The 105,000-nt window shown below is 46.7% G+C and overlaps 4 protein-coding genes across 8 annotated transcripts in view; all 4 read right to left on the minus strand.

Annotated features, from left to right (window-relative positions):
- Window positions 1–222, minus strand: part of oprd1a (opioid receptor, delta 1a) — a 10,766-nt gene extending 10,544 nt beyond the window's left edge. The window contains exon 1 of the mRNA XM_030348145.1: window positions 1–222. This exon is cut by the window's left edge and continues 348 nt beyond it. The gene's annotated coding sequence lies outside the window, so the exon portion shown is untranslated.
- Window positions 223–32,505: 32,283 nt separating this feature from the next.
- On the minus strand, window positions 32,506–63,632 carry phactr4a (phosphatase and actin regulator 4a). 4 transcript variants are annotated; one of them, XM_030348113.1, is made up of 16 exons: window positions 63,304–63,632; window positions 60,060–60,177; window positions 57,786–57,828; window positions 48,927–49,097; window positions 48,568–48,648; window positions 47,075–48,277; window positions 44,900–45,289; window positions 42,967–43,098; window positions 41,483–41,990; window positions 39,362–39,597; window positions 38,668–38,815; window positions 37,175–37,230; window positions 35,947–36,008; window positions 35,547–35,684; window positions 34,548–34,624; window positions 32,506–34,249 (listed from the first exon to the last, which is right to left on the minus strand). In XM_030348113.1, the coding sequence occupies exons 3-16, from the start codon at window positions 57,796–57,798 to the stop codon at window positions 34,234–34,236; spliced, it is 3,231 nt and encodes a 1,076-aa protein (XP_030203973.1). In that variant the 5' UTR covers window positions 57,799–57,828; window positions 60,060–60,177; window positions 63,304–63,632; the 3' UTR covers window positions 32,506–34,233. The 4 variants fall into 4 exon arrangements, with proteins under 4 accessions (XP_030203973.1, XP_030203972.1, XP_030203970.1 ...); XM_030348112.1 differs by lacking the exons at window positions 57,786–57,828; window positions 60,060–60,177; window positions 63,304–63,632 and adding an exon at window positions 56,882–57,137; XM_030348110.1 differs by lacking the exons at window positions 57,786–57,828; window positions 60,060–60,177; window positions 63,304–63,632 and adding an exon at window positions 53,729–54,007.
- An 11,458-nt stretch (window positions 63,633–75,090) lies between these two features.
- edn2 (endothelin 2) lies at window positions 75,091–78,985 on the minus strand. Its single transcript, XM_030348156.1, has 5 exons — window positions 78,486–78,985; window positions 77,597–77,756; window positions 77,250–77,369; window positions 76,520–76,600; window positions 75,091–76,406 (listed from the first exon to the last, which is right to left on the minus strand). Exons 1-5 carry the CDS (start codon window positions 78,559–78,561, stop codon window positions 76,319–76,321), a joined length of 525 nt encoding a protein of 174 aa, XP_030204016.1. The 5' UTR covers window positions 78,562–78,985; the 3' UTR covers window positions 75,091–76,318.
- A 4,094-nt stretch (window positions 78,986–83,079) lies between these two features.
- Window positions 83,080–105,000, minus strand: part of hivep3a (HIVEP zinc finger 3a) — a 28,150-nt gene continuing 6,229 nt past the window's right edge. Inside the window, exons 1-7 of one of the 2 annotated variants that reach the window (XM_030348087.1) lie at window positions 98,216–98,332; window positions 89,651–94,018; window positions 88,894–89,075; window positions 87,361–87,404; window positions 86,890–86,967; window positions 85,218–85,833; window positions 83,080–84,509 (exon numbers count right to left, since the gene is read on the minus strand). In XM_030348087.1, coding sequence (XP_030203947.1) covers window positions 84,467–84,509; window positions 85,218–85,833; window positions 86,890–86,967; window positions 87,361–87,404; window positions 88,894–89,075; window positions 89,651–93,697 — 5,010 coding nt within the window. In that variant the 5' untranslated portion in view covers window positions 93,698–94,018; window positions 98,216–98,332 and the 3' untranslated portion in view covers window positions 83,080–84,466. Of the gene's footprint in view, window positions 84,510–85,217; window positions 85,834–86,889; window positions 86,968–87,360; window positions 87,405–88,893; window positions 89,076–89,650; window positions 94,019–98,215; window positions 98,333–105,000 lie in introns of those variants that run through there. The other variant, XM_030348086.1, reaches the window with a different exon arrangement.

Here is a 105,000-nt window from a genome sequence, read left to right on the forward strand (position 1 = left end):
TAAAGGTGGAGCTCGGTTGTGGCGGCGTTGAACGTAGTTCCTCCCCGCTGAATAACGTGTAACGATAAAAACGTAAAAAAAAGGGGATCTGTACAGCTGGAAAAGCGCACTTTATGGAAGTCAAACTAAAGGAGCGCTGGTTCCGGATAACCTTGCACCTGTTCCCTAATCTTGGTAGCGATGTAGCTGGAGGTTCACTTGTTCACAGCGACTATCCCAGACTTACACCTCCCAGCCCTCTGTTCGCGCTCTTATAACCGCGCGTCTACGTCAAGGTTGCGTCGTTCGTGAGAGGAAAAAAACAAAAAACGCGCTCTTATCGAAGGGTCCAGACGAGCCTCCGAGGGCGTCATAAATACAAGGCAAAATAACTATGCCTGTGGCTCTATAGGTTGTCAGGCGGTAGGAGAAGGTGAAAATATCTTAGAATAACGGACACACAACTTAAGGTGTTTTAGATGTAGCCCTTACACACTGTAGGCTAATATATTGGTAGGCTTCAAGCCATAAAGTGTTATTTAGACAATTATGCGCGCGAGGCCATCCGACGCACGCACGCACACAAACGCGTACCTGTTTGTGTATGTGTGTTCATCTACGAATCTTAATGACTATTATGTAATAATGTGCAATTGTCACCGTTTTTATTTAGTTGCGTTAATTGAACAACATTGGTGAAAAACGTGAATAACAATGATAGAAGACGTATCACTCCCACGACACTATAATCATAGACCTACATGTTAACTACACATAATGTCAGTTTGATCCGTACCTTTTGGTCTGCGTCAACCACAGTATTGAACACTACAGGACAGACAGGGGGGGATGGGAATTGCATTGGGGGTCTTGCGGCTGGACAAAGCCTTGTCGATCGCCGGCGCGTTCAACCCCACTCATCAGCCATCATCCAGTAGGTCTGCTCCATCATGGGGGAAATGAATGTCAACCGGTTTCACAACCCGTGCGTGTTGACATTTCACTGAGCACAATGGGTCGTTATAGGCTGTCGGAGGCTCTGATTACCTATAGCCCACCCCTCTGTTTCAACCAGAGCCAGCGCATTTACTGGATTAAGGCTGTCCAAACGGCCCTATTGGGTTTATTGACCATGGTTAACGCTAACACATAGACCTGTACAGGCAAACGATAAACTCATTAAGCAAACCAACAGCATGCGTCATCGTTTAGTTTGGAAAATCGACTTAGAAGTTCGGATGCTAAAGCATAGTCTTTGTAGCGGGCCAAGCATCAAGGTACTTAATGGGGAGTATCTATGGAAACAGGGCTGGATGGGATGAGACAAAATGCATGAAGCCTACATTGCAACGATGCAGTCGAAGGCCAGCCACTAAGTAGGCCAGGCCTAACAAAGTCGAGTCAGATGTTCCTGAAACCACAGATGCTTTGGCATTGGTGGCCTAATGTCAGCCTTTCATTTGAGGGGGATATGGCCTCGTCAGCTTATAATTAACCGTTTTGACCGGTTACGGTCGTTAGGAAGGCTGCGAGGCTCATCCACACTAGACTTTGCTTGATGAAAGCATTCCCCTAACACAGGGCTATTCAACCTCCTTAACAAGTGGGCCGAAAAGGAAAACCACTGGGGGTTCATGGGCCACACAGAGTAAAACTACGTGAATGAATTGCTACAAATAAATCGTACTTAAAGTAGTGTTAACTTAATATATATAGTGCTACTACATGGAATAAACTTGTCAGACGCATTCCTTCCTTCTTCACTTTTAAATGTATCATTATAAAAGATTTTGTTCTCACATATTTTGGACACGTATTTAGAATTCAACAATGTTGTTTGAATCATCACAAAACAGAACTACTGTACATATGAGACATTTTGAGCCAGTGAGTCAGTGAGAAAGATTGCGCTGCCTCGTTTGCCTAGTTTGGCTCATCGTGAGACACTCATGCAGCTTCTCATAGGTCATGGAGCAACGTGCCCTTGTTCTGATGGCATTCATATGAGAAAAGCTAGACTCACACATATCAGTTGAGCCAAACTTTGTCAGAATAAGTGATGGCAGTTCCTGATTGTGGGGTACTGATACTGGCTAGTATCAGCGGCTACACACAGAAACCTGATTTGCATGCAACTATGTTTCTCCTTTATTTTATTTATTTTTTGCATGCAACCTCTTGCGGGCCAGAAAAAAACTAAGAGGGGCCGCATTTGGCCCACGGGCCGCTAGTTGAATAGGCCTGCCCTAACAGAACCGTCCCCTTCAGAGAAGGGGACGGTACGTTCTTCAGCTTGGAGCGTTGCTCTGAACGCACTGCAGTGGAGAGCGACGATGTGGGATCTTTATGGTTCTGGTACGGTGGTTTCGGGGCCAGGTGTGACCTTGTTTGATTCAGAGGTACAAGGTAAACAGACATGCACTCTGGAGGTGGTTCACGAAGAATCTCCCGCACCCAGCTACACCTTCAGCCTGTGTTGGTACGGCCGGAATGGTACTGAAGCCATGACTATAGGGTGCGATTCAGCGAACCAGTCAGAACTGGTGTAAGCGATACGAACGTGCGTCCGAATGAGGTTCAAATGTCAGCTTTAATATCGTGTGGTTTACGATGTGTAGAACAATAATAGAACAATGAATCAACAAGGAATTAAAAAGATGAATATAATCTCATGAAGAGAAAACCTGTCTCTTTTGAAACAGCACAAGGCTGACTGCTTTAGAGGATCACAGGTAAACAGGTAGGTGACCTTGGGTGTCTTGAAAGGCGCCTCTAAATTAAATGTATTATTATTATTATTATTAAACAATTTAGGAATAAGAAAAGATGACAGAAACCGTTGTTTTCGCACAGCTGAGGAGGCTGTTTGATGAGTCTATTCAAACGGTCTACATTTTGCACAGTTTCATCAATACTCCAACTTCATATTTCAGCCTCCGAGGGCAGGAATCTTTCAAATCATTGATTTGATTGATTTGTTGATTGATTTGGTTGATCGGATGATTGAATTGTTTCTAGTTATTGTTATATTTGACAGGCATGTATCGGCACCTATGTTTGTAACAGCTGTCAAAAGCAATCTCCGTCAGGACCCCATTAGCCTGCTAATCATTGGTGCATTATTCATGGTGATAGCTTCTAGATTACTTCGTGATTTAGATTGAAGCGCATTGCATTGACAGTTGGTCTTCAGACATATCTGCCGAGCCTGAAGCAATTTGTTTTGGCCAACTAAATGCAACAACATCGGAGTTGTCAAGCACTTACGTCGAGAAGATAATGTGTCTGGAAGGCACTTTTCAGACATTTCAAGTGATAAAAGGGAGGCCGGGTGAGATTGAATACAATGCGGTGTTACTCATTCATCTCGGGTGCATTAGTTTGCGTGTGGACAGCATGTGGTTCAGGACGAACTCTGGAAGCCCAAGATGTTGTTACAACTATTTTTTTTACATAATATCTGTTTATGGATTCATATTTTGCCTATTGTACAATTTCCTTCCATGTTTCTTATCTTTTGTCTAGAAGCTCTCAGGATGTGAACCCTATAGGGCCGAAGCCCCGCTATTCTGTTGGTGCTGCTCTGGGCCCTAACCCCCCTATATCCTTACCACCGGGCTTCAGCTCCACCCCGCGATAAGGACTCACATTTCCGTGCTCTCATGTCAGCCCTTCCCCACCCTACGCTCGTCTGCGTCCCTTTAGAACGCTGCTTGTTGGCGGCGACCACCGAGCCTTTTATTAACTTTTAGCCCCAGTGGAGGAAGCCATAGAACCATACACACACATGCACACACATACGCACACACACACACATAGACATACACACACAAACATACGCATACACAAACACACACAAACATACAGAAACACACACATACATAAACGCACACATTCACATACATACACACTTACACAAACACATAAACACAAACATACCTATGCAGACACACATAAACACACACACACACACACACGTAATTATGGATTCTTCTTGTTTTTTACAGGGGGGGGGGGACAGAAAGACAATAAACAAAAAGAGCTGCATCAGAGAACCACCGAAGCGAAGAGTTGCTCCTTCCACACACCGCGTCAGCACCCTGGGACGAATCCACACTGAGAACAGCCTCTCTCCGTCTCCAGCTCGCCCTGCAAGGTTTCTGTTAGAGGTAGAGACAGAGGAGAGCCGCAGCCCGTTATAGCACTCATCTTAGTAGTCATCTTAATCCAAAGCGACAGCCGGCTTGCCCTCAACCTGCTCTCATTGGCCGATGGATGTGTTTTGGGCAGGCAAGGGGGCGGGGATGGGGGGGGGGGGTTGTGTTTGGGGTGGAATGCAATTTAGGCCCACTTAGATCTCACAAATGAGCCTGCAGCGATGTCGGCTGCTTTCGGTGCTTACCTGACACGCACACACCCCCACACACACACACACACACACACACACACACACACACACACACACACACACACACACACACACACACACACATACACACAAACACACATACATACACACACACACAGACACATACACACACACACATACCCCCCCTGCCCCACACACACACACACACACAAATACACACACACACACACACACACACACAAATACACACAAATACACACACACACTCACAAATACACTCACACTCAAAAATACACACACACATGTAGACACACACAGGCACACTCTCATTATCAACATAATCTATAGCAAGGCGGGGGCATGGAAGTCGTTATTGCACCCACTCCACCAACCCCACCGCCTCCACCACCTCCCCCCACCCCATCGCCCCCATCACACCGAAGGGATGCATGAGGTGACTGCCTAGCCCTGGCTTGGTCACTGTTATTCTCAGCTCTGACGTTATAATGAATCAGATATGCTTCGGTAAGCTGTTGGCCATCTGTATATTTGAAGGGGGATACGTCAAACTACGGGATGAATCATAGTCGGGCCGACCTCAAACGAGGATTTGTTACTTCGCTAGAAAGAAATCTAGTCCACAACGTCTTCAATAGTCGAGTTGGGAGACACGTTGGAACATTGCGTTGGAACATTGGGGATTGGGAGGATGTATTGTTCATGAGTGATAACGCAGCATTGTTTTCTAGATGGAAAGGCCTGTAAGTTACAGTGTTTTGTTTCTGTTGGGGTCCTCTGTGTTCAATTTGCGGTGTTATGTTTTGCTTTCAATAAACATCCTGATTGTTTTTTTTTGATAACCCCTTTGTGTAATGGCAGTGAGACTATCCAATCATTTGTGGTACACCTTCATGCATTGTGTATTGCAAGAACTCACAATGTCAGGTAAAATAGAACGAAGTAACCATTAAAGATGATCCATAAAAGTAAAATGCAACAGCAACGTATGTTAGTAGAAAGACTACACACCCAAAGGTTGCATAAGTGACCTGCTCCCCTTCTCTATCTGCAATGTACCGATAGCACTGAAGCTAAGGTTAGCCACCAGGATATAGTCACATGAGCAGCGGGTGTAGCTCGTACTAACTAAATGTTACTTTACTGTTTGGAGACAAAACTAGACTTTTCCGAATTGAATCTTTTAAATTTACAAACATTCTACTTCTTTATATTTCGGGGCAAATTGAATTGAAAAAAAATTGAATTCTGATACTGACATGAACGGATGGGGGCATTGCAGTCACATTGTGCAAAGCTAATTTGTCTGAAGAGGTGGTCTGCCATTTAAAGAGGGCGCTGCACCTCCTCTATAGACAGCTGTGAGAAACCCTGATAAGCTAATTGATAATATTTTCAAGCGTTTAACCAAGTTTTTTTCCCACACAAAAGACACAAAAATATAAGGCATCATTGAGCCGCATATATTAAAAGATATCATATATGATTCGACGATCAGTCAACGAAGGCTCTGGCTTGATGATGCAGATTTGACAATGCTGGGTCTTTGTGGAGGACTTCCCTACATCATGGTCTAACATTAATGTGAAAGTGAACTTTATTGTCAGACCGACAAACCAAAGTTACATAGAGGACCGAAATTGGTTTCCCCCATACTCCAAATGGGCTTTTAATATCTTTACCACACAAAATATAACATAATAACATAATAATGACATGATAAGTCCCACCTGAAGTAAGTACTAACAAGTACCTCCTATAACAAGTAACCAACAGAAACAGACGGCGCTTTCCAACACGCCCCTGTGTCGTGATGGTGGCGTTCGCCGATATTCACGGCCCCGTTTTATTTATAAATCACGATGGCCGGAACACCCCCACACATCCTCGCCTCGAGCCGTTGTGTTTTAACGAGCGGCGGGCGACCGGTGATGGCGGCTCCTCGTTAGCCAATAGCCTCCTAGCCACTCCAACTGTATGCAAATGTTGAAATGCGCAACTTCACAATTTCATCACATACCGCCATGGATTGTGTCTGCTTAATCCCCAGATATGCCTGGTTTTCCTGGAAGGAGGAGGAGGAGGAGGAGGAGGAGGAGATGGCAAAGCAATCAAAACTTCTTCGCACAGTAATTATGATCATCATGCGTGAAGGCTGCCATGGCTGGAATGTAAATATAAAAATGTACAGGATTAATTAATTTGCAAAGTTCAACGGCTGGAAACTCTGGGTTTCTGTGTCTGAGGACTGTGTCTGTGCCTCTGGGGCATGTTTTGTCTCCTGTAAAGCCCGCCCACGACCGGTCACTAATCCCGGTATGATAGCGGGTGACAGTTCCTCAGCGGGTCAGTTCTGATCCTGAATGCCTGATCACACAGACGGACAGACAGACAGACGGACGGAGCAGACAAGGGGGCAGTCGGAGTTGAGGATGACAAGAGGCATTAGGTCTATTTGTCTGCACACACACACACACACACACACACACACACACACACACACACACACACACACACACACACACACACACACACACACACACAAAAACACTCAAGCACCCCCCCCCCCCCCACAGACACACACACATACACACATATATCTACAAACAGGCATGCACAAACATGCACATATACATACACACAAACACACATGCAGAACACACACACACACACACACACAAACCCTCACATACATACACAAAAGCACGTGAACAAAATGTCCTCATGCGTGCGCACAATCGGAAGCGTGCAGCCGTGCACACAAACACACACATGCTCCCAGAATAAGTGGATGATCAGAGGTGGCATTAGTCGGCCCAATCAAGCGACCATCTCTACTCTGGGACCGGTTAAGCTCCGTGCTGATCGGTGGCGGAGCGGGCCGCCCTGGTCGTTATGGAGCGATTGCTTCTGCCTGGGAGGACCTGGGCGGCTTTAGTCTGCAGGCCCTCGCACAAATGGCACATCAGGAGGGATGAAATGTCGGCCGAGAGTGGAAATGAATGCAGCCCATAAAGTAAAGCATCTCGACAACAGGACTTGCCCTGATTGTCTGCCATAAAAGAGGACACTCATGGCCTGTGTCGGATATTTGTTATAGCCTCTAAGAAATGTAAATTACAAAACGGCCACCAGCCGTATCCTCTTTTGACCTCATCTGTTCGCCCTGACTTACTGGTTTAATAGAGTTGTCCCTAATGTATAGTTTTTATGTCCCCTATGCTTTTCTCATTGTTGTCCGTTGTATATTTATGGCTTGTTATGTGGTCCCTGTTGGTTTTGTTATTGTGTTTACTATCACTACTGTGCAGCAAAAACCAATCGCCCCTTAGGGATAATAAAGTCTCCACTTTCCCCCACCCTACTAGAGTACCTCATTTCAACTAGTTCCACTCTCAGACCATGCATAGTCGGGATCAAAGAAGTGCTCAATGTCGTCAAGGGCGTGCTCCTTCGTTACAATGTTTGGAGACGCATTGAAAATCAATAGAGTGCTAGGAACATCGAAATAGCTCCATTACTGGGTTTTTAAACGTCCACCATCTTACCATCAACTTTTAAGATAAGGTTCGTAAAGACAAGGCCTGCATATTAAGTACTGCTCACCAGTTTCCCATTTCCCTTTGGCTATTAATATTTCAAGTTTTATCTTTAGTGGAATAGGTTTATCTTATCTTGTCTTATTTCATTATTATGAGATCATATTTAAAATTAACTTGTGAAATTCCTAATATATATATATATATATATGTATATATATATATCAATAAAAAGTCTCAGTATGTTTTAGTGCAAGTGCATATGTTCATAAATGTCTGCATGCTATGATCGTCAACATGACGGATTGCAAAGATTGCAGGTGGAAAGCAGGTCATAACTCACCTCCTATCTGCCATGTGATTATATCTGATTAACCGCAGCGATGTGATTACATGTGTTGTGTATGGAGATGAGCATGACAGCGGTTTACTCTCGTTTCGAGACTTTGAAAGAGATGCAGAAGGCTCCCCCTCCTCTCCGCTCAATAAAAACAGAGACCGCCACCAAAGCAGGGGCCCCTGGACTCCCAACGGTCTTATCGATCCCAGTGTGAAGCGAGGTACGGGGTTTCAGAATCTGCACCTGAGACCTTATAACTCAAGCCATGCAGTGAGAGCCATAGACCTGCGGCCAATCTTTAAATGTACAATGTTCGGCCAGTTTATTTTCAAAGGAAACGGCAGCGTGGCTAGAATATTTATTTAGCTCAAAGCTGGAGGTGCCAGTCCTCAGGACAATAAGGAGCTCAGTAGGGTCTTGGGTTGTACACAGGAGACCCCTTAAGAATACTTACTGATACTATGAAATTAACTGTGCATAAAGATATAAATGGATGCACATATTGATATTGCTATAGGCTACAAACTGAATGCATTCTAAATCATACATAATACTCACTACTTAAAAAGAAATTAAACAAGATCCCAAACACGCTCATGTACCGGTAAATATATTCAAGATTGAGTTGTTTATTAAAACACTTTAATTTATCTACTTTTGCACCTTTTAAGCTATTTCCACTGGATTTTTCTCAGCTGGAGGCACCACATTGAGCATTGCTCCTCAGAGTTATTTTAATAGTCAATCAAGGAGAGGGTGTCTTGCCTGGGTCGGCCTTGGAGATAGCATTTCATTATGTCTAATCGTTTGCTATGAAAGCCAAACTGGCTTCCCAGGAGTGATTACAGTATCTGTTTATGTTTTGTATTTCACAGTGTATTCACATTTATGAAGGAGTGTAAAGATAGAATAGAAATACCTTCTTTTTTTCTTTTTTACAAAAGCGGCTCAAACCATGAAACTTCTCCCAGGGTACATGAAAAACTTTCCGCTTTGCATCATTTGTGTCCATGATGGAAAATCAGGAGATAAGTGCTTTTTGTCTCCTCTGTGCCTCACAGATGCTTGCTCAGGCAGCCACTTTATAGCATCATCCAAGCAAATGCGTTGGCAATTTCAGAAAGATCTTGCCTAGGGAAGTGGCTGCAAGAGGCCAGCTGTTGTATACATCTGCTGAGTCCCTGTTGTGCTTTCGGACTCTTGAATGAGGGGAGGTCTGTCATATTTGGTTGGGAGTCAATGGACTCCCCGAAGGGAGACGAAAGGCGGTTTGCTCTGAAAGGCTTGGCAGGTCGGGCTGCAGTCTGTCTGTCCGTCAGCTTCCAAGGCTCCACCGGCGGTATGTGGGGAAATGCCAGACGTCACTGGCCGGGAAACCCATTGGACGAGACTTCAAGTGTTGTGGACGACCAGGGTTGGCAATAGGAGGGGACCGCCTGTCATCCTCTAGCTGCTCTCTCTTGGAAGATCGACATTTGGAAAACATTGGCCATAGGGCGGCGTGACTTCAAAAGGATTGCTGAAATACTGCTGATACGCTGATGTAGCCTTGGTTTGGTTCCCAAGACCTTTCGGCAGCCAATTTAGCTTTCTGTCAGGCGTGGGACAACATTTGGAACAGCAGTACAATGATGTCGTATAGCTTCCTGGTGACATTGAAATCGTCCTTCTCTCCATAAGCCTTCCGTCAGTTGCTAAGAGAGATGAGGTCAGAGGCATCCGCTCCGGCCATGTCTCAGGGGAAAGAAAGGAAAAGGTGAAAATGCTCTTCAATACTCTAAGGCCCCGTTCACACCTGGCAGCGACGTGGCCTTGGGGGATCCCATCACGAGTGGACGGCTCTGAGCACGTCAGCTCACTTCTGGCATTAAAATACGTTGGAGTAATTAACCGGCGGCAGGCAGCAACGTACTTCCACGTGCCTAGTCTGACGAAAGGGAAGGAGAAGAAGAAATCAAACCAATCCAGGATGAGTCTATTCTTTGGCAAACCAAATCCCCCGAGATGTTTGACACACTCATATTAAATCTCTATTGGCTTTTCGAAATGTTCTGAGGTCTTGGAAAAAGTATGATGAGCTAAGTGATTTTGATGATTTTGATTTACTTTGGCGTTGCGCCCCTTTGACGCGAGAATGAATATGTACCTCTGCCAACGCAGAGGACATCACAATAGTTGGCTGTCCTTCAATATGGCAAAGGTATTTGGCCTTATGTTACCCAGACCCCATCCAAATGTGATCCCATCTCAATGGGTCTTGGGTGCTTCCCACCTGCAGCTAGGGCTGTCCCCCAAGATGAATGGTAAGGCCAGGTGTGAACAGAGCCTTTTGGTCAGCATCGAGAGGGAGAAAGAGAGGATGTCGAGATACATGGCCATGACGCTAGAAAGATAAATCAGGTGTGAGCGTGAGAGGAACTAAAATGTGGTGAGGAGAACAAAGACATCCAAAACCACGGATGTCAGACTTCCTCCCCCCGAGAAACGCTCTGCCTCGAAACAGAGAGCAACAGGATTCCGATCCACTCTGACAAGAAGAATATTTTGGGTCTATGATTAAATGCATTAACAAACTCAATATGCTGGATGTCTTTCAGACGTGCAGAAATATTAAATTGCTTTTCTACAGTTGAAGGATATGAAGACTGGTTTTAATAATAATATTTATTATGTTCTCCCGGGCAGCGCACATTTCGGTTTTCCATGGCAGCGCTCAAACTACTCCAACTACTCAGTTGATACCAAAGCAGTAGGCGGTTGCGGAGGGGGGTTAATGGTTGAATTTTTTTTTTAAAAATAAACATATTTAGTAGCTATTTCAATTTTTCAACAAGGTTTAAAGATCTCCTATCAGGTGAGGAGTGTTAGTCCTGCGGTGCATTTCATCCTAACTTTCCCCAATGTTCGAACCACTTGATTGCTTTGTGATGATTGGAATGATATGTTTGTCCTTGGAAGCTTTTAGGGTACAGCTCTGCCGTAGACGAGTCGTATTTGGACTGTTGACCAGATCCGGACGCCCCTGACATCCAAGCAGCAATCCTACGGGATATCGTTGTTTTTCTTTTTATGTTATTAAAATAACACTGTAGAAATGAGACACAAAGTGGTCTCCGCTGTCTTAGGCCCCGTCCACACAAAGCCGATTTCATGGCGAAACCGCAAAGGTCTTGTACGGTTCGGCCTTCCGTCCACACGGAGCCGGCGAATCCGCTGACCTAAACCGCAAACTTCTGAAACCACCCTCGGAGGTGGTTTCAAATCTACCCGGTTTCGTTTTGGATTCGTGTGGACGCCTGAAACCGACTGAAACCGTAAACCATGACGACCATTAACTGTGACGATTGTGATCATTGAAGTTTAAAATGATCTATTCGGGACTGCTTTGACTAGATGTTCATGGACAAATGAAGAAGCATATAGAAATACACTGTATGTACAGCAGTGTATTTTTGTCCCAAATTGACAACTGTTCTATGCTTGCAGATCGATGTTCACACCTCATTCAACACACATCCTTTATCATTCAACACATCGGCCCAGCACTCAGCGCAGGGCTGCTTGGCTTGTATCCACTAATGTAACTACCTGCCAGACTGGTGTTGGTGGCTGACAGATATAGACAGTGTTGCTGGACATTGAGATCTAAAACCCAAATTGCTGTTATCTGATTTATTTTTGCTCTATCCCCAAGACAACACCTCTCTTTATCTGTGATATGGTCGAGGTGAAACATGCCTGCTTACACAAAAACACACTTATCAGAAACCCATTGTGGTATAAATCGATGTATGGTTGTTTCAGTAACAAGGAGAGGGGAATGTCATCTTACTCTTCACATTAAATGAACGCTGCTGTTGTGAGATACGTTTTATTAATTTTTACGTCATGAAAAGTGTAGAAAATTGTAAAGGCTATCAACTATGAAGAAATTTGCAAACCCAAAAATATTTTGAGGTTGGTAGAGTTAAGAAATAGGTATTTGAAGCTTCATAGCCTGGATATTCACCAGCAATATTAAAGGTCATCATCCAAGCTTCAAAATATTAAGGAATCCAAAAGAAACCTTAATATTCAATATCCTCCATATCTTGGGAGGGCGGCTCTCCAGATCACAACACACTCATACGTACGGTATACAAAAGTTGGGCTAGCGTGTCCTATTTACTGATAAAATGCACGCCCAGACTCTCAGTTTAGTAAAAGGTGGAATTGCTTTCTGAAAAAAAAAAAAAAAAAAAGACAGATTACTTTCTCCCTGAAGACATTCCATTTGGTTCGGATCCGTGACTTGCTACGATCGGAGGACAATCTGGCCGGAACCGGAGCCAGCTGTGAGACCCGTGGAACGAGAGGGTAAACTGTGCTCTTGTCATGTAATACTTGTGATTGGCTGCCGGCCAGATATGCAATTATGGACAACAAGCGTAAGTACAAGAAACAATGACATATGCACACACACCAATATACAGACACACACACACTATGCACGCACCAACAAACACACGTCAACGTACACATACACACACACACACATTCCCTTCAGTTTTGTCATCGAATGGAAAATGATTTTCTGATTTTCTCATATGTGTTAGTGTGGAATAAAGTGGGAGAGGCTATGCGTTTAGGTACGCCTTAAGAAGCATACGACAGGTAAGGAACCTCATAAACATTATGCATCCATCTCCATCTCACCTCCACCCGAAAAGTATTGAGGGATTGAGGCGAATGCGGTTTCGACACTGAAGAAATGTCTTCTCAACGAGCCAGAATCCCAACAACAGCAATCACTAACCCAAGACACGGGCGGAGATGTTGACAGCGTCTTGAACGAAAGAATTCACTCTGGAAGGACTTAGGAGCACAGTCGCCTCACAGATGACAAATTGGCAGGTGGATACAACTCTGCCACTGCGGGCCTATTGCCACCAGCAGACATCTTGAGAGTTTTGAGCGCACTGCCGCGTCCACAAACATTTTGAAAACGGATGGTCAGATGTCACACTAGAGGCAGGCAATCTCACCCAAAAGAAAATGAAATGGAAATGGATTCTGGCACGCGCGGTACGAGAGAGGGCCGCTGTCAGACATGGCGGTGAGCGATGGCGAGGGGTGCGCACGGGATGGCGTCCTCGTGCACGTGTTCTGCCGCTGGGGAACGAATGCTGCGGATCTGCCCGGCGCTGTATCACCGACTCACCGCCGTCCGTCATCGGAGAGGAGGCGTCGTCAATACGACATAACCCTACACCAACGTGGGAACGCACACAAACACACACACACACGTGTGAACACACACACCCACACCCACACATGTGCACACACACACACACACACACACACACACACACACACACACACGTGCACGCACACACACACACACACACACACACACACGCACACACACACACACACACACACACACACACACACACACACACACACACACACACACATGTGCACGCACACACACACATGCACACACAGATAATGTGTTGGCCTGCATCCCATTTTTCTTGCTTTATTAGATCTCAAATGTCGCCTCCACATATGTTCATCGCTTACAGCTCCCCGGCCATCATCGTACTGGCGAAGCCTCGTTTTTCTAACTGCCGCGGGGCTGCACAGCATTTGGGCGACGCCAAATCCATCAACCTGCATTGTGATTTATCCAGTATCACATATTCACGGCTGAATTGGGTGTTCACTGTGGATAGGGCAAAAAGGTAAAGCCCTTTGGAAAAGGAAATTACATTGTTGTGTGTTTATAACTTTTGGAGTGCTCTGCATCACTGAGGGTGGTTTGAGTCAACGGCTATGAAGGTACCCTTCATAGCCGTTCATACGCTGTTGTAAGCGTCTTAGAGTACCATATTAAGCGCTATATAAATTTCATTTATTATTATTATTATTACCCACGTCTGACCGTTTTATTGCCAGAATATCCAGATGGTAGGATACTGAAGAAATGTATTTGTATGGATCTCATCTGTAAACACAAGGTAGACCTGCAGTGCATGGATTTAGTCAACTATAGTCTAAACCGCATAATGTGCTTCAGAGAACAATAAGCAACCTTTTCCAAAGTTGCAACTGTAAGGATTATTATTATTCTGACTCAAAAGAATAGATTGGTGCATTCTGCACACTCAACAGAAGATATGCATCCCACACATTGGATATGATGCACAGAAATAAATTAATGTCAGGGAGACAGAGATAGAAACGAGCCAAGAACACTCACAGGAGATATAACTCGTATGTACTGTTCAAGGAACCGGAGCTGTCAGTGAAACGCTATAGTTAAAAGAACAATCTGGCGATGAGTGAGTGGCATACCGGGGTAGTGCAGAGTGGAGGATGGATCGCAGGTGTGCGGCTGGGAGCCGTTGAATGGGATGAACAGCAATCGAGGAGCCTTCAAACTAAGATGAATGTAGTGCCACGCCCACAACACGGACACTCCCAGAGAGAGAGAGAGAGAGAGAGAGAGAGGTAAGAGGAGACGGAACGGAAAGGGAAAGCACAAGAAACACAAGGAATAACTTGTTGTTTTGTTTATCTCACCTTGCATTAGGATACTTTTTGTTGTACTTACGGCAAAGGTAGTGCCAGGCCAACTGCCCTGGGAAAATAGATATATTCGAATCTATTTAGACTACAAATTAAGACTTTCGGGGACTACAGGCAGCTTCGTGTAAGCCCCACGGCAGCGCTCTATAGTTTATGTTTTTTAATGCTCTGCGTAATTCTTTTTGCTCTTGTATGTGCTTTGTTGCGTCAACCTGCAAGGCTGCAAAGATTCCCACTCCAACACCTGTGTTAAGAAACTGCACCAAAATCGAAAGGCCTTGTTCGGCTCAAATATAAACTTTTTTTCAAATTCTTTCTTTCTTTGCTACAAATTTCAGCAATAAATCGGTGGTTATTATGCATAAGAAGTGACGGTTCGATGTTCTTCAACCCGTCTCTGCTGTGTTCAAGTTTCCACAAGAAACTCAATTATGAAACTTCCCCTGCTGAGGGCTGCTTCTGATCCAGCCAATCGCGTTTATTGATGTATCTACAGTTATTTAATCCATCCCATAATTGTTTCCATAATGGGTGTTGATCAAGACAATTATCCACTGTATTCACCTATATGTTCATTGACAATAAAAAACGTTATTGAGACAAAAGCACTCATGTTGTTGCAGTTCTCCGAACCACCTGGTGGGGGTCGTATAGAAATGATCGATTAAAGTGTCATGTTAAGTGGTACCGTCTGCATCCATCAGCGGAAAGCTAAACAATTTATTCACACGAATAAATCAACCCGTCCGGAGAAAATACATCTGAAAGTGCTGGGAAAATTACAGTCATTAAAATTGCGCAAATGTGTTTTTCAATGAATGGTTTTCAAATGAATGGAAGAATTTGGGAAGGCATGGCTTTTTGTAGCTCTGTTGTTTACGCACCCAAGCACACACACACACACACACACACACACACACACACACACACACACACACACACACACACACACACACACACACACACACACACAGTGAACCAGTCTCGTTTTGCTGAGAGCTTCTTGGGGGGAGTCTTTGAGACCCCAGGGAGTGATATTTACATGCAGGGGAAACACTGCCTCACTAAAGGTTAGTGGAGGGAGTCTGACAGTGCCCACTCCCGGGCAAGACCTTATGTCATGTCTGCCTGCCTGGGCTGACCTTCTAAGACACCAACAGCGTTTAGACACCTCTCCATGTCTGATGCCATGTTGTGTAGTCCGTCCATACAGGTCAACTCCAGGGTGGGGGGGGGGGGCAGAGGGAGAGACACACAGAGACAGACAGACAAACAGCCAGAGCTATCTGGGGCCACAGTGGTTGATGTGAGTCAGCCCACCGCTAATGGAATCAATCACCCGAGCCCCCCCCCCCCCCTCCTCCCCCCAGCCTCCCCCTAGCTCCCCGTGCTGAAGCCTCTCCTGCCTCCATTAGGCCCCATTAGGGCGCCGTGGCGCACCGTGCCGGCCCTCTACAAGCTCACCTTACCCTGAACCTTGGATACACCTTTCGGAGGGTCCGAAAGAAGGCAATAATGTCAACAAGCGTAAGAGGAAAACTGAAAACGGTATCAACGACACGTTTTGCCTCGCTTGGCTACGTCGTCGTTTGGCGTAAGAGAGAGTATATGTAAACTTTTGCACTGACGGCTGCTATTTAAAACTATAAATATATTCAAATCTATTTCGAGGATAACGATTCCTGCTCCCGCTCATTAGAGACACAGAGAGAGAGCTGCCCCCCGCCCCGGCCAGGAGGCACCCGGAGGCCTCATCTGGGACCCAGCCGTCCTCATCTGGGACCCAGCAGTCCTCCTCTCGGAGCCAGCCGTCCTTCTAGACTCCTGGGTAGACAAAACGTCCAGGTGAAGACGGCCCAGCACCTGGACCTGGGAGCCCAGGTCCGTTCACGCTATAATGAACAAACTCATCTGCAGAGTGGGTGGATGAAGCTTTCAGAAGGGGGTTTACGCGGCAAAACCTTAACAGACACAACCTTGACAGAACCTTGGTGTTTCAGCTTATCTCCCCACCGGGACATGTTGAAGTGGTGCAGTCAGAGTCTGTGTTTGCAGAGAGGTGGCCCGCCTGGTGAACAGGAGACCCAGGACGGCCTGCCTCCTCCCAAGGTTTCTGAGTCTCAGGAGGAACCTCTTCCTCCTCCTTACAGTCGCCCGGTGGCTCGTCTGTGGCACTAAATCAGTTTGTTGACAAGCCAAAGGAGGTTAGTGGTTGTCATGGCCTGCCGTTCTGATCTACACTCTGTATTATGGCTGGGCCATGTGCTTATTCTCTCGGGTTTAGAACTGGGAATGAAATAACATTTCTATATAGGCTCATTCAAAGATGCATTTTCTTTGCTCTGTCAATTGATTTAGGGAGCTCCCAGCTGCTTGCCAATTCAGTCTGTGTTTGGATCCTACGTTTAAACACGCTTCTCCATTTGCTGCTTTATCGGACCCGACTCTGAGGGATGTAGCTTTGCATAAGCTAGATAAAGAGCTCTCTGCTATCTCTGTTGCCAATGCATTATGGAGCATTGTCAAAGAGACTTCCCCTTGAGCTTCATAAATGAAACCATTGGAAGAATGAGACAAAACTCATTTATTCAATGATCATCTGACTATAATGTATTATCATATAGATTTTGGTCTGTTTTGCTATATAGTGACATTTAGCTGTGGAGGCATAATTTTTCAATCAAACGAATGGTTTAATATGTATGGGAATATCATTTGGCCTCATGTGGGCCATTAATCAAGTTGTTGACCTAGAGATAGTCTACCCAAGGTCGCAGCTCCACCCAGGCTGATCAGGCCATAGGTCAGAGGTGACCGGGGTGATCATAATGTGTGGGCTGTTAAATGAATCACATGGATGCTTTTGTTTTCTATGTATCCTGCTCATTTCTTTGATTTGTTTTAAATACATTGTGGAATTGTCACGGCAACAAAGGAGAGAGACGCTTTTGGGTGGAACACAAATTATTTCATGATTTGATTGGGTTTTTGATTGGGGGCAGAAATAGGGCAGAAATTTAAATTTACCTAATCCTGGAATCCTCTCAAATTTGTCATACACCTAGCGAAGGCTCACTAGTGTCGTGCACATAACAACAAACCGTGTGTTAATAGCATGTTGGTGTGTAGTTTGTGCGACATTTGAGCGATGTGCTTCATCTCTTTCTCTGTCCGCCACACCAACGTCTTTTGCAAGCGGTCCAACGCATGCGCATCAAGCTTCTTCCAGGAAACACTAACGTTTTGATTTGATCTGTACACTTGTGAAAGATTATTCTAATAAAAGATTATTTAACACACATGGCTACGGGTGTTTTTTTAATTAAATCAAATGAACATGACATCAATTGCTTATTTAGCCTTGCACTGAAATTTATTCAATAAATCTCGGATTTATTGAAGGTACAGCTACGGGGGAAAATAAATAATTTAAATTTAAGTTGCTGACGCAACAAAAAAAATGTCTGTTTGATTGATTCGATCCATTTAACGAAACCTATTTCACGCACGGCGGAGTCCTTGTGATCATTGACGTCCATGCCTTCCGTATTTAGCGATGGTCACTCAGGGTGGCCTCACACGAAATCTATATCGGCATCGGCTTCTAAAATCCAGCATCAGTAGGGTTCTAAAACCAAGTAACTTCGGCTGGGAGTCAAACACCCCAACCACTAGAATGGGCTATCTTTGTTGACATGACGTGTGTGTTGTAATGCCAGACCATTCATTTGACAATAAAATAAGTGGTGAATTATTTTAACTTGCACAAATACGCAAGCCTCGTGAGACCATCTATTTCAGATTTTGTAGCCCTTAATGTTATTGTTTTTTGGGCTCTACTCACGTCTGCGGAACTGCGGAAAGGGAATGGTAAACTATACTCTTCAGACAACTATGGCGATATTCGTGGTGAAAGATTCCCAGGCGACGTCAGAAGTTATAGGTACTGTTATTGAGGTATCAGAGATTCTGAAGTAGTTACCGTCGGTTGCAATGCTGTTGCCATGCTCCCGCTGCTCATCTACTTTTCCACCATGCAGCAACCTAATGAACTCAAGCTTTGCAACAATCTGTACAGTTGAGCTCAGTAGCTTGTGAATGTGTGTGTCTCTATTTTTCTGCGTCCCTGAGCCTATATGTAACAATTTCATTCTGGTGTTGGGGAAAGTTCCATTATAGAACTGTGTCTTACCAGTCACTTGTTCACAGCTTGAGTACTTGCAGTATTTGAGTTTTGTTAAGAAATGTTGTTTTAATGTTCTAATGTAAATATACAGAGGCACTGTAAATGTCAATCAATATCAATGTGCCGCAAGGATTTTTTATTACATTTATACTTTTTTGGGTTTGATGAAAGATATCATTGCAATTTAGTTAGGTTTATTAAATGATTAAAACATTTTTAATTAAAGCTATACATTTTTTATTTGATAAAACGTACAATTTAAATTAAATGCATTTCTATACTGAAGAAAATGTATGGCCCAAGTCTTAGAAAACGTTTTCAACAACGTGGAAATTACCTTTTGAAGCAACTCATTGTGTTCATATTGGATCATGTACAATATATAAGTTTGTATAACCTCGAATTCTTAAAGTCAGATCAATAAAAACTGTTTTCAGTACAAAAAAATGTCTTCTATTCATACAGCCCTCTCCACCTTCCTTAGCCTACACTGAGGAGACTTAGCAGGTATGAGGAACTGTCATCCTGAGCCCCGGTTCCATCGATCACACCTGGCCAGGAACTGAGTGAGCGTGCAGTCGTTTGGCTCTCCAAACTACCATGACAACAGACAGAAAGGTGATGGATCATTTTACATTTAATGTACACTCCGTAAATTTAATGTACATATTTATCATCTCACCTCATTTTTCTATGATATATTCCCCATTTTTACATTCGCTGGAATACAGCTGGCGTTTTACTTTTGTATATACATTACTTGCCAGTCTTGCAATATTTCAGCTGTTTTTTTTCTTTTGAATCCATTCGTATATCTTCAGGCTAAAGCCTTCTTTGTAGCGGCTGCTTGCCGTGTTACAGGGAATGCCACTGCTCAGAACGACTGGGCAGAAGGCCAATATATCAATGGGACTCAACGCAACATGCTCGCACCGAAGGGAAGATTAATGTGCTGCTTGATCATGCGTGATGATCCCATTATGAACTGATTAATGAATGAATGGATTCCATACATTTGAATCCTCAAGGGTGTTCTGTTTTCCATTTAACCTCCAAAACGTTTGATCAAGGGCCGGTCAGGGTAATGGTGTGCACACGTCACAACTGGGTGTATGGCACTGATGGGCTATTAATGTGTGTGTGTGTGTGTGTGTGTGTGTGTGTGCGTATGTGTTTGTTTGTTTCTGTGTGTGTGGGTATTTGTTTCTGTGTGTGTATGCTTGTTTTTTTCTGTGTTTGGGTGTGTCTGTATGCATGTTTGTTTCTGTGTGCATGCGTGTTTGTTTCTGCGTGTGTGTGTTTGTGTGCGTGTACATGTGTGCGTGTGCGTGTGTACATGTGTGCGTGTGCGTGTGTTAGAAAAATAGGGAGAGTACAGCTCATCGACCTCATCTTAAACCACATGTTCCAACTATCTTTTTCCAAGAAATGGGTTTCCTCTTAGTGGTATTTCAGGACTCTCCTTTCAGAATCCATTAAGAGCCACGCCTTCGCAGAGCAGAAATCCTCCCTGTTGGAAACAGTCTTATGTAACTCCTTCATCAGCGAACAAATGTCTCCATCAAAACAACATTTCATGAGCCATTAAATCAAGCCAGCTGGTTCAGGTGCTGTTTGGAATTCAGAAGTCATACTGAATATATTTCAGCAAACAGGGTGTGAGAAGAAGCACATCATATCTAAAGTCCACCTGTTTCCTCTATGGTATCCAAAGTCCAACTGTTATGATGTTATTTGGAAAGCACAAAATTCGAACCATATGCTAAATGAATTGGGCTGAACACTAATATATATTTTTCTACCAAATGATTGTTTAAATGCTTTTTCTTGTCCCCCATCATATGGTATGGTTTACTGTTTTGTTCCAGAAGTTATGTTTAATGGTTATGCTCTATAACATAGGCTTTACATGTATGGCTCGTTTTAAATTCATAGTTGCTGACGTAATAACATAACATATCATGTATATTTTTTCTCTTTTTCTTACAGAAATCCAGAAATCCACATCCAACTCCAAAAACGTGCCATACAAATTCTGTGCTGAGTGTCTTTATCAACCTAGGCCAATTAGAATAGACCCAACAATCTGATTTCATTCATTACAGACAAAGTGTGGACACGGCCACGCACCCTGATTGGTGCATATCCTAGCAACACGCCCACCTCTAGTCCAGTGGCTCTCGGTATACCAATAGCATCCAGCTGCAGCCCTGGAGCCAGGGCCTGTGATGTGGCAACGGGCCCTGTGGGGTGGCAACGGGGACTGTGATGTGGCAACGGGCCCTGTGGGGTGGCAACGGGGACTGTGGTGTGGCAACGGGCCCTCTGGGGTGGCAACGGGGCCTGTGGGGTGGCAACGGGGACTGTGGTGTGGCAACGGGCCCTGTGGGGTGGCAACGGGGCCTGTGATTTGGCAACGGGGACTGTGGTGTGGCAACGTGGCCTGTGGTGTGGCAGGTCCGTTTTTTTCGTTTTTATTTTACCTTTTGCGTGTGATGAAACGGCGGGAAGATGAGTAGATGTCCATTTTGTCCATGATTTTTTTTGATAATATAATTTGTGTTGAAATTATAAATAATTATACTTGAAAAAAATACTTTTGTTTTGAGAATTCCAGTCCAGTTTTACATTGTAAATTTATCTTGTTAAATTTCAATAAAATAATTAGTAATAATAATAATTACTCAAATTACTAAAATGAAATGAAATTTGAAATTTTAACCTCGAAAAACTCGACTGGGGCAGCTAGGAGACGAATGTGACACAACACATTGAAATAAGCTGAAAAAAACGGACCTGCCATGCACTCCACAGGACCCTATTCCCCTATGGCCCGGCTCTGGGACTGCAGCTGGATGCTACCCCGGTATACTGTACTCCGTTCAGGGACACGCCTTGACACCACAACACCCTCAGAACAGTACCTCAGTAAACCGCCATCACATTAACCGAGAGACAAAAACAACACAAAGAAATTGCTTGGGTGGGGGATTTTCTTTTTTCTTTTGTTAGGACTCCCTGGGGAGAGTTATTTCAGGGCTTATGAAAGTCGCGTGGTAGAGGAAGAGGATAGCGCCGGCTGTATGGCGGCTCTGGGAGACATAAAGACCACATTGTGTGTCAGAGCAGAGGGGCGGGGAAGGTGGGGCGGGAAGGTGAGGCGCTCTGAGATTCACGGCCCATCCACAAGACGGGGGTGGGGAGAGGAGCTGAGACGAGTGATTGTTTGGGAGAATGATAGCGAGAGAGAGAGAGGAGGGTGTGGGGGGGGGGTGTTAGAGGGGGGTAGAGAGGATTCGAGAGGCTGGTGAAGCAGGTAAACCGCAGTGAGAAGCTGTCTGCCTTTGTTTATCGAAGCCTCGGATCCCGCGGGCCCGGGTCAATAACTCACCCGGCAGGGGCGAGGAATCGGCAGAGCCGGCCACGCTCCATTGGCCACCGCGCTGATCGGGCAGTGCAGCCGTCACCACAGACACCGGCTGACGGGACCGCGAGCAGGTGATCCCCGCACAACGTCCGTAGAGAACAGCAGACCTCATTTAGCGCGGCCGGTGTGGATGTCTTCCCACTTCCACTTGTTTGTTTTTTTTCATTTGCCTTCGTTTGCCACTACTCCTGAATCAGCGGTTCGGTGTCTGTGAAAAGAGACAGCGTAACAAAAGCACTCAGATCCCCTTGTTGGGGAACCAAAGTGGCCTTTGTGGAGCTCTTTCAAGCAGAGTCAAGTGTCTCTGTGTATCTCTCTTGAACACAGGTTTACAGTCTCAAAGGGACACGCTAGTCGCAACCATGGTCACAGATGTCCAAACCTCGGTAATCTTTGCCGATAATATATATTTTTTAACCTTTAACTGTATACCAAATCAGCGGATGAGAACTTCTCAGAGATTAGTAAATGCGTATTATACCACTAGGTGTGAGTGCGATTGGCCGTTACAAGCCGTTTTGAAAATCGGCCTCTTCGAACATCACAAGTGTACGTGTCCACCTAAATATATATATATATATATTATATAGTGCAGTCTACCATTCTCCCAGTTGGACTGTAACAAACGTTGCTTAAAAATCCGTCATACATCTAGGTGGACACACCAACATGTAAGAAGAGGCAGATTTTCAAAACGGCTTGTAACGGCTAATCGCACTCACACCTGGTGGTCAGATATGTCACCTTTAACTCAGTGGACACCTGTTACTTTGTGTCCCCCGGGTGTGACATATGTTGGTGCGTGTGCGAGAAAAGCACAACCCAACTTTGTAAATCTGAGCCCCTGGATCTGAAGCTACTTTTCAAACCCGGGCTACGGCCCTGGTTGCACCACATCCAGTTTACCATTCTGGTCCAGTGCCTCCAACCTGAGAGAGAGCACACGTAGGAACCAGCCTTACTTCATACAAACCGTATGCAACCCCCCCCCCACCCCCCCACCTGCGCCCAGCTCCATCTCAGCAACCCACAGCCCCGCCGTCCCACCTGAATATTGAATCTCCCCCTTCGTTTTCCATTGATCCCATAGTCCTCCACTCGACTGCACTGTTTGTTTTGGAGGGAGCCCCCCTCCCTCACCCACTCCCCCAGGAGGGGGGGGGGGGGGGGGGGGACAAGCTTGAGATAAGAAAACCTTGCGGAGGCACGAAGCGTCGCCCTCCCGTTATCAGGCTGATGAGTCTCCCCCCTCCACACACCCCCGCACCACACGGGGGCTCTCCCCCTCCGCAGAGCTGTCAACCCTCTGCCTCCTTGAAGTCGTTTGACCCACACAAAGGAGGTACCGTTAGACATGTTGTTGCCGGGTTTCGAGCGTATCGAGCTAAAATGAACAGCCGTTTTTGTGTTTTGTTGTGTTTTGCATATTCTCTCGTTGTGGGCAGAGTGAAAGTGGCTGCCCTCGGCCCTCGACCCCGGACACCACCACCACCCTCTCGTTCTGAGTGGTGCAGGCTGAAAGGCTTTTGAATGGCTCCTTTGTTCAGATGGAAGTCCTGCGCTAAGGGGAGCTTCTTGCACAAAGCTCACACGAGGCGACAAGGCTCCCACAGGCAGGGGACTCTTCAGGGGAAGCTGAGCTGGCACTGAAGTCCTCCTCATTTCAGATGAAAACCGACACAACAAAGACTTCTTTGAAGACAGTATGGGACAACGATTATTCAGATTGGATATGAAAGGTAGTGAATAATTGTGTTGTAAATAAGAATCCTTGTGTGATTTTTCATAGTAATAACTCTGTGGGTTAGTTATTAGTCGCTGTGCTCTCAAAGGAGCCTGAGATGACATATTAACAAAGTGGAGCGATGGTAGCGGTTCTAAACGTGGTTCTATGAAGAACCCTCACAGTCCCAGTGGTAGTTAAACCAACTCACTGTGCCTCGTGTTTGTGTGTGTCTCCTGCGTGTATGTGTGTGTGTGTGAGTGTGTGCTTGAGTGTGTATGTGCGTGCGTGTTCTGCTCATTATCCCTGTTAGATGAGCCAATCACAGCGCAGGCTCTCTGATGGGAGCTGCGTGATGCAGAGTGGACTGGGCTGATTTGGGGGAGAGATTGGTTATTAGCGCCAATCACAAGTAATTACAGAGCAGCGCGTTGTGAAGGCACAGGAGATCTTTAATCTCAACAGGACTAAGTAAGGGTTTAAAATAAATTGCGTTCAAAATGCATTGCACAACACCAATCAATGATGAAGTATGTATTTTATGTTTCATGTGGGGAAAAAAAACAATGGGATCATGGTGACAAAGTGAAAAACGGCAAAGAGCCTGAACCTTATGCTTAAAGAGTACTTGAAATTGTCCAACATTGGACCTTTTGGCCTGTCAAACCTTTCATGAATCAAACGAGCGCCGTGGCATTTCATTGTCCACGCTAGGGATCTTTGACAGCACCTCTTATTTCCCAGCAGACGTCTGGGTGACCTATTCACAGAGAGGGGGCCGGACGAAGAGAAGGAGGGCGAAGGCGTGACGGTGCCTGGGACAGCCGAACCACTGGTGTCCATGCATGTCACACTTCATCACAGGACAGCGATGGCAACACACAGGTCACCTCACGCTGTCCGATCACTTTCACCAGTGTCTGTGGGCCTTCTCCCACTGGGCTTCGTTGTCAAAGCACAAAAAGTAAAATAGGATACAGATAGAACAGAAGGAAAATACTCATTATGATACAAATACAATTTTTTGCACATATTGGAGGAATACTTAGACTAAGATCTCTCTCTCTCTCTCTCTCTCTCTCTCTCTCTCTCTCTCTCTCTCTCTCTCTCTCTCTCTCTCTCTCTCTCTCTCTCTCTCTCTCTCTCTCTCTCTCTCTCTCTCTCTCTCTCTCTCTCTCTCTCTCTCTCTCTCTCTCTCTGACAAAGTACATTATACTGTAGGAGTTGAGTATGGAGAGGTTGGTTAGGAGGGAGTAAACTTGTTGCCGGCTGTACACCAGCGTGCACCAATTTCATTATTCGCAGCAGCGTTGGGCTATGTCCGAATGGTGCACCAATCAGGAACACCTTTATTGGTTGGGTACATCTAAAAAAAAATAAAAAAAAATGAATCGGTGCACTGAGGCAAATTGAGAATAATAAATTATTACATCTTGGCAGGTAAGAATCAGGTAGCTTCCCCATTTTACACCAATTGACTCTACAACGCAGAGCAAAAAATAAAGTCTAATTTGATTTGGTGTCAACGTTATCTTGATATTACAATCCTGGACCTCATACAATAAGCCTATTGTTCTAGCATTGCATTCTGCTTCTTTGTGTTGCCAAAGATAAGTGTTTACATTTATACAAGCCATTCAGTAAAATATACCTTTTGAAATGGGATGAAGTTCAGTCTTCGATTAGATTCAAAAACAAAATGGATTCTATAAAAGTAATACCTACACCTTCTCTTCTTCTAAATGATAAAAGAAAAGATATGATTCCATTTCCATACATTATGTCCTGTGCAAAAGTGCCTTGAGAACATGTTTGAAGGCAAATATCTAAACAAAACCATATATATATACATTGGTCCTACATATTATGGGATGCCAGGTGATTGATACTCACCAAACTCTAGCTGCGCTCACAGAATGAGTCTTGCAGCACACTAATTATCCGACCTGTTACCTCTCCAGAGCTAATGGGATAAAATCAGTAGAACAGATAAGCACATCTGGTTGGGCTGTTTTTGTTTTATTTAAATGTCTTTTAATCGGCGTTTAAGTTGTTTTATTCCGTTGTTTGAAGTTAGTTTCTTGCATTAAGTTGAGGAAATACCCATGGAAGGGTCCATCTATGCGGATTTAACTGATAGTGTCTAGACACTACGCCACTCAATAGACGATTTAAGCCATAATGTGAACTTCATTGCAACTATTTGTCTGAAGCCAAATGGAGAAAGCATCCCCTGAAAGGTGGATGACTAGGGGTCCCGCTATGGCACCTTCTGAGGTGTAGAATGATCACCAGAAACTGCATTGTCAACAACTAAAGAAAGCACAAAGGCCAAGAAGAGAAATCAATGTCTGATGGAGATAGCATACCGCCTTAAAATGCACGAAAGGTCAAACAAGCCTCAAGGGACCAGTCTTGCTGACCTAGACATTTAGTGAAATGCAATGCATACCAAATATCTTGGAAGAAAAAGGAAAAGAAAAACAACAGTATAAATAGTCGTGGCGGTTTTCAAGGTGGAATGGTGGAAGCTGAAGCTCATGGACTGACAGTGTTGAACATGAGCTAAGGAGCCTATGGAAAGTAGAAGTCCCAAGCGGGGAGCGACTTTAATGGAGGACAGGATGTGTGTTAAAACCAAAAACGGGCCATTGGACAAAGAGTTGGGTGGTCCATGACCCCGCGGCCAGGGGTGTCCAGGGAGCTGCCTGAGGTGGCACGGACCAGACCAGGAATCAGGTTGGCCAACCCTGGTGTCACCCCCATTATCCTAAACTATGATTGGATCTAAGCCCAGTCAGAAGTTGGACTTAGTTTGAAGAGTTTGATGAGTGAACCGAACAATGCCAGGGTAGTGCATATAGCTCGCCAGAAACCCAGAGAAGAGTACAATGTGTTCTGATTTGAACGGAGCGGTCAACAACAAGACATACTCAGATGAGGGAACTGATAAGCAGCAGAGCCACAGAGCCTGTAAAGCATCTGATTCCATCACTGGTCATTGTGTGTTGGGACGTTCCACCAGCCAAAAAGCACCAAGGCAGAGTGCCATGATGGACAAGTGTCTAGATGGTTCACTGCCACTGTAACTATTGGTGATAATGATGCAAACTACACACCTTTGATAGTTAATTGGTTAATCTTTTTCTGATTTACAGCTGTTTAGAAATATTTACAAAAAGGGAAGGCAGGGATGGTAAAGTTCGATAATGGTCGAAATTGTCCTACATTTTCTAAAGAGGTCAACATCTAGTTAACTTAGTATTCTCTATATATAATATTTTTTACATCTCTTCAATACACTCTGACAGAGTCATGAATGATTGATAAACTCTGTCTTGGAGAGGTGTGAGATAGTATGGGTGAGGTCTGAACCAGACCCTGATTGCAGGTTGGGTCCTGGGGGATCTGAACCAAGAAGGGGAGAATATTCTTTAGAATTATCGTTAATCTCTCTGTCTATATCAATATACTCTGACATTTTCCTGAGAAGATATTATAGATAACTCTATAGATACCTATGTGGAATGTTACGGTTATTTTAAGCTTCAAGATCCTGCTGTCAATCCCTTTAAAATTTGACTTGTCCGTGTTTGTGAGTCATATAGCCTGGATATTAATCATTTATAGGCTGTAAGAAATGAATATGTCATTTGGTCACTTGGTGATTTAACCAGATAATTAATGCATGGTTATAGCACTTCTGCCATTCAATCAAAAATTATCAATATCATCAATTTCCTATTACATGGACAACGATTGAGTTTAGGCCCATAGTTCACATGAACTAATGAACTAATGCACTCACGCCAACAGGCGTTAACATCTGACCACATTAGAATAAAACTCCCATTGAGCCAAAGTAATCTGGATGGGAACCAGAGATTCAATCAACGTAACAGCATTAGGTCGGCCCTCAAAATAATAGGGCCAACCACTCTTGGGCTGGTGAGATACAAAGCTATGATATCGAGGGTGGCCCGTCGTAAAGTCAACCAAGTGCTCCAAATGGAAAGGTACAGGGGGATCACGTGAAGGAGGTGACGACAGGTTCGTACATCCTTCAGCCTAGCTCAACAGACTGAAGACGTTTCCCCCGTGTCCCCCAGCCTGGCCCTGATTGCAAGTTATACTGTACCTCACGTTCACGATGATAGGAAGTGATCCGGGGGGGTGGGGGTGCACCAGAGACGGGGGTGGGCCGTGATGCTCGAGAGGATTTAACTGCCAGTCATAAACCATAAGGATATCTGTCTTTTCATGTCAGCCCACACACCACAACATGTTTACCGCTATGTGACATAACGTTAACCACGTTGTGGTGTGAGGGCTGACATAAAAACAACATCCTCTCACCCGCTGTGACACGAAGCGTCAACAACTGAGGCAGCAAATACCAACCGGCGCCGTTTGATAAAAAATACTCAGTTGGAGTCAGTTGGTTGCACTACTTTGGGTTGGATTACGCCTAACGGTACCAGGGCATTAACAGGGAATACTGCCCCTCCCCCCCGGGGTCAACATTACTGGGGCAGACACAGGGAATAACCCCCCCACACCCCGGGGTCAACAGTACCGGGGCAGCAACAGGGAATACTCTCCCCGGGGTCAACAGTACCGGGGCAGCATCAGGGCACGTCTCTCCGTGTTGAAGCCTGAATAACACGACAATGTTTGGTTTCAGGGTCGGCAACGTCACTCTGACCTTTTGCTTTGCGTTTTTTTTGAGATTCAAATCAAATCACATCATCAAGAACACGTGATGGAGGAGAACCAACGGCTCCGTTTGAACACATTTTACTCAGTCAGACTGCTGTAAGGGGTTTTGCTCTGGCCTAGTAGATTCATACAAATAGACGCCCTGGGGGTTTGTTAAAAAGCAGGATAAGAACTGCCACCGCAGGACAGCCATGTCGGCCTCCCTCTATTGGATCCCGTCGCGGGCCGACTGAACAGCGGGGCATTGTGTTAGCAGTGCCCGGGCCTCGGGTAATGCAGCAATGCGATTTGATACTTGTGGATCTGATTGACGACAGCAGTTGAGAGGAGGCAGCCGGACAGGCCCAGGCGTTAGGGATATTATTAATGGCTTTGGAAACCTCGCTTCTCCTTCCTCCTCGCCTGCAAATCTTTAACAGCATTTGCACCTTCGGCGCCGTGTGATCTCCTCAGGCCCCAAACGAGCTGATGCGTCGCACGCTCCCCTGAAGACTTTTTTTTTTTTTTCCCCGAAAAACAAAACATCAATCTTAGATATTGAGCACTTTCATAGCATTTCCCCATTATGCTTGTCGGAAACTTATATTACCTGGCATTCTTCTTGTCCAGCTTTTATGGGTAATGGACAGCAGCCAAATATCCAATAGGCCTCCACCTCAGAGGGTTGGAAACGGGGGCAGCTCATTACATTAATTATCGGTCTGCAGGCACGCGGGTGTTAATTCATGTCACGAGATATACCTAAGTGCCAAATCCTCTGCGATGAAGGCCTATATACTCATTCGCTCATTCACCAATTTCCATGTCATCGAGTCATGTTATTATTTTGTTTACCAGTTCAATCAAATACATCATTTATCATGCAGTCGTTCTTTTATTCGACTTATATGACTTTAAACGGACAAGTCATTGAGAGAAACGTGATTTACAATGATGGTTAAATCCGCGACTGCCACACAATCAAACTACGCCTGACATGAACGACACACAGTCCGGACCAGTAGCATTTGGTAGATATAAAACAGCAGCATGAAGTTCATTTACAGTTTAAGTTCCATATAAGAACCCCTCACAACTCATTGTTTATCCATCTGCTCTTATCTCCTTGGTCTGTGAGCTGTCTAGTCGCTGCTAGATGTCGCTCCTGTTTACCCGAAAAAATAACCCTAATACATAGACCATAGCCAACATACACTGCAATCATAAAGTCGAACAACGAAGACCCTGAACCGAGTCCTCTCATGACCTAGCATTACCTGTATTAAATGTGTGTGTGTGCATGTGCGTGTGCGCATTTTTATGTGTGTATGCATGTGTGTGCGTGCGTTTGTATGTGTGTGCTTGTGTGCGTTTGTGCACGCGTTTGTATGTTTGTATGTGTGTGTATGTTTGTAAGTGTCTGTATGTGTGCATGCGTGTCTGTGTGTGTTGAGGACCCCCCTCTGGGAAAATTGAAGTAAATGGGAGATGGAGAAGGTTCCATGTGGGCTCCCCGCCTCCGACACGGCCAGGGGCAGTCCGAACACAACACACCAGGCCTCCATGCAGTGTTATTAAGGGAACCCGGCATTACAGCCTGGGGCGGCCAGCGCTCCTGCCCCAGCTAACACATGCTTGGTTTTGTTTTATCCAGGCTTGTGGGATGGAACACCCCAGGACATTTGTCCGGTTGCGCACACACACACAAACACGCACGCATACATGCTCACACGCTCGCACACAACACACACTCACGTACAAACACACACACACACATTCAGCAACCCATCCCACCTGCAGAGGTAGCATTTGACGTTGCCAAAGGGGGTTCAGGCCTCTCCCGTCTCTCCGCACCGCAGGCGAGGGTCAATAACCATCAGGGTGGTGGGGGTGGTGGTCGAGGGGGTGGCGGTGGTGTACGAGGAAGCCCTGGCCGGAGAGAGCCTTGTTATGCACCCTGTGTGTAATGACAGCCCCGCCATCGGTGACCCTTTCTTCCCAGCGGCTCTCATTCCCAAGGGGAACCTTTGGTCCTGTTGTTATTATTCTGTCCAATGCTCTTCATTTGGACAACCCCCCCCCCGCCTTTTTTTTAATAATAACACACACACCTCACACCTTTCCATTGCCGCCGCTAGCATTCAGCCGTCTTGAAGTTGTCAAGAAATTTCTGCTCTTTCAGCAGTTTACCCAATCTCTCTCTCTCTCTCTCTCTCTCTCTCTCTCTCTCTCTCTCTCATCTGACGGTAGTAATGCAGATGACGTTCTACGTTTCCAAGGCACCGAATGAGGCCTATAGTTGAAGCTCGGCGACAACAAAACAGGAATGTATCATTTGTTCGGTCCAAGCTAAGCATGAGAAGTCCAGCCACATGAAATGTGTTAATCAATGACACAGAGGGGGCTCTGCGTCATTTACAGTGATGGCTGTATTATAGTTTGGAATTGACTTTTCTACAGAAATGAGTCCATTGAAAACCAAATAACCATAAAAACCCATTCATTCATCCGTAAAAAAAAACAGCAAGTGGGTTTTACTTGCGTTTTTATTTATTTATAAAAATAGATAGGCCTATATTATACACAGAATGCCAAACAGGCAGTACTTCTTCTGAGCTTGCATATTTTGTATCGGAGCGTTCAGCAGGGCCGGCTCTGACGATGCAATTACACGATAGTCCAGAAGACCAGACGAGAGCGCTGGTGCCACATGCCATGATCGACGTACAGGAACGCCGTTATTAAAAACCAAAGCCTTGAGGGAGACCCAGAGAACACATAAGCCTACATCAGGGGTCTGACCTATGGCACAGAGAAGCCTACGGCTGCCAATACCATGAATCAGACGTAACTGAGTTTGGAGAATCATTGGCCGTTTTCACCAACCATCCTCGGAGTGAATCGAGCCTGTGCACTCTCAAAATGCGTAACTGGATTATAAAAACGTGAAAGATAACACACACCTACCGGTAATTATAAAGAATGGATCCAAACCTTCAACGACAACGCACTATGTCTGCTCATTATGGCTCACCAATTAATTTATAGTGATTATACTAGTTTTATTGACAGACTAGACAATGAATCGATCTTGCAGGTATATCTAGGCCTACGTTATAACGGACGGTTAGTGATTCATGTTTGTCAAACTTCTCATAAGGATGACGATACAAAACTGTTCAAAGAGAGGGAAAAAAGGAACGGTTATGGCAACCACTTAATTTCCCCAAAGCAAATTAATGCAATTTTGATTCAGCTCATCCTTTTATACAGCCTTTCCTTCCAACCAATTATTGTATGCAGCCCGCCTCTTGTCTAATGCAATTCATTATTTTTTTTTATAGAAATAGAAAAGCCACTTAAGGCTTTTGTTAAAACAAAACCTTGAACATTTCTCCAAGTGGATTGTTGTCCAAGAGCTCTGGAAATGGCGAGGTGCTTTGAAGGTGGAGATGACATGAGAAAAGTCCTAAAAAACAAGACGTTTAATCTAACACTGCCCTCATCTGGTCATGTCAAAGCCACATGTAAAGGAAGTGAACAGTTCAATAACCCGGAAAATCTATACACCAAGCCCATATGGAGTCTGGAATGGATGCAATCGTCCACTATAAGCAGATAAATGGGATAATTTGCTTAAAGAAAAACAAGGGTTAGATATTAGTATGGTTTTATTATCCAACCCTTATTATGAATAATAACAAGAGGTAATAATGAGAATCCCGCGTTCAGGTCGAGATCAAAAAACCTTTTTTGTTTAATTTGTGAGAAATATTAATTTATACAGTGGGCTGCAAATTATCATTCAATGTTTAAAAGATCTCTGCATAGTGTAAAAAGGAGAAAAAAAATTGCATATTCAAAATAATCTCTGTGGTCAGTGTAGTCAGTCTACGTAGTTAACAGCATTGTGAAACACTTTCAGACAGTTTGCCAAATTGACATACAATAAAGGTTGCTAAGCTCTACATGATTTATCAACACAATTGCAGCCAACTATTGGCCTTAATATACAAAGTACCTTAAAACATCGTTGTCATTATACAAATGTGCATTTTACGCAAACAATTATTAAATTAGAAATATAGAATTATATGACAATGTTTAGTTGCTTTTTCGAGAGTTATGTTCCAAACCTGAAAATTGTAAAAGTTCTATACTTCCTTTACAGGAAATCAAGTGCCCTATGACAGCTACACCTAGACATATGTGCTGCACCCCAAACCCGCCCACCCAAAAAAATGCATTTTTAGCAAAAAAAAAACAGTAAAATGCACACATTAGGATGAGGTGCAAAATCAACATTGCTGCTTTCTTCACAGAATAGAACAGTTGATTAAAAATAAATTTCAAAATAAGAGCCACAACAGGGTTTCATATGCAAAACTCACTGGCTCTGTAGCAAATCAGTTCACATTTTGTCTGGACCTCTTGTACGTTAAAAACATTGACTCACGCCCAGAGTTAAGGCTGGTGCCAGTTGGCACCCCATCGCCATCGGATACGACAGCGAAAAACATAAACGCACCTGGTCCGACAACTACGTTTTTAATTAGTTTGACTAAGTACCGCACGTGCCAATTAAAAAAAAGAATAAACTACCACCATCCGTTTCTGCCAACGGATTTCCTGATCTGGGGTTTAAAAGTGTCTATTTAAAACAACGCATCGTACACAGTGTAAAGTACTGGGAAAGGCCTCGTCCGATTGGCTCTCCTTTGAGAGTAACTACAGTGATTGCGGGAGAGACGTCGCGTGGAGGGGAGGATCTCGCGGCACGCCCGCCGCGGGCCGGACTCGGAATCTGCTCTAGTGTTTCACTCTCGCTACTCTACCGACCAGCGCCCCCCGGCTCCAGGGGGTAGGGGGGGGGGGGGGGTGCGCCCCGGGACCACAGCGGGCACATATCTCTCCGGTGGCACTTGGGGGGTAACATCTTGTAAGGGGCCGGGCCCGAAACCCATTTCATCTGTGTGTGTCGCCTGCCCTGCGGCCGCACCCCCCCCGACGCCCAGACCCAGTGGGGTCCACCAGGGATGGGGAGAGCCCAAAGGGTCCTCTGCTTCCAGAGGAGCTGGTCCGGGGGCAGCATCAGTAGTGGCTCTTCACCTAGAGCCTTTGGGGAGCCCTCAAAAAGGTACCCGTCAGCAGTTGGGGACCCAGCGGGCTTTTTGGTCTTAGGTACATAGTTTTGTTGGGGAGTGTTGCGTCGAGGAAAGGGCTGTGCACGGGGCAGGATTAAGAACGACGGGGGGGAGCCAATATTTCTGTCGGCTGCAGCGGCACATTCTTTTCTTCCATCATCCCCCACCTTCTCATCCCCCTCCCCCTCCACCCCCTCCTCCTCCCCCCCACGCAACCAATCCGGTGGAGGTGGACGGTTATGGTCTGTGAAACCTAAAGGAAACGAAAAGGAAACGTCACCGGCTCTCCTTGGGCCAAAGGAGTAAGTGTGAGTGTGTATACGTGCATGTGTATGCATGCGTGTGTGTGTGTGTGTGTGTGGTAGTGTGTGTGTATATGTATGTGGAAGTGTATGGAAGTATGCGTGTGAGCGCACGGGTGTGTGTGTGAGCATCTGATAATGTATTTATGGGAGCGGTGAAGGGAGCGCTGGAAGCAGCGGGCGGTCCCCCCAGGGATCAGGGCCCTGGGGGGACCTGGGGGGCCGTGAGGAGGGAGGAGGGAGACTGACCGGGTGTAGATGCGGCTCTGCTCGTGCACCTCCATCTCTGAGCTCTTGAACTCGTTCAGCTCCTTGCGGATGGCGGCCTGGATTACCAGGAGGAGAAGAGGAAGCAGCAACACACACACACACACACACACACACACACACACACACACACACACACACACACACACACACACACACACCACCGTTAAGACACGCCTGGTGTTTGCTGAGCTAGGCACAACACCCCCCCCCCCCCCCTCCCCACACACAGAAAAAGCAACAAGGGGATTGCAAAACAGAATTGTTTTCAAACTACACTACGTTACATGTTTCAGAATCCCCCCCCCCCCCCCCCCCCCCCCCCCCCCCCCCCCCCCCCCCCCCCCCCGCTGGGCCTTGGCCACTCGGCTTTGTCAATGGAATAACTGAGACACCAAACATGAGAAAGAGTTATCCCCTAATACCAGGAATACATTGGCTTCTTCCGTCCACTCCTCATACATTCAAAGAATGTTCCTGGCTTCACCGGACCAGGTAATACACTGCGCGGGGGCGGTTGGGGGCATTCAGAGCTGCCATTCAAAGGCATTCCTGGAATACCTTCCCTGACACCCAATCTGCCTAGAATGTAAATCCTCTCACAAGAAAGAAAAATAAAAAAGACTTTCCACCAAATGGATGGCTTACTATGGCATTGGACCTCCGCAAGTGTGTGTCTGTGTAAGCTTGTGTTGGTGCGCAGACTTGTGTGTGTGGGCTGATGCTTCCGTTTGTGTGCTTCTGCTTGTGTGTGTTGATGCTAGTATGTGTGCTGATGCTTGTGTGTTTGTGTGTGTTGATTCTTGGGTGTGGGAGTGTGTGCTTACGCTTTGTGTGCTGATGCCTGTGTGTGTTACCACCTGTGCGTGTGTGTTACCACCTGTGCGCGTGCTTTGATACGTACGTGTGTGTGTGTGCGTGTGCTTTGATACGTGCGTGCGTGCGTCTCTAGATACTTGTGGGTGCGCTCCATTTTACTACCTTGTCGGCGGGGGTGAGCTTGGTCCAGGGCTTGTCAGCGCGGCGGTCGTAGTCGTGGGCGTGAGTGCACTCCACATACTCATGGAAGCGCAGGATCTTCCTGGCCTGCAGCTCCGCCACCGTGGGCCGCTGGGACAGCTGGGGTGGGGGCACAGGGAGGCTTGTTACAAGCTCTGCAGGGAGCAAGCCCGTGTGTGTGTGTCCGTTTGTTTATGCTTTTCCTATTTTGTTTAACCTTCTTTCCCCAGGCAAGCCAAGGAAATGTTATTAACCATAGCCAGGACGAGTGCGTGTTTTATTTGACATTTATTCAACCATGCAGGTCCTGAAGAAGATTTTGCGTGTGTGTGTATCGGTCTCTCTTTGTGTAAGTGTGCGAGTGTGTGCGTGCCATGCTGACCTTTCTGGTGAGCCGCCGTTTGATCTCGGACCTTTCCATCCGACGATCCGATTCGTTCTTGGCTGAGAGACAATAAGGAGCAGGGATCGTAAATCAAAGACGCATGGGAGACATGGGAGAGAAAGGACTCAACTCAGGGAGAAGGACAGAGGAAGGGCCGGAGCAGGAAAGGGATACAGGCTTAGAGAGCTCCCGTGACTTTGACTTTCAGGAACATAGAGATGTGACATGAGCCTGCCTTAAATCACCAGCGTGTCTGGAAGAAGGCCCTCCATTGTTCCACACACACACACGTACACCCTGCCCAGGTTTTCAGGGACAACGCACGAGAAGGGCTGTGTTTGGTAAACGTACTTCTTCGGCGTTGGTGTTTTGGATTCTAAAATAAATTCAAAGTCATTCAAAGCTGTTTCTAATTGACAGCAGATAACAACCCAATCAAGGCCAAACGTCCTTCGACAGAATTGTCTGATTATTGAAAAGGTTGGATTGTGAGTGAACGCGCTACGAATGCAAAACGCTTTTTGTTTCACGCTCAAACAGAAAGTCCTCGTGTCTACGAGGACAAGGAAGGGGAGTGCAGTTTTTTTGCGTCGAAAAGTTTACAGTTTCTAAAGCGGAGACTTGTATTTCTTTCAACACTCTCTTTGCCATTGGATATGAAAACATTAAGACCGGGCTATTGCCATAGGGGCCCTTCTCAAGAGTGACATTTACCCAGCGACGCCTCACACAAAGCTAAATAACCAACAGACCAAGGCACCGCAGTGGGTCTCAGGAGCGCTTTTGTATCCATTAGTGTGGCCCTGCGGCACAGGGGAGGGGAAATGAAATAGACATATCCACGGGCCAAGGCAAGATCAGCCAGATAAAAAGACGCGCTTTCTGCATGGCCGTCAGCAGAAGGGGAAGATGACCAGCCCCAGTATTCGACCTTGCCGTGCCAGGAATGAGAAAAGGCGTAAAAGAGAAAACACACAAAATAAATAAAAGATGATATGAATAAAAGAAAAGGAGAGGAGAGGGGGAGGGAGGGAGAGAGGGGAGAGGGAGGAATGGAAAGAGGAAGGGAGTAAAGGAAGAAGGGGGGGGGGGGGGGGGGGGGGGGGGAGGAAAGAGGATGGGAGGAGCAAAGGAAGGAAGGAGGGAGGGATGGAAGGGAGGAGAGCGAGGCAGAAGAGAAGCGAGGTAAGACAAAGAGAGGCAGGAAAGGAGAGGATGATCTCACCTGGGAGGATGTTCCTCTGCTCCAGCTCCTCGGCCGAAGGTCTCTGACTCAGGCGCCTGTGTTGACAAAAGGGCAGCACATTATAGCTCCTCTGCAGACCGTACTCATAATGGGGTTGGTGTGGGGATGGTGGTGGGTTCTGGTGGTGGTCAGTGTGGTGTTGATGGTGGTGGTGTGTGGTGTTGATGGTGGTGGTGGACGGTGTGGTGTTGATGGTGGTGGTGTGTGGTGTTGGTGTTGGTGTGTGGTGTTGATGGTGGTGGTGTTGATGGTGGTGGTGTTGATGGTGGTGGTGATGGTGGTGGTGTGTGGTGGTGTTGATGGTGGTGGTGATGGTGGTGGTGGTGTGTGGTGGTGGTGTGTGGTGGTGTTGATGGTGGTGTTGATGGTGTTGATGATGGTGGTGGTGTGTGGTGTTGATGGTGGTGGTGTTGATGGTGGTGGTGTTGATGGTGGTGGTGTTGATGGTGGTGGTGTGTGGTGTTGATGGTGGTGGTGTTGATGGTGGTGGTGTTGATGGTGGTGGTGTTGATGGCGGTGGTGTTGATGGCGGTGGTGATGGTGGTGGTGGTGTGTGGTGGTGGTGGTGTGTGGTGGTGGTGGTGTTGATGGTAGTGGTGTTGATGGCGGTGGTGTTGATGGCGGTGGTGTTGATGGCGGTGGTGTTGATGGCGGTGGTGTTGATGGCGGTGGTGTTGATGGTGGTGGTGTTGATGGTGGTGTTGATGATGGTGGTGGTGTTGATGTTGATGGCGGTGGTGTTGATGGCGGTGGTGTTGATGGTGGTGGTGTTGATGGTGGTGGTGTTGATGGCGGTGGTGTTGATGGTGGTGGTGATGGCGGTGGTGTTGATGGTGGTGGTGATGGTGGTGGTGTTGATGGTGGTGGTGTTGATGGTGGTGGTGATGATGGTGGTGGTGTGTGGTGGTGGTGGTGGTGGTGGTGGTGATGGCGGTGGTGTTGATGGTGGTGGTGATGGTGGTGGTGATGGTGGTGGTGGTGATGGCGGTGGTGTTGATGGTGGTGGTGATGGTGGTGGTGGTGTGTGGTGATGGTGGTGGTGATGGTGGTGGTGGTGTGTGGTGGTGGTGGTGTGTGGTGGTGGTGGTGTTGATGGTAGTGGTGTTGATGGTGGTGGTGTTGATGGTGGTGGTGTTGATGGTGGTGGTGGTGGTGTTGATGGCGGTGGTGTTGATGGTAGTGGTGTTGATGGTAGTGGTGTTGATGGTGGTGGTGTTGATGGTGGTGGTGGTGGTGGTGGTGTGTGGTGGTGGTGGTGTTGATGGTAGTGGTGTTGATGGTAGTGGTGTTGATGGTGGTGGTGTTGATGGTGGTGGTGGTGGTGTTGATGTTGATGGTGGTGGTGTTGATGGCGGTGGTGTTGATGGTAGTGGTGTTGATGGTGGTGGTGTTGATGGTGGTGTGTGGTGGTGGTGTTGATGGCAGTGGTGTTGGTGGTGGTGTGTGGTGTTGGTGGTGGTGGTGTGTGGTACCGTGTGAGCGCGCTGCTGATCTTGGACCGGAGGGCCAGCCACTGCTCCCGGTTCTGCCAGGCCGTGTCGTCGGGGCCGTCCTGCTGGGCCTCGTGCTCCTGCCTCAGAGCCAGCGTGTCCTTCCTCTTCACGCGGTTCGCCAGCCGACCTGCAGCACAGCCTTGTTCAGCACTGGCTCTCAGCCTACCGTTTACACACCCTGGGTCCATGTAGTGCATAGTACGAGCAGGTACAGGGGACAGAACCAGGACTCCCAAACTGCTGACTGCCTGTGGTCACCCTGGAACCGGTCACAGCCAGTTCCAGACACTTGAATGTACTTTCCAGTAGCCAACTCTATATTAATCATGAGTTATTATTTGACGTTTATAAAGGACATAAAAGCCTGCTTTAGTTAAGATTCAACAGAAGTAATTTGAGTGCAATTTGTGAGAAATGCCAAGAGCAATCAGTCAGTGAGTGGAATGCGCGAATGAGAATGTCCGACAGCTCTGCATGAGCCACTTTAAACTCAAGCCTGACTCATTTCGGACCAATCATGGCATCCCACCCCTGATTGGTCTGGCGATTCCGTCTCGCCTGTCAATCAAATGCCCCCCTCTCAATGACGGAGGAATGCAGGGAGGGAGGCTGCGTTTTGTATCGCCACCCCCCTGCTCTACTGCCCACTCTGACCCCCCCCCCCCCCACTCACTCTGCTGCCCCTCTTCGTCGCTCTCTTCCTCGCTGTCGTCCCTGTAGTTGATTGGCCCGTCCGAGTCCGTCTCCTCCTCGTCCTCCTCGCTGTCGCCCGGCCCGCCCCCCTCGGGGATGGCGCTGACCACCAGCCCCCGCCGGCTGCGTGGCTCCAGCTCCGGCTGGCGGGGGAACCGCGGGGGAGGGTGCAGCTTGGCCAGCTCCTCCTCCATGTCGAAGTCATCGTCCTCTTGCCTGGGGGAGAGAGAGAGGGAGAGAGAAGGGTAGAGGGAGGGAGAGAGAGAAGGAGAGAGGGAGAGAGAGAAGGGGAGAGAGAGAGAGAGAGAGGTAGAGAGAGAAGGAGGTAGAGAGAGGGAGAGAGAGGGAGAAGGAAGAGGGGAAGGTAGAGAGAAAGAAAGGTAGAGAGAGAAAGAGGAAGAAGAAGGAGAGAGGAAGGTTTAGAGAGAGGAAGGTTTAGAGAGAGGAAGGTTTAGAGAGAGGAAGGTTTAGAGAGAGGAAGGTTTAGAGAGAGGAAGGTTTAGAGAGAGGAAGGTTTAGAAAGAGGAAGGTTTAGAGAGAGGAAGGTTTAGAGAGAGGAAGGTAGAGAGGGAGAAGGAGCGAGAGAGAGAGAGGTGTGAGAAGAGTATACTTTTCTCCTGATGCAGGGCAGATATGAATTACACAACCGGTATTTTAATGAGGGTTTTGTATTTGGAGCTCGGCACAAACAAAACACTTCACTATTTAATTGAAACATGCACTCTGAAACTTTTCTAAGGCAGATATTGAACTCCATTAACACCATATTTCAACTAGAAAGTTTGTCCACAATAGAACACGATCCAACGCAAGCCAATCCATCTGGGGAACAACTTCACCCATTCTCAAAGTGTTAATGACCTCCAAACATATTAACCCAACTCGTTACATCGATAATCACATTGGGGCCATTCAGGGCTAATTAACGATCTAAAAACAATAAATGGAGATACGGTTAGTGACATCGTTAAGAGAGCATGCCGTGAGAGAGAAGCCCAACACACTCCACAGAGAACGAAACCAAACCCACATCCACATCTGACGCTCTGCTTCCTCACGCTGCAAAAGCCTGATCTCCGTTATCACGATATCTGATAGCGGTCTGAGCGGGCGTGTTTGCTCGGCGTCAACAGAGGTGGGGGGGGGGGGTCTTAATGTACGCATTTACTGTATGTTATACGTCCTGGGCGGCACTTAAAAATAGTACTTAGCATGGTGTAGCATCATATCCTAGCTATCTTGTTGTGTATGGGGAACGGGTTAACCAAGCAATTGCAAGTGCTTTGCATTTATTACTATGAATACCTTTACCGTACCGACAGCAATATATATATATATATATATATATATATATATATATATATATATATATATATATATATATACATATACATATATATATATATATACACATATACATATATATATATACATATATATATACATATATATACATATACATTTATACACATATACATATATATATACATATATATACATATACATATATACACATATATATACATATACACATATATATATATATATATATATATATACATATACACATATATATATATATATATATATATACATATATACACACATATATATATATATATATATATACATATATACATATATACATATATACATACATATATACATACATACACATATATATATATATACATATATATATATATATATACACACATATATATACATATACATATATATATATACACATATACATACATATACATATACATATATATATATACATATACATATATATACATATACATATACACATATATATACACATATATATACACATATATATACACATATACACATATATATATACATATATATATATATACACACATATATATATACATATACACACATACACACATACATACACACACACATATATATACACACATACACACACACACACACACACACACACACACACACACACACACACACACACACATATACATATATATATATAGTTTCTCCTCCTTCTGACCAATGTACTCAACGTAGGGCTCTGTGGGTAAAAGCGAGAGCTGAATGAGGTGCTTCTTACAGCCGCAGGGGTTCGATGGTGATGGGCAGGGAGTAGCGCACCGATCCGCCCTCCTGCAGGACCTCGGGCGGGGACTCAAACAGCTGAGAGTGGGCCCTCTGGGAGCCGTCCGGGTTGGCCTTGACGGGCGAGGGGCTGACCAGCGCCCGCTGGATGCGGATGTGCAGGGGGATGGCCGACGGCGGATTGGTTGGGGGCAGCGTGACGGGGCTGGGCGGGTCAGCCGGCGGCGGCGCCAGCGTCGGCGTCGGCTCGGCGACGGGGAGGACGCGGTGCCGGGGCGGGGAGGGGGGCTGGTGGGCCGGCGGCGGGGCGAACGCCTCCGGGGGGGTCTCGGCGGGGCGGATCTCCGGCGGCGTGGCGGCCTCCGGGGGCGGGGGCTCCTGGGGCGGGGCCTCTTGCGTGGAGTGCCGCTTGGTGACGGGGGTCATCCTCTTGGGCGGGGTCGGCGGCGAGCGCTTGGAGGGCGCCGGCACCACGATGACGGCGCCGCCGGACTGAGAAGGCTCTTATGGGGACACACACACACACACACGAAGTCAGCATCCACAAACCATTACGGCCATCGTGGTAGCAGGACAAACAGTTGTCGCACATGACACTAATGATGGGTCGGTTCCTTTGATGTACCAGGGCGTGGGGGGGGTGGACAACAGTCCACCCCCCCCACGCCCTGGTACATCAAAGGAACCGACCCATCATTAGTGTCATGTGCAACACGCCTGTGTATCCAGCGTCTACGCCTCGGCAAGAAAAAGTCCATGCGCAGCCCAGGATTGGCAAAGACACAAAACACACACACGCACACACCAGTAATGCCTTCATTCGGAAGCGTTGGCTGTACAGCTCATGACATGACAACACGGATGAATCCTCGACACACACAAACACCGAACACCCAAACCCCGAGGGACGGTCCCCATCAATGGTCGTTGGCGTCACCGATCCGGTGCCGTCACTGTGGGTTTGGGTTTTCGCGATGGAATGAAATTAAGTGCAAAAAAAAATAAAAAATGACTTGGTTGAGTGGAGACGGATGACACAAGTGATTCAACGACACACTGCCGTTGAATCTGAATTAATGGAGCGACGTGGGAGTTGGCGCCTCAGCCAGAGCCATGCAACTGGGGAATTAAGACTGCAGGCCGAGGAGTTACCTGAATGGTCCGACCACACACACACACACACACACACACACACACACACACACACACACACACACACACACCTTGGCGTGATGTTAATTCATGCTACTTTTCTTATACACAAGTGGGTTAGTGGTCTTCCAGTGAACCGGCCCAATTAGAGGCCAGCGTCATGACAACGACATCCTACGACGGTGGTGGTGGTGACCGGTGAAGTGGGATGGGGGGTGAGTGATGGTTCTCTCTAACATGCGTTTGTGGGGATTAACCCGCGGCGGTGGTGGCGGGCAGGGTTAAGGTGGGCCACGACGCCCCCCGCCGCCGCCGTACTCTGGGTACCTGAGCGGCTCAGCCCCGCCCTGTGGCTCAGGTAGACGGGCAGGGAGAGGTAGAGGCCCGGCTCGCCCCGGCGCTGCCAGCCCGTCCTGTAACAGTGCGGTCGCACCGTGGCGCAGCCCTTCAGTCTGGAGGCTGCCGGCGCAAAGACGACGGCGGGGGCGAGAATGGGGGATGGGAGAGGAGACAACCATGAACCACGTTATATTACTCCTTTGGTGCACCGTCGAGAATCGAGGTTAGCCTTGGAGGGGCCTGTCGGAGATATTCAGGACCAAGGCAATAATGGGTGATCGGAGGGGGCTTCCAGTCTGTGTGACATGCCGCCTCTCTGTCTGCAGAACACTGTGCACCTGTCGGTGAACACCTGCGGGACCGGTGTAGACACGGCGAGTGAAACAGAATGAAAACAACAACCCTGAGCGCTGACAGGAAGGGAGGAGACTTGGCAACAGCGAGCTACGGCCTCAATTGACGGCCTGGGTAACACACACACACACCACACAGAGCGAGTGACGTAATCACGGTGCGGGTTTGTGCACGAGAGCTATGACCAACCGGTGCTTTTGGAATGCTAGTGTTGGAACAGCTGTTGAGTGTGAAGGCGGTTGGTAGCAGAGGCGTTGGCTGTAAACAAGGGCGCTACTACGGTGAGGGCAAGCTGGGGCAAGGGACACGGGGCTCCACCTGTAAGACAATCAGGAACCGACGCTCTGCCTTGGGAGTGCCTACGTTGCGCTGAGAGCAAGCTGGTTCCTGCCTGCACTCTCTTGACTCCCTCCCTCCCTCCCTCGTTCGCTCCGTCTCTCTCCGCTGTCCTCGAGAGAGCGATTAGTTGCACACAATGAATCTGCAGACGAAGTGCTATATATAGCGGAAGAGATTGTGTGAGGAGAGATGGGAGAGATGGGCGACCGGGAGAGACGTACCGTCTGTGAGGGGAGTGGTACCGTTATGTGCAGCCAATAAGAAACGGTGAAGTAATCGCCAATAATGGGACCCTATATCATGTGCCTAACTCCACGATGAAAAAACCTGGGAAATAATTTGCAACCTTTACAATACACAAAAAGGTTATTTCTAATAAGGCTCGAATGACAAATCAAATGACAGGGCCGAGGTTTGTGATCTCGTGGAGAATATCACTGATTTCATTGGATGAGCGTTGCTGAAATGAGATTGTGAATGGGTTCCATTAATCACATGTGGTCGAGTCAGCGTCTCCCTGGATGGTTACAGCACCTGGTCGTTATTGAATCCAATGGCAGCACCCTAAGCCATTTGAAACATTGGAAACAACTTGCATCATTATTATTTCCTGACGGCGTGTGCTACACACACGGCAAAATGATTAATTAGGCACATCCACCTCAGCGTATTACCGTTTAGGATTCAAAAAGGCAGCCCTCTTTGCATGGATGCTAAAGTTTAAATAGTCATGGGACAGGGAGTAAGGAAGGGAGTTGGGGGGGGGGGGGGGGGGGGGTTTGGCCCGAGGCAGGACTATAAACCTAAACACCCAAGGCTGTGTTATGCGTGAACGGTGGACTCTCCAGTGGCACAGCCTCCGCTCCATCAGTATTCATTTCCATACAATTCATTAACTAGAATGTTTAACCTTCATGTGCAGCACATGCATACGAGGCAGCAGGTAGTGAATTTGTATTCACAGCCTTTTATGCTCAGGGATCCCAGAGGTCCACTCTAAATGTGTACCACTAGGGGGGAAACAGACTACTACAGAAGATTGACAGTACAAGCCAGGAAATACAATTTAGCCCAAAAAAAAAAAAAAACCACTGGCTTTCACCCCAACGGCTCGCACGGCTTTAATAACAACACTATCAACCACTGTCTTAATCCGAATCAGGACCGGTCTGGCGACAGGAGAGGGAGAGGGAACAGGAATGGCCGCCGGGCGACAGCGGGAACTCACCGTGCAGCGCCGGGTTGCTGTTGCGGTTGCCGGGCTTGGGCGGGGGCACGGGGGGCTGCTTGGCGTGCGGGGGGACGGGCGGCGGCGAGTCGGGGGTGGCGGGGACCAGGCGGGGGGGGTCGTCGCTGATGAGGGACACCGTCCTCGGGGGCTTGGCCACCGCCATGGCCGACGAGGAGGAGGACGAGGAGGAAGAGGAGGAGGACGAAGAGGCGGAGAAAGAGACGGCGGGGGGAGCGGCCGTCCGGGCCGTGGGGAGGGGGGGGCTCTGCTTCTTGGGGGGCAGCAGGGCCTGTTTGGCGGCGGCCTCCCTCAGGGGGTCCCGCGCCGCCTCAGGCTCGCTCACGGGGTTGGACGCCGGAACGGGGGCGAAGCGGACGCCAGCTGACTCTGAGGCAAAGACACGCACACACAACGGGACACACACGGACACAGAAATTAGCATGGGTGGGGGGGGGGGGGACGACGACATTGCCTCAACAAACAAGGTCTCCACCGTTCCCCAAGGGGCACAGAGCGCTTAATATACAGCAGAGAAACACTGGAAGCCAGGATTACCAGTTACTCAATCTTGAACAATTCTAAGGAGCTTGTAAAGGACCTCTGACCCAGAGGGACGACCAAACAGGGCCCGGCGGCGATTAATCATTAACACGGGACTAGAGCCAGGTGCCAGGTGCTCCGTCTTACCTGCACGGCCACAGACAGCCGAGGTGAGGATGACTACCAAACCGTTAAAGTAGAGGAAGAAGAAGCAAAATCACCTAGGCTGACTAATTGTGTCCCTCGGTTCGCATTCGGGCCTGCCTCCAGAGATGAAACGCTGTTATTTACCACCATAGACAATGTCATTGTAGTCCGCGTTCCATAAAACATTTTAAGTATTACCAGGACAGCATTGTTTTATGGATACTGGGGTATTGCATTTATTGCTGAAAACTCCCGACTCTTGAGTTACACGTTTTTAAGGCCACAATAGGATATGCAGATTCAATATTATGAACGAGTGCACGGCAGGGGATTCCGTGTCACCTCACCCTGTCATCGGCATGCACATCTCTGGTTTTAATTGGATAACACCACATTATACTGCACGCCTTCTAAACTCAACCATGGCTCACAGTAAAACAAGAATTCTATGTCATTATTCATGAGAATCATAGATTAGTCATTTTGAAGGCGAAGTACGACGTCTAGCCTGTTGCAAACAACATCCGACAACCGGTTCATATAAAAATCCTCCCAAACCCCATTGGAGGATTATCCCTAAAACTGTACTTATCCACTTTGAACCGTACCATGCCCGTATTGTGCTTCCTGATACCAGCATCGCACTCAACAAACAGTGTGCAGCAGCTCTGAACGAGGTTATCTTTATGGCTGACATAATGCCTTTGAACAGCTGGAGTGCAGCAATTAATTGCTCTGTAGCTGCCTAGCGTTGCATAAATAGTGCAACTATGAGGGAACTAACCCAGAGCTTTCAGCACCTCACACATAGCGGAGCGGTAGGTCTTAATCACCTCGTAAAACAGGTTTAATTTAGATTGGATTGTTTGGGACAATTTCTTCTTGAACTGCTCTTTCATCAAACAGTGCTAAAAGTAAACAAAACCCATGACCAAAAAGTGGTCAGATTGGTAAAGGGATCTCACTTTTAACAGTAAAAGAGGTGGCTTCAAAGTACCTAGTATGAGTCGTGTTTCTGAACCAGTGAGTAAACAGGGTATCTGCAGGTTTCAGCAAGCCAAATTTTTGACTTTTTAATACCTCCTAATACCACCTTGAATGAAATTTAAGACCAAAAACACGAGATGGTGGGGGTTGGCAACAGACGTGAGCCAATTTTGGAAACAGACATCTTCCATTCAACTGTCCTTGAATTTGCACCTACCCATTGTCGCAGATTAGCTAGCAAGCACGCAGATAATCGTTTATATATGCAGCTAGCAAGAAAGAAGCTTCTCTACATGTGCTTCCTGAAAAGTCCCATGAGAAAAATAAAAAAATAAATAGTCCTGCCCCGACAAATTTAAGCCCTCGAGTTACAGTATTTAAGATCAGCATATGACATTGTAACGAATTTAGGCCTTGTTAAGGCCTTACATTTAGAAAAATGAATATAAGGCTTTTTAAGGATGCGCAGACACCCTGGATAAGACAAGGCGGGCTCACCTGTGCGACCTCTGAACTCCTCCGCTGGGCTGTATCTGGGCAGGGTGCTCCTCTGGTCCGCCTCCGAGGCCGGCCGCACCCTGCGGTTCTCCTCCGAGTTCGCCTTCTGCAGGACCGCCCTGACGTCCACCTCGGAGACGGGCCGGCCCGCCGCCCGCAGGCTGTCCACGGGGTTCCGCTGGGGCTCCGGTTTGTCCCTGCGCTCGCGCTCGGCCTCCTCGCCTCGTCTCTTGTCGGGTCGCTCCTCCTGCCTGGGGTCCTTCCGGTCGCGGTCGTCCCCCCGGTCCCCCCTCCAGCCCCGCCGCTCTCGGTCCTCCTTCTCCCGCTCCTCCCTCTCGTGCTCCCGCTCTTCCCTCTCGCGCTCCTCCCGGCGCTCCCGCTCGATCCGCTCCTTAACGCGCTGCTCCCTTTCCTGCTCTGCCCGGTCGTCCCGCCGGTCCTTCTCCCCCCGCGGCTCCCTCCTGTCCCGGTCGCCACGCTCCCTTCTGTCCCTCTCCTCGCGCTCCGGCCTCTCCTCCCGCCTTTCCCTCTCCTCGCGCTCCGGCCTCTCCTCCCGCCTTTCCCTTTCCTCGCGCTCCGGCTTTTCCTCCCTCCTGTCCCGCTCCTCCCGCTCCGGCCTCTCTTCCCTCTTGTCCCTCTCCTCGCGGTCAGTCCTCTCGTCCCTCCTGTCCCGGTCGTCTCTCCGCTCACGCCTCTCCCTGGGGTCCCGCTCACGATCCCGGTCGTCGCGGCGTTCCCTGCGCTCCGGCTCGTCCCGGTCCTCCCTCCTGTCCCGCTCCTCCCTCTCTCTCTTGTCCTCATTCCTGTCCCGGTCTTCCCGGGGCTCTCTCTTGTCCTCTCTGAGCTCCCTCTTGTCCTCCCGTCCGTCCTTCCTCTCGTCCCATCGGGGCCGGACCTCCTCCGGGACGGCCCCCCTGGGTAACGAGCCGCCCCGCCTGTCCAGGTCCGACGGCAGGCGGCTGCGGCGGTCGGCCTCCACGGCCTGGCGGGCCAGAGAGTCCACGTCCAGGGGCGCCCGGTGGACGCGCGAGGCGTCCGACGGCACACGGCTCCGCCGCTCCTCCCCCTGAGGCAGCCACATGGGCGTGGCGCGCGAATCAGACTCCCCGCGGAGCACCCGCACGCCGGCCTCCGACTCCCGCTCCACGTCCATGGCCGCCGGGTGGCCGTTCTTCACGGGGCCAGACTTGTGCCGGTTGCTCTCTGTGGGGCGAGGAGGTCGTTGTGATACATGGGCGACACAGTGGGGCAGCTGGGACGCAATTACATTTTAGAGGAGGGTATAAAATGGCCCGTATATTCCCTTTTACTAGGCGCCGCACCTTGAAGTTATAACCTCGATGACAGCGAATAAGCAAAAACCATCGCAGCTTTGGGAAAGGTATTCAACATTGTCTCCTCTTATCATGGATGACATGTGCCTACAAACAACCTGTTTACATGGCCAGGGTAAATGCAGATGATAGAGCTACCGATGTGGGGGATGTACTCACGATTCTCAGGAATTTCCTTCAACACCCCTCTCTCAATCAGCTCCTGCCGGGATTTCCTCACCGATATCTGTCTTTCCAAAGCTGAAATGAAGGAGAAAAACATTTGACATCAAATTTATTTTGGAACGATATCTATCTGAAGACAGTTTTGTTTTGTCCCCCTATTGCCGTCCAAGTCCCTGTTTGTCGACCACATAATAATGTTTCTTATTGATTGGATGCAGGCGTCGGTTTCACTGCCCTACAAATAAAAGGGTATTGCTGTTACTAGCACCCTACACAAGGTTCCCAGACGCCCCTAACGGACAACCGTCATAATTAAACATTATTTGAATTGCTCAGATCGGAGGTGAACCTACCGATGGAGGTCTCGGAAAACTTTTCGCTGGGCTTCTTCTTCCTCCACTTCCAGGGCTTGAAGATCTTGCCCAGGCTGGAGAACTTGCCCTTGCGCTTGGATGGAGGTGTTCCATCTCCAGAGTTGCCCCCCTCGCTCCCGGTCGAGCTCCTCTGCAGGTCTACTTCCTCATCTGGAGGAGCAGAACACAGACAAAAGAGAGACGTTCAATACAAATAAAGCATTAACAAATCAATCCAAGTTATAAAGCACATGTAAACCACTTTTACACCAGCGATGCAGAGCCCTCCTGATTATAGTAAAGCCAAGGTTCCCTTCAATCAAAACCTCTAATACAAGTCCCTCACCGGCCCTGATGAGTGGGCCGCCTGGACGAATGTGATTGAAAATGGCAGTGCTCGTAATGGGAAGAAATCACCATGCGAGTGCCCCTTGCAAGACTTCCAACAGTGCACCATTTGTCTTTGGCACCTCCATGGCCAGGAGCCCAGCAATGCAGCCTATCTCAAGGGCTGACAGCCTCCTCCATGAGGGGGGGGCGGGCCCGGGCCTTAATCTAGCGCAGGTGCTACATTTCTCCCGTCGTGCCGCGGCACAGGGCCCGCGAGCCAGGGGGAAGGCTGGTCCACATTCCACTCTTATTACCCGGCGCGCTTCTTTCAGCTGTCAAGCCCCAGGAGACCAAACAGCCCCAGTGGAAGAGGGCTGCACCGAGAGGCAAATGGAAAGGGGTTGGTGTGTTTTGTTTACTGCGAGCTACTCCCGTTCACAAAAGGGAGTGAGGGTTGATTTTGAACCCAGTCCGGTAGTAGGGAACATTGGCTCGTACTGCGCGTGTTGACACATCGTTAACCAGTTTAATCAAACTGTGACGAAAAAAGTTGCAATAATCCATGATGACTTATGTAACGTAGACATAACAATGTAAACAAAACAGTTAGGAAAGGCGCCTACCCGGGCAGAAACCGTGACTCACAGCACGCTGCTCCTACTTGGGACGAAACCCACACCTGAGTGTGCTTTGCAATTCTAAGGCAATGAGTTGCTAGTCACCAGTGACGTCACCCTGCTTCATTGAACTTTGCATGTCAAACTCCATTGACAAGAAAACTGGCCCAGTGAACCAGCCTGTTTATACAATGTAAATAAGTGCCGAGTGCAAAGTTGGATCAGTGGCACGTTACATAACCTGTGAGTTGAATGCCTGCGGGAAGAGACTTGCGACAAATGGTAAGAAAGAAGGTTATCACAGGTTTGTTCATTAGTAGAAAGCATTATAGTTGACAGGGTTCTGTTTTTTTGCCTCAATGTTCTTATTTTGGATAGGAAGGACAGAAATAGCAATTGTTTCACTCGCCATGGGTTTCTATTCAACAGGCTTGAGGACATCATGCATGATTGTATTTAAATTAATCTTGAGCCAATACAATTCTTGCTATATTTACAGAGCCACAATTCTGAATATATGATGATATGAAAAAATGATGGAATACTTGTAAAAACCCAGTGACACACAAAAGCCACCCACGCAAAGGCTCTAGAATGATGATGACTAATAGCAATGCTATAAACCAATGTAATTATACATGAGGGAATGGGACCCAAGTCTGAGAGTGATTACATACAAGGGTCCACCCGGTCCACCACTGCTATGCAGAACAATTAAGATTAACTATGCAAAATTTCTAGCCACACAAACAATGCCTGGGTAGTTCCAAGCCAAGGAACCAAACAGGAAAAAGCTAAATCAATAGAATACAACTGCTGTAATTCTGTTTCTGCATTACTGGACACACTTGAATATAGCGGAAATTAGAAAAGTTGTTGTCGACATTAGCGTCAACAGCTTATTGTATGGTGTGAAACGCTGTTATCGTCTACTCTACAACAGTTATTTATCATTCACAAATAAAAAAAATCACAAAGATCAACAACTTTAAAATAAATTAAATCAAACTTAGCAAGGCCTACTTGAAGATAGAAATTATTTAAATTACCAAAATTACCACTTGTTTTACCAATTCGAAAACTGCCTAAGATCAAACTCAAAACCCAGATCGAAATTCCAAGCGTCAACTATTTTATATAGATATCTTTACGCACATAAAACAAGCAAACCATCATCTCTCACATTCTCTTCCAATACCGATGACACGTAACATAAATCCTCTCAATACAAGTTCTGGTACAATGTCAAAATACAAGTATAAAACTGATATAGCATTATTTATAAACCGGTATTCATCTGTGGGTTCTCTATACAAAAAACTGAAAAAGCGAAAGATAGCGGAAACACATTTTTACGTTCATTAAAATGACAACCTTACACTAACAAAAAAGGCTAAGTCCTTGCATTACATGCATTACTTTTTCAGTGCGGAGGCCGTGGCCATTATATACTGTTATTTTACAAGCAGTTATATCATTTTGTAAAATAACGGTAGATAATGCACATGTCCTGCACACTGAAAAAGACAGCTTGAAACCGCACAGCTGAACATCTCGCAACTTTTCTAAGGAGTCTTTTACTATACCATTGATCCATGTCATTCAAAACAAAGCACGCCATCATGGCAACCTCTGGCAAACACAGACTGATTTGAGCTTTTTTAAGTTTAGATAATGTGAAAGTCAATGCCTATCTGCACATTTTAGTACAGCTAGTTCGGTTGCGTCTCGAGCGATCCCTGAAACATGAGCCGAGCATGTAGTATGGACAGAACTGGACCGTAATCCAAAAATACATACATAAAGTGGTCAATAGAGACTCCCCAATGAAAATAACAACGGCAGTGTTGGCCCTGCCAAAGTGTTGATGGTCCCTACAAAGCTTTCTTACTGGAACCCACTTGTGGTACAGCTAATGTACACTTTTGGCAGTGTTACAAATAGTTCTGTCTGCTGGGCTTGACATAAGCGCATGCACACCCACGCTAGAATGATAGCCAACACATGACAGCATGAGTTAACTATAAATGGTTCTGAGCCATTAAGAACCCTAACCTTTATTGCTTTTGGGAAGGAACTTACACATGGCAACCTTTAAAAATGAAAGGAGTACATTTTGACATGGCACATTAAACCGTAATGCACACAGTGGACCTACTGCAGTGGACCTAATTCTGTCAGACGGACACACAGTTTAAAGATATAATGGAAGCCAGCAGGCATGGTGATGCCATTTTCATGCAAGGTGAACTCACGCTCATAAAAGGTATAATCAACAGAAAATAAGCCATTATAGCAAGTTAATTAGACAGATATGCATGTCCATAATAACCACCTCTGCCTCGCTCCGTCCCTCACACCCTCCTTGCCCATGGAGCTGGCAGATAGGATCTGCTACCATGTCCTACAATTAGCCTACATGTGAGGAGGAAAGAGCTTTACAAGTGTAGCTGCAGGCCAGCCCAGGACTAGTACTCCCCTCAAGCCAACAACATAGCGATAACATCAACCCTGACACACAAGATGTTGCTTCGTAGTCGGTGCTTCCAGGCTACTGCACCGTACCATTGCTAAGACTCACTGAAAATGGTATGCTTGATAACACAAAAAGGGAAGAGCTCACACCCGTCTCTGACATTTAGCATGAGACCCAAAGGGTGTGAAGTGGGTCCCAGGGAGAAGCACACATTGTTGTGTTTGGTTTGCAACAGTGTTACACTATGGTGTGGTACGGAGTGTCTCTTACAGAGCACAAACATGGCTGGTAATAGCTTTGCAAACCAAAACGCAGGATAAGAATGAGAAGGATTAAACAGTGCAGACAATAGACCCCGACACACAGCACAACAAAAGAGTGTGCTGCTGTTGTGACACATTGACCCTTCGCAAGAACACAAATTTGAACTTAAACCTCGGACTGCACATTAACCGATGAGTGGATTCTTTAAAGGCTCTCCTCTTGCTCTGCCTTTACAACGAGCCAAGACTGCTAATGATTTACAACACAGCACCCTTAGGTGTTTGGTACACTAATACCATCCACATGAACCCTCGTCATGATGAAACAACAAAAAAGGGTGCGCTATTTGATTACACGGAGGACAAACCGAGGGCGGATATCCTTTGCACGTGAGCACCAACACGTCGCATCCAAATTAAACACTACTTTCGAACAGGTCGTACTCGCCAAGAGTCATCCCGTTTAAAAAGGGCATGCAAAGGAACACAAGAGTGTGTTTGCTACATAAACACCCCTCGGCCATCTGTCGAGATGTTTTAAACAAACAACGAAGCATTGCAAACACCTCAGACCCCCGAGACGTTAAGCAGCTGACAGCGCCCGGGCTATGGGTGTACTGTTTTCCACAGGACACCGCACTACAGACAGACGCCATACGAGTCGACGCCGGGGTAAGTGGAGTCGGACGAGGCCAAAAGATAAATCCATGTTCAGCGAGACCTGTTGACAGTTGGTGCCTTGCACCCCCAGCTCTGGCTCTTCGTGAAAGAAAGAAAAAAAAAAAAAAAAAAAAAAACACCCAGCAACCATCCATTAGACCGGGCCAAGACAGGAAGTGATACGCGGGGCTCGAGTATATTACACAATCACAGCATTCCATCAACGAACATTCTTCTGCCCCTGAATGTACCTACTTCTTTCAACCATTTCAAAACACAGCCATTATAGACATACACATCGACCAAACGGCGGTGGACCAGCTTTCAGGCCAAACTCAAAGCGTAAAAGCGAAACACTGGGGTAGTCCTCCAGTAGTAAGCACCGCATGTATCCAAAAGGTAAAACCCTGGTGGTCCACACAGCCACCTGTCCTCTGCCTCCAGCCCCAGACTCACCATTAGTGTACCGTGCTGGTGACTGGCCTGCTGTCGTAGAGCTGCCACTTTGTCCCATGCTCCCACTCCTGTCCCAGCCTGCCCCTGCCTCTAGCTCTCCAGAGGCCTGCCGCCGGGAGGGCTACAGGAGGGACGCTAGAGGGGGAAAACTGGAGCCGTGAACAGCCCCAGCACTCCTGTAACCTAAGACCGTCTTGCCTGCTGGCTGCCGTCGTTTATGCCCTCTCCCGTCTCAGTAGTCTCGCCCGCCCCTTCCCTTGAGCCCTTGTGTTTTCCTCTCTCTCCCCCCCCCCCCTCTTGTTCACCGTCTCCCTCCCTCTCTCTCTCTCTATCTCGCTGAACACACACGTATGTTCACTCAGCCCCTGGGTTGTTTGGTCCCTCCCATGTCGGAGGCCTGACTTCATGTAGGAGGAACGCCGTTAAGACACTCGCGCATGCCTGTCATTCCTGAGAGCGCCAGATATTCATCAAGGGCAAAGTTCACCACAGGGAGGCTCTGAGGGTTGGCTGGGCCAGTCAACAGCCAGCGGATGGGTAAGGCAAACCCTTACCACTGCGCCTGCCCCCACCCCCACACACACACACACACACACCCGCGCGCAATGCACTATTCCACAAAGCTGTCGCGCAGGCTTCAGCGAGAAGGTGGGACGGCCTTTAAACGGGTGAGGTAATTTGAGGAGGGGAAGGTGAGCCAGCGATAGAAGGTGGAGCCTGGTGCCAAAGAGCAGGAAGTGACATCGGCGTGGTGTCGAGTGACACTCCTGGGAGAAGCTCCGTGAGCACAGCACTTGATGAGTCAACAAGTGACAGTAGCATGGGATCCCGCTGTTTGGCAATAAACTGTTGCTTCAGACCGGTTTTGAAAACGTTAGAACATACTAAAACTCAGCAGTTGATTGTTGATCACCAAACAGATAAAAAAAAATAAAATAAGATAATTTGTTAAGATCAACACTGATATATAGCAGTTTATCCGACGGATGTTCAAACATGCCTCTTCTGTAAAGAAAAAACTATTATTTCAGTAGAACCACACTATCACTCAAGCCATTGAGGTTGCCAATCCTAGTAAAAAGTAAATGCTTTCCCAAAAAGCAAAACGTGTTTCCTTAAAATCGATCTTCAATCAAGTAGTTAAATAACATGTTGCTGAATGATTTGCCAGACCTGAAGCTCTATTTCTCACAGAGACAGGTCAGCCAGGCATCCGCACATTTCCATCTCTGTTCTGCAGCTTAAACTAGGGGTGAAAGTGAGTGGGAGTCAAGCCTCTTTCGCAAAGGGAGATAGTGTGGTAGTAGGGGGAAGGATTGCCGTGAGGATTTGCTAGCAGACTGGCTTGCTGAATAGGAGGCCTGCTTGAACCGTTCAGTTGAGCGCACACACACACTACAGTATCATAACATTATTTATGTTGTGTTGTGTTTTAAAAAAGGGACAAGCATATGGATTTGTAGACTACACACACACAAAAAAAAAAGGAGTAAGATTGCCAATGATAGTACGGTCATGAATGTGGTCAGCACAGGTACTAAATTATAAACAGCTTTATCTATAATGTAATTTAGATGCCTATGATGTGTTGCTAAATCGGATGAAAACACACAAAAGGTTTAGGCAATACTATTGAATTCAGTTGGCAGGTGGATCTATCTAGCCCTAAGGCAAAGAGAAATCGCATACAAAACCATAATGAACATGTTCTAGCGATCTACCTTCAAGGGCAGAAAACAGATTCTACATGGCACATATCGATTTAAGGGCCTTTCCTTTTGGTTTGCTTGGGTAGCAGCCTGGTGTTAAGTCTACTAAAATGTCAGGAACCTTGATGGAGTCATACATTGTGAATGTCTGTTTTTCGAAAATGTTTGCATTGGATCTTTAAAGCAACGCATTTATATTTGGGCAAATATAATACGTTACGGACACACAATTTAAATTAGTGTAGGTAAATCTCTTGGTACAATATGCTTATGTACAACTCAGGCTCAGACACATTCCCCATGGGGAGTTGTAAAATACACACACACAAAATACTTTTGATGACTGCAGATGGATGAGGGGGACGTCAATTACATCATAACGCCTATAGTAATTTAGGAATATCGATATTGGCCAAAAGATGTGGAGCCTAACTATTAGTAGTTAAGAGTGTAAAACTTTTAACACACAGGCACTCCCAGGAGGAGTGCCTGTGTGTCAGTCAGTCCAACTACGATGGACTGACTGAATGACAGCACAATAGCCCTCAAAGATGACGTGGACAGTGATATAGTGAATATATGAGAAGCAGTGTAATTAACTCAGGTAGAACTAGGCACTTCAGCTCCATTGCACCCTCTAGAGCACAATCAGGGCTAAGACTAAGAAAAGGCTGAAGTGAAAAATGAAAAGCGATCATTTATAGAAATTAAGGGCAAAGAAAAAAAAAGCACCTCTGAGACCACCAAAGTAGAAAGAGTCAACCAATCACAACAAAGATAAACAAATTAAAAAAACTCAAACAGAAATGGGAATTATAATTAATTAAATGTACTTCCCTTTGTCCTTATTGAGTTAACCGTGTAATTCAATTCTCTTTTCCAACACTAAATGGGCAACATTAACAAAACAATCAATGCAGGGGTCTTTCCCTGATTGTGTCAGTTTCACAGAGACCAGCATGACAGCCAAACTGTGTTGAGCGCCACCGCTTCATGACTCACTGAAAAAACAGAACCCTGCCTTTTCCTCAAATCACGGTCCGCCGACGTGCAAGAACAAGAAATCAAGAAGCCGAAAATAGCAACAGGCCACCAGTATGGCAGTCATCGTGGTGTGAAACCCAAGTGTCAAAGATATGCTCCATATCATGAGTGAAACTCTGGTTTATAACTCAGAACTACAAACTAGGCCTGCCACATCTCCCTGACAGAGATCAGGCATTGTACATTTGTATTTATCAAGCTAAAATCGTTCATAAAACATAGTCCCTCGACTGCATCCTCAAAAGACCAAACTGCTGAAGCCTCAAAGAGTCAAATTCCCTCTTCTTAAAAAGGTCTGAAAACACCAAGTCAAGCTCAAGCTAGCATTTTACACAAACAGTTCAAACCACCAAAAGGCTCAACACAAACATCCAGATACTGAGAGGGAGGGCTTACTCACGCATGTTTTCAGCTTGTACTGCCATTCCAGAAGTCCCTCGCCGTGGATCAAAGCAAAGAAAGAGCTAGCGTAGACTAAAACCACCACAGCGGGAAGGGAATCATAGAACCCAACCAGGGCCCGTGTGAAGGTTTGTAGTGAAATGTGAGAGGCGGGCGGTGGGAATGCAGCACCGCGTGACCTACAGGTGTGTCCTCGGAGAAGGAGAGGGGCTATCAGATAGCCCCAGTGTCAACAGCACAATGCGTCACCGCAAGGCCAACCCTAGCCCGGCTCCCACAGTCCCGTCGCCTCCCCGCTAGCCGTTCACACGATAAAGGGCAACGGATACGGACATGCAACACACCTAGAGAAACCCCTGCAATAATAGACTTGAGTTATTTTTAGTTGTATGTCCCTACTGGATTAAGAGTCCCATAAGGAAGTGTATAACCATCACGGCAGTGACGCCAAGGTGTGTCCATCTGCTGTTCATGAGGCAAGACAACGCTTAGCAGGTGGTGTTGTTTAGATTCATTATATTAGGGATGTCAATGGCAAGCTTATTTTCCAAGTGTGAGGCTAGATGTATTAAACCTTAACTTGCTGCATTAAAACACCCTTCAGAGGAATGGCAACAGTTTTTTCAGTGTTTACTATTGCAATGAAGTACATGTCTCCGGATGTGCATACAGGGATCGGGAAGTGAGGCCCATTTCATAAAGAAAGAAATAGGCCCAAAAAAAATGCCCCGATTCCCATATCAGCTCTTTGAGCATGTAAACATACACTGTTAGAGAGTATGGATTTGCTTGTTCATTGATATGAACAAGCAAATCCCAAAAAGCCATAATTTGGCAGTGCCAACAAAATTTGGCTCTGCCAAATTATGGCAGTGTAATAATAAAACATGAAGGATTCCTACCTTGATTTTCCATTAGTGTCCCAAACACAGTAGTCCACAGCTCCTGAATGAGAAAGGAAAAATTGTTAATGAAATACTGATTAAAGTTCCTCAGAAGAGGCCGTATAATTACATTCTTTCCAGACAGACCGAACGTAGTTCCACTGAACAATGCATCAGGCCAACAGTCCTAGATCCAACATGGTGTTTAATGCTCCATTGCTGGGCCAGGAGGACGGGCTTGTGTTCCCGATGCAGTCCAACCAGTCCGTGCTAGCTCATGATCCGTTTAAAAAAATGCATGGCTGCTCTGATGATTTTACATATTGAAGGCAGACGTATTACATTGATGGCAAGGTCTTACACTACAATGCATGAGTTACTCTAGGAGTATGGCTTAATTATTAAAAGTGTGATATTAAAAATGAAACGCGATTAGAAAGTACGATTTTACATTGGTTAAGCATATAAATAAAACTATGATAGACCTTTCAACCAGGTATACACATACAAGAAAATAACATCCAATACCGCGCCCAACGCCACAGACAGTCTAAAGTTCACACAACATCTCGATTAAGATCATTTACAGAGACGTGTTGAAACGTAAAAGGCAATGTTGTTGTGCTTTGGCAGACTGGAGACGCACAGGCAAGTTCCTCAACCACAGCCTTTAAACCCAATAATAAAAACCTTATTTCGTAGAATCCAAATCACGAAAGACCATTAAAAAAGGACACATATCATATTAAAACAAATGAAAGGGCCAAAGTCTATTGGATAAAGTCAATGGCTTTTTGTGGTGTTAAATAGATGGGGAGTAACAATAGAGCCATCTGATCAAGCTAGGAATTTATTTTCAAAAAGCCCTAGCATTACTCACACAATCAAGTCTGTTTGTTACAAGTCTTATTTTTTAAATTTGATGCAATGCCACTTAAGGAGATTTAATTATGCGTCCACGTTTGTATGCATAATGCGGTACTTTAGTAGCAGTCATTCTACTAGGATGTTTTCACCCCACCATTCATGTTGAGGATGTTTGCTGGCCTGGGTAAAACTAGGTCGGCAGTTAATGTTTGAAAACGAGCACATGGAGGTAGATTCACATCCCCTCAATGCTGTTTACTTGCATTCCTTTGGCAAAGAAGGCCTCATTACAAGAAGGAGCATCCAATCAGAGAAAGCCGAATACCTTTGGGCACATAAAATGCAGTTGGGTCCATTTCTAGTTCAATTTCATAAATCTGATTGCGTCGGATGAGAATAACAATTTACATACAGTCCCAGACAAAGAAAGGAGAGGGAAAGGAAGTGCATTCAATTCATTTAGACATTCTGCAGAGCTTAAGAGTGTGCAAAGAACATTCCTACTCCCTTACAACACTGGTGTCTCTGGTCTCCGGCACGCACGGAGCCACCAGGGCTGAGTATCACTGAGCATGCTATGCTATGCACGGTGAGGTTATAGAGAGTGCCGCCTGTGAGCAACACTGCCAAGCCGTTCCCATGCGATTAATGTCAACACGGCGAAAAGCTTGTTGAAATTCAAACGATAAGGCAGGCTTGCCATTGGTTGTGTGGAGTTGTGTTGTGCATGTGCAAGGAGGAGCGCACCGCAAAACGTTTTAAATTGCCCTTTGGAATGTAGAATCATGCAGAAGACGTGCAGGAGCAAGGTGAATGGCAACTGTATTTGTAAACACATCACAGATCTGAATTTGGACAATCAGCTTTCTCCATAATGTGCTGTCAACTCTCCAAAAATAATTCCAGATATGAAATCTTTAATAATAGAGCTTTAACCATTCTTAGAAAAGTGTACTCTTAACTGGTGCGAGTATGCGTGTTTTTAATTGTATTCCAATATCTGCAGTGAATTGTGATGTTACAAAACAGAAAACTGCATATTTTGCTTACACTGTACGTGTAAGAGCCTAACTACTAGGGCGAGAGATGAAAATAAGTAATAGCTAAATTATCTCTTTCTGCGCATTCGTTTCACACCCTTGTTGGAACCATGTCAATTTGCAACATTGCTATAAAAAAAGTATTTCAAAAGAAACTACAAGCAGTATAAATACTAGATATGTCTCCATGTTCACTACAGGATAACAATGGAAGATTACATTGGAGAAAATTTGTTGAAACCATTTCCCTAAATGCTAAATATTCCTGCTTAGCATAGTGTCCTGCACCAGTCATCGGCACAAGATACAGCGCCGAAGACTTTTGAGTCTGGTTATCTAGGCTCTGACGTTGGGACAATTCTCAATAAATGTTGCATCCACTTACATCTGCTGACAATCATTGGGGTCCTGACGATTCCCTGCAACAGTGCCCGGACGCTGGGCTGCTGGGGTTATCGCTGGCTCCAGATGGAATCCTCCGTTGCTGAGTGTTGACAGTAATCCTGTAACATGGACAAACATATGTGGATCACGATCAAACCATGTCAAACACATGCTCAAAGCCCATGCTAAATATTGGCCAACGCCAACAATTATTTATTTTTTTCCATAGGAAGTACTAGGCAGGTCTTGTCAATACCCCTTGGATGAATTCATAGCAACCAGGCGGTCCTGTGCGTTGGATTATAAATATTTGATGACGCGGATGAAAGAGACAATAAGCAATGAAAGGCTGTTAAATCAAAAGTAACAAGACAAGGGTTAGCCCAAAATAGAGTCAACTTAATTTGCTCAGCCCACAACAAACGCCTGAGAACTAAAATGGCACTAGGTCCAAGGTTGACTTTCACAGGAAAAAGGCATGCCCACATTACAATGGTCCAACTGGTTTAGCAAGTGTACGGCTGTGATGTACAGGCAGCATATGCGCAGCAGCAGCACATATGCAAGCAAGCATCAGAGGCCAGGCTTATAAAACAGTAGCTACTGGACCTAAAAAGGGAGGAAAATTCAATACACATGTAGCAATCAGCGATTCATGAATCAGATCAAAAATCAACTACTGAATTTGAAATTCAAGCCGGTATATTATACAGTAGATGGGACGCAAAGTTTATGCCCAGTTCCCTTTTCAACCCTCAAATTATTTATTAGGTAGTAATCAGCACCACCGCAACTCTATTCTCTTCTCTGATTTCAGGGTGTGCGGTCACTTCCACTGCAAAAACAGGGACTCGTTAGTCGCTACTCTGAGCAGACAGGAAAAAGCAAACAGAGCACGGAGGTACAGTCCAACACTGTGTGTGCGTGTCTGCAAGTGAGCAGACGAAAGCTTCAAAGAACATGAGACGATGCAAGTCACAGCACAGTTCTTAGGGCTAGGAGAGACTACATAAACAACACACACACACACACACACACACACACACACACACACACACACACACACACACACACACACACACACACACACACACACACACACACACACACACACACACACACACACACACGCTAGTTCAGAGCATGTCCGGATTACACATCACAGCTTTAGTGTTTTTCTTTGTGTTGCAACCTCACGTGGTCCCTTTCATGTAAGCAGAAAGAAGACAAAGCAAAAAGAAATAAAACGGAGGCAGACAGCAGGCAGACTTTCTGGTTTGGTGAGAAATTAGAATGTCCAACGGTGGAATGATGGTACATTACCCAAGTGCAATGAGTTTCTAATGTCATGTGTGCTGTGTAGTATACACTAGAAAAATTAAGATTGACCATTTTGACAGATCAAACACCAGCACATGTTAGGTGTACTGACAATGACCACAATGTGTCAAACTACCTCCTTGAAAGCTCTACGGGAGGAACGGAACGCAACTAAATAAATAGTTTGTTGACAAAGGTAGAGCCAAGGGAGCTGACAAGCATCAGAGAACAGCGAGAAGAGGAATCTCCACTTTCATTACGACAGTTGCAACATCGAAGGGATAAGATAAACGATTGAATCCATTATACACAAGTGCTGTTGGATCTTGTGCTGTTCAATCTTGAGCGATCGATGGATGGACCTAATGGACAAGACGACCCCACACACATACGGACAACTCCCACCATGCTGTAGTATTGTACAGCATAGCATAGCTTTTTGGTAGGATAAAACACACCGTTTTGAAATAAGCACTACTGCTAATCCCGCTGTGTTCAGCATTCAAACCCACTCATTAAGACCTTTCGATGTGCACGGCACAAACAGCCATTGTGTGAAGTTTCAGTCAGCAGGCATAGCATTCCCGAAACAGAGAACCAAACTTGTTCAGGAATGAACATTTAATATTACCGTAAACCCTGATAACGAAAAGAAAGTGAACCCAAGAGAGGCAGACAATTCTGTACTCTGTGCTCAGTTTTGTACTAAGTTATGGAATGCAAACACTGCTGTTATCATCCGATTTAATTGGTTGCTTCCGGGGTAAAAAGGAAACATGTATTGCCCAGTCGCTGGCCTACTTTGTTGTTAATTATGTATGCCATTTCCCCTACCAGGCTGATTTGTACAACACAAAGTGAAGAGTAGCCTACTTGATAATCTATTCAGATGGATGCTATATTATAAAGGCTAAAGTTCATCCGCAGGGGTTACCGCGATTTTACAAATGGATATGTACATATTTTATAATTTAAACAAAAAATACGCCTGTTTATTTGTTGTGGAAATGTTATAGCAAGTTTCAATGTTATAGCAAGTTGTAATAGTGCGCTGACGTACAAGGTCATGAGCCGATTACTCCATAAAATTTAAAAACAATTTCAAATGTCTTTACGGCTTTTCCCTTTCTATGTTGTCCAGGAGTAAAGCAAAACACCCTACAGAGACAGTACAGGGGCGTATGAGAATACCTTAGGATAATGAGGTACTGAAGAAACACAGGTACCTGTTGAAACAAGTAGAAGGGCTTGCTCTGACTGTACAGGAATGTGTGGAGAGGCTTGCGCGGTTGAAATCAGGCGACTAAAGAACGTGCGGGATGTATCGTGTACTTAAAACAGGATTGTATGGAGTGATGTGATGCAGTGTAGGATAGCAGTATAGGATGACAGTTGCTGGTACAGTGTTTGGAAGGTCTTTCACCAGGCCCACAATGAATAGACGAGCCCACTGATTCAACCGAATGCTCATTAAAACCACAAAAAAGCAATAAAAAGGCGTAACATATCTGCCTGTCGTCCAAACGACATGCGGGGAATATCGCCTATCAATAAACATCGACGTCGAGACTAAGTGCATTTACGCTTAACTAGTAGGATTTAAATCATAAACTTATGTAGTCCAAGATCACTTGTTTGGCGTTAGCTTGCCAATTTCAACAAGACAGGGTATCTAACATCCACGATGATGGCTGCTATATGATAACCCTATTTCTTTCATAATTGTGATAACGTAAATAGTCGAATTCGTTCGAGCATAGCGTTAATCCTGATGTAGTCGCCAGCAACAGGTGGATATTCCAGTAAATTGTAGCGTTAGCTTATGTTAGCCTATTTGGCTACTTCTAAACAGTGGTGGTTGTGTGTGTGTGTATATATATATATATTTATAACACAAATAAGCAACTCGGATAGGCAGTACTCACCCTTTAATAAGAAAATGACGTTCTCTCCAGCCCATGGACACACGGAGCAAAGGTTAGTCTGTAACTCTTAACGTGGATCCTAACGTGACACTTGACGAGTCGCTGATCTCCAATCACACGACCCAACACTGGCCCAGAAGGCGGAACTAGCCCCGCTAACCACCTTTAGCCCTCAATTCAGCCGCTCAACTTTTGAAAACGTAAAAGTTATGAAGTTCGATAATTTGAATCCCGTCCTACAATATACGAACCGAGGGAAAGTTTTTGAAAAATCAGTATTTGTTATGAAAGGTGTAACGGCTAATTCCGCATTAGGCAGATTACAACTGCGCATGCGCCGTTGTGTACAACACGTTTACCTGGCTCCTTCCTAAAGTGCGAGGCGTTAAACTACCAGCCTATCAACCTCGTCCTTCCCTTTTAATTTATATTTAGTTAGGGTAGGCGCAAAGCATATGACACATCAAATAGGATTGATACGTCATTTTTATTACCTACATAAACATCTGCGTTAATTTTAAATTTTATTTTTCAGAAACCACAAAACAAGTGATGGAATACTCTGACCTCTCCTGGTTATCTGCTGAACTGCATTGCTACTGCGCACACATTTCTCTCATGGCCCATGTGTTTCCCGTGGATGTAAATATTTGGCGTTGCCATGTGAATGAGGGTGTGTGTTTCTTTCGAATGCTCTCAGAAATTAGTTCCACGTAATTATTATGGTAATTGGTTCTTCTATGTTGCCCCACCTTTGCCTTATTAAGTGCAAGCTTGCCAGAGCAGATAAACAATATGGTTTCATCTCTGTATTACCTGCTTGAAATATGTTTATCAGATAAATATAGACCAACCTAATTGCAATGCAGACACAACAAATCCCTTTGGTTGGGGCTTGATAAATGTGCATAGATGCCAGCTCCCGATAGAAAAAATCATTTTCAATTCCTCAAGGGCAGAACAAGTATTTGTGCCTTTGTTTGGGGAGCAATCTGAAGTAAACAGACCTCTTAGAAAAGAAAGAGCTGGCGTGCGAATGGTAGCTACATTAATTCCCAGTCTGGAGCCGTTTTTTTGACATTCCCTGCAGTATTCGGCTCTACATAGGAGTAATTATGGCATCAAGGGGAATAGGCCACACAAAAGCCAGCCTCCACATGAACCTTTAGTGGTCTGGAATTATGTTCAAGACAAGGGTCACTCTCACTTTGTTATTCTCTCTCTCTCTCTCTCTCTCTCTCTCTCTCTCTCTCTCTCTCTCTCTCTCTCTCTCTCTCTCTCTCTCTCTCTCTCTCTCTCTCTCTCTCTCTCTCAAATTCTGTCACACGGTCTCTCTGTCCGCCCATCACTCGATTCCCACACTAAGATTGTCTAGCATTTATTAATCTAAAACTAATCTCTCAGTCACCCGCGATGGCCCGAGGGATTTCATGAGTTTGGTATCTGTAACATTGACTTGGAGTAAGACATAACTTTGAATAAATTACTAATTATCGATCCTTATAGTTGCGCCTGCCATTTCAGGTTCCTCTTCTTGTTTTTGTTTGTACCTAATGTACAATCCTTGTATGCTTGATTCCCCATCACGAACCCTTGCATAAAATGACCCTGGGCTCTTACAGGCAGCACCCACACCAAATTAGAAAAACAGTGAACAAATGGAGGAAGTATCTGTGTCTTAAAAAAGACTAGCTATAAATACGTTTGATATTCAGAACTTTGGGTGGTATTTCGCGAAGAACACAATACTTCCACATTTGGATTCGCCATGCCTATGTCTTCACGTTTATAAATAGTAGGATTGGAACACAACCACTAACTAAGCCATTTCATCCACTAATAGTAGACAGGAAAGGGAACGGCAGGTAAGAAGTCATACAGTTTGTCTGGCAGACGACCGACAGACATGTCTGTCGGTCGCCTGGACGTCATGTTCTTTTACTGGAAACATTTAACATCATTGTCTGAAATGCGCAGCTACTCTAAACTCAAAACAAATACTTGGTAATCCCATCATTTTATTAAGATGTATAAAGATACCCAGCATGCAACTTTGTTATTATGCTTGATTATTAGTGGGACTCATAATTGGATTTAATAAGTAACTTTCATGAGCGAGAATTTGTAGAGCATGAGATGCCGGAATCCAGACTGGTTTTGGATGAATGCTCATCTTTGTTGACACAGACACTGTTTACATTAAATATGAGCCTTCTTTTAGTTTCACCCAAACTTTACACCAGCCATCATCAGGATAATGCAATCTTATGATGACTCATACTAACTAATATAATGACCTTTCTGCAACTGCAAAACAATTTATGATATCCAATAGCCAAACTATTTTATCAATATTTTCCTTCACTGTTAATGTGGATAAAAAAATAACACAAAGCCAAGGTATTATTTTGAAGTTCAAGCGGGGTCAATTTCCCGAGCTATGTGTGTGTGTGTGTGTGTGTGTGTGTGTGTGTGTGTGTGTGTGTGTGTGTGTGTGTGTGTGTGTGTGTGTGTGTGTGTGTGTGTGTGTGTGTGTGTGTGTCTTCATATCATGCTAAATACTGATACACCACAATCAATCAAATAAAAAATCCACCGTTGGGCATTAGCACCAGGAATGAAGTTTGAATAACTGAGATCAAAACAAATTGTGGAAGCAGAACCCAGTGCTTTCTGTGTTTTTATACCCTGGATTGATTGACTGGCGCATGGGTGTGTTTTGATCTTCAGAAACCTCCTAGTTCAGATATGTTTCAATGGAGTTTAAACACTGTAGTAGGAACATAGTGTAGGTTTAAAAGGCATCATGTTCAATGGAAAAGTCAAACCCAGGTTCTTCCCCGGCTGAGTACACATCAGCTACCGGTCATAATGACGCTGTGTGTACACATTGTCCGTCTAGATCTTTACAGACAGACAGACAAACAGTCACCGCTCTGAATTTGACCCTGTGACTTTTCAGAAGAACTTCAGCCTCCTTTGTGGAAAAAAGACCTCATGAAAAACAGACAGGAGGGCAAATAATGAAAAAAATAAAGTCTTTCTTGCAGCCCACCTGTCTGAACACAGCACTGCAGGTGACTAATGGTGGTGCACGGCCCGTCTTAGTGTCTGGGGAAGCACGGCTACTTACCGCCAATGAGCTGTATAAGCATGTTGTTCTCACAGACCGTTTGATCCTCATAGGCCGTAAAGCTGTTTGTTAAAAAAGGCCCGAAAACGTGGCTCTCCATCTCTGTCGCTTACTCACAAAGTGTGCGTGGGGTAGGGCCTACGGTGGAAACATGTGACCCGCGGGGTGGAATCTCCATTACCGTGGGGCCGTGTGATTGGAACGCGTCTAAATAATACATCATTGTGCCTTTAGGTAATCTATGAACCCCGTGTTGCGCAACATTGTGTGGGGATGTGTGTGTGTGTGTGTTTGTGTTTGGGTGTGTGTGTGTGTGTGTGTGTGTGTGTGTGTGTGTGTGTGTGTGTGTGTGTGTGTTGTCATAGTCCAACATACATGTTGAATGGAAACTGTGTTTTCTCCTCACCCAAGAATGTTATGTGTCTATGTGTGTGTGTGTGTGTGTGTGTGTGTGTGTGTGTGTGTGTGTGTGTGTGTGTGTGTGTGTGTTTTGTTTGACAAGCTTTGGATTTGTCGCCACTGCTGGAGAAAAAGTCTGCCCATTCATTTTGAGACAAAGCCATTGTCCTGCACTGAGTCCTGAATAAACTATAGCTATAGCGTAGCCATAAATAGACTCAAACCAACGCAGAGAAACACGTAAATAGACATAGACACGCTACTAAAACACATGGGCATAAACCCGCTTACACTCATCACATTTGTTTGTGTAATTTGGTTGAACACTTTATTACAAATCAAAGTATGCCCGCACACATGCCTGCACACACATGCCAACACCCACATTAACATTAATGCAAACGCCCACGCACAAACACACACACACACACACACACCCACACACACACACACACACACACACATACACACACACACACACACACACACACACACACACACACACACTGCCCATGTCGGGATGATCAACTGGCCCCTGAGGTTTCCTCCATGATTAAGCCGACACACACACACACACACACACACACACACACACACACACACACACACACACACACACATACACACACACACACACACACACACACACACACGACCACGCAGTACAAACACTGCCCATGTTGAAGATGACCAATATGCCCCTAGGGTTTCCCCCATGATAAGATACACACACACACACACACAGACACACACACACACACACACACACACACACACACACACACACACACACACACACACACACACACACACACACACACACACACACACACTGTGGTCCACACCCTTGGCTGATAACGTTTGCAGGTTATTTTTATAGCTTCACCATAGGACTTTGTTTTAAAAAGGGGAGGTTTGGAACACTGTATGTCGTCGCCCCACCACATCTGGACGATGTCCGATAAACCACGCGGCATGAAATCATACAAGATGCCCGTGGCTTGTTGTTAGCAGGTCAGCGTTGGGGGTTGAGGAGATCGATAAGCACAGGAAGTGAGCCGGTGTCTAAACTAACCTTGGAATCAGTGACAATAGGAACATATTCACAATGTAGGAAAACGGCCACAATCAGTCTGCTCATTTGTATTTATGGTGTGTTCATCGAATATATCAAATAATGTGATAATGCCATGGCTCCTCCTCCAAACCAATAAAAATGTTTGTAAGATATCCTCAATCATCACCATCCTTTGACAACTCACCGCCCCTACTTCTATTACTTCCCATAACAGATCGCAGAATGACATAATCTCCAGTATTCAACAAATCATAAGCGATTGTTGCCATATATAGAGCATTGAACTCTCAAAGGGGATCCTTGAAAAACCCACACACAATTACAATTTCCCCTCTTTAATCTTCCTTCCCTTTCCATTCTTATCTCTTTGGCTGCTCAATGCTTTTCAAAGACTTCTCTATGACGTGGAGGCTATAGTCTCTTTGCCTGACCTCATAGCCGCCAAAGCCCCTCCAAGACAAGCCTCCTATATCGGATCTATGCTGTCTGCCCACACCTTGTCAAAACACCCTCTCCATACACAGTCCAGGCTGAGGTCAGAGGGGATTCCGTGGGGTTAATCAGGCTTATTATAGCCATCCTTATAGGCACTACTAGGCACCGCTTTCACCTCAGGGTTAACTACAGGCTAGGGTGGTAAGCCACCATATGTTGATGTGGAAGCCATTTTAGAAAACTAAAAGAAATGAATTATTATTGTTGGTTTTTTTGTTATTCGTTTACCCATTTGTTTATTATTGGCTTTTATATTTTTTTGCATTTTATTTTTTCATTTGATTATCTATTTATTAATGTTATGTTTCTTTATCTTTTCTATGTCATATGCCTCGGATGCCTTTAATTTTTATAACTTCGGAACAAGCTGAATCTATAGTTCTCCAGTAAAAATATATAATACATATATCATTCTATACATCAAAGAGGCTCTCCAGATTCAACGTTGTATTGGTATTATAATTATCATTATTATACATTTTTACTTATTATTTATTTAGCTGAATTCTAATTCTAATTATATTTATAATAAGAATTATATTAATTTGATATTAGATACAATTATTATAAAGCATAATAATAATACTATAATTATTATTGTTGTTGTTATTATTATTATCCTCATCATTATCATTGTTATGATCATTATTATTATCACAAATGAAATGGTACCTGATAACCGTGTTCCAGTGTACTCTCTGATAAGCTGAATAAATGTATCACACAAGAGGCCATTGTGGCTCCAGTGAAAGGACTTGTTTGACATCCACTGGACGCACCGAGTGTTGTAAATTAGTTTGCTCAGAATGAACCGAGTAGCAGTGACCCTTCCCAGCAAAGCAAACACAGGGCCGATTGCGTGCCTTCAGTCGCCTTCCAATATGATTAATGAACAACCTTTAGTTGTTCAGCGCCTGCTCTATCATCTCTCTCTTTTCTTCCCCTTCTTCTTCCCTTCTTCTTTCTCTCTTCAAGTTGTTGACCAGATTCTCTCATTCCTTCTGTGTTTCAAGGTTGTCTCTTTTTTCTTTCCCCCTCTCCCCCCCCCCTCTCCCTCTCCTCCCCCTCTCTCTCTCTCTCTCTCTCTCTCTCTCTCTCTCTCTCTCTCTCTCTCTCTCTCTCTCTCTCTCTCTCTCTCTCTCTCTCTCTCCCTCTCACTTTATCATCATATCTAATCTATACTGTATATCTTACCCTGTCTCCCTAGGGGAGCGGTTGGCGGTGTGGGGGGGAACAGGAGCATACCTCCTGCTCTTCGACGAGGTCAACCTGCAGTGAACCAGTCATTAGTGAGAAATGACCCCAAGCAGAGTGTGAAAGAAAAAAAGAAGAAGAAGAAGAAGAAAAGCACGTTCCGGCAGATGGAGCAGATCACAGTTCGTTGTGGAAACATTGTGTGCAACGGACCATTACCAACCACTGTGGCTCGGGTTGTTTAACTGTGTGTTCCTGCAACGCCAGATCATTCAACCGAAGGATTTTGCCACCCCACTATCTCATGGGTCAATGACTAAGTCAAAAGGTTTACTACAGGAGGATCACAGCAGGTCCCGGGAACAGTTTAGTCAGTGAGTGAGACTCACACTTTATAAGATAAAGATAAATGATAAATCGTTTATAATCGTAATTTGAGAATGACGTACAAATGGGTGAGATGTGACCTTTCACCAGATCTCATATAACTGTATATTATGAGTATCATAGTAATACTTTCTCCAGACTTTCTCTTGCGACCCTTTTACATTGCTACTCGATGATAGCGTTGGCATTTCGGGATCTCATGCAGTCAGCAACCAAGCACATAGTTATGCATTCATGAAGCTATTTAAAGCACTCTGAGGGTAATGCCTCTCTTCCACCCAAGCTCTTTCAAACACAGGTGACGTGTCATGCAAGCAAGGGGACATCCAGAGCATCAGCAACAGCTAGGAGTTTACTGCTCAAAGACACATTTTGGGCACCAACAGTTGAAGCAGAGTCCTGAGAGCAACCTTTCCACATTTCGGCCGGCCCCATTGTTGAGCTGAGGCATGAGAGATTATAAAGTAGCTTTTGTTGTGATCATTTTGTTTTGCTCTTCCTCTAGCTAGGCTAAGATAGGGTCATGATTTGTAGCTTTATACCGGACGTCCGAAACGCAATTTCTGGTCTGTTTATCTCTGAGCCTAGGGGGGTTACATGAGAGTTTAAGTTTACTTAAAGCGTGTGTGCGACTTACTAAAGCGCACGTTCAAGATATAAATCAAAGGCGTGCTTGATAAAGTTAAATATTAGAGTAAAAATATTACTCCCATTTCCCCTAAAACGAATATAGCTCCCTCTGAATCGTGGTCCAAGGTCTCGTTCTCCTTCAACAAAAACACCCATTTGAAGCACCCCATACATAGCAGGTGTGCCATCGTGAAATAAAAAATGTCTGGGTAAAGGGAACCTGTAGCTACCAAATGGCAGTCTTAAGAAATCAACACATGATGAAATGAATGTTTGCTCTTTTTCCCGGTTGATAATCAGTCACCTGACGAATGATGAACCTGATAAACTTGAGCAGTCAACTAATGTTTCACACATGTACGCTTAGATCCAGCATGGATCTAAGCGTACATGTGTGAGGGCTCGAGTTCAAGGTCTCCCTCAGTCCCCTTCAGGGCTTGTGAAAGCTTGTCCTCATCGTTCTGGAAAGGCCTGGAACTATAGTGCAAGGTGTTCCTCATTTGAACGCGGATCTATAACCCCCTCGGAGACCGACCTGAACTGTCCATAAGGCTTGTCATAAAATACACATCTCTCCGTGGTTCGAACATGGCGGACGTGCACACACCGCCGCAGACTGTACCCTGTATCGCTCTATACCCTGACATAACTCCCCGCTCAGAGAGATCGCAGGTGGACATCTTCAGAGTCTGAATAGAAAATTAAGATAAGCCATCGGAGACGTGGAGTACGGAGGTGAAGGCGGGGACTGTTTAGAGAGCCGCCGCCGATTGTTTACACTGCGGCGCTGGGGTTGCAGGTGCGTTGGCTATCACCTAATCTGGCGTACGTGTGCCCAGACGGCCCAGGAACTCTTCCGATGGCGATCTGTACCATAAGCAGACTGCCAGTCCAGTACCGACATGCTGACCAGGGGCGGGTGAAGACAAACATGGATGGCTGTTAAAACCAACCCGGTATCACGCGATTTCGTACTCATGCGCACAAACGTTAACCTATTGAATCTTGTCCCAGAGCACGATTCAATAAAACATGTATGTATACATGTTTTATTCATGTTTTTTCACACACAAACACACACATACAACTTAAGTTGATTTCTTCATCTCAGGCCTGATCCCATTATAAAATAAGCCAGGATTTGACTAAACATTCAATAAGGTTTAAAACAAACAGACCTCCTGCTCAGACCCATCAAACATTCCTAATGGGTATTCGAGATTCATATCCATTAGAAATAGTCTACAGGTGTGGTCTGTTTGTTTTAAAGATAATTGACCAATCAGTCATCCCCGCTTATTTTATGACGGAAAAAGAGTTGAGATAAGCCAGCTGGTGTTTTCACACTCAAAGAAGATTTGAAACTGATTCAAGTGCTTCCTTTTAGACATGGATGAGGACGTGCCCCAAGAATGTCTGCTATTCACAACAGTCTTGAGCGCGTCGAGGTGGATCTCATACCAAGAAATTGGTATGAGAAACCAGCTCATTTCCTTATAACTTCCTAGTATCTCCTGTAGAATCTGTGTGGACTCCCCTTCTCCTCTCCCCCTCCAACCGCATTTTTTTCTTTTTCTATCCGAATGCCAAACATATCTACCCAGGAGCCCCATGAAAGGGCAGAACTGTGTGTGCATGTGTGTCTGTGTGTGTGAGGTGTGTGCATGTGTGTGTGTGTGTGTGTGTGGTGTTTATTTGTCTGAGTGTCTGTGTGCATGTGTGTATGTGTGTGTGTTTGTGTGTGTGTTGGGTGTGTGTGCGTACGTGTGTGTGAGTGTGTGTGTGTGTGTGTGTGTGTGCATCATGTGTGTGTGCGATGTATGTGTGTGTGTGGTGTATGTGTTTGGAGTGTGTGTGTGTGTGTGTGTGTGTGTGCGTGTGTGGGCGATTGCCCTGTCTGTCCCTAATGTCCCGACGTCCAAGAAGGCCCGATAAACAAAACCAGGAAGTGTTGGAATTCACAGATAGACGTTTTTTAACTGCAGACATCGCCGTCACACTTAGCTCCGTGGAGCTCAGAGGACGGGGTTGGGGGGGGGGGGGGGGGCAGTTCAAAGAAACAGAAAAGCAGAGTCATTACTACAGGCTAGCCTGTGGGGACACAGAAGTACAGAAAACAATAGTCTCAACACCCGGTTCTGATGATCTTTTTATCGAAACTAAATTAACTAATTATATTGAACTGAACATAATTTATTGAATAGAAGATTCAACTGTGCGAATTGCTGCCCTTGTTTTTTTGAAAAGCTGCACTTTCTGTGTTTCAAGGGCAGTGTGCAGGTATTACATACTGTGTTCAAAGAAAGAAGGTATGACTTTACTGCCAGCCCGTGCTCAAAATAGCAAACTTAGGTTATTATAAAGGCCACCCATCACGCGTTGAACCACTATATCTTCAGGGGGAATCCTACGTAGCTACTAGCCACCCTGACACTAAGCAGCATGGCGTGGTCGTTCAGCTGTCATCATTTCACAATGTCATTCTGAAAGAGGCTGTCAATCAACACCACACTGGCATGCACCGCGGGCGCCTTCCCCTTGTGATGCCTGGTTAAGTACTTTGGTGTTAATTAGTCTGGCTGTGATGCTAAGTCGTCAAACATGAATATGTTCTTTACGTTGATTTGCTTTATACTTTCCGCACTCTGTAATTATTTAGGTCGGTCAAACCTGCCCGTTTTGCTTTGGTCTTTGTTACAGAGCCCGTGTGAAGAGAGTCACTAATGATGATCAGCCTCACCTGTGGCAAGGTCGTAACAGAGAGCCAGCGCCCTGGCTGCATCGCTCAGGCCCGACGTGTGTGAGGGCTGCTCTGTGTGTCTTTTTCTTTAAGAGGACCTCTGGTAGTCTTTTTGGCGCGGGTTTGGTTTTTGTAATTTGTTTTGTAGCCACAAGTGTGGCACAAATAAAAGACAGAAGGTTTTGTCTGCAAAATGAAACATACAATCAATGAGCGAATAACAGCCCATCTCAAAAGCTGCTTTGTGCAGACGAAACCAGCAAGAAAACAACTACAATCTGACTTAGCATCGGCGGCCACTATGTGACACAAGATGCATGAGGGTAGAAACGTGTGGTGAATAGACGTCACACTGAGAAACAATACAGCAACTTGTTATTACAATCCTGTCATCAAGGTTCATCTTCAGAAGGCGTACCAACCCCCCCCATCTCCCCCTGACACAGACACAGACATAAACACACACACAAACACATTCACACACACACACACACACAGACACACACAGACACGCATACATACATACATACATACATACATACATACATACATACATACATACATACATACATACATACATATATACACACACACACAAACACACATGTACACACACAAACACACACGCACGCACGCACACACACACACGCACGCACACACACACACACACACACACACACACACACACACACACACACACACACACACACACGCGCACACACACTGCCTGCCTCCTGTTTTTCCCTGTGTTTGGGAGGTATGTGTGAGGAATGTACCGAAAAACTTCCTGTTTTCATTTGGGGTCTCTTAGTCAGATAATCTCGCAACATTGTTCGCTAGTGTTTGGTATGTGTGTGTGTGTGCGATACTAACCTTGCTTTCAATAATTGACTGTGGAGGGAAGTGACTTGAAGCCCACTATAAGTCAGGTGCATGTCCTTAACCACATATTTTAAAGCTCACTACAACTTGAGCTACTGAGTGATAAGTAGTTATCACTGAGTGATAACTACTACACTTTGTGTTTAGGAGAACGACGCGATAATGTTCACCTAATATTGATATTGCCGGCACTTTTTGATTGGGAGAAAAGCTTCTGTGTGGAAGCAGATGCACAAAAGTTCAAGTTTGGGTTGCAAACATTTTCAGATGCTAGAAATGGGGACACTGGCCCAAAAGAGGTTGTGAACCACTGGCCCGGCATAACACATGTTATGTAATTCTGTTGTTTGCGTGTGTGTGTGTGTGTGTGTGTGTGTGTGTGTGTGTGTGTGTGTGTGTGTGTGTGTGTGTGTGTGTGTGTGTGTGTGTGAACAGGTAACATGAATGCAGTGAGTGACTAGTGACTGAGTGAATGCTGAAAGAAAGAGGCGGAGGACATACTATGCTCTCAGGACATAAACCGGCCGAACCGCTATGCATTGAATAGGTAGCTATGGAGCATCGTTTAGAAGTGACAACAAGGAACGTGACGTGTTTGCATTGCAGGCAGAGTAGACCTATAGGTTCATGAATATCCTCTCAAAACAGCATCACTGTTTGGACTGTTCTGAGCATTTGCATAGTGCAGTGTTCTTATAAGTGCCTTTGAAATGGCCCATGTTGTTTTGAAGTCTATTATGTCGATTCTGATGTACGTATTGTTTTGTTTAAACTGACCACCACCCATTGATTAAAAAGAACAAGTTGAACAGGTAATTGATTTATGCATTTTTATTTGTCACATATAAGATCAAACATACACATATTTATAAATACATATATAAACATACAGTTTTGAATAAGTTAGAATAAATAAATTATAAACAAGATAAGTACAGTAATGGCAGTCAATTCCATTTGCGGGTAGACTTTCAAGGTTGCTTTGGTCTAGGAAACCCCATAAAAGGGGCAATATTGTTGGAGCCAAGACAAATTCATAGCCCAGCGCTCATCATAGACATAATAATCACATAATACAGCATTTTGATATGACTATCTGTGTCAGTTCTTCAATGTTAGAAGAAAAACACAGAGGCAGTGAGACAACAATACACCCCATTTCCAGGCACAATGTGAAATTGTTTTTGAAATATTGAAAGGGGGGGGGGGGGGGGGCACAATTTCCATGGGTTAATTAACGGGCATTAGCTGAATATTGTGTTATGGAGACCAACAATTGGTGCATTTTTGGCAAGCTCCATGCTATTGAAACCTGCTGGCTTATCTTCAATCAAAACAAGAGCCACACATTAAATAGTTCAGCCAACACAATAGACATACCAACGCTGTTTGTCTTGTTTTGTATGTCTTTGTGTGATACGTGTTTTTAAGATGTGTGTGTGTGTGTGTGTGTGTGTGTGTGTGTGTGTGTGTGTGTGTGTGTGTGTGTGTGTGTGTGTGTGTGTGAATCCTAAATGTTATTTCCTGATGATGAGTCAGTCTTTATGCTCGTTAGTTATTATTGCAGTTATTATTTAACTACTGCTTGAGAGCAGGACTATGGGATCCGCTCTGATACAGAGGGATAAAAAGAAAAATAACAAAAGGCGACCCAGCAAACAATGCTGGTTATGACAGCAATAACTCCATAAAAGTCCACCCCACCACAGCAGCATATGGCGCGCTCTAGGTCTCCGTGGTAACGGATGCCTCCAACCAGATCTCCAACGTGGAGTGAGGAGTGGTCTCAAGTCCTTTGGATGAGATACTCGATGGACCTTTGGCCTCTCTTCCCGTCTCCGTCAGTCTCTTCTTCGCTCTGCACTAAAGTAACTTCCAAGATGGCAACACACATGATTCTAGACGGCTGCAGGCTCAAAAGGCTGCATCAGTGTGGTGCCAAGGTTGGTCCGGTGACTGGAGTATTCTTTAGGTCCATAAGTGTTTCAGTTTTAAAACAAAAGGCTTTTAAGTGTCAGTGATATAAAGTGCGCTTGCTCTGTCTTTTCCTTCCCGAGGGTGCTTCTCTAGCTGTCCATCATGCTCCCCAGTGTTTGGCCTTCGACGGGCCTCTGCCCACAGGCCTGGACTTCTGGGCAATGGCAGCGTTGTGGTGGACTACAGATCTGGAACCAAACCGAGCGAGATGAGGTCAGTACAAGGGAATCGTGATGATGAAACCATTCAAGCACCAAGAACAATGGATCTCAGTACAATCATGTTTTTGATGTTCTCTTACCTTAACGAAGACAGCAGTGAGCCTTTGCTGCTGTTCTTGTTGGTTTTCGTTGGTGCCTTGACAGCCTGCGGCTTCTCTGAGCTGTGGGAGGGGAACAGAAACCAGTGGTAAGAAAAGGCCAACATTTCTTGGAAATCCTTCAAAGATACATGCAGTCAATGTACAGAGTACTGGGTTGACTTGAATTGATCTAGTCTTTTGATGAATCAGTTTTGTTTTTACTACCGTGGCCTCGGTGCTGAAATTTCCACTATCTTTAAGCAATCTAGAAAGGAATCACCTTGGATAAACTCATATCGCCTATTGACTAATCACCTTGCGTCAAAACTACCCCGAACACTAACTGATGAACACGAACACGCATTCCTTTTACAAGAAGAAGAAACATTAAAATAGCATGCTGGTATAAACATGTGACTGACACATCTAGGAGCGTCCAAGGAATGTGCAGGTTTTCTAAATTTTCACGTACTGCCCTCATAAGCAGGAATAGGTAAGCCTATCTCTGATGGTATCTCCTCCAAAGCGCGCCTTCAAATGATGGCCTCTCTGATTTGTCTGTTTAAAGGCAACCGGCTCTTCACGCATGACCGCCGCCGGCCCTGAGACACATGGGCTACACTGTTTCGATTAGCATCTGGATGCTAATCGAGGCTACATACAGACAGTACAACTAATAAACACTATCTCCCAGGAGGATTAAAGCCGGGGAAGGGCGGGAGATTCTCACCTGTGGTGGCAGAAGCTGGAGCAGGTCGTGTCGGCCCGTCCTTGGGCACACTCACAGCGTGAGGCCGAGCGACGGCGGCGGCGGGACAGGTGACTGCCAAGGCCGTACGGGACCATTTTACTGGGGAGGAAAAAAAATATTTGTTATACTTTTTTTTTCCCTCTATTTTTTTAAAACTGCGCAATAATTGCAACGTGTGTAGGCTACGTCGTGTTGAATTTGTTTAAATCGTATCGGCCTAATAAGGCGTGTGTCAATATAAAACGTTGATATGTAACATTGAATTTGGCTGATTCATAACGTAGGTGTTCCCGAAGGAGGTGGCTGAGGGAGGTTTAGATTCTTACCTCGGGGTGTTGATCCAGATAATGTCCAGGTGGCAGAAGTAGATGCACTCTTTGTCCAGCCAACTGTTGCACGAGCAGCGCTTTGTCCTGACGCGGTGGGGCGGCGGGGGCGCGCTCTGGGTCGGTGACTCCGAAGGCTCTGATAAGGGGAGTCCGAGACCTGGAGACAAACACAAAAGGGCCCGGAGATTAAAAAGTGCAAAGTAATGTCCGAAGCGTGTGGTCAAAACGTGGCGGGTCACGGCTTGTCAGTGTCCCCAGGAGTGATTGTGACTACGCAAATCGGTGTGGCTCACTGAAATTGTAATCTCAAGCGATCATCGCAAATAGGGATTCGGAATCTGTGCCAAGTCAAACAAGGACTTGCAAAGCTGGTAAATATTCTGATTATATTGCCTCTTAATCAATTAATGTTCCCAGCGGAAATGAGGTTGGCAGGGCAACATTGTTGATACGTTCAGGGATGTACTGGAATGCTGCAGGTTACACCTACTCCTTTGAGCAGAAGGCTATTTGGAATAAACTAATCATATATATATATATATAAACTATTTTAAATTCCGTAAACTGAATTTAAAAGGTACATGTTTGTATAACTTTGTTAAGTAAAAAATCACTGTGTAGCCTAGCTATTTCAATGCAGAATCACTTTTATACATTTTATCAAGTAATCTAAATAATCACTAAATACTCCATATTCAGGCTAGTTTTTAGGCTCATTGTATTACAACTGCATTTCTTGAAGCAGAAAGTATAGCCTACATTATATTTAACCTACACATAAAATGTATAATACTTTATTTTAGATTAGACATTATATCATATGGACAATGAAGAACCATAATCGAACGCAGCAATACAAAATAAACAACCCATTAGAGTAACTCACCGTCTTGCATGAGGACGAAGAACAGCACCAGGGCCAGCACATCCCTGCACACAGACGAAGTCATCACTCGGGTCATCTTCGTTATCCGCTCTTTTACTAAAGTACACTTTGCACAAGTTGTCCCGAATGGCCTTATTTAGGTTTTAATCCTCAGGGTTTGTATTAGCGACAGACACCAGTGGATCCCAGTGAGAGAGCGAGAGAGCGGAGAGAGAGAGAGAGAGAGAGAGAGAGAGAGTCCCAGTTGTGGTGTGGTCAGGCAGTTCTTGTTATACAGAGGCAGCAGGTGCGTTCGGCTTTTGCCTCCCTGCCTCGACCCCAGCTCTATTTAAACACCTCCAATGTCTCCGCCCCTCTGAGCAGTCTGGCCCCGCCCTCAACAGTATCTCCTCACCTCCGTTCCTTTACAAGGCTGTGTGCTGCTGTTTCCCGCTCCCTGCATTCCTCAGTGTGTGTGTGTGTGTGTGTGCTCGTGTGTGTGTGTGTGTGTGTGTGTGTGTGTGTGTGTGTGTGTGTGTGTGTGTGTGTGTGTGTGTGTGTGTGTTGCGTCAGGCCAGAGGAAGTGTGTCTGTCTGCAGGAATACGGAGCCGGAGGAATCCCCTGGAGAGACAGTGGATCGGTCCATCGTGGAACCCCAGTTGAGTTTAAAGAGCTCATATTTTATAGACACATGGATGTGCATGTAGTTATTTCCTATGTTGCACCCCTCACCCCTTCCCTGTAGGAAGGGATCTCTCTGTCTGCACCCCTCAAGTTTTCTTTGGTCATTAAAAGGAGTTTTTGCTTGCCCGGGGGGGGGGGGGGCCCTTTAAGTATCTCACTGTGATGAAGGGTTGTTTACATACAGTAACTTGATGTGTGTTGGCTATCATGACACACGCACGTGCGCTCACACACACACACACAAACACCAGACACACCCACACCACACACCACACACCACACACCTCACACACACACACATTCCTAATCTCTTAACAGTGTTCAGACAGACGTAGTGTGCGATTTATCTTTTGTAAATGGAAATCCTGACCAGCCAGGGGGGCTGGACCACCTACACAGTTCACCATAATAACACACACACACACACAAGCACGCGCACACACACACACACACACACACACACACACACACACACACACACACACACACACACACACACACACACACACACACACACACACACACACACACACACACACACACACGCACACTAATGGAGAGTCTGGGGTGGAATCTTGTGTCCAGGGGTGCGTCCATCAGTCTCTATCAGTTGGGGGAAAGATACAGGGAACAATGGACACGTCCACAGGCCCGAACTCACCCAGTGCAAACCATCATACAAGCTGGATATATTAAAAAGGGGAAATTGGGTTTGAGGATCGGTGTCATTGTGTGAAGCTCGGACCCTAACAGCCACCAACACTGAGCCGTCAGGGCCCTGCTCTTTTGAATACAAGATATTAATTAATTATACCTATGCATGCATACATTTGCTGACGATAAAGTACAGTGTTATCCCGGGTTCTGCCGTCATCGCTGACAAAATAAACAGATCTGGGGACTCCTACACAGGAAACACTGTGTTGTGAGAGGAAAGAAGAGGGGGGGGAAACTGGCTGGCTGTGTGTGTGTGTGTGTGTGTGTGTGTGTGTGTGTGTGTGTGTGTGTGTGTGTGTGTGTGTGTGTGTGTGTGTGTGTGTGTGTGTGTGTGTGTGTGTGTGGAGGGAAATGGCCAAATGATGTCACCCTGATTGAAATGGCAAGTATTTCTCTGACCCTCATGACAAGGAAAATATTTTTGTGTGTGAAGTTTTGGACCAGTGGCAGGCTGGGGGGAGAGGGGGGGGGGCAGCACAATCACCCTCCATAGCATTTTCAAACAACAAGTTAGGGATTTACACGTCACTCATACACTCTAGACTAGACTACTAGGGAACAGCTGGTAGAGGTTAATAAAAGGTATAGCGCCGTTATGGGGAACCCTTGACCGGGAAATGCAGACAAGGACTTTGAAATCAAACAACTTGTCTCAGTGTGGAACTTAACCCAGCGAGATGAAGTCAGTACAAGTGAGCCCTGATGAAACCATTAAGGCACCAAACTAAATGGATCTCAGGGAAAATCCTGTTTCATGAGTCAGACAGGCGAACACTCATTGACAGATATCTCGTCGTATCCCTTTAAGACGCAGCTTGAGTATCAATGCCGTCCGCCTTCTTTCCCTTCAGGTCCTTTCTGGACAGCGTCCGAAGACGGTGAGGCGACAGCCACGACCGTGAAAAATGTGCCCTTATCCAGTTCCTCTTCCGGATGGCAGAAAGTATGGAGAAGGAATGTGTTTGGATGTGTGTGTGTGTGTGTGTGTGTGTGTGTGTGTGTGTGTGTGTGTGTGTGTGTGTGTGTGTGTGTGTGTGTGTGTGGAGGCATTCCCTGGTATGCAGACGTAGATACGAGCAGACACAATAACCTAGTGATCTTTGAAACAATGCTTCCTTTACAAAGAAGGAAACCTGTGTTGACCTATGGGATAACATGTGTAGGATATGTCCCGTCCCCCCTTGCACAGACTGTTGTTGTAAACCCCATCTCGGAAAACTACACAAAATCAACCCACAGACTTCATTATATCATACATTTACAATAATATATTATTACAATAATACATTTGCCAGAAGAAGAGAAAAAATATATTGACGTTGGTACAGTAAGGATATTTATAGAACCGAGTCCCAAGCACTAACAATCGTTAGTTTAACCCATTCCCCATATGCAACAATCTTAGCTAGAATAATGTGCTACACAATGCTAAGTACTATTTTTAAGTGTGAGGATGTACACATACAATATGTGAGAACATCAAGTGCCTTGAAGAGGTGAGTCTTGAGTAATTTGCGGAAGCTGGTGAGCGACTCTGCGGTCCTGACACTGGCCGGGAGCTAGCTCCACCACTGCCGTGCTAAAACAGAGAAGAGTTGTTACTTTGATGATCGGCTTTTTGCTTGCTCCTAGCGGTGGCGGTACCAGACGTCCAGCTGAGGTAGCTGAGCGGAGCGGTTGATGTGGGGTGTGTCTGATTAACATTTGGAGATAGTCAGGGGCAGACGTTTGCTGACGTTCTTATGACTTTTTCTCAAGAAGTGAGGCATGGGAAATAGTGGCCCTAATGACCTTCAGACTCTTTCATTTCATCACATTCACAAGTGCACACATCTTTTGAGTGGGAGCACTACGCTGAAGGGGAAAAAAGAACTTCCAACGTCTCAATATTCTAAATCAAAAGGTTCTTTGGTTCTCTTTCACTAAAATGGATATGTATATATATAAATAAATTCATGACATAATTCATAATGAGGAATTGTGTGTACGTACAATTTATGTTGACACTTCTAAAGGTCCTCATCACCGTGAACAACCATTTGTTAAGAAATGTAACTTTCTTCATAGTTTGTAACAACTGCCCGCCACTATTTAAGAGACAGTATCAACATTTTCCTTTGATGGCAGTTACTACTGGGATTAATTGTGACATGGGTCAAATTGACAGCGTTAAGTGCCCATATATGGAAAGGGGATTCAATTTGCACATGCCCATTGAAGTGTAACTTGACACTATCCCCCACCGTTAGACACCAACCAGTCAGGAATGTGGCAAAACAAATAACTAGAACATGAATAACGCCATAACTGTCCCCTGCGTAGAGGAATGTGTCGCCCTGATTTCCAATCCGTCAAACATTGATAACAGGCAACAGGAAGAGAGGTTTCTAGGCGTTTGGAAGAGACGGATAACGCCCCCCTGCTCCCCGCTCGTCACCCCCGCTCGCTACTATACCCACACAGGTATCTGTTTGGGCTGCCATAGTAACAAACCCATTTCAATCTGCCCACTTCAAAGTCCAACAATTTGTGCCCATAAATGATCATGTTCAAACAATGTGGACATGACCCACTATCTGTGTGCCCACAGTTACAGATGGAGACTTTTTTAGACTGGAATGATCGTATTTTCGAGTTAAACAGTCTACGAGGATGCCAAAACACTTACCTGTCACGGGTCTGGGAGCCATGGACCTCTGAGCCCGCTGTCTGGCAGATGACGTAATGTACAAACTAAGTTTCAATAATAGTTGCACAATACTGTCATCTAGCGGTAGCACACGACACAAGTCTTAGGAGGAAACAAAGAAAGCTTTTCTTCTTGAAATCATTTTATGACTTATCACATCGGAAGACACATGTTCTATATATAATTTCCTAGTAAGCAATAGTGTATCTCCACAAAAATAAGTATCAATAGACAAGCCCATCAATATTTGGACAGTTTATCCACATATCTAACTATGCTTTTATACGACCACAGGGTGGAGCTATTTTTCACATGATAGACTAACAAAAAATCCTTAGCCTGCCTCAAGTACCAACATGGCCCCCTGACCGCCTGGTCTCTAATTGGATTGTTTCATTCGCCAGTTTGTGGTGACCTAATCCACTACACTGCAAGGGGATTGAGGTTCACCCCCCCCCCCCCCACCCCAATAGATTGCATTCAATTGGTATTCTCAAAGGCTGAGACAGAAATGGAAACACAAATCAATGAAAAGGACAGTTTTATTATAAATCTGTAAAAATGAAAAGTTTAATGGCAAACATGAACATGACAATTAGGGTGATTGTATCATTTATAAAAGCAACAACACAAAAAATACACGTGTCTGTAGAAAAAACAGCTACTGCGTATATAAAGCAAGTGTCCTCTTTGACAACGACTTATGTGTCAGTGCACCCTAGGAGTATATTCATCAGAGATCTTCATCATTTCATAAAGCGTTTAAAGGAGATGATTAGATCCTGTGCTTTGGAAAAAAAAACAGAGACAAACGAAAGAACAAATAGATTAGATAAAAACAAATTAAAAAAAAGTTAAATAAAAATAACACAACCACGTAGAATGACTTTAGAAAAAAACACAATCTTTACAGGAATTGCACTTTAAAAATACTGGTCCATGTGAATAAATATTTGCAGTACCTTTCCATATAACTCTCGCTCGTACAGTACTTTAACACAGCAACTGTATATTATAGCTGTCGAAAAGTGGGCTAACTAGGGCGGAAAAAAGGCCAACACAAAACTGAACTGTCTTATCGTTTCTCCAGCTGCTTCTGTTCAAAGTACAAGATTGCATAATAGCACGTCAATAAATTAACACCAATGACATCAAGAGGATAAAAAAAAGATTTACAAAACATACTGCATATTCAACATAGTGTCTATATATATATATATATATTCATATATATAGATAGATATATAATTCATATAATAACATCATCGCATCATTCCAAAGCTGTACATAAGTGCTCTTTCTCTTCTTCTTCCGACTCAAAGCTGGACAGCCAATGAACGACTGCGTCTCCAGCCTCCATTTCTGTCTCTTTTGCCCCGCCCCTTTTAAAAGGCCCCTCCCCCCTCTCCCGCCTGCATCAGAGCGGTGTCTCGCCAGCGGGCGTCGGCTGCTCTTCCTGCTCGGTCTCTGGGGGGACACGCCTCTTCGCCACGTGTCTCGCCCCTCCGCGGGTCAAGGGGCCCGCCTCGGAGTCGCGCCACGGCCCCGGCGGTTTCCTTCCTCCCTGGCCCCGGCCCCCCGCGCACGCCCCTCGCCCGTCGCCGCGCGAGGGGCTCGGGCCCGCCTCCTCTTCTTGCTCCTCCTCCTCCTCCTGCTCAAGCCGCCCTCTCAGCGGGGACGGGCCCCCGGCGCCGGGGCCGCACGCGGGGCGGTACGGAGGGGCCCGTCTAGGCTGGATCATATGGATCCCCCCGATGGCGATGGTCCGGCCGGGGGGGGTCCCGGCGGCCGGCTGCTGGGAGTGGAGGGGCAGGTGGCTCAGGAGCCCCGGGGGCGAGCGCGGAGGGGGGGGCAGCGGGTCCGGGCGGAGGGTCCGGGCGGCCTGGGGGGGCAGGGGACGGGGGGGAGCGGTCAGTGGGAGGACGGGGTTCTGGAGCGGAGCCTGCGTGGCCTCCTATAAATACATCAAGAACACAACATGGTTATGAGTTGTTTGTTACAACAGCTACAAAGTTAGCTTGTTGTTTCCACGGATCGACACGCAGATAAGGCAACACGTTGTGCTCTAAAACGGTCGTGTTATGCTGTTGATTCTGCTCTCAGGGTTTCACACTTGCTGCAGTCACAACAGGGGCCTCTTTAGGTGTCGACGCCGTTGTGTATTCCCTTTATTAGAGTCCACTGAGACGTTCCCAGAGGCTACTTTGGGAGTTGCGGTTTCTTGGTTGTTAATGATAGGCCGGGACAACATTTTATCACCACTGCCCAGAACTAAAACAACACGTTTGCATCTATTTGGGATGTCTCTGGGATTATTTTAAGGTTTTGGAGGGTGGCCTGGATTTGAACAGTTTAAAAGAACATAGTGGCTGTTCTCTCTCCCCTAAAAGGATGTTCCTAAAAAAACCCTCAGGTGTTAGCCTATCTATATTTGTTTCCAATGTTGACCCGTTGGGATGTAAATGTGCCACACACGCTTACTTAAACCCAGAGAGCCGAGCCATCCAGTCATGCAATCGGCGAATGCAAAATTAGATTTAGTAAATTGTATGTTATGTGTACAAAACTAATGAAATAAAAACAACAAACACCCTGGTTTTGCAGCAGGCGTGCCCGCCGTGGCGCCGTGTGTTCCCTGAGGGCGGCGCTGTAAGTCACCCACCTGTGTGTTGGTTCCAATCCCCGCGGCGGCTCCCAGTCTCGGTGGGGGGGGGGGGTCGGAGCCGAGCTACCCGCCTCGGGAGCAGAACTCAGGCTCTGAACGCCGCAGGGCAAAGCCCCCCCGACCGGGGACGGGTGGATCTGAAGGCCGGGGGAGGAGCTGGGGGAGGCGGCGGGGGCGGGGACGGGGGGCGGGGAATGGGGACGGGGGAGACCGGGCGGTGACCGGGTGCGAGCCAGGGCCCCTGTCGCCGGGGCCACCGTCGCCGGGTGGCGGTCAGGAGACGGGCTGGAGGTCCGCGGCGGGGGGGTCTCGGGCGGCGGGGGGGTCCTCAGGGAGTGCTGCCGACGGGCGAACAGGGCCCGCCTGGAGCCGGCCGAGGGGGTCCGTGGGGGAGACCCGCCGGCCCCGCCTCCGGGCTCTCCCGCGTTCTGATTGGTGGGAGAGGCCGGCGGAGCCCTGCGGCGGCCTTTGACCCCTGCGTCCTCGTGGGGGTCGTCCTCCTCGTTGTTGTTGTTGATGTCGGACGTGCCGCTCCGCTCCTGTGGGGGGGCCGGGGGGAACTCTGCCGGGGGCTCCTCATCGACGTGGTCAAAGGACACGCCGTCAAAGACGCCTACGGTTCATAGGAGGACAGAAGAAGAAGTCGAGTTGGTCAAAAACACAAAGAGGAGAACAATCTTTTGTTCTTAGTTATTTTTTTGTTTATTTTTTCATTTTAAATGCTTTTATTTTTATTCATGACAGATACAGTGAGAGTCCGACAGGAAGACACTGGAGTGAGATAGGGGAGGACACCCAGCCAATGACTGCGGGGCTGGAATCGAACCCGTACCCTAATGGTACGTGCTCTACCCGGGGAGACACCGGGGCGCCCGAACACAATCAGATTTTATGAATACTTTCTCGGAATAATAACTAGGGCGAAAATAGTCGGGTTGTGCATTACTGGATATTACAGCGTACTTACTGATACAAACAACTGCAAGGGGAATTTAAAGTGGCAGCCCTCAGTATTAACAAAGCTTAATGTACAAAGCTAGAAGAGATAACAGCAATTAAACGCTACCTCCGTCCTTTGATAGGCAAAAATTTCAAACTGAAATAAATGAAACAACAAACAAATGATTGACTATCATAGCGGATTAGAATTCAGCCCTGAAAGACCTTCTGTTTTATTCTGAGGTAGTCTCCCATATCGCAATTAAGATTCATATCTAAATATATATCATATTCCTTCGCCATCTAATGCAAATAAATCAATTGGGAATTAGGATTAGGGATTTAGGATCAAGAAAATTAAAACGGATGAAATTGACTTTCCATTTGTGTAGTATTTCTATTCAGTTTTAAAGTCGGGTTTCTGTTTCTGTTTCTGTTTGAGTTTTTTCTGTAAACTCAGATTTAGTTTTAACTTCAGTTTAACTGTGGCTTTTCCTATGTATTTTGGTGGATTACACTTTCAGTTTCAGTAAACTACAATCCCACTGTCTGAGACACGCACACACTCAAGAAACAGCAGAAAGACAATAAGACATACAAACAGACAGACAGACAGACAGACAGACAGACAGACAGACAGACAGACAGGCAGGCAGGCATAGAGCCACACATATATATGTAAATATACAGACAGCCATTACACACTCTCACTCTCAACAAAACACGCTACCTTCATCCGTGTGGTGTGGGGGTGGGGCCTCGTTGTAATGCGTCTTCCCGGGAACCTTCGTGTGTTGCGTCAGGTTTCCTGCCGACGACAAACCAACGCGCTTGTAAAAACACTGTTCACATGATTGCTCCCACAATGACAGCCAAGAGTCCTCTCTTTGCTGAAAAGATAAATACATAGACGTGATACATGCATACATAGACGTGTTCATTGAACTGTACATGTGAAATATACCTGTGTTTGTTGCTTTACAACTGCACTTGGGCGGTCTGTGTGTGAATGTGTGTGTGTGTGTGTGTGTGTGTGTGTGTGTGTGTGTGTGTGTGTGTGTGTGTGTGTGTGTGGTGTGTGTGTGTGTGTGTGTGTGTGTGTGTGTGTGTGTGTGTGCGTGTGTGTGTGTGTGTGTGCATGTGTTTGTGTGTGTGTACACACATCGTGTTGGGGCTTCCCCCTCGTGTTCCTCACACTCACCCTGTCCACCGCGATCATACACTAGGCCAGACTGCTGCCTGGATCTGCGAAAGACAACACAGCAACAACAACCACAGAGTATCAGTATGATTCTTGTCTGTAACGCTAGAATCTATCCCCGCCTTACTCATCGTTGTGGGGGGGGGGGGGTGCCGTCGCGATCAATCCCCCTGTAACCAGACCCGGGGCGTCTGCGGGCCGCGGACCACCTGTAACCAGCTCTTAGTGGCTTTGTTACCCCTGTGTGAGTACCCACAGCGCATCGATCTGTTGGGGGCAGCCCGCACTGTTGCCTGGGCGATGTCACCGGGACGGGGAGAGGACTGCGCTGTAGAGGGAGGGGACCGGCCATCCCAGGGTTGTGTGTAGGGGTGGGGAGTACACTGCTGCCATGTCTTGTTGTTCCCCCCCCCCCCCCGGGTGAGAGACTCCGGCTGAGACTCGGGGGAGATGGAGAGCCAGGGGGGAGAGTCGGGGGAGAGACAAGCATGACTCACTCGTTTCGGAGAGCTGTGTCAACAAAATGACTCAGCCCCCCCCCCCCCCCCCCCCCAGACACACACACACACGACCCACACAGATGCTACCCCTCTGCCCCTTAAATCACGTCCCTCGTTCGTGCTGCTTCTCTTGTTATGCATCGTGAGCTGAAGGCCCCATAGGTCAGGCGGTCAAGGCCGAGATCAAAATGATGATCGCTCCTAGTTCCTAGTTCCCCCTGGCTCAGGCCGAACCACACTCTGCTGTCCAAAGCCTCAAGACGTAATCTAGGTTCCGAATTTTGCAATACAAGCATGTCCCACAACACGATACGGGATTAAAGCTTATAGATCAGGATGATCGAATGACAGCATCGTTTTGCACCACTTTCCCTCGATGACATAACGTCGGGAGGTGAACTCAGGGCACTACCGTGCTGTGGGCCTTCACTGTTGAATCCCTCTCCCTGCTCATCTGAAAGCTAACACACAATGCTTGTCTATTGGCTTTGTGAACATCCGCTTGTGTGTAGCTCCTCGCGGTGAGGGAAAGCTAAAGCTCATCGCTACGGTACCCAGCCGCAATAGATGGGCACTTGGTTGGAGAGCGGGTCACATGACCCCGCCTTCCCCGCGGCCGGAGGGTTTCCATCATGTGACACTCTGGGACACGCCTCTGAAGTGCTTGTTGATTGTTTTTTTCCGCTGCGATCGATTCCAGCAATCCATACGTTTGGAGTGTTTTCAGCGACAGTTATATCACAGGTTTAGACTGTGACTGAGGCGTAGGACACTCACAACAGTAAAACAAGTGCCGTCTCATGTTTATTTTAGTTCGCTTCGTTCTTGTTTTGTCCGCCATCATTTTCTGTATTCCAAGCGGGGGAATCAAAGGGTTGTCTCCGACACTCCCAGTTGCTGCTTCTCACTCATGGGATTTATCCAGTTTGGATATGAACACGTTGGTGTAACACACACTCACACAAGTGCACACACACAAACACTCACACATACAGCACACAGTACTGAATGATAAAAAGGTGTACTTTCTTACCCTTCTCCACAGGTCCATGGCTGGGGTGGGTGTCTATATTTAGCGGCCTGGTTTGGTCCCTCCTCCTCCTCCTCCTCCCTCTCCTCTTCATCTCCTTTATCTGAGCGTCTGTCTTCTGCTGACAAGGCCTCCTCCCTGGTGCTGCTGGCGTGCTCTCTGTCGCATGACGAGCTGCTGCTGACCTGCAGGCAAACAGACAAGGCAAACTCACCCAGTCTCCTCTGGCATGGGCCCAAGGGACACAGGAATGTGTGTGTGTGTGTGGGGGGGTGGGGGGGGGTTCCCATTCAATTTGATGTCCCTTAGAGAAAGTGTATCTTTTGTTTCTCGACTCACTGCGCTACACTACTCAACCAAGGTTTTAAGGATTTGGTGAGCTAGAGTTCGCTTGTCGTTGGATTGAGACGATCAGGACACAGAATGCAACGGAAAAAGTTGAGGTGTCATATCTATGTATAATTGTCAAGTCAATGTTAAAGGTGACATATTATACCGGCAGGTGTGAGTGTGATGAGCCGTTACAAGCCGCTTTGAAAGACTGCGTCTACCAGCCAACCCAGTGGACTGTAGCAAACGCTGCTCATCCATCGGTCGTAATAGGTGGACACGTGATGCCAGGGCGGCTTGTAACGGCTAATCAAACCTGGTGGTATAATACGTCACCTTTAATTTGCATTACCTTGCCTTCTATTTGTAATCCACCCTTCCCTCTGTTTGATGTGCTGCAGTGACCGGCGGGTGATGTGTGTGTCCTTACCTCCGTGGCGACGGGCCTCTGGTGATCCTCCGCCCGGATGGGCTCCACGCTGCTGAGGCCCATTGGGCAGGTGGTGTAGATGGTGGGGCCCAGGCTCTGCTTGCACTGCAGCAGCGACAGAGCCGTCCCGCTGGACATCCCGGGGGGGTTGGGGTTGTAGCTGCCGGTGGACCAGGTGGAGTACACAGAGGGCCTGCTCTCGTCCAGCGCAAACGGGTTGGGCTTCATGTAGTTGAGGTAGCACCAGCTGTTGCTGGTGCCGGACTCCAGACTCAGGCAGGACGCGCCGATCGGTCTGGCGGTTGAACGCGCCCCGGGACGCTGCCGGTTGTCGCCCTCCTCGCTTCGACCTCCCGCGCCGACCGACGCCTTGTCCCTGACGCCCCTCTCCTCCTCCTCCTCCTCCTCCTCCTCCTCCTCCTCCTGCTGCTCCTCCTTCACCCGTTTCTGCTGCTGCTGGGACTCGGGGCTGAACTCGATGCTGTTCGAAGGCGACAGCATCCGCTTGCTGCCGCCCGTGCCCGGCGGCCTCAGCAGGTCCTCGGACCAATCCGAAGCCTCCGGACCCGCGCTGCCGCGGCCACGGGGCGTAGAGGTCGAGGCGCTGGCGATGTACGGGACGATGCTGGTGGGCCGGAGGGGGGACCCCGGGGGGACGGACTGAGACTGGGTGGTGTAGATGGCGCACGCCGGGAGAAAGGTGTCCGCTTGAAGACGCACCGCCACCGACGGGGATTGGAGGGGTCTTAACAATTCAGGGTTTATGGTTATGTTTGGGGGAGAAGGGATAGGAGTCGGAAGGGGGCTTGCTTGGACCCTGTAGTACTCCCTGTTGGTGTGCGAGGGGATCTCGAGCTTCAGCCCCGTGGACATGGGGAGGTAGTGAGCCCGCGCTGCCCCGGAGAGACCCTGTGTTCCCGGGTAGTGCTGGATGCATCGAGGGGGGAGGCCCGGGGGATGTCCCGTCTGGACAGAGGAGCTCCCCTCACCGGCGGGGCCGTCAAACGGAGTGCGATCACTCCTGCCTGTCAGCTGAATATTCTGGCTGAGTTTCCACTGAGAGAAGAGCTCTCGGGCCGGTGTACCCGACACCCTGTCGTCTGATAAAGGAGACGAGACCTCTAAGGCGCCGCGATCCGCAGCCCTCGAGTTCCCGTCGGATGACGATGCGGTGCCACTGACGAGCGCTGAGAGCAGACAGGCGGACGGCGTTGTCACATCACCACCGGCGCCCTTCTCCTCCACCTCCTCCTCCGGATCTCTGACGGCGCTGTGTTTGAGGAGGAGGCACTTCCTCCTCTCTCTCCAGCCCACGGCCGAGCGCTCGGGGGAGAGGCAGCTGTAGTCAAAGGACTTGCTGCGGTTCTCGTACATCAGGGTGCCCTGTTGGGCGTCGTGGGGGGCCTGCTCCGAGGCCGACCGCCTCATCTCCCGGTGCGGGTGCACCCCGGGGACGGTCAGCGTGTGGGAGGCCCTGGACCTCCTCAGTGGCGTGGCAGAGGAGCTCACCTCCAGGTCGAGCCGGCCCGACTCCTCAAAGGACGCCGAGCGGCTGGACGCGTAGGACGCGCTGCTGTCCTGGCTGGGGCTACGTGGCGGGAGAGAACCGGAGTCGAAGCTGGACTCCCCCGAGGACTGGGCGAGTTCCGCCAGGCGTAAGCGCTTCTTCTTGGGCGGGAGCTTCTCGATGGGGAGCTGGGCCAGGGTGGGGCTTCTCTGAGGCCACTGGAACTCCTCCTGTTTCTCGGGCTGCTTCGACGCAGGCGTGGTCCTGAAAGACGACTGGGTGTCCATGTTCGAATCCTCGGTCACCAGTATTTCAGGAACCCGGACGTTTTGTGGGTGGACTAGGTTTCGGGGCGTCGGGTCGGGCGGGTGTTGCTTGTGGGGGGGCTTCTGAAGCGCTGTGAGATGGTCCTGACGTGTCGGGGACGTGTTTGGCGGTTCTTTGCGTGTGTTCTCGGCGCACGACGTGTCCTGTTTTTCAAAGGAACTCGTGTGTTGGATCACCGAGAGGGTGTGCGGTTTGGGTCTCCGGGTGTCTTCGTGAGCTCCGGCGCTTTCCTCTCTGCATTGAGGAGGTGCTGAGATCGCATGGGAGGGGGAGGGACACGTGACCGGGGAGGAAGGGTCGTCGGATTCCAGGCTTTCTTCTTTGCGCCTTTTACGCATGGCCTGCGCACCCGGTCGAACCGAATGGATGATGACCTTGGGGTGGTCCTTTTGGTTAGCGAACGACACGCTGACGTTTCCATAGTTTTGTGCTGAACCAACACCTTGCTTGTGGGGTTTGTAACCTTCCCAGGTTTTGCACTCAGTGCCACATGCCTCAGACTTGTAGGGTTGCAGTCGCGGCGGCGTGTGGTCAGGCACCGTGGTTTTCAAGTTTTCTGGGTGAAATGTGTGAAAACTGCAATGGTCCTCTTTTGGAAGTTCAGCACCAAGTGGTATTTCAATAGCCGGCTGCCGTCGTAGCATCCCAAAGCGACGGGACGTTTGGAGTTGAGAAGGCGTCCGTTGTTCAAAGGATTGACTTTGGCGAAACCTTGGGGGGCTTTTGCCTGAGGCATCTAAAGAACTCGTGGTGAATGGCATGGACTGACTCCGTAACAGAGGAGCTGGTGTTGTATGAGGAGCCAGTGGGTCTACTTTTTGAGACTGATGCTGAAATCTTTCACATGGAACACCCATAGTAATGGAGCCACTATTTTTATAGCTAGGTTCCTCACTCTTAGGGAGATCCATGATAGGCTCTTTAATATTTACACTTTTTTGGGACTCTGAGCTAGCCTTTCTGGAGAGGGAGAATCTCCTGGGTTTCACACTGTCAATCTTACTAGTGTCCACCACAGCTTCGTTGATGGTAATGAGCTTGGTGATGTGGTCAATGACCTGCTTCTTGGGCACTGTAAACGGGATGTTTTTCTCCTCTTCGCCTGACAGCTGCTGGTTTTGCTGACGAGACATCCTCTGCAGGTGTCCCAGACGTCCGTATTTACCCAGGATGATTTCGGCGTAGCTTTTGGCACTTGTGTTTGGGGGGCTGTCCTGGGTCTGCTCCGTGCTCTCAGAGCGGGAGAAGTAGCCCGACTCTGTACTGCCTCTGCTCCCCAAGAGGGAGGACGACAACCGGTCCTCAGACGAGTCCAGGGGGCCGCGTTTCCCCCTGCTGAGACGCATGGCCAGTCTCTTCTTCACCGCAAAAGAGTCGTCCATCCCTCCGGACAAATCTTTAATCCCGTCGCTTTCGTGGCCCTTGGTGGAGGCTGTGCTGCTCTGGCGTTCCATACCGGCGGCGGATGAGGGACACTGCTTGGCCTCTTCCTCCGACTCCGTCCCCTGCTCCTCCAGAGACCGTGGCTCGGGGAAGGCCAGGCCGGCCTTTACCCGGTGTGTGTGGGACTTGCGGTGCTTGTACAGGTTGCTCTTGGTCTTGAAGGAGAAGCCGCAGGGGGCACAGGGGTACGGCCGCTCCCCGGTGTGGGAGCGGATGTGCTTCTGCAGGACGCTGGGCTTGGCGCACGCCCGTCCGCAGTAGCTGCAGACGTACTTGCCAGGCCTCGGAGGCTTGCGCTCCCGTTTGAGTTTTGGCGCTCCCTCCGGTGTCTCCTGGTCCGCCGGGACGGATCCGGTGGCAGAGCACACCGGGACTCCAGATGACGGACCGGGAACCCTGGTCACCTTTGATGTTATTTTAGTTGCTGTTGTCGTTTCTGCTGCCGCTACCGCTGTTGCTGCTGTTGTTGTCGTTGTCTTTGTCTTCGTCGTCGTCGCCTCTTCGGCATGGCTACCTTCCGTCATGGCGTCCGACTCGACACTCCGCTGCTGGTGTTTGAGACGCTTGCGCTGAGGATGCGTTCTCCGTGGCTGTTTTGTCGGGCGGGGGGCGACATGGGGCTTCTGAGGGGGCGGAGCCTGTTGCTGCCGGGGCCGCCGCGGGGACGGGGACTTGGGCTGGGAGTCTCCCTGAGGAGACTCAGGATGAGACGGATGGCCCTGACCTCCGGGCAGCTCCCCAGTCGTCAGGCCACTATGCGAGCCCTCCATAAAATGAGAGGGCAGCCTCAGGTAGACACGCGATCCGCGTCCGCCTGCGCCGGTCGACAGAGTTCAGGCCGATTCATGAACCGGATGACGTGTGCGGTCGCATTCACTTCGGTCTGGTTTTTGTGTGTATTGCTGGACGGTGTAATGACATCAACAGTCAACAAGGAAAGGGAGGGCGTGGATCAAGGCAACTGTGATTCTTCATGTGTGTGAAAGTCCTTTGGTTCTCTGCCCCGGAGCGTCCCGTCATGTCGCACTCAGCCAATCAGGTCGCCACATCGTCTCCGAGCCTAGAGGAGTCTTTTACCCCAACGATGGCATCTGTAAAAAAGAAAGAATATCATGTTAACGGATACAGCTGATTAAAAAAGACGCTAATTTCGCCCAAAACCATAGATAACCTCTTGAGCATAAGCAACACAATTCCTTCATTCTGCGTTTTTTCTAATTAGCCATACCGTTCTCATCTGAAAGCCATTGGACAAACTGTGCTCCTAGGGGAACTCCCTTGCCTCCAGCAATGCCTTTTCAACCTGGACTGCTCAATGATTGTGTGTTTTTGCGTTGGCCGATAGTCATCGGCTCCACAGAGACCAACGTCAAAATTAGTCAGAAACAAGGTTGTTCCAGATGTTCACTCAGCCAATGCCGGTAAGCGTACAACATCTGATCGGGTTATGGAGTTATGTCATTCATTGCGGGAATAACAAACAAAAGGACAAGAAGCATTTTCTCACGACTCGCACGTCTTGATCGTCCTCACTTTGATCCGTGTTGTTGTCAGAGAGTGTTTTCTAATGATGTCGAGCCTTCACTTGAGGCTTGCCAGATTGCTTTGCGCAATTAATTGCACTGGGATTAACTAAGGGACTGTGGCAGCAGAGGTAGCTCATTAATGGTGGAAATGTTTGACACGTAGCAGGGTTCTGTACGTGAACACGCACACACTATATAAATACACATGTACAAGGAACACGTTTTCAATTCCTGTTTTTATGAACCATGAATATCTCAGACAAAAGCCATTGTCTTAAAATTATTATTTATTCGCTATCATACTCATAACCTAAAAATAAAACCTAAACTAAACATACCTCCTTTTAAAGTGAATTGAGAATTTCTCCTAACTTTATCCCTTCCAAAAATGGTTAACATATCCTGAAGAGTGTGAGAGAGGAGAGAGAGCGCGAAGGGGACTGCCCTGCTACCGCGAAGGTTGCTAAAGAAGTGTCCCAATGTGACTCAGTGCTTACCGCCATATCTGCACTAGGTGCTTTTTCGTGTGAACACAAGTAGCGGTTGATGAGTCATCCCGCGCAACGTCCTGCTGGGTTCCAGTACACCGCCATCCTAGTAGAGGACGGCGTATGTCTGACTGCATTAACTACACTCCCTTGACACCGTCTTTGTTAGGATCTGTCTTTATGCAACACAAACAAGTTAGGAAAACATGGGATTGTGCATATTCTGTGTTACTAAAGTGGAGAAAGGTTATGTACATAAATGGGCTTCAATTGCCGGGCAGGTTACATGGCTGTGTGGACAGTGTTGACCTCTGATTTCTCCAGAGACAACACCCACCGCACCCCTTGTTGAAGGAGCTAAATAAATGTATGATAGTTTGCTTCAACATGTTGACCTGCTGTAATGTGTTCATAGAACTCCTTTATGCTCAGCGTTTTGGTTGTATAATCCAGGACGGTAGTATATTGGGATTGAATTACCAAGCAAGGTCCCCGGCAACCAGCAGAACAATTTAATTAGAACGCTATAATTATAATAAATAAATAATGATAGAAAATGGCTTTAATAAATGTTGATTAAATAAGTCCAGACATTTGAAGCCGAAGTTGATGGAGTATGAAGGTAATTACACTGCAGAATTATACAAGATGTATGAAATGAAATAAGTAGCAGTTTGTCAGGTAAAAACTACGCAAATGAAGGCTTTACAGCAGACTTATTAAGATCCAAGTGTGCACCGCTTTAAGATGGGGACTCTTTATAAATGAATGCAAATAAGTACTAAATACAAAAGTACTCAGCAGGCATTATCTAATTTTTTCTGAGCACATCCATCTGCTAATTTACACTCCGAAGCACGAGCGACACTTTGGCGAGGCGCTGTTGACGAACGCCGCTCTCGTGATGTGCAAAATAACTTTTCAGGGAGGGGGATGTTAACGTCTCTCCATCAAGCCTGTAGCTTCACACCTAGCTTGACATCTGACTGTATTGGCACCTGTGGGAATTTCACTGTCAGTTACAACATGAGCCATATGCAGGTGCTATATTTCAGTTTGGAAAGTCAGGGATTTGTTTTCCTGTAAAATGTTTTAATGAAAAAAAAACTGATAATCAGGGCGGGAATCTGATATTCCGTGCATACTAGCCACCCAGGAATTATTCAAGATCGTTTATATATGCTTGTGGTTGGCTTTTCCAAAAATGCATATAAAGCATAGATGCAAATGAAGGAACCCAAATATCGATAATATATTAGCCTAACATGGAACTAGAGAGAGAAAAGGCTTATTGTATGAATGGCTTAAAAAAATGTTTTTGTGTGAATTTCCTGCACTCACACTAATGGGTACCCAGCGGTGGTTCCTATGGTAACGGCCCTAAACCATGCGGTAGCAGATGGAAGGAGAGCTGGAGGGCTAAATTTATCTCCCAGCATCCTTACTGACTACAGAGGGAGAGACCTAGACCTAGAGAGAGAGAGCGAGAGGGAGAGGAACGACAGAGGGAGTAAGAGGAATGGAGAGAGAGAGACAGTGATAGAGACAGCATAAGAAAAAGATAGAGATGAAGAGAGAGAGAGAGAGAGAGACAGTGATAGAGAAAGCATAAGAAAAAGAGGAGAGAGAGAGAGAAGAGAGAGAGAGAGAGAGAGAGAGAGAGAGAGAGAGAGAGAGAGAGAGAGAGAGAGAGAGAGACCTAGAGGAGGAGGAACGAAAGAGTGAGTAAGAAGGAGGGAGAGAGAGAACAGAGATGGAAATACTGAGCGGAAAAATACAAGAAAATGCAAGAAAAACACACACACACACACACACACACACACACTCAAAGCTCTGGCGCTTTTGAAAAAGAAAAAAATAATACACACACATCACACAAAAAAATCAATGGGAGTGTTGGATTCCTACTCCAGCGATACGCATCTGTTACTGAATTCAGCCAAAATGGAAAAAGGAGGAAAAACGGGAGATGACAAAGAGAGTTTACAGAACATCCACAAACGCTTTCATTCCTACCTTTTTAAGAACCAGGATTATTTCAGACAATGTTTTAAAACATTGTTTTTTAACGCACTCATTACATCTCAAAGAAATGTTATCCTTTGACATAAGCTCTCTACATGGGACAACACAGAGAGAGAGAGAGAGAGAGGAGAGAGAGAGAGAGAGAGAGAGAGAGAGAGAGAGAGAGAGAGAGAGAGAGAGAGAGAGAGAGAGAGAGAGAGAGAGGGAGAGAGAGATAGAGAGAGAGGGAGAGAGAGAGAGAGAGAGATAGTGATTGGGAGCGGGAGAGAGTGAGTGAGTGAGTGAGTGAGTGAGTGAGTGAGTGAGTGAGTGACAGTAAAAGAAATAGAGAGAGAGCACAAGAGAAAGAGAGAGAGCCATAGAGAGACGCCTGCTGGGGACAAAGGGGGAGACCTCCTTAGGGCATGCCACTTCCCTTAGACCTAGGACTCACTGTTTTCATATGAGCACGCTCACGCACGTTTCTTGGAAATGCTCGGGAGCCCTGGACCTACAGGGAGCCCATTCACCCCGGCTCGAGAGCGGCCCATATGGACAAGACTGCACTGCCCCCCCTCCCCCTCTCCATGGCACTAGGATCCATGAGACACACACGCGCGCACACACACACACACACACACACACACACACACACACACACACACACACACACACACACACACACACACACACACACACACACACACACACACACACACACACACACAATTACATGCACACAAGTACCTTCACGTGCTCTCACTCACATCAGACATTCATGCTTGCACACCCAAATCCATAAATACAAGCATAAACAAAACCAAAAAACAGAGTGATACACACACACACACACACACACACACACACACACACACACACACACACACCGACGTGCATAAAACCAACACTACGTCATTCACGAACGGATACATGTAAACAAACAGCAGCTGCTTCCGTGCATCTCTCAACAGAAAAACAGGATTCCTAAATCAAAAGAACAACCACGTCGACTCGGCGACCAAGCTCAATTGTAACCGTGACGGCAGCGGGCAGCAACAACAACAACAACAACAACAACAACAACAACAAATCGGACTGCATAACCATCACAGCACATCACCGTCCCTATACAAATCACAGTGCTCTGGCAGGGGGAACCAAAACAATCCGTCATAATACAAATCCGCGCGGTTCATTCACCGCGCAAAACTACACACACACACAAATACATGAATGAACGCAAAGCCTACGTGTTCTGCGTGTGTATTACCTGGCTGCAGGTGGTACGGAGTGCTGCGCTTCTGAATGACCGACACAGAGCGCGGGCGGAGGTGAAGCTAGCGGAGAGAGAGAGAGAGAGAGAGAGAGAGAGAGAAGGGGTGATTCGGAGAGAGAGAAGGGTTGAGAGAGAGAGAGAGAGAGAGAGAGAGAGAGAGAGAGAGAGAGAGAGAGAGAGAAAGAGAGGGTGGGAGAGAGAGAGAGAGAGAGAGAGAGAGAGAGAGAGAGAGAGAGAGAGAGAGAGAGAGGGGTTGAGAGAGAGAGAGAGAGAGAGAGAGAGAGAGAGAGAGGGGTGAGTCGGGATTGTGTGGAGGTGGGGGCGAAAAAAGATGAATGGGAGTCTGAGTGGCCGTGAGGAAGGAGTCGGTGGAGAGAGTGTGAGCTCTACGTGCGCTGGGCTGATAAACAGGTTGCAGAGTGCATTATTGCCTGTGAATGGGGAGGAGGGGACACATGCTCTCTCTCTCTCTCTCCCTCTCTCTCTCTCTCTCTCTCTCTGAACCACCTACACTGTCTAGTCCTCTGTCCATCTCTTCCTAGCTTCACCCCAGGTCTTCTCACTCCCTCCTACCTTATGTCTCACTCCCCTACCCCTACCTCTGTGTCGTTCTCTCTCCGGCTCAATGTGTGTGTGAGTCTCTCCGTGTCTCTCTTCCTCTCCTGCCTCGTGTCTCCCTCTTCCTGTGTGTGTCTCTCTGCCTCTCTCTACAACTCTATCTCTCCCCCACAGATACTAGAGCAGACCAAGCATTATATGTAGAAGGGTGTCAGTGTAATGCTGTGTTTGTGTGTGTAGATGTAAATGTGTACGGCTGTGTGTGTGTGTGTGTAGGGGGGGTGGGGGGGGGGAAGGGTCTTTCTTTCTTTTTACTAGTTACTTTAAGATATTTCCGAGACAGAATTTCCCCCGTTCATGTATAACTTTCCAGTAGGTCAGAGGAGAGCAGGCCCTGAATGACGATCACCCCCAGATTATGGAGAGAGAGAGAGAGAGAGAGAGAGAGAGAGAGAGAGAGAGAGAGAGAGAGAGAGAGAGAGAGAGGAAAAAGCCTGAAAACCACACAAGGACCCAGGTGGAAAAAGGAGAAGGAGGAACAGAGACTTTTTTTTCAATCACAAGCCATTCTGGAGAATGTCTACGCTGCCTTCCACACACGCGCACACACACAAACAGGCTCACACACACACACACACACAACCACAGAGATACATGCACGCACACACACAAACGAACACGCACGCAGATGCACACGCACACACACACACAGAGGCTGCTCCAGTCAATCAGTCAGCGCAGGGGGATCCAGCTGAAACAGGTCCAGCCAATAATGATCTCACTCTCCACGCTTTTGTACCGTGATGTAGCCCCCCTACACACCCCCCCATTCCTCATAACACTCCCCTCTAACCAACCTACAATGCGCACACACACACACACATCAACACATACAAAGAACATGCATATGCACGATCAAATGACACGCGCACACAGAAACCGAAAAACTCTGTTTGCATTCGCATACACAATATCACGCACACACACACACACCAGCCATGAGAGCTTAGAGTACTGTGTAGAGAGCTAGGGAAATGCTGAGCCCCTGGGATAGCGCTGTGTGTGTGTGTGTGTGTGTGTGTGTGTGTGTGTGTGTGTGTGTGTGTGTGTGTGTGTGTGTGTGTGTGTGTGTGTGTGTGTGTGTGTGTGTGTGTGTAGAGGGCAGGGTTATCCCAAGTTGTCCTTCAATAGAAGATCGTCCTCATCAGCATCACAGCCATGACAGAGCTTCCATGAAGGTGTTTGTGTGCATGTCTGTGCTTGAACGGGTATGTGTGTGTGTCGTGTACGTGTGTGTGTGTACATGTAGGTGTGTGTGTTGTGTGGGTGACTGAAAATGTATGTGTGTGCATGTGTGTGTGTGGTTGAACATGTACATGTGCGTGTATGTGTTTTTCCGTGTTTGCGTACATGTTCGTGTTTGTGTGTACATGTACGTGTGTGGGAACTTGTACACGTACGTACGTGTGTACGTGTGTGTGTGTGTGTGTGTGTGTGTGTGTGTGTGTGTGTGTGTGTGTGTGTGTGCTGCAGCAGAGAGGCTGTCCCTCCAGGCAGCTGGGGCTTGTCAGACTCAGGACGGTCCTATAACAGGGAGGACTTTGTATTGCCAAACACCAAATTTTCCTGGCAGCCATTCTCTTTTCCTATTGTAGCCTTTAGTAACAGAAAGCGGAAAAAACTGATTGCTATTCATGGAAACAGAAAACCCTACATTTTGTTTGGTCATGCTCGGCGTTTACGCACCATAGCACTGCTACGCTACATCATCAATAACGATAATACAAAACAGTGACATTTCCATGTTTATCCCAAACTATTTTGCGTTTTTTAGACACATTTTACGACCATTGGTGTTGCCCAGAACATTATTATTTTCTGCTTCCTTCCCTGGGTCACCCACAGCATCTGCTCAATCAATCCCGCTTCAATCCTTCATGCAATCGACTGGCGACGGAAAAAAACAATCTCAACAATAAATAATCAGGCCTTCAGCTGTAGGCTGCAAGAGTCTAATAATACACTGTCCAGCCCTCGTGCTCCTCGCTGGAGGGACACCAGCCCTCCCTGGGCACCCCCTGGGGAGGGGCACCCTAGGGAGATGACGCGTATAGTCATAAGCCCCAAGTCACAACACCTCTAACCCCGCCCCCACTGTCCTACCCCCCCCCCCCCCTCCCCCCTGCGTGTTGTTTACCCACTTGAAGTCAGTGGAGTCAGGACCACAATGCTGTGATGATAATATACTTACCCGTGCTGATACAGCACGGGTAACAACTGTGTTGTTGACGTAAATCCCTGCAGAAATCGGTTTCATATCAGGATCTACGAAACGGTTTTGTTGAAAATGTGTGTGTGCGTAATGTTTTTGGCAAGGTTCATGCATCATTAGCAACTTCAAGGTATAAAATATGTCTATAATGTGTATATATGTATTTAATGTTGTAAACATTACCCAAGATTCATGGGACTAGGTTTCTCATCAGAGAACCAGCCCAATCCTATGGTTAGGACACCACACAAAAACACACCATGTTATGGAAACAGTCCTTTTTTAATTGGTCAAGGACAATTTGTTTAAACCAACAGCTCTAGGCAGTGTCCATGTTTCAAAACGTGAACGGTTCCTGTATGCTTGTGTATGAGTGCCTATTGGCCTTTTACATTTTTTTCTACGTAACCATGATGTAACACTATGTATTTTTATCTCAATGAGTCTCTTCTTGTTAAATAAAGGACAGACCAATTCCAAACGCTGATAACACAGACTGTTTTATGAACCACAAGCGGCTACGCAGAGAACCACACCATGTACTACTATCGCTAATCAATATCTGAAGGATCATCCATATCTATTTATTTATTTTTTCCACAATGTCTTGCTTTTTAAAAAAATGTATGATGACTATATGCTCTGTAAGGTGACCTTGGGTGTCTTGAAAGGCGCCTCTAAATTAAATGTATTATTATTATTATTATTATTATCTTTATGTATTCCTGCCCTAACATCCTCAACTCGCGAGGCGGACGGATTCGAGAGGTTACGTGCTCGCAAGAATCCACCATGAAGTAATTTCCTTCTGTCCAAACCACAGTGGATCAAACCATCGGCGTCGTACGTCAATCAATCTGATCTACGTGATTGCGTTAGACTTGAGTTCCCGAGGACGACCTTCCCGGTGTTCTTGCCTTACAAAGCATCGGTTGCATCAGGCGACTAATATCCTGTTCTCATCAGAAATGCGTCATAACAGAATCTTTGACTTTCCCACGCAGTTTTTACTTTCCCTACGTGCACAACAATTCATGAACCCTGCCGTGGCTCTCGGTCACCTCTGGAACGTCTGGCCCAGGCCGGCAGGTTGAGGCGGTGGATCTGCTGATGCGAGGCGTGCGCACAGGGGTCCCTCGTACGGCCCAGTCAAAGGGGGCACAAAGTGCACCTTATTTAGAGGCCGTTTATTTCCATTGGGTATAGCTGGCTGTATAAATAAAAAAGCTGTCTAGGTCGACAGGGGAGCGGGCGGTTGGTGGGGGTCTGGTGGTACATGTGTGCATTACGATGTGTGTGTAACCACGCAGAGTTCTGTGTGTGTGTGTGTGTGTGTGTGTGTGTGTGTGTGTGTGTGTGTGTGTGTGTGTGTGTGTGTGTGTGTGTGTGTGTGTGTGTGTGTGTGCCTTGTGTGCATTTCTATCTGTTTGCCCTCACTGTGCCCCCGCACCTATCCAAACACACTCACACCCAAACCTAGCATGTAGCTACACCCACAGCCCCCCCCCCCCCCGCCCCCTGGTTCAGACCCCCGTTCAGAGACCATCCCGGAACCCCCTACCAGAACCAGACAGTGACTCCCTCTCATCCAGCCTGCCTCACACTTTATCAGTATGTGAGTGTGTGTGTGTATGTGTTCTTAAGCATGTGATTTATTTGCGCGCGTGTGTGTGTGTGTGATGTACCAGCACTCTATGACACAGCTTACTATCATTAGCACTGCTGACCAATCCTTTACAGGCGGTGGTCGGCAGCAGGTGACCAGATTTGCTACGGAGACACATTAAATGCAAGCACCAAAAACATTCAAATGCCTGTGAGTGAAAATACGTATTCAAACAACTCAGGCGCCATTATCGTACATACATATATAGACATAGATAAATATCTATCTATGTATATATTCTAATTACCGGAAACATCCTACCAACCTAATAGAAAACACTTGTTAACACAAAACATGAATAAATAAACGGCAGCACATTCAGTCCAAACAGCCCCAAAAATAAAACACACAAAATTGCAGTTACTGCTGAGAAAATATTTTTTTCTGATGAAAAAAAAGGAAGAAAATACTTTAGTTCCTATTCAGCCTAACACAGAATATATCCTCCGGCTACGCCTTGGGTAACCCTGCTCCTAATAAAAGTATGGTATCGGAGTTACAAATAACGCACAAGACACAGCGACTGACACAAAAGAGGTTTCATCCAGACTCCGGAGAAACAACCAAACACAGCGATTGATCTTCGGCCCGTCGGCCATGACAGACCCTGCAACCAGCGGGCGTGAGGGGGGGGGGACGCGGACGCCGTACAACGGCGGCCATTGTGCCCGACCAGCGGAAAATAAATTGGAAATGGAAAGAGGAAACGCTAAATTTAGCAGGATTTACAAGTCTTGCTAACTTTGTTTGACCCCCCCTGGCTAATTCAGGCTTCTCCCGGGAGCGGGCATGAGCGAGTTCATGTGTACTTTGTGGTGAAGTTGCGACACTCCGGGCAGGAGCTCGCTGCTGACGGAGGAAAATAGAAAAAGATACCATTTTTCACCCCTAAACGGGCCGCTGTCGGGTATGATGTCAGGGTAAGAGTTAGGGTTTGGGGTTGGTAAAAGGCGGCACCTGCTTTGCCGTTGATGTCGACAAATCTTTTGCACCTTATTTAGACGCCTCTTCCAGGAAGGATACACTCTCCCCGTCTGTGTCTCTCTCTTGTTGACCAATAATGACAAACGTGTGTCATTATATGACACACGTATTTTAAAGGAACCATCCTTAGGGCCATATGAAATCCGTTTTATTTTTTTCCAAATTCCGTTTTATTTTTTTCCAAATTCCGTTTTTTCCGTTTTAATTTTCATTAATTCCGTTTTTACACTTAAAATAATCAGAACGAGTGTCAAATAAGTGCGAACGAATACAATTTAATCAGATAGAAGACTACATTTATTAAAACATCACAACATTGCACTGTTTTTAGTGCTTCAAATAAAAACATGACATAAATATTAAAGTGCTTATAAACTCTTTTTTTATGAACTCAAATTGTTGTTTGAAGGGGCGTGCCCTGGCTACGGCGTTCATTGTTTTTCATATGGATTTTGGACTTCAAGTGGTCATCGCACGTATCTTTGCGTTTCCAATCGATAGTATGTTGACATATTCTACAAAACACCTGAGTGATAGAAGTGTTTTGGATATTGTTCGGCTCTGAATTTGGGGTTAGAACCGAATTACGGGCGCTTCAACTTCTTCTTCGGCTTCTTGTTTCCCGGAGCGGGACCTATTGTTTGCGTGGTGGACCGGGGATTTTTTTTTAACATGTTTAACTGTTGCATGTTATATGTGCTGAAGAACAGGAACCTGCTGGAAATCAGTTATTTTACTAAGACAGGCCCGTTTTAAATTGTAACTTTGTTACTTTTAATACTTTCCTGCTTAATAAAAAAAAAAAAAAAAAAATTGATTATCAGTTGATTCCGTTTTTATTGTCCAATTCCGTGATTCCGTCCGCGTTTTCGTTATCGCGGATTTCATAGGGCCCTACATCCTTCTCGGCTATTGACTGATATCAGAGAGCCCTGCTTCGGGCGAGTGTTGTGGTATCAGCCAGACACGCCATCAGGCACCCAGCAGAGGAGAACACAAGGGAAGCAACAATAAGAGGCCCTGGGAATAACCACAGCAGCACATAGCAGGCCAATAACCCCTTAACAGCCAACAAAACGCAGTAGACCCTTTTCACAGAGGGGTCATCATAGGAAGTACAAAACTGTGGCTCATTGCAGTGATATGAGTCTGCTTTGTTGATTTACTAGGGAGCGGTCTGACAGACTGAACCAGTGAAGGTAAGACCACTACCCCGGTATATAAAAGTAGCAAACCCATAATTAAGGTTATGAGCAACACCTGTGCTTGGCCTATGATGACCCCTCTTCAAAATGGGTA

This window comes from Gadus morhua, chromosome 22, assembly GCF_902167405.1.
Source record: "Gadus morhua chromosome 22, gadMor3.0, whole genome shotgun sequence".
NCBI classification, from domain to species: domain Eukaryota; kingdom Metazoa; phylum Chordata; class Actinopteri; order Gadiformes; family Gadidae; genus Gadus; species Gadus morhua.

What these genes read in the sequence shown, in the direction of transcription:
- edn2 (XM_030348156.1), bottom strand. Translation starts at nt 78,561, where the DNA reads ATGACCCGAGTGATGACTTCGTCTGTGTGCAGGGATGTGCTGGCCCTG. An exon ending in CTTCGTCCTCATGCAAGACG is followed by an intron (nt 77,757 to 78,485) that starts GTGAGTTACTCT and finishes GTTTGTCTCCAG; the next exon opens with GTCTCGGACTCCCCTTATCA. An exon ending in TCACTGCTGTCTTCGTTAAG is followed by an intron (nt 76,407 to 76,519) that starts GTAAGAGAACAT and finishes GTTTGGTTCCAG; the next exon opens with ATCTGTAGTCCACCACAACG.
- phactr4a (XM_030348110.1), bottom strand. Translation starts at nt 53,786, where the DNA reads ATGGGACAAAGTGGCAGCTCTACGACAGCAGGCCAGTCACCAGCACGG. An exon ending in GTTTTCCGAGACCTCCATCG is followed by an intron (nt 48,649 to 48,926) that starts GTAGGTTCACCT and finishes CCTTCATTTCAG; the next exon opens with CTTTGGAAAGACAGATATCG. An exon ending in GAAGGAAATTCCTGAGAATC is followed by an intron (nt 48,278 to 48,567) that starts GTGAGTACATCC and finishes CTCGCCCCACAG; the next exon opens with AGAGCAACCGGCACAAGTCT.